The sequence below is a fragment of the Trichosurus vulpecula genome, chromosome 1 (assembly GCF_011100635.1).
Source record: "Trichosurus vulpecula isolate mTriVul1 chromosome 1, mTriVul1.pri, whole genome shotgun sequence".
NCBI classification, from domain to species: domain Eukaryota; kingdom Metazoa; phylum Chordata; class Mammalia; order Diprotodontia; family Phalangeridae; genus Trichosurus; species Trichosurus vulpecula.
In genome coordinates, this window is record NC_050573.1 from 318,205,462 (window position 1) to 318,349,640 (window position 144,179).

General features: G+C 36.1%; 2 protein-coding genes and 1 pseudogene across 2 annotated transcripts; all 3 read right to left on the reverse strand.

Moving 5' to 3' along the window:
* Positions 1 to 30,478: 30,478 nt before the first annotated feature.
* On the reverse strand, positions 30,479 to 30,960 carry LOC118833557 (ubiquitin-40S ribosomal protein S27a-like). The gene has a single exon (XM_036740920.1). It carries the CDS (start codon positions 30,958 to 30,960, stop codon positions 30,496 to 30,498), a length of 465 nt encoding a protein of 154 aa, XP_036596815.1. The 3' UTR covers positions 30,479 to 30,495.
* Positions 30,961 to 32,264: 1,304 nt separating this feature from the next.
* On the reverse strand, positions 32,265 to 115,205 carry LOC118837678 (60S ribosomal protein L12-like). Its single transcript, XM_036744706.1, has 3 exons — positions 115,191 to 115,205; positions 113,335 to 113,477; positions 32,265 to 32,856 (listed from the first exon to the last, which is right to left on the reverse strand). Exons 1-3 carry the CDS (start codon positions 115,203 to 115,205, stop codon positions 32,265 to 32,267), a joined length of 750 nt encoding a protein of 249 aa, XP_036600601.1.
* Positions 115,206 to 115,295: 90 nt separating this feature from the next.
* LOC118837681 lies at positions 115,296 to 117,804 on the reverse strand (annotated as a pseudogene).
* Positions 117,805 to 144,179: the final 26,375 nt, after the last annotated feature.

Here is a 144,179-nt window from a genome sequence, read left to right on the forward strand (position 1 = left end):
CCAAGTTTGTCCTTTGGCTTTTATTTATTTGTGGTTTATTCAGATTTCATTCATATTAGGAAGAATATATTAAGCACGTAATATCAGGAAAGAGCTTTCCCCTTTGATTCTTTTTCCAGTTATCTTCTCTCCTTAATATCCAATATTATCCATCAAAGTAAGCAAAAGTATGACATCTGCTGACTTTCCAGGCATAAATGTTGACTGGCCAAGAAATGGCTTACCTTTGAGTAAGCTTCAGAAATTTTCCATGCTATGTATCAAAAGCACAATCTTCTCTTCATTTTACTTATATCAATTTTAATAATAAATCACAGTTTCTTCACTTTGATAGAATTCAGAGCCATTTTCTCATTTAATAGCTTTCATCTTTGTGATGTTCACTATAATGGATATCACTGTACACTAATGACTTTGCAAGCAACATGAGAAGATGTATGACTACCTACTGAGTTCTTTCTCTGTTCTAGGAAATACAGCATGGATTTATCAGTTCGATAATTTCTCCTAACATATATTGATTATGGGGATTAAAATTCTTTAAAAACACATCAACCATTGTTATCTAATGTTAGGTAGAATCCCAAAGTTATAAATATCTTTCTGTTTTCTCATTTGTAAAAAATATATTGTGCGCCACTATGAAAAGAGCTGAAGAATAATGGATTTCAATCATTTTATTCATAGATTATGAACGGCAATTTCCAAAAAGTAAAATCAAAAATAAAATACTGAATTCCTGATGTTCCTTTATTTCAGAATCACCAAAGATTCAACAGGAATAGAAAGTCAAAGACATTATTGAAAAACAAAAACTATAAAACAAATGTAAGTAAGTCTTGGAATCTTATGGTATTAGGAAATCAAGGCAAATTCATTTGCAAAAAGGCTTTAAGACTTTTATTTGATGTATAAACTACCTGAACATATAATGATCTTAAAATAGATTTTGAGCAAAATGCTATGGTTTCATAAATTTTGTCATTTTTGCATTGAAAATAAGCCATAGAATACCAGAGAGGACACAGTTCATCTGTTATGTCATGGCCTGAGGAAACAATGTGTACACATATACAAATATATTTGTATATATGTGTATATATATATATATATGTAAATGTATGTGTATGTACATGTATGTTAGAGAAGAAGGGAAGAAAATAAACACTCAAGTGTCTACTTTGTTCCAGATATAGTGCTGAGAATTTTTAAAAATATTACTCATTTAATAATATCTAAAATTTTGATAATAGTAGTTAATAATTATGTAGCATTTGTTATGTCTGGCACTCCACTAAGTGTTTTATGGTTACTGTTTTATTTGATGCTCACAACAACACTGGGTGAAAGGTACTATGATTATTTCCACTTTACAAGTGAGGAAACTGAGGCTGGCAATAGTTTAGTGAATCACACAGCTAGTAAGTGTCAGGCAAGTTTTGAACTCAGGTTTTCCTAACTCCCAGGCCAGTGTTTTATCCATTGTACCACCTCACAGTCATTTGTGAATGATATATTCTATGAATCAAAATGTGTTTAATATCTGCTTTGCCTATAATGTGTTGCAAGATCTATAAATTAAAAGTAGTTCATCAATAGCTCAATGGCCAAAAAAAGGCCAAATAGTGGTTATAACTATAATTGTTTACATTTTACCTTCTCAATATAATGACCAATAGAGTCCCCCTCCCCTCCTTTGGCAAAGGAAAAAATATGTAAATTGAATTATTCAATCATTTTCTGTTATTTATACCATTCATTTTATTCTCTATGTACTTCACAGTAACATAATCTTTGAAATTATTTTTGGCTTTGACCCACTCTCTCATTTGTACTACTCCACCTATTCATTCAATAAGATATGAAGTCATGCCTGCCTCTCTTTCAATAAACTTTTCATGCTTTACCATATTTCCATGATAATTGCCACTATTCTAATTCAGCTCCATATTACCTCTCACTAACAGAAATCTGCTAATTAGCTTTCAGTCTCTTCTCTTTCTAATCTATGTGACAGAACTGCATAAATAATGTTTCCAAAATGTAGATCTAATTATGCCCTCTCAATTCTTACAAACTTCCAGTGGCTCCTCATTGCCTATTTAGTCAACTCCAACAAACTACTTGGGCCATATGAGGACTTTTTCAATTTGATATTTTGTTAATGGAAAATAAAAAATAAAAGTGGTATTAAAAGAAGCTATTGGGACCACCAAATAATCTTCCCAGGGAGTGATTAAAGATTGAAAAAATGGCCCCAACCTATATTTTCAACTGCTTTGGTCTCTAGAACAGAGACTCTAACCTTTTTTTGGTCACTGATTGCTTTGGCAGCCTATTGAAAGCTATTGATGCCTTCTTAGAATAATAATTTTAAATGCATAAATGAAAATATAGATGATTAAAGAAGAAATCGATTATACTCACATATTTATCATCCAAGTTCATAGCACCCTGAAATTGGTTTATAGACTCCAGGTTTTCAGCCTCTGCTCTTAGATTCTGACATGAACCCTACACTCTAAACAAACTGGAATGACGCTGTTCACTTTTCATTCTATCTACCATCCTACCTCCAATGATAACTCTGGTTTCTATAGGAGTACACAGTACTTCCAGAATGAAAGCAAAGTAGGAAAATGAAGCTTATTTTCAAAGCTTATCAATTTCTTCATTTGCTTGGGATTTCTGATGCATATTTAATTCCATTTTTGATTCTTAGGAGGAAGTTTTCTGGCATTTAAGTCTTATCACACATCTTTTATACATGATGAGGAACTTCAAGGTTCCCAGCAACCAATTATGAGAAAGGCTATCTCAAACACGAGTTATAATTGTCTATACTGGCTACCTTTGCTATTGCCATTGGGAAATGAAAGTTTGATCTACTCTGTTCCACTGACATTTTTTTGAAACAAATCTAAATTTCCATGAATTCATAAAGAAATGGGGAAGAAAGAGAGTAACAGTGGATTACATTGCTTTATTTTCAGATCTTCCTATTTTACTTTAGCTGCACTGCCACTGTTTCAGTAGGTCTGTTTTAAATGATTACAGTTTCTATCTATGAAAGATATAAGAGAACAGGCTCCTGTTAAGCAAATGAATATAGTAACCTAGTGGTTGATAAACCCAAAGGTTCCAGCTATTGGGCAACAATTCTCCATTGACAACAATTAATCAGCATTTCGATGAATTGGGGTACCATGTCTGGCTGAACAGAGGGACCATCAGCACAGTTCAAGTGTAAAGCCCAGAAGCATTTATTGGCAAGTACAGCATGCATGGAGAATAGCAGAACCTAGTCTACACCTTAAAGTTTGGAGTTTTAGGAAGTAGCTTGTATGGTTTTGCAACAAAAAGAGGGAGAAGAATAGAGCAATACAGAGTACTGGGAACCAGGATATTTGTGCAAGCTCTGTCCATTGGTGCGTAAGCCAGCCCTGGCACAGCAGAGATGTTTTGGGTTTACCCAGTGTACACCATAAAAGTTCACTGATATGTCAAATTCAAGCAACACTCCTTCCCCCTCCTAATTGGCTGATTTTGATTCTTAGATAATTTCAGCCTCTCCTGAATAATAAGGGAGCTCAAGCAAATCAAGGTCATTAGTAAGTCATTATTTATTAAATTTCTACAACAACAAGAACAACAACAAAACAATAAAATACTATGGGGAAAACTAGAAAGCAATAGGGCAGAAACTAGTTAGGGACCAACATCTCATACTGTATACCAAGATAAGCTCAAAATGGGTATATGATTCAGAGTGACATCATAAGCAAATTAAGGGAACATGGAAAAAAGTTACCCATCATATCAATGGAAAGAGGAGTTCACTGGTCATATAAGAGATAGAGAGATTCACAGGAGGTAAAATGGATAATTTTGATTACTTAAAATTCAAATAGCTTTTGCACAAATAAAGCCAATGAAGAAAAAAATCAGAAGAAAAACAGGAAGCTGGGGAAATTTTATATTGTTTTTCTGATAAAGGACTCGCTCAAATATACTGAGAAAGGAACAAAATTTATAAAATTAGAAACCACTCCCAATGGATAAAATGTTATAAACAGTTTTCAGAGGAAAAAAATATCAAAGCTATCAATAATAATATGGAATAATTCTCTAAATCACTAATAATTAGAGAAACTCAAATTAAAACATCTCTGAGGTTCCACCTCATTCCCATCAGATTGATCACCATGGCAGAAAAGGAAAACAACAAGTGCTGGAGGGTATGTGAGAAAATAAGTACATTAATGTACTGTTGGTTAAGCTACGAACTAGTCTAACTATCCTAGAGAACAATTTGGATGTACGCACAAAGGGCTATAAAATTGTGTATCTCTTGATCCAGCATTATCATTGCTAGGTTTTCATCCCAAGGCATTTTCTTAAGGACCATACCTTAAACCCAAATCATTCTGGCTTTCATTGTTTGACCAACATTCTTTCTACTTTCTCCCTTTAATGGAAACCGGACTGCATGCTGAGTACCTTTTTTTTTTCATCCTTCTCTATTTCAATCTGTTCCCTTTGCTAGGCTCATCTCCCAGACCCAGGAAGAAAATAGGTAGCATAACAAAGCAAATAAATATTTTTCTGGAGCTAGGTGGTGGATAAAGCACAAGCATGGAGTCAAAAAGTCTCATCTTCTTGAGTTCAAATCCAGCCTTTGATGCTTACTAGCTGTGTGACCCTAAGCAATTCATTTAACCCTTTCTGCTTCAAATTCTTCATCTATAAAGTGAGCTGGAGAAGGAAATGATAAACCAACCCAGCATTTTTGCCAAGAAAACCCCAAATGGGGTCACAAAGAGTCAGACATAACTGAAAAAAAAATCAGTAAACAACAACAACAACAAAACAAAAACAAATACTCTTATAGAGTTGCCTAGAACACTCAGAGGTTAATTGACTTGCCCAATGGCACAGGACAAAAAGTTGTCAGAGAGTAGATTTGAACCTTGGTTTTCCTGACTTCCTGGACTCATTTATATTCACTATATTCCACTTCTTGTCATTCCGAACATCAAATGTACCACCCCTGCTTTCCCCTTGCCATTTGTAACAATAATGTTCCTAGCAGCTATTACAGGGGTGAAAGACCAACAACATCAGCACACAGGAAGACTGCCAGCACAAGTTCTTTGATCTGCTTTCCTAAAGAAAGCAACTTTTTTAAGGGGTTTACAATTTCACTTTAATCAAACATCATATATCATTCACTTAGTTCAGAGGGAAAAGCAAGCACCCTGAACTTCAGAGGAAGTACAAACAAAAATTGTAAACAGAGACAATATAAACAGAGCAAATACACACTGTTATCAACAGACAGGCCTCTAGCTGTCTGACCAAAAAATTACATAGTTACCAGAGAGAGGCACCAACATCTAGGTTTTCAAAGCTTCGGGGCTCCAGTGGCTACCTGGAGTCTCTTCTGGTGAAATCTCAGAACACAGATATATTTAATTTCTCATAGATTCAAGGTTTTCTCCTGTTTTTCCCTAATCGGTCCTTTTTTTTTTTTCTCAATCACTGACTTTTCACCTTCTTCCTAACATGTCAATATGAATATTCCCCAAAGGCTCCCTTCTTTTTCAAATAAGAGCCCCAAAACAAAATGCTAACCTCTGAGTATATATACCCTTCTTAGGGCCAGAAAGCTTCACACCTAATCAGTAAAAGGGTGTGGGCTTAGGGATTCATACCTAGTTAGCAAAAGGGTATGGGCCTGGGGCTTTACACCTAGCAAGACTTAATGAAAGGCACTTGATTTTTTTAGCTTTCTAAAAGAGAAAACAGTAAAAGAAAATAAGTCCCACCCTAATTACCATAACACCATCTAGTCCCTTCACTTCCCCTACAGTATTTTAAGTGTCACTGGAGAAAATCGCAGAATCAATTTATTTTTACTTACAAAAAATCATTGTTTTTTGTTTTGACCTCACCAAGGACCTTTCTATTTCTTAACAATTCTTTCAGTTACTTTTATTCTAATCAGCTTCATACCGCATTCCTTTTGGTGAGTGTCAAAACATATTGTTCTCTTTTCTTACCACTGAGATTGTGACCAATCCTAGCCTCACATTTATAGCCATTAACCTTACTTCTGACTTGAGGAGCAGGACTGAGGTTATCTGACAAGAACTCTTTTTACTACCCTCCTCCATTTCACATAAATCTCTCAGTTTTCCTTTAGGACACAAAGGAGTCTTCCCTACTTCTCACTAAACTGTATCTCTCTGCCTCCATCCTTAAAACTTTTCATTCCTATCTGCTCTTTGATATCACTGGTTTTTTTTTTAATTTGTATTTTCTCTTGTTTCTCCCTAACTACTCCTTTTTTTCTCAATCACTGACTTTTCACCTTCTTGCTAACATGTAAATATGAATATTCCCCAAGGACCCCAAAGACACCCTTCTTTTTCAAATTCTCTGTTTCTCTCTCTCTCTCTCTCTCTCTCTCTCTCTCTCTCTCTCTCTCTCTGTGTTTGTCTTTCCCTCCTATTTAATTTACTTAATTAAAATCATCTTTATGCAGATACCTCTGGAAACTATAGATTCAACCTTTTCTCTTCTCTCCTCTTGAGTGAGCCCTACAGATCCAATCCTGTAAGACATATTCATATGAATGTCTTATTGGCAACTCAATATTAACATTTATAAAACTGAATTTCTTTTTGCCTTACACTCTCTTTTCCTGTTGTAGTAGGAAGATTGCTAGATTTTGGGGAAGAGGACCTGGGTTTAAATCCCAACTCATACTTTCTTTTGTAAACTTGGGGAAGTCACAACATCTTTGAGGCTCAGTTTTCTCATCTGAAACAAGAGTAGGTAGTTCTAGGTGACCTCTAAGGTTGTGAATTTGTAATCAAAATAAGTTGTACCTATAATATCACCAGTCACCTAATCTCCTACTTTTCCAGCTGTGAGTTATATTTGCTTCTTCCCCCTCCTTAATCTCTACTATGTAAGTAGATATTGTCTTTATAATTCCATTTCTAAAATATGTCCTGCACTCTCTCTAATTATAAAGCATGATTATTACCAACTTTGGCAATGGAAATGGTCTTCATCCTTGATATGCTTGCCAAGGAATTCTCTGCCTGATGGTGGAATATATCTATGAAAAATTAGTGAGTGGTCTACATAAGATTCCCATTAATTGGGGAATAGCTACAAAGATTGTGGTACATGCATATAATGGAATGTTACTATGTCATAAGAGACAACAAATATGGTAAATACAGAGTGGTATAGAAAGATCTATATGAATTGTTGGAGAGTAAGGTAAGCAAAGCCAAGAAAATAATATAATGACTATAAAGTTATAAATTTAAAAAAGAACAATAAAAAACAAATCAAAAGTGAATTTGACAAAATTATAAAGAACCAGCATGGCTTAAAAAAATAGATGTTAGAAGGCACTACCCTCTCACCCCTTTGCAGAGGTAAGAAGTAAACAAGAGGTACATATGTCATCTATTTTTAGACTTTTTCAATGTATTGATCTGTTATACTGATGTGTTCCTTTTCTTTTTTTTCTTTAGAAAAAAAATGGCACTTTGGGAAATGGGGAGAAAAGACATACAAGGAAATGATAGCGATATTAAAAATCTATTGATAAAAAACCCTTATTTTATTACTTATATTCACAAGTATCAAAAATCACACCCTTTCTCTCAATTGACAGTCTCCAAACTGTGGCATTTCAAGGATGTGGTCTATAGGCATGCCTACATATTAAGTTAGAATGAACAAAATTTATCAATGTTTTCTAAATATATCTTTTAATATGCATCTCTTTATTATCTTTTACTCCATTCCTTTTCCCTTAGGCCTGAAATTGTTACCCAGAAATAATTTCATAGAATTTGAAATTTCAAAGATTTCTAAGCCATATCCTAGATTATTCTATACCTTCCTAGCTACCTTAAGCAAATGACAGTTTTATAAATAGTCTTCTCAAAGCAGGGAAATTCACCCCATTTTTTATGAACAATCTTTGACTTATTTCTGCTTATGTTCTCTCACATATTACCTTTAATCTGTTTGCTCATATAACAAAATCCTTACAAATTTTTAAGCTACCCTCCTAATAAACATATAAATAAATAAATAAATAAAAATAAATAACATGCAAACACATTACTATAATTTAAATTTTAAGAAAAATGTGTCCCTGAAATGCAAAATTTATTTCCTATCATGAAGCTATGTTATTATTAATTTATTCTACAAACTGATCCAAACCTTTAAGATATGTAAGTTTTCCTAGGGAGAAAAAAGATTTTTTATCTATTAGTTTTAAAATCTTTGCTAAACTAAAGAGTATTATAAATTCAAAAAAGGGGTCAAATATCCTTGAACTTTGATAATGATTTCTGGTCTATTTTCTCATTCAGCTAAGTATTTACTGTGAAAGTCAAATAAAATTTGGCTTTGTCAATGTGGCTTTTATAAATAGAAGACCAAAATTATTTTCCTGTTTCAGAAGTTCAAGAACAGCATACAAGGACCCAAAGATACTCTTGTTTAATTAATTAATCAAGTCATGTCATAGTAGATCTTTTTTTAGTGGAACAGCATATAATGTTTTAATTCTCCTTGCAAGGGTAGGCAGACTAGTGAATGGTAATAAAAAATTGCAAAGAGATTAGCTGCTGCAGTATCACCCAAAAGTCAAGCAAATTATATTTCTAACCTTTCCTTCACATTGTCTTTCCTGTCACTATCACTAGCTTTATCTCTTTACCCCCAAAATATTTTTATATTTAGTATTTTAGATTTGTGGTGCCAACATCTTAGACAACAGTAGAGGGGGAAAATTAATATGTAAATGCACATTAAGTGATAGCATTATTAACACAGTGACTTTGTAGCCAAATTATCAGATGTCAAAATTTAACTGAGATTCATACTATCAAGAGACGGGCCACTTGGTGATTTTTGGAGGCCACTGCAAGCCATAAAGCTAAGAAAATAAAGTGTGAGAAAACAGCTGAATATCTTCACACACCAACTACTAGTATTCTCACATAGACAGGAAAAAGCAAGAAATTTCCCCTGAATAAGTGGTAAAATCCTTGAAGATAATGTATGAAAGGATGGGGACACAAGGGTTGGAGAGAATGTTGAGGCTTAGATGGGTTGCAATATTTCTCATGGGAGGGAACTCCTGAAATCATTAAATCACAGATTTATTTAAACATTGCATATATATAAGAAAAAAATCTTGATCTATGGTAGGTGTAATAAAGCCACATATGACAATGGGTGCCTGTTCAGAAGTCAACCTGTTTTCTTCTTTTGGAAATGGGAATGTTCTTTAAGATTTATTCAGATTTCCCCAGAGATTAATCTGGAGTGAAGGCAATTAGACAATAAAAGAGAATGGAACCCTTGGTGGTCAGGCCTCTAGGGCTGAATCAGATCCTTTGGGGTGAGATAGAGGAAGTAGTAGTAATGGGCCATTGGATACAAGATGAATTCAACTTCAAATGACAGGATGAAAATAGTGCCATCTCTATTTTATTCAGATGCAATCTCAAGATTTTTTTTTCTCTTCCACTTCAAACAATAAAATTGATATAAGATTGATTTTCTAATTTTCATCTTTTTAAAATTGAGGAATATATTTTATCACTAATATTTGCAGCTAGCATTATAAATAGTATATATACTCCTGTCTCCCTTTTTCCTAAAGATCTAGACATACTTTGGGCAGTCAAAACTTCATAAAGCTCTATTCAGCAATCTATTAATAAATGACTATTAATAAGAGACTATGTACAAGCATTGTCATAGGTGCTTTGAAAACAAAGATGAAAAAACTGATAATAGTTCTATTGGGGTTTGGAGATTTAGGGGTGCTCAGGACCCCAAAATACCACCATGCCGAGTCCAGCCAAAGTAAAACAAAGTTTATTACAGATTCATCATAATGGATAGACTATTCAAGAACCTGAGCTTTTGTGACACTAATCCCAGCCAGCCAGACTGAACCTTGAGCTAGATTGAATCTGAGCACCTTCATGAAGGCAAGATAGATGTAATATAAGAAAAGACTGTGGGAGGGATGCAGGTAAAGGTGGTTCCAAGAGAATGGGATTTTGATGGGATCAAGGTTGGGAAATAGTCCGAGGCAACCCAGAGGAGGGCTTGACTAGAGATTTGGGCAATAGTGATGATGAAAGGCTTATGGCCTCAGATGCCTCAAGTGCAAGCCAAATCAAGTAGAGAAATTCAAGGAGAGTTCAAGTTGGTTCCCAGAGGCTATGGGCCAGCATTTCTGTCCTTCAACAAATTTCCATTCTATTGTTTTCCTCGTATCACTCACTTGCTCAGATATGTCCAATGGGTATTTATGAAATATTTTATGAACTAATGAGGGATTTAGATTGTGAGAGCCCCCTAAAGCTCCCCTTGAATCCTCTCACTAGATGAGGCATTTGCCTGAGACCATAAGTCTTTTGTTATTGCTAGGCCCAAATCTTTATGCTATGTTATTCTTAATTTAGCCTAGCCCTCCATTGTTTGGGTAGTTTCCACCCTTGATCCTATCAAAGTGTCTATGCCCAAATATGTTACCCTTAAACTAGCCTAGCCTTAAATTGTCTGTTGTCTCCAGGTAGCCTTCAGCTACTTCCCTCCCTTAATCCCATTCTCCTGGTTTCTGGAGTCTGAGCTCACCCCTGTCCCATCAAGCTCCTCCTTAGATTCCTCCTCAAGACCCTCCCTAAACCTCCCATCAGCCCAGCACCATCCCTCCTACAATCTTGGTGTATATACATTATTTCCTTATATGTAAGATACACCCTTTTTTGGGAAAAATTTGGCATCTAAAACTGGATGCTTCTTGTACAGTGGTTATAGATTTTCATACTTGCATTCCCCACTTTTCCGTGCTTGTTTTTGCACTCATTGTAGATTTTTTTTACTTGTGTTTCCCATTTTTTCACACTTGTTTTTATGCTCATTGTTGTAAATTTTTTTACTTGCATTTCCCACTTTTTCGTGCTTGTTGTCTTTGCACTGATTATTTTGCATTTGTAACCAGTATATTAGGTTATGTTTTACCACATTCTGCCCAGAAATGGTTCAGAAAAGATTTTTGTAGAGTGCTGAATTCAAGTTAAAAGTGATCCAGTTTGCAAAAGTGAATGGATATCATGATGCTGAATGTCAGTTTGTCCTCCTCCAATGGAGAAAACAATCCAAGCCTGGCTATGGGAAGAAGAAACCCTACTGAAAAGGCCATGGCAGAAGAAGGCCTTGAGAGGCAAGTCAGCAAAATGGCCTGATTTAGATAGGGAATTTAAGACTCAGATTGAAGAGCAAAGGCTATTGGAATTCCTGTGTCCACAAAGATGGTCCAGCATGAGGCAAGAAGGATTGCCGATGAAAAAGAAGTTACTGATTTCAAAGGAGGACACAATTGGTGCTTCAGATTCGTAAAATGGAATGGACTAAGCATGCATACATGCCCCAGACTTGCCCAAAAGATGCCTGAAAGCTCTGAGCAGATGAATAAAACTTGAGTTCAATAACATTAGGTAATATTTTTTTTTCAAATTTCAGGCTCCAAAATTAAGGTGCATTTTATACATGGGGAAATACACTAAGTTTCATTTTGCCTCCGTCTAGCCTGCTTGTGAACGCAAACAGTGCACCTGGTGAGATTTCTTAAGACAACCCATTATGGCAAATCTGTAATAAACTTTATTTCTCTTTGGCTGTGAGAAGGTTTGAGTTGAATTCATATGAGCAGGACCCAGTGTGTTGATATTTTGGGGTCTGTTGCAACTCTAAAAACATATAGTTCAACACATAGGCTGATTATATATCTTTTAAAGCCTACCACAAGCTGACACACTCCTCTGTTTAATCTTTTTTTTCCCCTCACTATGCCCCAAACATTCACCCTTCACTCTACTCAGTAAGGCTAACATATTGTTTACTGAAGTACTCCTTAAATACACAAAGAAGCCATAAATATCCTAAGCAGCATATCTGACCTGGGCTTAGCAAAAAGGGTTAGCAAAATTATTTCATGAATATGGTGGCAGAGCTTCAAAGATAACTCCATTTTTTAAGTGTTATGCCTATCTAAATAAAATATTGATTATTAAACTCTGGACAAGTAACACTTTTCATAGACCTTGATCCTAGCACTAGGTTTCCTGTCAATCATCAATTCTTAACTGAGGCAGAGAAGATTTACTCAAAACTATGTTATTTATTTCTAACTATGTGGACAGTTTTCAAAGCTAGTTCTTGACTCTTACTTAGCCTGTCCTTTACTTTTTCAAGGGTACTGTTTCTGTCATGTGAGAAAGCTCATAGTATTTGCTAGGAAGGGAAAAAAAAGACTTTTCATGAAGAAGTCAATAAAAAGACTGGAGTATTTATGAAATAAATGAGTCATTTCTGCTAGTAAAACTTACTTTTTTATTCAAAGTTATATCAAAATCTTTGGCAGACAAAGTCTATGTAAGCCAGTAAGATTTAAAATCCAAAATTAGATTGTGCAATAACTGGTGCCCCAAAAAATACTTTACAGATTTTCTTTCTTCCAGTGTGACTGGAAGTCTTGCCCCATAGAAGAAAGATGAACTCTTTTACATAAACAAGAGGCACTTAAGTGGCACAGTAGATAGAACTCTTTACTTGAAGTCAGGAAGATGTGAATTCAAGTCTAGACTCAGGTATTTAGCAGCTGTGTAACACTGGTCATTCCTTTAAACTATGTTCATCTAAGTGCTCTCATCTGTAACGTGGGGATAATAATGCCTATTAGGGTTATTAATTATTAATTAGGATTATTAATATAGGGTTTTTGTGAAGATACAATCAGACAATGAAGTTTTACATACCTTACAATGCTATGTAAATGCCAACCATCATCATCATTATTTTTTTATTTTTTTATTTATTTTTATTTTTTTTTAAATTTATTTAATATATTTAGTGTTCAGCATTGATTTTCACAAAAGTTTGAATGACGATTTTTTCCCTATTTCTACCCTCCCCCCATTTCAAGATGACATATATTCTGGTTGCCCCATTCCCCAGTCAGCCTTCCCATCTCTCACCCCACTCCCATCCCATCCCCCTTTCCCTTCTTTTCTTGTAGGGCGAGATAAATTTCTATGCCCCATTGCATGTGTATCTTATTTCCTAGTTGCATGCAAAAACTTTTTTTTTGTTGTTGTTGTTTTTGAATGTCTATTTTTAAAACTTTGAGTTCCAAATTCTCTTTCCTCTTCCCTACCCACCAACCCTCCTTAAGAAGGCAAGCAATTCAACATAGGCCACATGTGTATCATTATGTAAAACCCTTCTACAATACTCATGTTCTGAAAGCTTAACTATGTTTTGATCCTTCCTAACCTATCCCCTTTTATTGAATTTTCTACCATGACCCTGTCCCTTTTTGACAGTGTTTGCTTTTGATTACCTCCTCCCCCCATCTGCCCTCCCTTCTATCATCCCCCTTTTTTATCTTTTTCCTCCTTCTTTCCTGTGGGGTAAGATACCCAATTGAGTGTGTATGGTATTCCCCCCTAAGGTCAAATCCAATGAGAGCAAGATTTACTCATTCCCCCTCACCTGCCCACTCTTCCTTTCCTACAGAACCACTTTTTCTTGCCACTTTTATGTGAGATAATTTACCCTGTTCTATCTCTCCCTTTCTCCCTCTCTCAATATATTCCTCTCATCCCTTAAATTGATTTTATTTTTTTAGATATCATCCCTTCATATTCAACTCACCCTGTGCCCTTTGTGTGCTTGTGTGTAGTGTGTGTGTGTATATATATATATATATATATATATATATATATATATACACACACACATATATATATACTTACATATAAATGTAAATAGATACACACATATGTATATATATGTATACACACACATATATATATATGCATATTCCTTTCAGCTACTATGATATTGGGGTCTCATGAATCATACACATCATCTTTCTATGTGGGAATGTAAACAAAACAGTTCAACTTTAGTAAGCCCCTTATGATTTCTCTTTATTGTTTACCTTTTCATGCTTCTCTTGATTGTTGTGTTTGAAAATCAATTTTTTTATTCAGCTCTGGTCTTTTCACTGAGAAAGCTTGAAAGTCCTCTATTTTACTGAAAATCCATATTTTGCCTTGGAGCATGATACTCAGTTTTGCTGGCTGGTGATTCTTGGTTTTAATCCTAGCTCCATTGAACTCTGGAATATTGTATTCCAAGACGTTCGGTCCCTTAATGTGGAAGCTGCAAGATCCTGCATTATCCTGATTGTGTTTCCACAATATTCAAATTGTTTCTTTCTGGCTTCTTGCAGTATTTTCTCCTTGATCTGGGAGCTCTGGAATTTGGTGACAAGGTTCCTAGGAGTTTTCTTTTTAGGATGTATTTCAGGAGGTGATCTGTGGATTCTTTCAATTTCTATTTTACCCTCTGGCTCTAGAATATCAGGGCAATTCACCTTGATAATTTCTTGAAAGGTGATATCTCGGCTCTTTTTTTGATCATGATAATTTTTAAATTATCTCTCCTGGATCTATTTTCTAGGTCAGCGGTTTTTCCAATGACATATTTGACATTGTCTTCAATTTTTTCATTCCTTTGGTTCTGTTTTATAATATCTTAATTTCTCATCAAGTCACTAGCTTCCACTTGCTCCAATTTCATTTTTAAGTTAGTATTTTTTTCAGTGGTCTTTTGGACCTCCTTTTCCATTTGGCTAATTCTGCCTTTCAAGGCATTCTTCTCTTCATTGTTTTTTGGAGCTCTTTTGCCATTTGTGTTAGTCTATTTTTTAAAGTGTTGTTTTCTTCAATATTTTTTTCACCATTTTTTTGGGTCTCCTTTAGCAAGTCATTGACTTGTTTTTCATGGTTTTCTTGCATCATTCTCATTTCTCTTCCCAATTTTTCCTCTACTTCCCTAACTTGCTTTTCCAACTCCTTTTTGAGCTCTTCCATGGCCTGAGACCAGATCATGTTTTTCTTGGAGGCTTTTGGTGTAGGCTCTTGCACTTTGTTGACTTCTTCAGTCCATATGTTTTGGTCTTCTTTGTCACCAAAGAAAGATTCCAAAGTCTGAGACTGAATCTGGGTACGTTTTTGCTGCCTCTCCATGTTCCTAGCCAACTTGCTTAACCGTTGAGTTTTTTGTTTGGGGTATGACTGCTTGTAGAGCAAAGAGTACTTTATTCCAAGCTTGAGGGGATGTGCCGTTGATTTCAGAGCTATTTCTATATAGCCAGCTCTGCCACCCCAGCACTCCTCCTTCCTCAAGAACCACCAACCCAGACTTGATGCAAATCTTCAGCAGGCTCTGCACTCCTGCTCTGATCCACCACTTAATTCCTCCCACCACATGGGCCTGGGGCCGGAAGTAACTGCAGCTGTAGTTCTGTAGCTGCACCTCCCCCGCTGCCGCTGAGGCAGTGGCCGAACCATGAACTCTGTCCCCCACAGCTTTTCCCACTAACCTTCTCTGTTGTCTTTGGTGTTTGTGGGTTGAGATGTCCGGTAAGTGCCACAGCTCACTGATTCAGGGTGCTAGGTCCTCTTTTGCCCGGCTCCTGGTCTTGCTGGTCCTGTTGCCTCCCATGCTGAGCTCTGCTCCCCTCCACTCCATGTGGGATAGACCTCATCCAGCGACCAACCAGGTTGTCCTGGGCTGGATCCCTGCTTCCTTCTGCTATTTTGTGGGTTCTGCAGTTTTAGAGTTTGTTCAGAGACATTTTTAATAGGTTTTTGGAGGGACATGGTGGGGAGCTCACGCAAGTCCCTGTTTTCCAGCCGCCATGTTGGCTTCACCCATCATCATCATTATTAATCATCATCATCAACATCTATTTACATAGAAGGATAATTATGATGGAATGAGAGAAAATGCAAAATGGCAATGGAAATCTTATACCATGCCATATACCATGAAAGCTTAAGAATTTATTCAAGAGACTGAGATAAACATGCATCTAAATCAAGTAGTCATAGTTATTGACATTCCTTATATACTGAAATGTAACTTCCCATTCAACTGAATTCTGGGAAATGTAATGTTCATCCTTACATATAATGGTTCAGATATAGTTTTGAAAACTTTTCTCTTACCCTCCTTTCCTCCTCCTTTTTCTGGGTGAAACTTAGAAATTTTATTATCTGTCACTCCCTCAAGTTAGCTGCCGTTAACTTTACTTAGTCATGGAAGACTTCAAATATAAAACAGGATTTATTTGAACAGTGAAGGACACAGAAAGAAATCATTCATAAACCAACAGAGAGTCAAAGAAGACCTTTAGATGATGTGTTGAGCAGGCATAAATGGAGGGTAGTCTGGATTATTGGGAAGAGTATGCATGTTGATGAAATCATAGATGCATCAGAGTATTTGAATTACATAATAAATTTATATTCCTATTTCTAAAGAAAACCATGAGTGTATATTACTTCATAACTTAAAGATACCAAGCTTTTATATTATATTTATTGACAATAATCTTACAAAATTGGTGATATCTATGCTTTTTATATAAGGAATGAGAGATACGAAGTGTTTAAGTAACTTTCTGAAAGTCATATAACTAGTAAACAATAAAGTGAGAATTGAGCCTCTGCCTTCTGACTCCAAATGCAATGTTAATTCTCTCCCTCCACTTCTCTACTACATTACCACTGTCCTAATCTACCACAATGTAAGTTTTGCAAAGGTAAATGTCCTTAGGCTTTATAATCACTAGCAGTGCCTAGGTGTTGGGAGTATTAAGGCAAAAAATAAAATAGTCTGATTCTAAAGATGTTTACATATAATTAATGGAGACAAGCATTTATAATATCAGCTAAGTTTTGTGGGGCAAGTACTATGCGGAAGGAGACTGTTAAGAAAGGGTTCACCTAGAAGTTGGCAGTTGAACTGAGTATTGAGGGAAACTAGTGATTCTTAAAGGCAGAAATAAGAAGGACTTAGTCATGGAGCATAGTCCATTCAGAGTCATGGATATGTGGAATAGGCTTCTATGAGTGAAGAAAATGAAGGCAAATCTGGCTGAATGGAAAATTTCCTGAAATGCTTTTATGAGACATCTGTAATATTCATATGTCTGACAGAAATAAAAAGGCTAATACAGTTCTCAGTGGAATGTCTCATCTACTTTCACTAACCTCTATTATCTTTTTTGGTGGGGGTCCAGTGGAATTCCTTATACTATCCCCAAAATTCCTTATACCACCCACCCCAAAAAACCCTCAAAGGATTGACTATTACCATAAAGCACTCCCTCTAAAACTATCTTTCTCCTATCCTGATTTTCTTTAATTGTTGGGGATTCTGTAGAGTGTGGTAACAAGAAACTGAAGAGAAGGATAAGGCAGCTATGATGGAAAGTGGCTTACCTGAGGCTCAAAAATGAAAAGGGATGCCTGTTGGATCAACAAAGGTGGCAATTGGCCTCTTGTTCCCAGGTTACCCTTTGAATATCCACATATACTATGCTATAATATTTTATCTGTGTCCAGGAGAGGTCAGGTGTCATGATCTACCATGACAAGATAAGCAGAATAAGGTTAAAGCTGACCCCTGATGCTTGCATTGAGGAAAAAGAAAACATCCAGAATAGACCCAGAACCTGATCCTTTCTCTGTCTCAGGTGAGCCAGAATCATATTTCCTCCAAAGTTTGGGCTTATGTAGTAAGCTGGGAATTTAGTTATGACTTCTTTGCCTTCCCAAATGGTAGTTACTATAGGATAGTAAACACATTCCAATTACATATTTTAGGGCATTATGGTTCCATAGTGGATAAAATACAGAGCCTTGAGACAGGAAGACTCAAGTTGAGCTTTGGCCTCTGTGTGACCTTGGGTAAGTCACTTGAACTCTGTTTATCTCAGATTCCTTATGTGTAAAATGGGGAGAATAATAGTATGCAACTACAGCAGTTGTTGTAAGGAGCAAATGAGATAATATTTGTTAAGCTCTTAGCAAATGCCTGGCACATAGTAAGTGCTACATGAATATTACCTGTCATCATTTTTACAGTTTCTAGAACTCCTAGATCCAGACTGATTCTATATGTGATGTCCAGAAAAATGGTTGATTTGACAATGTTTTACAGATATAATTTTTATACATTCTTTTCTGTGCCATTTTGTTTATTTGGTTATTAATCATATGATGAATCAAGATAACTGCATATAGAATTCAATAATGAATTTCTCCTTTTTTGAGAGCTAATTTTGTTGTGCCAAGCACATTTGCCTACTTGAAGTTATTCAAATATAGCAAGTTCAAAGAAGATTGAAGTGATTGTTGGTGTCCTTTCCTAGGAGTTTAATATTTGAAGCATTTAAATAGACAACTATTTGTAGAAATGCTGAAAAGGTAATTGGCTCTCATGTCATTCTTGTAATGTCTAAGCAATTCACTCAAGATATGCTTATTCTGGGAAAGCAAAATATAGCTTGGACTCAAACTACTAGAAGTGATTTTCTTTTCTTCCAAAAGGTTCTTTTAGAAATCACCTGGTTAACCAAAAGTCATGATTCTAAGACATGGGTAATACCTTGATGTAGTACAAGAGAAATTCACATGCTTATGAGAAATCCTTATACCAAGTATAAAGGAGTCTACAATACAAGCAGAAACTTGAATATCTAAGTATTAAAAATGGGAGAAGTTTTATGGGAGGAGTTCAGGGCAATCTTCTTCCAAATGGAAGTGGCTTGGGAAGGGGAAAGGAGCTGTAGGGGAGGGGAAGCTAGAGGGAGTAGGAGAAATCAGACCTGGAAAGGAGGATTCCTGCTTATCTGGAGGGATCCCAGCTGCAAAAAAAAAAGTTTATCAGTCTGGGCAGATAAGTAGGCTTGGATTCAAGGGCACTGAAAGTTTAATAGAGTTCAGTTATAAAAGATCACTGTTCTGTTAGCTTAGAGGATGCTTCATCTCTGGAAAATAGGGCAGCTCAAGAAAACAATTTCAGAGGACCTCTTCACAGCACATTCCTGGAAAAACCAACAGATAGGTTTTAGGCTGCTTTTAGCCAACAAAGGCAGGCTGCTTACCTTACTTCTAGCCAGGGTCACCTGTAAGATCAACAGAATAGGTGAGTTGCAGGAATCGAGGGGTTGCAGAAGTGTGCTTGAAACTACCTCTATCCAGGAACAGAGTCAGTTAGAAACTCCTTATCACAACAGAGATTACCAGGAGTTTATCTTGGGGATGAGGGATGATTAGAAATTGCTAGTCAGAACAGTCTATAGGGCCAAGGAGTTTCACAGGTCTTGACAGCCTCCTGTTGGGCAAACAACAATCAGACCCAGGAGTTGCAACCTTAGAAACTTATTATTGACCCCAAAGCTAGAAAGTCCTAACCTAGTGTAAGGATGCATGTTCCAATCCCATTTCATTCATGTAAATCAAAGAAGGCTCATATACTACTATTGAATTCATCAATCAACACTATATACTAGGCATTGAAGTCTTTTCTTAAAATCCTTCTATGATATGTAATTTAGCTATTAATCAACTTAAGAGGACTGGCCATTTGGATGAAGATAGATGATGTCACTAAGGAAACATCTTGTGATTGACTGAAAGAATAAGGCATACTTTGGGGATAATCTGTAAAAATAGCAGTTGGTCAAGTAGTAGACTCCAACTTTGACAATAGAAGTTTCCAGGTTTGGAGCTAGATACCTAGAAGTAATTAGACCAATGAAATTAGTGCAACCATCTGGATTCAGAGGCACTGGACAGGCAGTAGACAACTTATCCAGAAGGAACAGAATGACACAGTAGGGCAGATATATGCAGAAAGACAGTTGCCCATTCAGGGAGATTACATTAATTAATATGACCCTTTATACCAAAAAAGAATATGAGTTATATACTCAGGCCTGGATCACTCATCCCTCCTTATCTCCACTTTCTATCTTCCCTGACTTACTTCAAGTCTCAGCTACATTTTGACCTTTTCCCAGAAGCCTATCCCAGTGCCTTTTTTATCTTAATGCCTTCCCTTTGAAACTACTCCAAATTTATCCTGGTTATATTTTCTTTGTACGTAGTCATCTGCCTGTTGAGGTCCCCATCTGAGTGTGAGCTCCTTAAGAGCAGGACTTTTTTTCTCTTTCTTTGTATCCCCAGTACCAAGCATAGTATGTGTCACAAAGTAGGCATTTAAAAAATCCTGTTGAGGGGGGCGAAGCCAAGATGGCGGCTCGTAAGCAGGAACTAGTGTGAGCTCCGTACCAAGACCCTCCAAAAACCCATAAAAAATGGCTCTGAACCAATTCTAGAACGGCAGAACCCACAAAACAGCAGAGGGAAGCAGGGCTCCAGCCCAGGACAGCCTGGATGGTCTCTGGGTGAGCTCTATCCCACACAGAGCTAGGAGCTGGGAGCTGGAAGCTGGGAACGGAGTGGAGCAGAACCCAGCCTGAACGGCGTGGACCATCCAGACCAGAAGCCAGGCGGAGGGGGCCCTAGCACCCTGAATCAGTGAGCTGCAGCAGTTACCAGACTCCTTAACACACAAACACCCAAAGACTCTGGAGACTGCCCCCGGGGCAGCGGAGGTGGAGCAGCTACAGCTGTTGTTACTTCCGGCTCCAGGCCCACCTGGTGGGAGGAATTAAGTGGCGGATCACAGCAGGAATGTGGAGCCTGCTGAAGATCTGAGTCCAGTCTAGGTTGGGGGTTCTTGGGGAAGGAGGAGTGCTGGTGTGGTAGAGCTGGCACCTCCCCCCAAACGTGGAACATAGAACTCTCTAGTCTACAAGCAGTCATACCCCATTGAAAAACTCAAAGGTCAAGTTAGTTGGCTAGGAATATGACCAGGCAGCGAAAATGCACCGAGATTCAGCCTCAGACTTTGGATTCTTTCTTTGGTGACAAAAAAGACCAAAACATACAGCCTAAAGAAGTCAACAAAGTGCAAGAGCCTACACCAAAAGCCTAAAAAGAAAAACATGAACTGGTCCCAGGCCATGGAAGAGCTCAAAAAGGATTTGGAAAACCAAGTTAGAGAAGTAGAGGAAAAATTGGGAAGAGAAATGAGAAGGATGCGAGAAAACCATGAAAAACAAGTCAATGACTTGCTAAAGGAGACCCAAAAAAATACTGAAAAATACACTGAAGAAAACAACACCTTATAAAACAGACTAACTCAAATGGCAAAAGAGCTCCAAAAAGCCAATGAGGAGAAGAATGCCTTGAAAGGCAGAATTAGCCAAATGGAAAAGGAGGTCCAAAAGACCACTATTTTAAAAATTAGATTGGAGCAAGTGGAAGCTAGTGATTTTATGAGAAATCAGAATATTATAAAACAGAACCAAAGGAATGAAAAAAATGGAAGATAATGTGAAATACCTCCTTGGAAAAACCACTGACCTGGAAAATAGATCCAGGAGAGATAATTTAAAAATTATTGGACTACCTGAAAGCCATGATCAAAAAAAGAGCCTAGATATCATCCTTCAAGAAATTATCAAGGAGAACTGCCCTGATATTCTAGAGCCACGGGGCAAAATAGAAATTGAAAGAATCTATCGTTCGCCTCCTTAAATAGATCCCAAAAAGAAATCTCCTAGGAATATTGTTGCCAAATTCCAGAGCTCCCAGATCAAGGAGAAAATACTGCAAGCAGCCAGAAAGAAACAATTTGAGTATTGTGGAAACCCAATCAAAATAACCCAAGATCTGGCAGCCTCTACATTAAGAGATTGAAAGGCTTGGGATACGATATTCCGGAGGTCAGTGGAGCTAAGATTAAAACCTAGAATCACCTACCCAGCAAAACTGAGTATCATGCTCCAAGGCAAAATATGGATTTTTAATAAAATAGAGGACTTTCACACTTTCTCAGTGAAAAGACAAGAACTGAATAGAACATTTGACTTTCAAACATAAGAATCAAGAGAAGTATGAAAAGGTAATCAAGAAAAAGAACAAGAAAAAGAAATTGCAAGGGACTTACTAAAGGTGAACTGTTTTGTTGACATTCCTACATGGAAAGATGATGTGTATGATTCATGAGACCTCAGTATTAGGGTAGCTGAAGGGAATATGCATACATATATGTTTATGCATATATATATGGGTGAATGCATATGTATATATATATCTATGTGTGTATATATATATATATGTGTGTATATATATATGTATATGTATATATATATATATATATAGAGAGAGAGAGAGAGAGAGAGAGAGAGAGACAGAGAGAGACAGAGAGAGAGAGAGAGAGAGAGAGAGAGAGAGGGAGAGGGAGAGAGGGAGAGAGCAGACATAGGGTGAGTTGAAGATGAAGGGAAGATATCTAAAAGAAATAAAATTAAATTAAGGGATGAGAGAGGAACATACTGAGAGAGGGAGATAAGGAGAGATAGAATGGGATGGATTATCTCCCATAAAGGTGACAAGAAGAAGCAGTTCTGTGGGAGGAGGGGAGAGGGCAGATGAGGGGGGAATGAGTGAACATTGCTCTCATAAGATTTGGCCTAAGGAGGGAATACCATACATACCCAATTGGGAATCTTACCCCACAGGAAAGTATAGGGAAGAAGATAAAAAAATGGGGGGATGACGGAGGATAGGGCAGATGGGGGTGGAGGTAGTCAAAAACAAACACTTTGGAAAGGGGACAGGGTCAAGGTAGAAAATTCAATGAAGGGGGATGGGTTGGGAAGGAGCAAAATATAGTTAGTCTTTCACAACATGAGTATTGTGGAAGGGTTATACATAATGATACGCATGTGGCCTATGTTGAATTGCTTGACTTCTTAGGGAGGGTGGGTAGGAAGGGAAGAGGGGAGAGAATTTGGAACTCAAAGTTTTAAAAACAAATGTTCAAAAACAAACAAAAATGTTTTGCATGCAACAAGAAAATAAGATACACAGGCAATGGGGCGTAAAAATTTATCTTGCCCTACAAGAAAGGAAGGGGAAAGGGGATGGGAGGGGAGTGGGGTGACAGAGGGGAGCGCTGACTGGGGAACAGGGCAAACAGAATATATGCCATCTTGGAGTGGGGGGAGGGTAGAAATGGGGAGAAAATTTCTAATCCAAACTCTTGTGAAAATCAATGCTGAAAACTAAATATGTTAAATAAATTTTAAAAAATCCTGTTGAGTGATTGCCTTCTATTCATAAAACAACAGTAGTTGTGGAGTTTTCTCTTTGCATATCTATATCCAACAGATATGCCTCACTACCACAGTACTTTTAAAACACACCCTTCTCTGGAAACTCTGTATTTGTGAGAGAATCTGACCCAAATGTGGTTTATAGGGAGTGTTTTATATCAAATGTTCTTCCAGTTTAATCTTATTAAATACCTTTAATAAAGCTAACAAAATGTACTAGGTGATTTTAAGTAAGATCATTTGTTGGGTCTCTTGGACAATAGTACCAGTAGCGTTTGTTCTAAGGGTTACCTCTAAACATCAGAGAGAGGAAGAGGAAGGAAGGGGAGCAGAGGAGAAAGAAGGAGAGGGGAGGGGAGGGCAGGAGAGGATAGGAATTGCCCTTAATGCACAGAGAAGAAATGGTGTACCTTTCCCCTTACATTTGTTGAGGTTTAGTACTGAAAATTTGAGAGAGGTCAAAGAATTGTGTTATGCTCAAGTCTTCAGTCCCCCAGATAATGAGATGCTCCTAAATGACCTAAACTGGTCTGTGGAAAATAGATACTCAGTCAATAGCCAGGCCCATTCTTAAAGCCTCATCAGTATGGTAATTCTTTTTTAGAGGTTTTATGTCTTCCACTAAATTTTCAAAGCCCCCCAAAATATATATTAAAATTCCTCTTTGAGGAAAAGATGGTCAGGAAATCAAATTTCACTTCAGACAATTACCCATGTGACCCCATAAAAACAGTATCATCTAGTCTTAGATTCCCTTTAGGAAAGGAACATTTCCAGCTGATTTTTTTACTGATATTTAAGAACACTCTCTTGTAAAAGATGCCAATGCTATAAGAGGAGACTTGTAATCAAAGACTTTCAGTGGCTAGGAGGAATATCTAGCTCTGCCAATAGATTTCAGTCCTCCAAAAGACCTAAGACAGTGAGACAAAAGAAAACAGAGTTTTAGAATGATTGCATCTGAAGAGGGCCAAAACAGAGCAAGGGGAAGGAAGGCAGTGAAGAGGCTCTAGAAAAAAACTAGTACCGATATGATTCAGACCTGCCTGCATCTGCCAGCACTTTGCATTTTCAATCTGGTGACTACAGATGCTCTGTATTTCATTTCCGTCCTGTTTCTTCACTTTCCTTGCATTCATCAATTCACCCTGAAAGTCCTTTGATTAAGTTTTGGGTTATTTCCCTCTAATTCTGGCTGTTTTTCCTCCTTCTGAATTTATTCTACACCATTTGACCATTAATATGTACACGCTTGCAAACTATTTGTTTGACCTCTTGTTCTCCTTTATTACAGAGATGGTAACTAATCAAAACAGAGCAATAATAAGGTGACTTGGGGCAAGTAATAGTATTCATGAGCTAATCTGCTCCTTATACAAACAGTTTTGTTCTATTATGTATTTGAGAAAGTCCTATAAACCAGTAATTTTGATTTGTTATATCTCAAGCTTAGAAAATTAGAATAAAGATTAAATAAATGAAATAAATGAGAAATATTTTCATTTTCAATTTCAATTAATTTTGTAGACACATTCTGTTTTATTCACTCTAGAAACAAAGCCTTAGAGAAACATTGATTATTCAGATTCTGATAAGCAAATGAGAAAGTATCAGGTCATGTCTAGTTATCAATTTAAGTTGGTGACATAAAAAATAACTAAGGAACTCAATCATGATTGCGATAAAAGAATCTTGCCTGAGGAAACAAAATTTTGCAGCTGTTTCCATCTTCAGATTACCAGTTTCTTGTAAATGTGTATGTGTGTGTGTGTGTGTGTGTTTGTGTTGTGAGAAATCTGCAAATGCTGTAAAATTACTGAAGTAAGCTCATAAGCTATAGAATGAAACTCTTTGTAAATATTTCAAAGTTTCTGTCTCAAGCTGTCTTTATTGAGATTGACACAAAAGTGCCACACGATCACAATGAATTATAGCCATTAATTAAACCAATTTCTAATTGTATATATAACACTTTCTTTTGAAAACTATGTATATATGCTCTTTGGTGAAAGTATAGACTTGCTTGGAATAGTGTCTTATACTATTATTCAAGTTACAACAAGTAACATTACAACAGTAACTTGAAATCAAATTAGTTATTGGTAAATGTTAATGTGCAAACTGCTAACAATTGTGGCAAACCTGTTTTAAATATGTATCTTGTATGAAACGCTGGTTACTCTGTGCTGTGGAGTTTTATGCTAAAACTGTAACATATAGTAATTTATATTCACTCACAAATATTCAAAGTAGAGAAAGGGAAGGTAGCCATAGAAACACTGCTGTATCTGTCAAATTTTTGAATCACAATCAGAATGCCAACTATGAATCACTGATAAATCCTGTCCTCTTACAGTCACACAGCAACTGGGTGGTTGCCAATGTTTTCTTTCCAGAAGCCATGTTCCCTTCCCTGCCCCCCACCTGCACATGAAAAGATCCTATGGATGGAGCTATCACACTATACTAGCATGAAAAAAGTACAAAGGTGCAGTCATATTGGGGGAAAAAGGCAGAGTAAGCATTATGCATCCTTATTATCCCCCCTCCTCTTTTTAATGGCAGTGATCCCAAAAAGGTGAGAGTAGAAATGACTGTACACTGGTGATCTGGGCTAGCCATTGACCTCTACTTATTCAAAACAAGTTCCTAATGAGAGAGCTTGTTGACTTCCTCAATGAGGAAGCTTGTAATACCATAGGAATCCTAGATCATTTTTCTCTCAGTTCCTTCCCCTTAATCATGTATATGTGTGAGTGTGTTTTCTTTGGAATCTACGCCTTTGAATCTTATTCTAAAAAATGGAATTTCAGTTTCCTGTTTCCAGAACATCATTTAATTGTCTCTGTTTTATGAGGACAAAAGAAAGAAAGTAGATAATTGTCTTCAAATAACAATATTAGGAAGTTTCTATTGATGATAATCTGCTCCACACTAAGATGCATGTCTTCTTATCGGAGATTATAGTTTTAATATACCCTTGTTTATAATTCCATAACTATCCTACCTATCTGGAAAGGAAGAAATTGTTTTAGCACAAAGTTATCCAAAAAACCTAAGTCTCAGAGACTATTTATAAATGGGATTTAGAAAGATGAGAGGGAAATAACTGGTTTGCTTCATTCATTTAAAATATACCTTGAGAAGGATCACTTAAATGAAAGAGAATGAAAGAGAATTTACTGTCTAGTCATTGCATCATATAGGGAAGGGTATAGTTTATCTATGAAGTCCATGAACAATAAAAATTAAAATAATATTCTACGTGAAGAAGAACTTTTTTTGTTGTTGTTAATGTTTAGGAGTTGGGTAAGGGTGGGTTTGTACTGGTATTTGCATGAGTTTGGGGAACACTGGTGTGTAATCACTCTCTATTAGTGCAGAGATGGAAATTTCTCCACAATTTGTAGTCTTAAAGTGTTGTCTCAGTCGGTGAGAGGTGAAATAAATTGCCAGTAGTCACACAGTTATGTGTCAAAGGCTAGACCTGAATCCAGTTTTAACTGCATTTGAGGTAATAGTATCATTTCTATGGTGCATTAAAGATTGCAACACACTTTGAAAATATTATCTAATTTTATCCTCACAGAAACCCAGGGAGATAGATACTCTTATTATTTCCATTTCACATATGTGGAAACTGAGGCAGATACTAGTTAAATGAATTATCCAAGGTCACACAGCTAGTAAATGCCTGAAGTCACATTTGAACTGAGGTCTTCTTAACTCCAGGCTCAATGCTCTCTTCATTGCACAGAATGAGATACTTAGAAGACTGGTTATCAATCCACTATGCCATGCCTCATTTATCCAAATTATTTTAGAACATGATAATGAGGACAAGGAAAGGAAATAAATAGCTACTCTGTTAGTTAAGTTAAAATTGATAGTTAAATGTGATAGTTCAGGAGGAAAATAAATTTAAGATCCAATCTCCAAACATATATCCATGATTTCTTCTGCTCTCCTCCTCCTCTTCCTCCTCTTCTTCCTCCTCCTCCTCTTTTTTCTCCTTCTCCTTCTTCTTCTCTTTCTCCTTCTCCTTCTTGTTGTTCTTCTTGTTCTTGTTCTTCCTCTTCTTCTTGTTCTTCTTGTTCTTCTCCTCCCTCTCCTTCTCCTCCCTCTCCTTCTCCTCCCTCTCCTTCTCCTCCCTCTCCTTCTCCTCCTCGTCCTCCTCCTTCTTCTTCTTCTTCTCCTTCTCCTCCTCGTCCTCCTCCTCTTCTTCTTCTTCTTCTTCTTCTTCTTCTTCTTCTTCTTCTTCTTCTTCTTCTTCTTCTTCTTCTTCTTCTTCTTCTTCTTCTTCTTCTTCTTCTTCTTCTTCTTCTTCTTCTTCTTCCTCTCTTTCTTGTTCTCCTCCTCCTCATTCTCCTCTTCTCAAGAAGACTTTAAAATAAAACAGAAACTTTACGATCACTTGCCTCTTCATATTGTCCCATTGCCTAGTCAAATTGTAAAAAATGCAAGATATTGCAATAATTAGTTTTAGAAACATAAAATTGTTATGAATACTTTAACAGTTTTATTGTGGAGGTAAATATTATCGAACTAGAGAAGAAAAGGAATTTCCAATGATTAGAGCACCCTTTGAAAGTGAAGCAGGATCAGGTTGTTTTTAATCTCTAAAACATCTATAATATATTGCCCTGACAATAGAGAGTATTTGAAAAAAAAACTAAACATAAATAAATCTTTTCTATAAAGTTGAAGGATGTGAATATTTATGTTAAATTCAATCTGTCTAAGAAAACAATTGGAAGAATCTTTTTTTTATATTCCCTATAGGAAAAGAAATGATTAAATACTAAAACATTCCAACTACTGAAAATTCTAAGACCATAATACTTATGTTGCAAATGTGAAATAGTGGGATGAAAGGATGAGTGATTGCATTTTCATCAGAATAAATAATGATAAATGATAGATTTACTTAAAGAAATAGCAAAGTAATGAACATACAGCTTAATACATGTTCCACTACTTTAATTGTGGGGAAGAACCAAAAAAAATACAGTTTCTAAATTTAAAAATCAATATATTTCATGGATGGCTAGGGGGAATATTTTTTTTATTAGATTAAGATGTCAAAAAAGAATCAGCATCTCTAAAATTCTTCCCCTATAAGAATAATGGTAAAATAACAAGCTAAGCTGACCACCGCATTTCTCTTAAGAGTCAACAATGATAGAATATCAACTAGTATCTCCACTCCGACTTTTTTTTCCTATTCCTTGTCATATGGTCTATTGAAAAGGGAGAACATATGATTTGTCATCACTTTAGAAATGTCGATATGCTCAAATCCACTGGGTCACTTTAAAATTGGTCAAAAATAAATCTGATCTGCAATACATATGGCCAGGGTTTGAAACAGTATATAACAAAATCTGAACTTCATCTCCAACTTTAAAAAATTCCCGTGATAAATATACAAGTATGAACTTCCCTCTTCCTTGATACAATCCAGCAGATGTACGATGTTAAAAAGAAAATTGCATGCAGCATTTAGTGCAATAACATTTTCAATAGGAAAAACTAATTAATACAGATGAGCAATGTAGATTTACATTTAAAGCAGTTGTGGCTATTGATGAAAGTATTTTTTATTGTAGAATTGTGAGTAATTAGCACTTGAAAGGAAGGAATAGTTATTAACTAATGTCAGCTCAAGCATGTTGGATTGATTTAAATGTAGATTTCCAAAGACTTCATTAGTTCTGTATTTTTTTAAATTAATATTACTTCCCAAATTTATTTCTGAGAGTTTACCTTATTTCTGAAGACAACTATGCATCATATAAGTGAAAGAAAAGTTTCAGTAATATAATGGGGCCTGACTCAGGTTAGTTCTTTGCTGGTTATGGTTCAATGCTGGAATCAAATGAGTCACTAGTAGGTCAATCATTATAACATTTTTAAGTTGAGGTGTTAATAGGAATAAGGAAAAAAACTTAAATCTATCTATTTATATGTATGTTCATGTATGCTATATAAAATGCATTAATGTGTATATGTGTAACATGTGTGTATGCATACATATATGTATATGCATATACATATCCATGCATATGTATACATACATTAATACAGAAATTATTTATTATGCAGGAATATATCTGTCTTTTTTCCTGATTTCTATTAGCACCTCAAATACACACACACACACACACACACACACACACAAACACAATTTGGGTCACCTACATTGATGGCTTATTTTAGAATACGGTAATAGATAAGTTAGCCAAAGATTATAAAGAGACTATAAAGAATAGCAAATGAGCAGGGTCAGAGTTTTGAGGGATTTCTATGGAACAGAAGAAGATAAATGAGCTAATAAAGAAGACTGTAAAAGATCCCTGTTCAGGCAGGGGTTGAGCTACATATTCACAAGGTTTTTTTCCATATCTAGGATTCTGTTATACTGTACTAGTTAGGAAGATATAAGGAGCATCATTAAAAGTGTGATGTAGAGATTATTGGAGAAAGACCATCAAGTAGGTTGCTCTTGTAGATTACTACTTATTAAGAAGGATATGTCTGATCCTTCAGTGCTGGGATTACCACAAAATGAGAGCTTAATAGACAATCCAATTTGCTGACAGCATAAAGTAATAGTTGACAAATTTACTGCAACTGTGTGATTTACTCTGTTGATCTTAATCTATTCAAGGGGAGGAGGATGATTTTGGTATAACTTGCCTAGAAGTGGTGGTTTTCATTATTGGAAGGGCTAGAATGAAAAAGGCTCCAGGATGGAGGAAATTATATATTGTTATCATTTCAAGGATGTCTTTTATTCTTCAGAGCCTCAAACTTATTCGTTGTGCTCATCTTTCTTCACTTTGCTCAAGATGAGATAAAATCTCAGATTTTTTTAAAAAATCTTGATTTCTCTCATTCCTTGTTATTTGCAACAATATTCCTTGTAACTAATATTTTTAATTCTTTTGGTAATTGTTAATCTTTGACTGTTTTTCTGATATAAAATGTTTCTTAGTCTCATATTTTGGCATTAATTCTTTACTAATTTAATACTTATGTTTGTGTAGGTATCTAAATAGAACTTTAATAGAGACATTCAATGCAAATGCTTTTGCCAATTTAAATATACCTTCTTAATCTGGTAATAATAACCAGAATTTGCAGGTTCCTCTCTTCTATATTATTTAAAATTCTCTCCCCTACTCATTGCTGATTTTTTAAAGAGTTATCCCAATTGTTGCTTTTCTGCTTTTTGAGGAATCAGATGATCACAGTAAATTTTGTTCCACCTTATTTTTTTTTTACTTGACTTTTTTTTTTTATTAACACATATACATTTACTTGTCTTCTGGCTTGTTGAAGCAGTAAGTTAGACAACACTTGCCACAATAATGTCTGTCAAAATGGCTAGGCATAAAGACTCCAGCACCACATTCATCAGAAGGGCACTCTTCTCTAAGGTGGTTAATCTTCCCATTCTCATCAGTCTTATGGTACTTCAGAACAGCAAGCTTAACCTTATTTCTCATGTACTTGTTCTTTTTGGGAGTGGCAAAAGACTTCTTCTTTCTCTTCTTGGCACCACCATGAAGTCTCAGAACAAGATGAATGGTAAACTCCTTCTGAATGTTATAGTCAGACAAAGCACGCCCATCTTCCAGTTGCTTGCCCCCCAAAATCAATCTTTTTTGTTCAGGGGGAATACCTTCCTTATCTTGTATCTTGGCCTTGACATTTTCAATATTATCATAGGGTTCCACCTCAAGGGTCTTCCCTGTCAATGTCTTCAGGAAAATTTGCATTGTCACTGGGTCCACCTGCTGATGTCAGATCCGAAAGAGAGGCCAACTTATTTTTCAATCTGTATATTTCTTTATGCTTTAAATATGTCCTATCCAGCAAAGTTTTGTTGTTGTTTGTTTATTTTTGAAATGGGAGTCTTTTCTTAAGATAGGCTGATTATTTCTAATCTCATTACAATGCTTCTTACTCAAGCCTTGAATATTCTACACCTTCCCACCACCTTCTACTTCATGGCTATCCAAAATATGGCCCTTGGGCCACATGCTACCCACAGTGAGATTTTATGTAGCCTGCCTGTGGGTTTTAATTTTTTAATTCCATCACTAATAAATAATCTTGTTGATTTTAATTTTCTTTGGTGTTTTTAAGCAGAATTATGGATGGAACATATCACATGGAATCTGTGGGATGCGTTCCAACTGCACGATGCAGACTAGTCAGTATGCACCTACCTTTATATCGTTGTGTTGTTGCTTTGTTGTTTGGTGTTTGATTTTGCACTTCGGGCCTTTGCCTGTCATGTTGATGACCCCAACTTTCTATTAGTGTACTGTATTTTTATTCTAGGTGCAGCCCTTGAATAATTATTTTATTTTAATGTGGTCCTAATATAACCCAAGGTTGGACAGCCCTGCTCTACTTCATCTGATCTCTGTTGGGAGAGACTGAGGTTTGAATATTAAACTCCCCGCCCCCCAAAAACCTTCTTTGATAAAGGGCAGAAACTTTGTTTCTAACACCTCCTGTTGTGTCTGCAGGTCTGCTTGATTTCAGCTCCATGTTGTCTCAGTGATGGGTTTTGTTCACTCATATGGGTAATTTCCATAGATTCTCCTCAATGTCATTTTCCATAACCATCCCAAGCTCCTTGAATTTACTTAAATTATTTTTATTCATTTATTTTGATGAATTTATCTGTTCTTCTATAACTCTTCCTTTTCCACACTAAAAGAAAATTAACGTTCACTATATTTTTACATTCCACCACACATCTTCTTAGCTTAAATAGCATATTTATGACAATCTTTTTTTCCCAGTATTTACTGCATTAATTTGCTTTTTCTTCCTTCAATTTCTTTCTAGTCCATTGTTAATTTGATTTTCTATTTTATGCATTCTTACTTTATTCCACAATTATTCTCTCTCTTTGAGTGATAGAGATTCAAGAGTGCAAGGTTTATTTAATGTAAATTGGAAAGCATGTCTGAGAGAACATGATTAGATTAAGAAGGATTGGGAAACTTTTCTTTTTTGTTGTTGTTGTCAAATGTTAAATTTATTGCAGTAGTCTCCTTTGTAGCTTTTAACTTGTTGGACGTTCAACAGCACCACTATTGATGTCATCAATGACATCATGAAGGTGTTTGCCATCAATGTTGCAGCCCACAGACTGGGCTGTTCCAAGTATCTCTTTAATGGTTCCAGGGAGGTCTCTTACCATAGATCGGTGCCTCAGCTGTTGAGCAATGTTGACAACCTCATTGAAATTGATGTTTCCATTGTGTTTAATGTATTTCTGCTTCTTTCTGTCCCGAGGAGGCTCCTTTAGGGCTTTAATGATCAAGGCTGAGGCAGAAGGCACAACCTCAATCTGGTCCTGTCTGTTCTGAATGGTAAGTTTCACTGTGATTCTTAGCCCTTTCCAGTCACCAGTTGCTTTGGCAATGTCATCAACAACCTTTTTGGGAGACAAACCCAAGGGACCAATTTTGGGGGCCAGAGCTGATGTAGCACCAACTTCACCACCTGTGCACCTTAAAAACATGACTTTAATTTCATTAGGGTCAAACTTGGGCGGCACGGCGGTGACGAAGCTGGTGGCTTGGCCTGGATGCTGCAGGGTGGCTGCTGGTGTTGGATGAACCCAGATTTGGGACGACCGAAAGAAGTTGCACCTTCACCACAACAAGCTGGGAGCCAAAAGCAGAAACTTTTCTTGTAATAATGGGTGACTTTAAGTCTCACAGACTTAAAGGAAGCCAGAGGGTGGGGATGAGAAGGGAACAGTTTACATTCATAAGATATCATCATTCATAAGATATGCCTAGAGTCGGGGTGTCTTGTATGAAGAACAGCATGGAGGTCAATGTCAGTGGATTGCTGAAGATAAGGGTAAGGCAGGATGTAAGGTACAGGAAGACTAGAAAGTTAAGAAGATGCCAAATTGTGAAGCACTTTAAAACCAAAGAGACAATTCTATATTTGATCCTGGAGTCAATATGAAGTCACTGGAGCTAACTGAACAGGATATTGACATGATCAAATTTGTACTTTTGGAAGAACAATTATAAACCGAGTGGAGAATGGACTGGACTGGAGAGAAGCTTGACGCAGTGAGGTCAATTCAGTCCTGCACAGAAGCATGTATAATAGGAGTTACAAAGGTACAATGATATGATTTGAGAACTAATTGAATTTGGGCAGTGAAAATGTGAGGAGTTGATGATGACACATAGATTGGCAAGCCTGGATGACTAGAAGAATCATACCTTTCACAGTAATAGGAAAGTTTGGAAGGGGAAAAGTCAGTGGAGGGGGGTGGGGGATGGCTTGAGTAGGTCAAGTTAAAGATATTTACAATCCAAAAGACAGTTGGAGATGTAAAATACAAGGTCAGGAAACAGTCTAGGGTAGGAAAAAATGGTTCTGAACAGCATCTGCACAGAGATGATATCTGAATCCATGGGAACTCATGTGATCATTAAGGGAAATATTACAGAAGAAGAAGAGTAGAGAATCAAGGACAGAAGGTTCTGACTTTCTGCATTATCACTTGTATAGAGACCAAGTTATGAAGCTACTCTGTATCCTGAATCTGAGCTCCAGGTGCTATGTCCTGATGCTAGTGTCATCATTTTCCTTTCTTCAGTTTAGGCTAACTAAAATTTATTCTGTCTCCAGACTTATGTCTCTGTTATAGCCTTGGATGCTAGTTTCATCCTGTGACTGATGCCTCTCCTTTTTTCAAGTGAGACAGAGTCAGCAAACATTGTCTGCTATCTTCCTCATTTCCCACAGATTAAGGCCATTACAAGAGCTCTCTTTCTCAATGTAGAAATGCTCCTTAACCCAAAGTAAATTTTTTTAAACTTTTTTTTTAAATATCACCATTTCATTTCCTCTTCTAGGTCAAGACCTACCTTAATTTCTTCCATTCCAGTGTGTCTGTTCTACCACTTTTACGTGGCATCTCCTCCATTAGAATATAACTTCTTTGAGATACAGAGGTGGGTTTTTTTTGTTTTGTTTTGTTTTTGCTTTTTCATTGTATCCCCATGTTCCAACAATCTGGCTAGCAGTTGTTGTGGGGGTGAAAAGAACAACACAAGCCCAACAACAAGCATGCTACCAGCACACTGCAAAAGCCCAGGTTCTTTTGATCTGCTTTACTAAGGAAAACAATGTTAAGGGGTTGACAAGGTTACTTTAATTCAGCATACAAATACCATTCACTTAGTTCAGGGGAAAAAGCCAGCACCCTGAACTTCAGAGCAAATACAAACAAATTACAAACATTGACAGACAGACTAAATACAATTCATAGTTACCAACATCTAAGTTCAGCCTGGGAGCTCATAACAAGGGCTGATCCAGAGTCACGTACGCCACCATGGCTGTGGGTAAGAGCTCTGAAAAAGAGAAAGCCAACCCCTGGTTTAATATCTTTTTCAGGGTCAAGGGTGAGTCACACATGCGACTCACCCACACTACCTAAAATCTTCACAAAGAAGCCACTTAAACCCACGTGGTCTAAAAACCTCTGTTATCCTAAACATGTCACTCAAACTCATGTGTAAACTAGGCCCTCCCCTGAGGCAAGGAAGACTCCAAGGACTCCCAAATCTAATCAAAGAAACAAAGGCCAAACTCTTCAAGGGCACTTGGTTGAATTGAGTGCTAAGTGCCCATTTTGTTTACCAACACACCCCAGAAGTTAGCACAGTTCTAATAGGTGCTTCATAATTGTTTGCTAACTAACTAGTAGATTACTATACTGTATCACAACCCTCTACTCTTGTTGAATCAGTACATTATTACCCCATCTCTACTCCCCTCTAAACTGAATGGCATACTGAAAGGCAGCTAGCATTTAGTAAAATCTTATTATGTGCCAGTAAAAATTAACTTCACTTTAAGCTTTGAAAATAAGCATCCAAACAAAAAGAAAAGCAGGACTTGCCCTCAGGGAGTTTACAACCTAGTAGGAGAAGATAACACATAAAAAGGAACAAAAATGGAGTGGGGAGAGAAAACCATAGTGAAGGTGCATGGTAGCAAAATCTGTAGAGTCAAATGCTCAGCAAGGAGAGAAATGAAAGCTTTCTGCTTTGGCATCCCTGAAATGGATAGGGCCGGCATCTCCAGCTCTCTAGTACCTCTTGCTCTATGGCTTAACTGCTTAAGCAGCTTCTAATTACCCTTTCTCCCTCTAAAATATAGATAGATAGACAGACAGATAGATAGATACATACATACATACATATATATTATTTTAAGGCATTATGAGATTGGAATATTAATTCAGCTCTGCATTTTGCTTTGACTCATCAGTATCCCTTGAACTCTCTCCTGAGACAATTCTTTGCCCCTGTGTGATCCCTACTTCTTAATTCAATCTATTTTGCTTGTTTCTTAAAAAAACTAAAACATTAGAGAACTGATTTCTTTAATTAGTCATTTCTCAATTGTTACCGTTTTTTAAACTTTCTTGAGTTTATCTTTTTGGGAATGTTTGCAAATTGAATTTGTATGTTTATGCTTGCAAAATTGGCTCTCCTGTTAAAAGTCCATTTTTTCATTCATATTTAGTCTCAGCTTTGCAGTTTATGCATTTTGCTGCAATTGAACCCCTTTACTTTTCATTTTATCCTATTTAATTTGTTTCTCCAACTTCTCATAGAGAGTAATTCACAGCTGTTTTCATTGATATTCTTTTATAACTGAAGTGCCCTTTTTTGCTGCTTTTAAAAGTATTTGTTATTGAATTTTGAGACTGAACCACTATATATGTTGTAATTTTAAGACATGTAGTTTTCTTCTTCTGTAGTTCATTGATTTGATTGATTATCAATTTGTTGTAAACCACCAGATCTGAGCAGACTGGTTTTTTTTGGTATTAGGTCATGCAGTATTACATTTATCCTTATTTTTCATTGCTGTTATTGTTGATGTTATCATTTTTATTCTTTTTTTAAAGCATTTTTTAGGGGGAGACTTTGGCTTGTGTAAAAATTATGTGTCTTTTCAAAGCTCTTGTCTTTGGCTAGTCTTGGGTCACATTTTTTTTTCCATTTCTGTGTTTTGGGTTGCCAAATCATCTTTTTTCCCCTTTTTCAGGACTCTTCCACTTAAGAAAGATTTTTCCAAGATATTTTCTCTGTTGTTTTTATTTCTGCCTTAATAATTCTGCTTTGAGAGCTCTGATATTTTACCTAACAATTTTTAAATGTTTTTCATTTCATTTAAAATACTCTGGAGTATTTTACTATCATTCATTGATTTCATGTGTGTCTGAAGATTATTTAAAAATTGATTTAAGTTTCACTTTTCTTCATTGCATATTTTGGTACAATGTGATATGACTTTGCAATTTTTAATTAACTTTTCCTTCTTTCTTCGAAATTTCACTGCTGATCCATCTAAGAAAGGTAAGTTTATATCTCGTCTTCCTCTATTAGATTGTTTCTTCTAATTTATTGCTAGTAACTTTACTCCAGCTTCTCTCATTATCCTTTGAAAACACCTTCCTCATTATAATGGTTTCATTTCCTTTTGCCAAATAGAAACTTGATGCCAAGCATCCATAGACTCCTTGAGTCAGGACTTCGAAAAGCCTTGATATTTCCCTGCCCAATGGTGGGTGGGGAGGGGAAAGGAATAAGGTTTTATATAGTAGCTACTATGTTTCAGAGACTATGCTAGGTACTTTTTGCAAATACTATCTAATTTGACCCCTCACAACAACCCTGGGAAGAACCCACTATTATTATCCCCCTCTTACAAGTGAAGAAACTAAGATAAACAGAACTTAGGTCACTTCCCCAGAGTCATATGGAAATAAGCATCTGAAGACGGATTTGTATCCAGATTTTTCTGACTTCTGGTCCATTGCTCCATATACTTTGCCAACAACTGACTCAGGTCTGGCCTCAGCTGTATCCATTCCTCTTTATCTTGGCCTCTTTTATCCAAGTCAGATCTTTTCTGTGCTATCTCATGATATCTACATCCCTCGTCCCCTGACCATGTTGTTCTTCCTTTCCAGATGGACAGAAATATTTTTTTTCAGTGTGGGGAGAGAGAAGTAATTCAAAATGGATCACTGTCATGAGCAGAGCAAACACATATACCGCAGAGAGAACCTTGAACCTAAGCCTGTGATGGTCTGAGACAGTTATTCCCAGAATATGGAGAGGGCTAGAGTTAAGTCAGTCATTTATTATGAATTTACTATGTGTCAGGCACTACATAGGAAGTCTGAAACATATCTGCCTTTAAAGAGTTCATAGTCTACATGGAGAGACGACAAGTAAACAACTATTTACAACAAGATATATACAGGAAAATTGGAGATAATCTTAAAAAGAAGACTAGAGAGAAAATGTTGAGTTGATCTGTTAAATATCAGTTATCCAATCTTCTTTTTATCTTATACAGTTTTCCCCGCTCCTGATCCTGTTGATTTATTTGGTGTATGTGGTGATTTGGTTTGTGTAGATTTGTTCCATTTTTCTTTCATTTGAGGTTGTTACATTGGAGAGGTATGTACAAAATGAGTACTTCACTATTTTACTGATCCCTTGCTTTCCATAATATTTTCTTTTTAGTACTTTGATACATTATAAATATAAATAACAGCTAAAACATTTTTGTACTTCTTTGAAAAAGGAAAAACATGAATGCTCCATTAAAATTATGTCTATTAAGTCCCATATAATGTTCTTTTCTTGTTGATCTTAAATTTCACTATGAACATTTTTGGAAAAGCTGAAGAACTCTAGCAATATCTTTCAGAACAATCGTATACTGACATTTGGGCAATGTTGTTCATCATTAAAGCTTTGAAATGAAATTCTGCTGTAACAGAAATCCTAGAATGAGTCACCCATGTCAGCATATTGTTAAGAGGGCAATTACTACGAGAATTTGATGTTTATCCTCACTTGATTTATCTATTTCCAAAATTGAGATGGACATTACAATTGGATTTTTCTCAGGACTTCTCTTATTTTAGCTTTCAATTCATTTTCAAAATCACTAAAAGATGCATCTAATTTTAATAGAACACATATTAACATTGTTCACATACTGCTCCTACACAGTGACATTGATAAATTGAATTTTAAGTGGGTTTGTGTTTTGAGGAGAGTGATTACAAGATATTACATATACCTTTCTTTCATTCACCCAGCAGCAAACATTTAAATGACTACAGTGTCTTAACTTCCATGGCTGAAAGATATCCTTCTGGCTATTTGATAAGACAATTTGAGATTTTGTTTAAAATGTTGAGAATAACAATTACTTTAAAAGTTCAAAAAGACTGGTTTAATAGTTGTGGTTATTCCTTTCTTTAATGCAGATTACAATCCTTCCAGACCCATGCAAATGATTTAACAATCCACTGCAAACACAAATTTCATCACTTTTTGGCCAGCTTTGATAATTCATCTTATATGTTCAGTAGTTAACAATCATTAGATCGTCACTTAACCTTATATGTCTTAGCAAGACCTACTAGAGTATAGCCTTCTGTTGAATGCAGACATCAGAAGGGACTACCCAATCCTGATCCAACTGATCCCATGATTGTAGCAGGCCAAGACCAGTTTCTTTACTGCAGCACCTAAAGCTTACCACAGTTTCTTTAATCTTAATGTCTTTCCTCTAAGGCTACCCTGAATTAATGTTTAAATAGATAGATAGATAGATAGATAGATAGATAGATAGATAGATAGATAATTTGTACATACTTTGTTTTTAAATAGCGTCTCTCCATCGGACTGTGAGCTTCTTGAGAGCAGAGACTATTTTTCTTCCTTTGTATTCCCAGCACTTAGGAATGTGCCTGGAATGTAGTAGGCACTGAATAAATGCTAGTCGACTGACAGATAGACTGACTGACAGAGTAGCCTAATCGTATAAAGATAGTGAGAAACAGTACAAACTGGTATCTCTGTGGCTATTACTGAAAAAATTGAATGTCAACTGAGGAGGGTACATGCATCATGGGGTGTTCAACTAAGATGTGGAGTAGTTAATGGCCTTTTGCTGTGTACTCATCAAGGAGCATGAAAAGTGGAAGGCAGTTATTATGTGGTTCTGAATCTGGAGCTCTGAAGTTCTTTCTCCTCCTACCCCAGTCTGATACCTGAAACTGAAAAACCTAGCCAGGAAGTTCAGACTATCAGGATCCCCATGCCAAGACCTGTTTCTTCTTGGTGAAGATTTTGACTTCTTGGATCAGGTACATTTGTTTTTCTTTCCTTTTGATATGGGAAACCTGGTAACTATGAGTGAAGTGGTGAGAAATACTATGGCTGCAGGGCATATGCCTTGGACCAGATACTTGCAGATTTCTTAAATAATTGCCATAATTTGACCTTGTTTGCCAAATCTGCATTATTTTGATTGGGTGTTAATAAGTGGCTACTCAAAACCACCAGGCAAGAAGCCATTTGTAGCTTAGATTCCCTCAAGAAAAGCTTAGAAAGAATTATTCTATGGTCTTATCATTTTGTTTGCATTTGTGTCTCAGTAAAATATAGGAAAATCTTTGTTGTATTTGTGTTTTAGGTATATTTTGTTACACGGAAAATTTTAAAAGAAATTTCTAAGATCAATCACCAAGGAGTTTAGGACACTGAGAAAGTTTAATGAACTTCCACACTTGAAGCAATTGTCCCAGAAAGCAAAATTTACTCCCACTTCAGGTTTTCTGAGAGAGATTAGATTCTAAGAAAAGGGAAAGAAAAAAAGAAGAAAATCCTTCAAAACTTTTTTTTTTCCTGTGATTTTAGCTGTGGCCAAACTGTAGTTACAGAAATAAAGTCAGATAATCAAAGTTTGTAGAATTGCTAAAACATCTTTGCAGATTTTAGAGATTTGGAGATTAATCATTTTAAGACTGACTGCAGAGATGTGCTGGGATTTTAGGTAATTCCAGGAAGTCACTCCATTCTGAAATATCTTAATAAGTTTTGGGGTACCAAACTGTAGAATTTATTTTATGGAAAAAATAAAGATCAAATTATATAAAAGTTAAAAATAAAATAGCACTTAAATATTTATCCCCTGAAGATGGATAGCTTCATTTTTCTAGTGCAATGAAAGAAGGCAGATAGTTTGGAAGTAATCCCAGAGGGAAGAAAATTTAAAAAAAATAGGCAAATGAATTGCATTTTATACATATCTCTTGATAACCTTACTTCCTTGACCATGAAAAGAAAAAAAAAGATTATTTAAACCAAAGATTTGTGATTCCCCCAGAGACCCTTTCCCTTCTCCCCTGTTAACCCCTCTCATTCCAGATCAGGTTCCTAAATACAGGTGTTGAAAAAACTTATGGGTAACTATGGGAAAGGTTTCTTTCTGTCCTCACTCTGCTGGTGTTGCTGTTTGAATTTATTCATTTCTCCTGAATTAATATTCTTTGGGGTAGTAAATAAGCAAATAATCTCTTCAGTTTTGGTTTTTTATCAAAAAGTTTTACAAACTCTTCTTTATTGTGGTAATTAATCCTTTGTCTCCTTGGGTTAAGGTCATATTTGCAGGATAGGTCATATTGGGCTGTATCCTAAGCTTCAGTGTTCCTCAGAGCACATTATTCCATCCCCTCTTTATTTTTCTAATGGGCATGGCATAATCTTCTAGTATTTGAAAAACCTTTTTTTTGTATAAAGAGCTTTCTCTTGATGGCTTATGGAATATATATTTTTAAATATTATTTTGCTTTTCCCAATTCCCTATAAAAACATTTACATTCATTTTCAGAAATTTTTGAATACCAAGTTTTGTCCCTCCCTTTTTCATTCCTCCATATGATGACAAGCAGGTTGATATGGGTTTTATATATATGCAATAATGTAAAACATATTTCCATAATAATCATATTTTTAAAGAAGAAACAGAGCAAAAGGAAAAAGAAAACGTAAAAAAATAAAGAAAGTGAAAATAGCATATTTTAATCTGCTTTCAGACTCCATCAGTTCTTTTTCTGTGAATGGATAACATTGTTCATGGTTCCTTTGGGACTGTCTTGGATCATTGTATTGCTGAAAATAGCTAAGTCATTCTTAGTTGATCTTCATACAATGTTGCTGTTATTGTGTACAATATCCTCCTGGTTCTGCTCACTTCATTCTGAATAAGTTCTTGTAAGACTTTCCAAGTTTTTCAAAAATTTTCCTACTGATCATTTCTTATACCATGATAGTATTCTATTACATTCATATGCCACAACTTGTTCAGTTATTCCTCAGTTGATGAGAATACTCTCAACTTCCAATTATTTGCCAACACAAAAAGAGCTACTATGATTTTTTTTTTACAAATTGGTCCTTTTCTGTTTTTTTTTTAATCTCTTTGGGATCCAGATATAGTAGTGTTATTGCTGAATCAAAGGACATGAATAGTCGAATTGTCCTTTGGCAACCTGAACTGAGTTGTTAATTCTAACTATGATGTTTCTTAGACTTTGCAGCCTTAGGTTTTATTTTTTTTTCTGGAGATGGAGTGCAAATTCTTCTAATTGCAATTCATTTTTTGTTTTGAGATGTTCTGGAGTATTCTATTGTTCCTTTGATTATGATGTTAAGGTATTTTTGTTGTGTTATGTTATTCTGGGAGATCTCTCATCCTTACGTTGTCTCGATATGTCTTTTCTTCAAGATCCATATGTTCTGCTTGCACAATGAGCATATTTTCAGTTAACTTTCTTTTTTGTTTTGTTTCTTCTTCTAGGATGTCTTTTGCTTTGGTGTATTTGCGTATTTTCATTCCCAGTCTATTATTCTTCTGTCTTTTGTTTCTTTGGTGAGGCTTTCCGCTGCAGATTCAAGTTCTATTCTACTTATAGTTTTTGCTTTGGAGAACAAAATCTCTGCTCTCATACTTCTCATTTCTTTTTTAAACCTCATGAGAACAGTATATTTTGATTCTATATTCTCAAATTCCATAGAATCCACTATTCCATCAAGTTTTGGATCATTTTCATTCATCTTTCAACATTTATTCATAGATACATGAACTCATTTACCAGATTTGAGGGCCACATTTTCTTCTTTTGTTTCTGTTTTCCCCCACTGATTTATCTGTTTATATTCAAAATCTTTGACATTTCCCCTTCCTGGAATCTTTGGTGTTTTCAGTCTCTTTTTCTCTCTTATTTTCTTATTGCTCACTTCTGACTCCCTCTCCTCTCATTATCAGTCTCTGCTCCAAATAAATTTTGGGTGGTCAAAACTTGTCCAAGGAAGATGCTGTGCTTTCCTTCAGGCTTGGTGGAATACTACACAGCTTTCTTCAAATATAGTTTCTTATCTTTGTGACTTGTTCTACTCTGTCTGTTCCTCTTTGGCCCAGTACTACCAGTTCAAACCCTGCTTTTCCCAGAACCAATGGAATCTGCCTTCCCTGCTATGAACAGTTCAGAGCATTGCAGCATTGGTGTTACCTGGTTGTGGTCACCAGCAGGATTTTGATCCTGAAGAAGCAAAATTGACTCTCTAAGACTAAAGATGCTTCCGTAGCCTAGAATTGTGGTCTCCATAACACTAGAAAGGAAGAGAGGTGCCCAAGGCATAGGAGAGGGTTTGCTGTAAGCCTATGTTATGTCATATGCCTACTAGTTTCATCTCACTTTTTATAACATGGGAGGTGAAGCAAGGATGCTCAGTGAGCTCAGGGTCAGTGAGTGTCAGTTTTTTAACCTTCTTTTGGATTCTGGATTTCTTATAGCACAAAACAGCTGAAATTGCTTTATTTTCAATGCATAATTTCTTTTTCTGCAAAGTTTCAGTGGCCATGGGGATTAGAGAAAATGTCTAGTTTTACAGCTTATTGTTCAGGACTTGCTTCTGATTACCTTCATCAACTCTGTATATATTTTGTCTACACATAATTATTCACATACTGTTTCACAAATTAGAATTTAATTGCCTTGAGGTAAGAGACCTTTTCTTTTCTTCTTTGCTTTGAGTCTTAACTAGTAAAACAATGCACAAAACAATGCTTACCTCTTAATAAATACGCATTAATTGAATTGCTGATTTATATTGTTCAGAAATCTATCAACATCTCTGACAAGTAACCATTTAGGTTTTTTTCTCTCATTTTATACTTATCAGCTATGTATTATATCTCATCTAATAAAATACAAGCTCCTTCCCCAGCACTTACCATAGTGTCTTGCATCTACTAGGCACTTTAAACACTTGTTCAATAAGTGAAGACCTTTAGTTCTTTTTATTTATTGTCTATACTCTGAACAATGAGTTAAATTCTACTAAAGTCCAGGAATTTAATTTCTTTCCCCTTTTCTTGGATATTGTCTTCTTTGATTGTTAATAATTTCATTTCATGTCATTTTGTTAATATATTTGAAAGCATTCATGTGTGTGTATTTCTCCATTTCTTTCCACTTTCAGTTTAAACTTCTTTTGATTAAAAAGATAATGACTACTGTACTACATTAAGAATTATAGTAATTTTTCATTATGTTATTTTGGCATGTTTATATTCCCCTAAAACTCAGAGTCATCTAACAATAGGTCAGGTTCAAAATCTTTGTTGCTAAGAAATGATCATAAACATTGACATGTATTATTCAATTAGTTATGAAATTTAAAGAATAAATCCTAAGCTTGAATACAACAAAGCTTGCCCTGAAAAATATTTACTAAATTTTTTGTTAGGTGGACCATTGCATTTATCTTAGCTTCTATTGTCATTGTGAACCAGTAGCAGAAAGTAGAGGGGAAGATGACAGGGAAAGACACGCAAGCAAGGCCTGAACATACTTGGATCCTTTCATGATTCAGCTTAGGTAACCATCTTTAACTAGCCTATCCTGACCTATCCACTTATCAAAGTTGATTAAGAAATATTATGTTTACTAATCTGTCTAAATGTCACATTTACCATAGAGAATATAAGCTTCTTGAGGTCAGTTTGCTTTGTAAAACAAGAAAAAAACAGTTAGTATTGTCTTTGTATAAGTACTACCAAATGTAGTGCCTTGTATGTAGTAGAAGCTTAATAAATGTTCACCTAATTGAATTGTGTCGTATTATGGCAGAAGAAATCATACCTGCTTTGTCTCATCTATTTGTAATGTCAGCAAGAGCAAGGAGAAAATATGAGAAAATAATTGTTAGGTGAGTGAATTGTTAGGATGGAGAGGACGACATTGGTAAACAGAAGCAGGAAAACAGCTCATTTTCAAACAACTGAGGAATTCTGTAACAAAACTTTAATTACAATTGTTAAAATGAATAGAAGTACAAAAATTAGAATGCAAGCCCCTTTTTACAGCTATGAATTTTCAAATTTTACCTGAGTCAAAAATAATTGTAAAACAGACCACCCATTTCCCCAAACCAGAGTCTTTACCTTATGCAGGGCGTCATGTTCCATTTTGTTAGATTTTCTGTGGATCTACTGCTCATTTGACTTCACATGTTGTGATCCTTCTAAAAAAAGCAGACCATGATGTGCTTGTCTGTGTTTGCACGTAACATATTGGAGATATTTTCAAACTTTTTCAGCCTCACATTGAAATGAGTAGTTTATGTCTTTTAGGATTCATGAAACCATAGGATATGCCCCAGAAGTGCCAATCCAAAATTTTCTGGCTGCCTAGAACATCCTTAGCTTCCTTATTCCTCATTTCTGAAATGCTACTCTTTTTTAGGCACTTGGTAATCAGTTATGGAGACAGTAAATATCCTCTTCTTTTGTGTATTCTCTCTCTTTTTTTGTTATGATTCTATGCTTACCTGCTCTATCCAGTAGCTTCTGTTGACGAATATTGATTTAATTTAATTTCCTCAAAAGGGACTCATTAGATACACTGCTCTCCTATTTAGTGAAACAGCTACATTAGAATCTTTGTAAAGTATACAATAAATCATTGATTAATGGGGTCTTCAGATTTTAAAATGTCATTTGTAAAACATAAGGTAAATGATCGCTGCAATCCATTTTTAGTTTTCAATGTATAGAAATCGCTTTAGTTTATTCAATACTAATCAACAGCCTCTTTGCAGTTATTTACTGATTGCTAGTACATCTTCCTTAGAAGCTCACAATGCAGACGAAGTGGTTCACAGGAAAGACTAGGGAGGTTGAGCCTGAAGGCATTCTATAATGAAGGTAAAATTAGAGAAATGTACTTTTGACATCTGTGGGAATCACATCTTGAAATACAGTAGAATGCTGCCCATTTTTTTTTGAAATTCAGATATGCTGGAAACTTCTGTAGATACAGTAGAAGTAAAACTGTCAAGACTGTTAGATTTTTCAGAACAAAAGGAAGTCTCCCTCCTGAGTTTCTGACAGACAGGTTTTTTACATTTGCCGGCAGATTGAAATGGGTGAAAACTGCAGCATCTTTTTCCATTAATATAAATGTTATCAGAAGGCTCCTGGGTTCAAATCATTCTTTAGCAAAGACAAAGAGGAGACAAAGAATTCTCACAGGAATAAATTCAGACTCAATGTAAATTTTCCATTTCTAAATCCCTGAAAACAGTTTTGTTCACACTACTCAAAAAGTAAGTAGTGTTAAAGTGTTTATTATAAAAAGGCATGTGGCTAGTTAATAACATTGGAAAAACTTGCTAATTAATTAATTTTTTGATAATTTACAAAAATGACTTAGAAATATAGATTGCCTTAAGAAGGTCCTTCTAAGCAAGGATTGAAATCATGTCACTAAAGACAAATGCCTTTGAAAACAGAACAAAGCACAACGAAATCTTTATACTTTTACCATGAAGCAGTAATTCTTAAAAGCTGAGGTTTGTTTTGGATATTATATAGCTATTGACATTAAATATATCAAAGATAGGGATAATTTCTATTATATAATATAGCTACTAGCAACCCCTTAGGGTCTAGGGGAAAAGAAAGGTAAGAGACATAAGAAGAGTCAAAACTTTTCAAGTAAAATCCTCAATTTAAATATTATGCAATGGACAATCTTATGTAGCAACAATAAGGTTACATGTATGTAACCTAAAAATGCAAAATTATGAATCTTAGCGAAAGCAAATTAAACATTTTGGATATGTTAATTGTCCTTAATTAGTCAGTTGCAGAAATAATGGAATATAATAATCATGATGTTATTATTACTTTTATTATTCATCCATTTTTTGTTTGTTAGTTATTTTTTTTTCCTTCAGTCATATCTTTCCATGATCACATTCAGGGAATTTTTTTGGGGGGGTAAGATACTGAAGTGGTTTGCCATTTTCTTTGCCAGTTCATTTTACAGATGAGGAACTGAGGCAAACAGGTCAAATGAATTACCCAGAGTCACACAGATAGTAAGTATCTAAAGCCTGATTTGAACTCAGGTCCTCTTGACTACAGGCCTGGCACTCTATCTACTGTGACACTTAGCTATTCACCTATATATAACTAAAAAAGTTTACAAGATATTTTCTTCATTTTGAAAAGAAAAAAAAAAGGAATGAAATAATTAGAAAAATTACAGCAATAATAATTATATATTTATATAGTACTTTCATGTTAATGAAGCATTTTGCATATTATCTTATTTAATAAACATTTATTAGTCATTAGTATTCATCTAGTGGTGATATGGGAGAATTGGGGGAGAAAAAATATTTATGTACCATCCACTATGTGCCAAAAACTGTATTAAGTGCTTTATAAATATTGTCTCATTTGATCCTCAAAGCAACCCTGTGGGGTAGATGTTATTATCCCTATTTTATATATGAGGAAAGTGAGGCAAACAGAGGTTTAGTTATTTGCCTAGGGTCAAACAACTTGTAAATAATGGTGACCAGATTTGAACTCAGTTCTTCCTGACTCCAGGCCCCATGTTCTATGCACTGAACAACTTAGATGCCCGTAAATTACCAAGGATTATGTTAAATGCTGAGAGTTTAAAAAAAATAAAGTATACACTCTAAAAGACCTCACTTTCAAATACATACACATATCCATTTGTATGTGTATATATATACATACATATATGCACATGTAAGTAACCATATGGCTATTTGTGTATGTGTGTGTGTGTATCTTATGTCTGGAAAATTGCTTTGCATTTGTATAGAGGATGGGTTGGAATCATTGGTGAGCCAATTTGGAAGTTATTACAATGGTCTAGGCAAGATATGTTGGGATAATAAACTAGTATGATAGTGTAAAGAGGAAGAACATATGCAAGAAATGGTATGAAGGTAAAAGCAAATATATTTGATGATGACTTGTACAGGTTATAAAGCTTATTGATACTAATGAAACAACCATGTGACAGAATATATAGAGAAGAGGGCCTAGCCTTTGGCTTAGGATACACTCATATTAGGAGGCATTATATGGAGGATAGAACACCAAAAGAAATATAAGCTTAAATGATTCGTAGAAACAAGTGAAGGATTTTTAAAGTGGGGAAAATCTTGTCATTCTTATGAAAAGTAGTAAAGGGACAAGGAGAGATTGAAAATTAGATAGAGAAAAGAAATGATTTAATTGACAAGATGATAGAGCAGATGGGGTCATTTGATTCTCACAAATGTCATATAGGTACAGTAGAATAGGCCATGTTGAATAGCACATTTGGAGTCAAAATACTAAGTTTCTATACAGCTCTGCTTCTCACTACTCATATAAACATTGGTATGTCACTTAATTTCTTAATTTCATTGATTTCCTTCTTGAAAAATTACATGATCAGACTAAATAAATTGTTTTCCAAGACTTTTAAATCTTATTACATTAAGTGTAAGTTCACAAAAGTATTTTATACATGGGAAAACTAAGGTGCACAGTCTTATGTGACAGGCTGTAGCAACAATGTTGCTAGTATCTGCTGTGGAGGTAAAAGACCAACAACACCAGCATACAGGAAGGCTGCTAGCACAGCATCTTTGATTTGCTTTTCTAAGAAAAGCAACTTTAAGGGTTTAATAATCTTACTTTAATTAAATATACATATACCATTCGCTTAGGGGGGGAAGTCAGCACTCTGAACTTCAGAGCAAATATAAACATAAATCACAAAAACACATTACATAAACCAAGCAAATAACACGCAGAGATCAATAGACAGGCCTCTAACTGTCTGACAAAAGAATTACATAGTTTCCAGAGAGAGAGGTAGCAACATCTATGTTTTCAAAGCTGGGGAGCTTCAGTGCCAACACCAAGTCTCAGCTTTTCAAATCATACAGCACTCTTCCAGTGAGTGAGAGCCCCAAACGAAATTGATACACACACACACACACACACACACACACACACACACACACACACACATGCACACACACATTTAGTCAAAGGCTCTTGATTGCCTTAGTGCTGAGAAGCACTCCAAAACAAAAGACAACAAAAAAGTTTCACTTTGTTTGCCTTTACACTGGCCTTGGATCAAACAGTTCAAATTCATATTCTTTTCCATATACATGATATTTAGGTACTGCAAATATATAAAATAAAGCCATGAGTAATCAAAACACTGGACTTTTTATCACCATATTGAAAAAAAGTCTTCACTATTTAAAGTATACTGCCAATGCTTGTGAATAATGTCAAGAAAATATGATAATAAAATGCTGTATTTTTCATGGAAATGGTTTAAGCTTCTTACGTTTCTACACAGCCTCACAACTGTTATCATTGCCTCTAAATAGAATTAACTGTGGCTCCTATGTTAAAGAGGAATTCAAACCAAACTATTTTACTCATCACTTCATGTACAAAATATAAAATTATATAGCTCCACTGAAAAACACATTAAACAGCACTTTCATCACATACAATATTTCTCTAATGACTTTAAAATGTCATTTTTCTCAATTTGTTCTCAATAAATATAAAAACTTTAGTGTATGGAGAGAGAGACACTGGAGATTTGAAGCTTGAAACTGCAGGTCAAGTTGCACATATGGGTGAAAGCAATACATATAAATATTTTGATTCCTTCTAGGTATGATATGTGAAGTATAATGCTATCAAATAGCTGTTTTGAAGGATATTTACATCTTGAAATCAAAGTAAAGTAGGGAGAACATGTTTAAATCAATTTTCACTTTTCTATTATCCATTTGAATGTATAATTTTGAAATTGTAAAGTGGATAATAAACAATTGGGAAAGCATCCCAACAAAAACCTATATAATATTCATGGAATTCTGTGCCTATCAAACTAAAGCAGCAACAAAAAGATAAAAACTCTCTTGCAAAGAAAGAGGATGAGAATTGAAACTTATTTGCCAGAGCACATGATAAATCGTTCAAGAAATAAGAGAAAAAAATACACACACTCAAATATACACAAACAACAATTCAGTTAGCAGCAGCTGTTGAGGTGTAAGACCCACAACAACCAGCACACAGAGGGATGGTAGCACAGGCTCTTTGATCTGCTTTACTAAAGAAAGTAATTTTAAGGGGTTAACAATCTCACTTTAATCACAAATTCATATATTATTCGCTTGGTTCAAGAGGAAAAGCCAGTACCCGAACTTCAGAGCAAATACAAATAAATTACAGAGACAATATAAACAGACCAAATAACAATTCAGTTACCAGAGAACAACCAGTGGGTCTAGGTTAGCAACCTGGGGTGGTGTTACAACAACTTGCCCAGAGTCACACACCATTCTTCCAGTGAGTGACAGCCCCAAAGGAAAACCGCCAGCCTCTGAGTTTCTATACTCTATTCAGAGTCAAAGGGTATCACAACATGAGACTCAAACCCAAGTGTCCTAAAATCTTCTGGCATCACAAACATATGACTCAAATCCATGTAAACTAGGCTTTCCCTTGAGGCAAGCAGGTCATTAAAGACTCCCAATTTAATCAAAGAAACAAAGGCCAGGCTCATCAAAGGCTCCTGATTAAATAAGTGCTCTTAAAAAGAAAACATTAAAAAAGTCACACCTTAGTTACTGTAACACATACACACCAAGTAGAAATCAAAGATTTTAAGAGATACACAATATTGGATTTATGAAATATAACTGACTGTTGATTATCTCTGAACAGAGTCCAGGAAATGGGTAATAATCAAGAATATATTTAAAATGTATTCCTTTGATGTGTTATCAATGCACTATACATGAAAAATAATATGACAAATGCATGGTTGAAGATTACAGATTATGAAAATTTAAAGATTTATTACAGAAAAAGGACTTTGATATTAGAAATTATGGAAGTTTTATTCTTAAAGAAGCTGGATATAGTAATTAGTTTTAGAAACATTACAATATTTGAGAGAACATTAAATATTGCACAACACAAGACCATGGGTGGTAAAAATTTAGCACTTAATTACCAAGCAACACTTGAGTTTGTGATTAGAACATTGCATCAGAAGCTCACTATCTTTTATGAACTAACACAATTTAAAAAATACTTCATGCTAAAAATATAGACTTCAAAATACACTGAAAACATCAACAAATTACTTAAACAGTAACTGGAACATTAGCATTATGCAAAAGACTGTCTACAATCAGGTACATGATCCTTTAAAAGTGCATAATATTTTAATCTCTATTACTATAACATTTATTTGTAATCTCCATGGAACATAGACTAAAAAAAAAAACTTTTGCAATGAAAAGACATATCAGAGATAAGAATCATGTTGGGATGTGATGAGATGCAAATAATCATGATTGTGCTGTTAGTAGAGTTGTGCCAGATTTTTTTAAAAGTTCAACATTTTATTTAGTTTCAGTATACAATTTATTTCTAAACTATTGGGACATTTGCTCCACCATACTACATTGTTAACTTCTTGAGGGAACAGAATGTATCATATTTAATTTCATATCTCTCAGAGAAATTGAAAAAAGGTAAACCATACTTTGAAAGAATGAGTAATAAAAATACTTTTGACAAAGTAATGGAAAGGTTTTATTTAAAGAATTGATATTAAAAGTAACATAATCTACCCAGAAAGTGCTTCTCATAATAAATCCTTTAAGAAAAAAATTACTTAATAAAATAAAAACTTTTGACAATAAATTGTGAATATCTTTAACAAATTATTAAAGAAGTTAAAAAAGCCTAGAATACGTATGTAGTCACTGATGTTAATTCCTAAGGAATCACATTTTTAATGTACTGTAGCTCATTCTGATTTACAAATATATTTTTAATCTCTTTTTTCTGATATTAGAAATACTCAAAGAAGAAAATCTTTTCAAGCTCTACCAATCAATAGATCTAAGAAATTATAACTTGGTATATACCTCAGTTGTAAGCATTATACTTAAGTCTGAGTACACAAAAACATGGCTGCTGCATATTTACTTGACATTTGAATTCTTCTTCTCTTTTACCCCAGAAATGTCCATATTTACTTCACTTTTTCAGTTTTTAGAAAAGTAAAGACATAATTCCCTGAGATAGACAGTATTGTTTTTCAATTCAACCATCTCCTGCCTTTTAAAAATATTAACAAAAAGAAAATCTTTGGTCTCAGTCTTTCTATTCATTTGCATTATAATACCTTTCTATTCATGAATTATTTCAAACTTAATTACATAACAAAAATTTGTGTTTCAGCTGCATGTAAGATCACAGTATTGATGTTCATTTTTTTAAAAAAAAAGTGATATAGTAAAGTAAGGTCAGGTGCTAGAAAACATGAGTGGAAAGGGAAAAGAGAGAAAATGATGGAGTAGAGAGAAGGGGAGAAAAAGGAAAAGGAGGGGAAGGAAAGGCAGAGGAACTACATATTTGGCTATTTTTAATAATATCTTGCAAAGTCAGCTCCATCTTATAACCACCTACCATTCCCAAAATAATAGGAGAAACATATGTGATATATGTGCATATACATCTATATATATATATATATAGATGTATATGTGTGTGCATATGCACACATTCATACATACATATGCATATATGTGTGTGAACCAACTACATTAAAATTATTTTTTCTGATTTACCTAAGGCTGTGCATCAACTTCAAAACGCAATATGAGACATGCTATCTTTTTCATTTTACCAGTAATTTTGTCACCTTTTCCCAAATACAGTAGGAAGAATATTAGAAAAAAATATATCACTACCTTCTCTCATTTTTAATTTTTTCTGTGTTTACAATGCTTTCTACCTAGGAATGCAAATGAAAGCACTTAATTATCAAAATGATTGTAAAAATTCATTTGATTTACAAAATATTTATAACATTTTTTCTCTTTTTACTCATATTCTTTAATATTTAAATCAGCTTGTAATATTCTTTCTCAGAGAATTATACAGTTTAGCATATTGACAACATTGCTATCAAATTAGCATTAATATTCAAAATCATGAGTTAATGATTAAGGCACCTTAACAAAAGATTCTAAGAGAGAAAGCATAAGTTTACAAATACATTGGGAATAAACAATTGATGCTTATAAGAAAAAATGGAACTATAGGTCATGAAACTCAGAAACATAACATATAAAAAACAATATCACAGCACATGATCATTAAAATTTTAGTTTATCTTTGTGGAAAATTTTCTTAATATTAGTTCTTTTAGTTGCTTTTTTCATTACATTTACATTGCCTCAAATAAATTGTCATTTTTTTTTTGTTTTGCCAAAACCATGGCCAATTTTACTGGCATTTGAATTCTTCTACTCTTTCCCCCCAGAAACATTCATATTTATATCACTTTTTCAGTTTTGATTAAACTTAACTTCATATCAAATGATTTTATTAAACATAACTTCTGATTTTATTAAAAATAATTTCTAAAATTATAACATGATTTTATTAAACATAACTTCTATCAAAATATCTTAGTGCCTGAAGGTATCTGAGCCACCATCTCTGGAAGTGACATAGCATAGTGGAATATATACTGAATTAGAAATCAACATAGGTGAATTTGAGGATCAACATTGATACATAATTAGCAGTCTATGTGGTCATGAGGTAGTTACAATAAGACAATGAATTTCCTTACCTACAAAAACAAGAGTAGTTCTCATAGTATTTATGTCATCGATTAATTATGATGATCAAATAAATACATGTTTATAAACTGGACATAAAAATTTACATAAAAATGTAAAAAAATATTAAATATCATATAACTGCCCCACTTCTTTTCTACTATCACACAACCAGCAGAATGAAATCTTAAAAATTAAACTTATTTTAAACTATTTATAAAAATATAAACTTATTTCTGGAATATTTCAAAAACTTCTTAACTTCCTTTCCTAACTATAGTCTATTCTCCTTCATTTCCTGATCAGTGCACCATCGATCTTCATGAAGCACATTTTTTTATTGCTATGCTACTTTTTTTTTGACATTTAGATTTTTTTATTTTTAGTTTACAACACTTAGTTTTACATGTTCTTCAGTTTCGAATTTTCTTCCCTTCCCTCCCCTCTCTCCTCCCCCTCCCCACTAAGGTGGCTTGCAGTCTGCTACAGATTTTACATAGACCTTCACATTAAAGTTATTTACACAATAGTCAGGTTGCAAAGAAGAATTATGACCAATGGGAGGAATCATAGGAGAGAAGAAAGAAAACCAAAAACAAAGAGGAAAAAAAAGAGAGCAAATACTTTGCCTCAATCTGCATTCAGACTCCACAGTTCTTTCTCTGGATGTGTCTAGCTTTTTCCATCATGAGTCCTTTGGAGCTGTCTTTGAGCCTCGTATTGCTGAGGAGAGCCAAGTCTATCAAAGTTAGTCATCACAGAATCAATATGTCTGTGGTCGTGTATAATGTTCTCCTGGTTCCGCTCCTTTTACTCAGCATCAGATCATGTAGGTTTTTCCAGGTTGTTATGAAGTCTGTATCTTCCCCATTTCTTATGGCACAATAGTATTTCATTACATTCATATACCATAACTTGTTCAGCCATTCCCCAATTGATGGGTATCCCCTTGATTTCCACTTTTTTGTCACCACAAAAAGAGCAGCTATAAATATTTTTGTACATACAGGTCCTTTTCCCACTTGTGTGATCACTTTGGGATATTGCCCTAGGAGTGGTACTGCTGTGTGAAAGGACATGCACATTTTTATAGCCCTTTGGGAATAGTTCCAAATTGCTGTCCAAAATGGCTGGGTCTGTTCACAACTCCACGAACAATGTATTAATGTTCCAATTTTCCCACATCCTCTCCAGCATTTATCATTTTCCTGTTTTGTCATGTTAGCCAATCTGACAGGAGAGATGTGGTACCTAAGAGTTGTTTTGATTTGCATTTGTCTGATTAATAATGATTTAGAACATTTTTTCAGATGCCTATGGATATTTTTAATTTCTTCCTCTGAAAACTGCCTTTTTCATATTCTTTGACCATTTCTCAATTGGGGAATGACTTTTATTCTTATAAATTTGGCTCAGTTCCCTATATATTTTAGATATGAGGCCTTTACCAGAGACAATGGTTTTAAAGATTTTCTCCCAATTTTCTGAATGAAGCATATTTTTAATGTAATTTTCCTACTCACAAACCTTTAAATATTCCCCAGTTTCTACAAGTCCCAAATTTCATTGCATTCAAAATTATTTGAAAATACCTTCCTAGTTTTTTTTCTACTCTTCTCCTTTAAGAACATTAACTTCTAACCAAACATATATCACCATTCCATACATACATTTTGCTCTGTACTGCTTTTATTCCTGCTCTTGTCCTCACCAAGAATCCCATTTCTAAAATATTTTGCCCATTATTGAAGGCATGACTCAAATTCCATTTCCTCACCATTTTTGTTGTTCTTCTTTCATCCTTTGAAGAGGACCAAGGACATTAGTAGGGTGATGTCTTGACTAGCACATGAACTGGATTTAAGTAAGGCATATATGTGCAAAGTCAACAGCCTCACTCTCTGGTCCACAGTCATCAAAATCCAGTTGTGAGAAAAAATTTCTAAATGACTAGGTATAGCCCTCGATATACTGGGCGCTTGAATTAGAGGAAAAAAAAAACAACAAAAGCCAAAAACCTAGATCTGAAAATATTGAGAGGAAACCTGTCTTGCATAAAGATTTTAGAGTGTGGAAGAGTATCATAAAGGCAAGAAAAAGGAGAAAGATGACTTGGTGTAATTTGTAGGAGCTCACACACATACACACCCAGATACACACAGACATACATGCACATACACACATCTAAGGTTTTTTTCTGTAAGAGGGAAGTAAATATGCTGAGAAGAAGACAGCTGTGTATCTTGTAAGCAATGGCAAAATAGATTCATAGGTAACGTCATGTGATAGATAAACCAGTTAAGGGTCAGAGGAAGAAAATAAGGTTATTACTGATTGGTTACTCACTTCTCTTAGGAACTGAAGATGTTATTTTTTGACTTTATGAAAACAATGGAAAGATTGCTTGTCCTAAGGCTTATCTCTAAAATCTTATAGAGAATGGCCCAAGATTTATCAAAACTGATAACTAAGCATACTAATAGCAATTTATATACACACAAATGATACTGACTGAAATGATTTGCAAAGACTATCAATGATTATGACATATTAGAAAAGAAAATCAAAACTATAGTATTACAGAGTGTCCTCTGAAGATGCCCATGTAGGAAATAAAAGCTTATTTGAAAATGAACAGTAGGCTAAAAGAATGGTGTCTCAGAATGGGATTTGCATTTCTGGAGTAGGTTTTAGAATAAAAGATTTACAGGCTTTTAATCAAATAGTATTCTGAGCTAAGTCTAAGGAAAGCTTATTATTCTTAATTGATGAAAATGCCTAGGGAGTGGTAGACCATGAAATCCAATGGAAATTCTTTTTCACAAGAAATAAAAAATAATGTAAATTGTGTTTTGAAAGACTCTTAGGTGTACTCACCTTTGAATTGAGTTACAAAAACAGTGTTTTGTCTACTGAGGCAAAAAAATTCTTTTCAGGCTAGAAGATCTCTGGTAAATTTCAGATACCATTTTCCCCTTATCCATTCCCTTTCTACTTCTAGAGACCAGAAGCCAAGCAGTCTATCTGACCCACCTTAAATGGCCAGGCCAATCTACAGGCCTCAGAGCCACTAACCACAATGTAGGAAAATATGTTAGGTAATATTACCAAGAGGAAGGAGAAGAGAAAATTAAAGCTAAGTGGTAGGACTGAAATGGAAATAAGGAAGAGGAAATTTTGGAAGTGGGCTTCAGCAGAGGTCATCTTCAAGTGCTTCAAAACAGCAAAATTGTCAGTGGTGGAGGTTGTTGCGTGTTTTGAAAGGCTTCTTCTGAGCTACAGATCCAAGCACCACACTCACAAGTGACACAATATAATAGCTCTTGTTTTGAGCATGGGCTTGAGGGACAATAACAGAGGTGAGTAAGAATATATTTGCTTGAGTTTTGGAAATCTAATTAAGAGTTCATTTTTAATTAAAAACTCCTGATTAGATTTGTAAGACAGTGGGCAAATACATTCATGCATGTCACACATATGCAATCCCAAATGTAAATACATAAACCCATTGCTTAGCACAGTACCCGGTGAAAGGGAAATCAATTAGTATTGATTCTTTTGATATGTTTTCAGTTTGGTTATAGGATTAAACTCCTTTCTTTAGGAAAAGCTAACCCTAACAGCTAAGCCAGACTAATATAGATAGTCTCTTAAGTCTAGGTTATCTATAGATTTAGTGAATTGATAGATTTTTAAGACTTAACCTTTTAATAGCATATAATTTAGAGGAATAAAATAATAATAATAATAATAATAATAATGACAATAATAACAATAATAATAATAATAGAATTTTTTAATGGTGAAGTTCCCTTTTCTAGAAGAAAGTGGATTTTACCAGAGGCTAACGTTCCCTTTCTGGCAGCGGGACAAAGGTTAACCAGAGGTCAAGTTCTTCTTTTCAATCTTAAGGGATAAGATCCCTTTTGTCTTGAGTTAGTGTCCAAGTTGAAAAATGGAGTCCTCTAAGAAAGATGGTGGTGGGGAGGGGTATGACTGCTAATGACCACAAGATCTGCTTTCACAGTGTGTTTTATGGTTACAAAGGCAAGGATATCTGGGATAGAATTAAGAAGGCCTGGTAGAACCTAACTAGTTAGGTTACCTGCCTTGCCCAACTGAATTATGTTCAAAACAAGTTTCTGTCATTTTTTTTAGCATTAATTTAAATTTATTTTTTTAACATATTTGGTTTTCAGCGTTGATTTTCACAATAGTTTGAATTACAAATTTTCTCTCCATTTCTACCCTCCCCCCACTCCAAGATGGGGTATATTCTGGTTGCCCTGTTCCCCAGTCAGCCCTCCCCTCTATCACCCTTCTCCCCTCTCATCCCCCTTTCCCTTCCTTTCTTGTAGGGCAAGATAAATTTCTACGCCCCACAGCCTGTGTATCTTATTTTTTAGTTGCATGCAATAACTTTTTTTTTGAACATCTGATTTTAAAACTTTAAGTTCCAAATTCTCTCCCCTCTTCCCTTCCCACCCACCCTGCCTAAGAAGTCGAGCAATTCAACCTAGGGCACACATGTATCATTATGTATAACCCTTCCACAATACTCATGTTGTGAAAGGCTAACTACATTTTGCTCCTTTTCAACCCATCCCGCTTTATTGAATTTTCTCCCTTGACCCTGTCCCCCTTCCAAAGTGTTTGTTTTGATTACCTTCATGCCCATCTGCCCTCCCCTCCATCATCCCCCCCCCCTTTTATTTTTTATTTATCTTCCTCCCTCTTCTTTCCTGTGGGGTAAGATACCCAACTGAGTATGTATGGTATTCCCTCTCAGGCCAAATCTGATGAGAGCAAGGTTCACTCATTCCCCCCTCACCTGCTCTCTCCCCTCCTCCCATAGAACTGCTTCCTCTTGCCACCTTTATGCGAGATAATCCACCCCATTCTATCTCTCCCTATCTCCCTCTCTCAGTATGTTGCTCTCTCCTCCCTTAATTTCATTTTATTTTTTTTAGATATCTTCCCTTTCTCTTCACTCACCCTGTGTCTGCTCGCTCTCTTTTACATATATATATATATATATATATATATATATATATATATATATACATATATATACACACACATATATACATACATATACATATACATACATATACACATACATACACATACATACATATATACATACATACATACATACACATTCACTTATATATATATATATACATAGACATATACACACACACACACACACACACACACACACACACACACACAGATATATATACATATTCCCTTCAACTACCCTAATACTGAGGTCTCATGAATCATACACATCATCTTTCCATGTAGGAATGTAAACAAAACAGGTCAACTTTAGTAAGTCCCTTGCAATTTCCATTTCTTGATTACCTTTTCATGCTTCTCTTGATTCTTGTCTTTGAAAGTCAAATTTTCTATTCAGTTCTGGTCTTTTCACTGAGAAAGCTTGAAAGTCCTCTATTTTATTGAAAATCCATATTTTGCCTTGGAACATGATACTCAGTTTTGCTGGGTAGGTGATTCTAGGTTTTAATCCTAGCTCCATTGACCTTCGGTATATCGTATTCCAAGCCCTTCGATATCTTAATGTAGAAGCTGCCAGATCTTGGGTATTCTGATTGGGTTTCCACAATACTCAAATTGTTTCTTTCTGGCTGCTTGCAGTATTTTCTCTTTGATCTGGGAGCTCTGGAATTTGGCGACAATATTCCTGGGAGATTTCTTTTTGGGATCTATTTGAGGAGGCGATCGATGGATTCTTTCAATTTCTACTTTGCCCTGTGGCTCTAGATTATCAGGGCAGTTCTCCTTGATAATTTCTTGAAAGATGATATCTAGGCTCTTTTTTTTGATCATGGCTTTCAGGTAGTCCACTAATTTTTAAATTATCTCTCCTGGATCTATTTTCCAGGTCAGTGGTTTTTCCAAGGAGATATTTCACATTGTCTTCCATTTTTTCATTCCTTTGGTTCTGTTTTATAATATCCTGATTTCTCATAAAGTCACTAGTTTCCACTTGCTCCAATCTAATTTTTAAAGTAGTATTTTCTTCAGTGGTCTTTTGGACCTCCTTTTCCATTTGGCTAATTCTGCCTTTCAAGGCATTCTTCTCCTCATTGGCTTTTTGGAGCTCTTTTGCCATTTGAGTTAGTCTGTTTTTTAAGGTGTTGTTTTCTTCAGTGTATTTTTCAGTATTTTTTTGGGTCTCCTTTAGCAAGTCATTGACTTGTTTTTCATGGTTTTCTCGCATCCTTCTCATTTCTCTTCCCAATTTTTCCTCTACTTCTCTAACTTGCTTTTCCAAATCTTTTTTGAGCTCTTCCATGGCCTGGGACCAGTTCCTGTTTTTCTTGGAGGTTTCTGTTGTAGGCTCTTTGACTTTATTAATTTCTTCTGTCTGTATGTTTTGGTCTTCTTTGTCAGCAAAGAAAGAATGCAGAGTCTGAGACTGAATCTGGGTGCGTTTTCGCTGCCTGGCCATAATCCCAGCCAACTAACTTGACCTTTGAGTTTTTCAGTGGGGTATGACTGCTTGTAGACTACAGAGTTCTATGTTCCATGTTTGGGGGGGAGGTGCCAGCTCTGCCGCACCAGCACTGCTCCTTCCCCAAGAACCCCCAACCCGAACTGGGCTCAGATCTTCGGCAGGCTGTGCACCCCTGCTCTGTTCTGCCACTTAATTCCTCCCACCAGGTGGGCCTGGAGCCGGAAGCAGTAGCAGCTGTAGCTGTCCGACCTCAGCTGCCCCCATGGCTGGAAGCCGAGCCGCGAACTCCTTCCACTCCCGCAGCTTTTCCCACTAACCTTCTCAGCAGTCTTTGGTGTTTGTGGGTTGAGACGTCTCGTAACTGCCGCAGCTCACTGAATCAGGGCGCTAGGGCCCCCTCCGCCCCACTTCTGGTCTGGATGGTCCAAGTCACTCAGGCTGGGCTCTGCTCCACTCCGTTCCCAGCTCCCAGCTCCCAGCTCCGTGTGGAATAGAGCTCACCCAGAGACCATCCGGGCTGTCCTGGGCTGGAGCCCTGCTTCCCTCTGCTGTTCTGTGGGTTCTGCCGTTCTAGAATTGGTTCAGAGCCATTTTTATAGGTTTTTGGAGGGACTCGGGTACGGAGCTCACTCTAGTCCGTGCTTACCAGCCGCCATCTTCTTGTCTTCCATTTTTCATTCCTTTGGTTCTGTTTTATAATATCCTGATTTCTCATCAAGTCACTAGCTTCCACTTGCTCCAATCTAATTTTTAAAGTAGTATTTTCTTCAGTGGTCTTTTGGACCTCCTTTTCCATTTGGCTAATTCTGCCTTTCAAGGCATTCTTCTCCTCATTGGCTTTTTGGAGCTGTTTTACCATTTGAGTTAATCTGTTTTTTAAGGTGTTGTTTTCTTCAGTGTATTTTTCAGTATTTTTTTGGGTCTCCTTTAGCAAGTCATTGACTTGTTTTTCATGGTTTTCTCGCATCCTTCTCATTTCTCTTCCCGATTTTTCCTCTACTTCTCTAACTTGCTTTTCCAAATATTTTTGAACTCTTCCATGGCCTGGGACCAGTTCTTGTTTTTCTTGGAGGTTTCTGTTGTAGGCTCTTTGACTTTACTAATTTCTTCTGTCTGTATGTTTTGGTCTTCTTTGTCAGCAAAGAAGAATGCAGAGTCTGAGACTGAATCTGGGCACGTTTTTGCTGCCTGGCCATAATCCCAGCCAACTAACTTGACCCTTGAGTTTTTCAGTGGGGTATGACTGCTTGTAGACTAACGAGTTCTATGTTCCACGTTTGGGGGGGAGGTGCCAGCTCTGTCAGACCCGCACTCCTCCTTCCCCAAGAACCCCCAACCCGAACTGGGCTTAGATCTTCGGCAGGCTGTGCACCCCTGCTCTGATCTGCCACTTAATTCCTCCCACCAGGTGGGCCTGGAGCCAGAAGTAACAACAGCTGTAGCTGCCCCACCTCCGCTGCCCCCAGGGTTGGAAGCTGAACCGTGAACTCCTTCCACTCTCGCAGCTTTTCCCACTAACCTCATCTGCAGTCTTTGGTGTTTGTGGGTCGAGGGGTCTGGTAACTGCTGCAGCTCACATATTCAGGGTGCTAGGGGCCCCATCCAAGTTTAGTTTTTCCACACCGCTCAGGCTGGGCTCTGCTCCACTCCGTTCCCATCTCCCAGCTCCCAGCTCCCAGCTCCGTGTGGAATAGACCTCACCCAGAGACCATACAGGCTGTCCTGGGCTGGAGCCCTGCTTCCCTCTGCTGTTCTGTGGGTTCTGCCATTCTAGAATTGGTTCAGAGCCATTTTTATAGGTTTTTGGAGGGACTCAGTAACAGAGCTCACTCTAGTCCCTGTTTACCAGCTGCCATCTTCTATCATTTTTTAATTCTTTTCTGTAAAAATAAAATCACTTCTGTAAATCACAGAGACTTGGAGTTTCTGATACCTGAAGATTTAGGTGGCCTGATTTGATACACAAATGCTCGCTTTGCAAATTAAATTGTGGCTGTTTCATGATTTTGTCCTCAGTTTCCTTTAATTTCAGATAATTAATTTTAACATCAGCCATAGCAGACAAATGAAACTTGTTGACTTTTCATATCTATATATAGGAATGTATTCAGAAATCTACATAGTACCCTAGATTAATGTTTTCCAAAGTGTTTGCTGGCAGTATGGTAGTGGTATATAGTTCAGACCATCAGAGATGGGCAAAAGCAATGACTTAAATTAATAAATGCTTTCAAAAACAGATCTCATAAATAATACTTTTAATTTTTGATTGAAAAGAGTTATAATAAAAGTTAACAAAACCTGGGCTAACACTACAAATTCAATACAACTGTTAGTAAAAGAAGTGCAGTAGTGATTTAATGTGGAATATTTTTTCTCTGAAATAAGAATTATCCACAAATAGAATGGGCTTATCTTGAGATGTAGTATATTCCATGTTACTGGAGTTCTTTAAGAGAGAGCTCCATGGCAATTCCCAGGGTAGAGAAGTCCCATTCACAAAAGCCACATATTAGCTCTATCTTTACCTTTGTGAAATATAATGTTTAATAATTTTAAGAAAACAGAATAAAAATAAAAGCAACATCCTTTCAATATAAAAAAAAGGATTTAAATGGTAGTGAAAGTATTTACTTTGCAAATAGTGAACTTTCATTAAAATAAGAAACACTATATTCTGACAGGGAAAATAGGTTTTGTGGCTTTCTGTTTCATTCCTACTGATTATTTCTACTTAAGAAAATAGTTATTATCTGGTCAACAATCAGACAAAACATGTTCAGGTCTTTTATCTAAAATGCTATTTTTGCTTAGGAAGACACAATCTCAAGTAGTAGATTTAAAATCATAAGCATAGAAAATTTCCCTCAAAATTACCTTATAGCCTATTATATATGTATGTTTTATATAGCTATATGTTGCTTTTCCTAGCTACATGGTAAGCTCCTTGACAGCAAAGACTATTTTAACCCTAAACTTTGTACCTTAGGGCCTAGCATATAGTATTTAATAAATACTTACTGCTTGATTGATTACAGTAGAAAACTAATTAGTAATGTTCCTTAACTATGCCACTGCAACTATGAACAAATTTAATGCTATCATCAACGAATGCCTTCTGAATATTCTTGTGTTAACTGACAAGTCACCTAATGCTATTTAAAAAAAAATTGCTGACCAAAAAATAGTTATTTTTTCTTCTTTATTAAGAAAAGTTTGTGTTCATGTATTTTATATAACCTAAAAATTTCTATTACAACTAAAGTAATAAGCTGTGAAATTTTGACTTTTTGGGGAAAATAGATTATTAACTGCTATAGGACTGAGCCTATGCTATTGTTATGTACCATAAAACTTTTAACTATCGTCTAATTGTCTATGGAATTTATTATGAGACTTGATTTTGTATAAGGTAATTTTTGTCCATTATCACTGTGGTCTGCTGTGAATAATGTCTCAAATATGCTCTACTCCCAAGTCAATCTAGTAAATGTCAATTGTATTAATTGGTGGCTTGTACACAATGATCTAATTCATTTCATGATTATTTTTTTATAAAGGCATTAGAATGAATAGTTTCAAAGATTTAATTTCACTCAGAAATCAGACTGTTAGTCAAACAATGGAGTTTTTTTAGGCCTGACAGATAATTGTTGTGTTAAACAGTTAATAATTTATTCTGAACAAGTTTTAAATAGTGACTTATTCAAGTTTATACAGATATTAAGAAGAATAAATTGCATCTGGACTTAACTTGAACTATAATATATCCAGGGATCTATTCATACAAGCAGATTTTCTTGGTAGTAATTTGCTTTTGTGATAACTATCCATTTTTATATAAATACCAGCATTTTGCTTCCCTGAGGTTTTTGTTTTCTGAATACCTAAATTATACTACAATGAATGATATGGCTATGGCAATCACAGATGAAAAACATAGTATAAAGCTAGAAAAGAAACCACTTTTTAGAGGTAATTTCCTAAATCCTCCCTGGAAGCTAGGTAGTACAATTAATAGAGAGCTGGGCCTGAAGTCAAGAAGACCCATCTTTCTGAGTTCAAATTTGGCCTCAGATATTGATTAGCTGTATGACCCTGGGCAAGTCACTTAACCATACTTGCCTTAGTTTCCTTATCTGTAAAATGAGCTGGAGAAGGAAATGATAAACCATTTCAGTATTGTTTGCCAAGAAACCCCAAAATGAAGTCACAAAGAGTCAGACATGACTGAACAACAATATTTATATGGTACATGAATATATAGGAGTATGTGCTTATATACACATGTTCATATACCATGTATTATAAACATATATTCATATACTGCAAAGACAATGCTGTATTCTACATTTATGACAATATGTATACATGCATATATGGATGCATGTCTATATACATGTGCATATACACATGTATACACATGCTTATACATATAGATGTGTGCACATGCCCACAGTGTGTATGTGCATATAGGCCTATATGTACAATTGTATGTATACATATACATGTACATATACATATATACATATACATACACACATATACAAATCCATATGCATATACACATACATGTGCATATGCACTCATGTATACATGCATGCAGACATACATACATACACATAAATAAACTTGATATCAATCTTTTAGACTATCTCTTTTGGTGTTCTTTAAGGTTTAAGAGCACTACTTGACCATTTTCATGTGTGATTTTCTGAATTCTGACTGACCAAGGGACATTTATTTAAATCATGGAGATTCTTTTCCACACTCACATTTGAACTCTGAAGCAACAGAATCCTGAGGCATAATCAAGGCATTTAGTGACCTTAGAAGTGAGTCTTCATTGTCTAGGTTGAAAACATATCCTAAACTGTTTCTTAAAATTGACCTAGTGAGATAGCATTTATCTCACAGAATGGGCAATATGAGGAGAGTAGACACTAAGAAATATCCTGGGCATTACATTGACAAAAGCTACTGTTATTTTAGAGTAAATGAGCAAAGCATCCAATAGAAGTGATAAGAAAGAAAACAAAATAAACTTTTATTTTACAAACTTATGAGGTTACAGCAGCTGTGTAGCAAAGAAAACTATTAAGTAAGCATGCAAGCAAAAAGGATTATTCTAAACCATATTTAGTATAAAGTCTTAGTAAATGAATCACACAAAAATAAATTTGTATTTTCATTAGACAATGACTAATAACAATTTAAATAAATAATTCTAAGAATAGGGACTAGTCTTGTGATTTCTTTGATACAGGGAAATCTAAGATCTGGAAACTTCTTCAACCAATGCTGCTTCTCAATTTCACTGCAGTCACAACACATAACTGCATCATCCTACAATATTTTACATAAAAAACCACACTTTAAGACCTATATGCAACAGTATATGTGGTAGTTGTGGTGCTGGTTAAAAAAAATTGAAGAAAATGTTGCACTGTCATGGAATACCCTTAAAAACAGTAAAATTCATATAAAAATGCTCTAAATCACTATTGATTAGAGAAAACAATTTTGAGGTACCATATCACACCTATCAGATTGGTAACATAAAAAAATGGGAATATAATAAATGTTGGAGAAGATGTAGGTAAATTGTAACACTAGTGCATTGATGGTGGATGTGTGAACTAATACAGCCATTCTGGAGAGAAATTTGGAATTGTACCCAAAGGGCTATAAAACTGTGCATACCTTTCGATGTGGAAAAACCACTTTTTTTCAGCCAAGGAAAACAAAGTTTATTAAAGATTCACCATATTGGGTAGACTCCTAGGGAGCCTGAGTACTTGTGAGGCTAATGCCAGTGGGTGAGATTAATCTGAGCTGAGGTAGGTTAAATATGAGTGCCTTCATGGAGACAAGATGAGACTTACATACAGAAAGATTGTGGAAGGGATATCGGTGTGGCCAAGTAGTCTGGGGTGACTACAGGAGGGGTTTAAGGAGGGTCTTGAGGTGGGTTCTAAGGCAGACCTTGATCAGAATGGGGTGACTAGAGGTCAAGACTCCAGGAGTGAGATTAAGGGTGGGAAATAGCTGAAGGCCACCTGGAGAAAACAGACGATACAGGGCTAGGCTAGTTTAAGTGTAACAAAGATTTGGGCCTAGAGATAAGGGAAAAGTTATGGCCTCTGGGGAAGGCCAGATCAAGTGGGAACATTCAAGGAGAGTTCGAGTTGGTTCCCAGAGACCATACCCCATGCGTTGGTAAGCAAAATGGGCTCTTAGCACTTAGTTCAATAAGTGCCCTTGAAGAGCTTGGTTTGTTTCCTTTGAGTAATTCACTGTATTTCATTGAGACTTACTAGGTGCTAAGCCCCAGGCCCAAATCCCTATTAAGTGTGGAACCTATGTGCGTGTGGATTGGTGCCTGGGGTGGGGCCCAAGATGGGGCTGGCTAAGGGGCGGTGCTAACTCCAGAGCCATGCCCAGTCTTGAGTCTTACTAAGTGCTAAGCCCCAGGCTTTAACCCCTATCAGGTGTTAACCTAACCTATGTGGATGTGAACCTCCCAGGGTCCTTAAGGGGAGGGGCTAACTCAAGAGCCAATCATAGCAGCCTAAGTTCTGGTCATTCAGATGATGTTTGATGACGTCTGAAGCCTTATAAGAAGAGAGGACAGAGCCATTTGTGCAGGGCTGTCACTCGTGATGGTGCTGATGCAGACACTCTGGGCAGCTGTAGCTAAGGAGCCCTCCAGCTTGTAACCCGGATGCTGAGACTTTGTTAAACTCTGGTGACTATGTATTGGTATTTGAATCAGACAAGGTCTGTCTGTTGATGTTTGTAATTTGTTTGTATTTTGTTCTGAAGTTCAGGGTGTTGGCTTTTTCCTCTGAACTAAGTGAATGATATTTGTACGCTGAATTAAAGTAAGCTTGTCAACCCCTTCACCTTGCTTTCCTTAGTTAGGCAGATCAAAAGAACCTGTGCTGTTGGCATCTTTCTGGGTGCTGGCTGTGGGTGGATCTTTCAACCCCACAGAAGCTGCTAGCTGGATTGTTGAAACACCCCATCAGGTTCAAGGTGTTTCCCAGAGATTGTACCCCATCATCCCCCCCTCAAATTAATGGGAACCAATTTCGTTTGGGGCAAGGGGCAAAGATCTCAGCTTCTGAAACTGCTTCCTGCTGGGAAGGGATACAGCAATAACACTTCTAGGGCTGTATCCCAAACAGATCATAAAAATGGGAAAAGTATCCACATGTACAAGAATATTTATAGCAGCTTTTTTTGTGGTGGCCAACAATTGAAATTGAAGGGATGCCCATCAATTGGGGAATTGCTGAATAAGCTGGGGTATATGAATGTACTGACATACTATTGTTCATACAAACTGATGAGCACGCAAACTTCAGGAAAACCTCAAAAGACTTATATGAAATGATGCTAAGTGACATGAGCAGAACCAGAAAAACATTATACACAGTAAAAGCAACATTGTGGGATGATCAATTTTGGTAGACTTATCTATTCTCAATAATGCAAGGATCTAAGACTACTCCAAACATTCATGATGGAAAATGTTACCCACATCCAGAAAGAGCACTATGGAGTCTGAATGCAGAGAGAAGGATATTTGTTCTCCTTATCTTCTGTTGTTTTGTTTCTTCTTTCTCATGGTTTGTGCCATTGGCGCTAATTCTTCTTTACAACATGACTAATGTAAAAATATGTTTAATATGAATGTATATGTATAGCCTATATCAAATTGCATGCCATCTTGGGGAGGGGAAAAGGCATAGGGGAAAGAACTTAGAACTCAGAAACTGATGGAAGTGAATGTTGAAAACTAAAAATAAATAAATAAAAACACATTAAAATAAATCATTGAACAATGATCTAAAGGGGCATACCATACTCTAGCTGCTGTGAAAAGGTGGAAAGTTGAGGGAGTGGATTACCTCCAGTATTATTGGCTCAAATGCTTCATAGTGGCATTTAATTTAATGATAAAATTAGTTTTACACTACTTCTCAGATATAAATCTGACCCTACTTTTCTTAAAATAAGGCAACACAAATCTATTACCAGTAGATGAGAATACTAACGGCCCACAAGTATAACCCAATTGCATGTTTCTATAATTTATATGAAACATTGACAGCTTGTATCAGTAAATTTTCCATAGACACTTATAAGAGAATGATATATTGGCTGTGATATTAAAAGAGTATTCCAATAATCTCTAGTGGCCTAAAAAGCAACTTATAATCTATTCAGTGATTATTGATTAAGCTACTTAACAGTACCATATTATTTGTACTAATTTTATTAATGATTTCAAAATCTTTGACTTATGAATGATAGCGCATCTGTTTTCCACATACAGAATTATTATCTAATTTAGACATTAAATTAACACTCTAGTGTTAAGAATTACTTTCACAAAATATTGCAGAGAAATGAGTTAAGCTTGTTGTAATTCTGTCTAGCCTTAACAGCATTATAACCTAAATAGACATGAGTATAGCCTCCAAGTAAAAATACATGTGATATCAAAAGATCTTAATAATCACTATGTGGCAAGGAAAACTATTAACTAAATAGTCAAGCAAAGAGGTGATAAACCATATTTAGGATAATTATTTTTATACTTAGTAATTGAATATATTTCATGAATGAATAACCTGAAATGAAGGTTGTATTTTCATTAGACAGTGAATAATAACAATTAAAATAAATAATGCTTGGGACAAGGACTGGTCTTGATGGCTTCTCCTTCATAGGCAATCATTCTCCAGTGAAAGCCAGAGCAATCCTACCCAGCTGAAGTTTCAAGGGTCTTACTCTCACTATCGGAGAGATAGGAGTCATTACAGGCAAGTAAGTTAATCTGCTAATGCCATCTTGACCATCATCTCCCCTCAGTCTCAGATGGAGATATGTCAAAACATTGAATCCTATTCACCAGTCATGTCTGCTAACCCCCAATGTTTAATTTTTTCTGACATCCACTGTCTTTTTCCCTATTCATGTGCCATTCAATGGAACTAAAGAAAAATCATGAAATAGTTTTAATTTGGTCCACTATAAATGTGTGTCATATAATCTTAACTGTACCTTCACTGTAGTAAAACAACCTTATTTTAACCTCCCCCACTCACCACAATAGGTTTCCCAGACTTTTTCATTTATCCTCAAACCTACAATGCTTATACCTACCCTTTTTCATGTCAGCTAAGAGTCTTGCCACATTTAACTTAAAAAAAAATTAATACATCTTCTATGAGCTCCTTATTTTCAATTCTCCCTCACATCACCCAGATGAATTGCCCTGCTATCTTCTCCTTCACCACTTTCTCACAGGAGTCATTCCTTATTGATACGTAGCACTTATTGATAATAAAATTCTCTATTTTCATGAATAAATAGTTCCAAACCATTTTATTCAGCAAATCACCTCCTACATCTACCATCTCTACTCTCTCACTAATCTTCAAACTTGCTCTTCTCTACTGGCTACTTTTCTGACACTTTATGTCCATATTTCATCCACTCTTAAAGACTTTCACTTAATCCAACCCAAACAGGTATCATTTTTTATCTCTTCTCCCTTTCATGGATAAATGATTTTAGATAGTTTTCGGTAATCAATTCTTCGACTTCATTTCCTCTTATTCTCTAATTAACTCTCCATTGAGCTTCCAACCTCCCCATTCCACCAAAACTGTGATCTTCAAAATTACCATTGATTTTTTAGGGTGAAAATCTAATAGCCTTGTAAAAACATTCTTCCCTCTTGATTTTTCTCTAGCCTTTGACAGTTTACATCACCCATTACTCCTGAATACTCTAGTCACTCAAGGTTTTCATTCTACTTTTATGGTTCTCCTACCTATCTGCTTTTTCTAAGTCTCCTTTCATTAATGTTCAACCAGGTTAATCCTACTTCTCATGGATGCCTCCCAAGGCTCTCTCGAAGGTCCTTCATAATATTTCTTCCGGCAGAGCCAAGATGGCCACATGAAGGCAGAGCCAAGATGGTGGCATGAAGGCGGAGCCAAGAGGGCCGCATGAAAACAGCGTCTTACCGGAGCTCTCTCACAAAGTCTGTCAGATTCCTACAAAAAAGTGAATTTGAGCAGATTTGAGAGAGTCAGAAACCGTGAGCAGTCTGAGTGGGGCAAGTTTCCTAGCCTGGAGATCCTGAAAGGCTGAAGGCACGAATCTGTAGGCTCAGAGAGGACTCAGCATGGGGAGCTGCTCCAGACCAAAGTGGAAGCAGCCGGCTGGGAAATCCACGTGGGAGACAGGATGGAAGAAAGCTGGGTGCCCGAAACCGGCCAGAGATACCCAGGCCTCCCAACACAGGACGGCAGTCTGTGAAAGTGAGGAGAGGCAGCACAACGCCACCAGCTGTGAAAATACCTACTCCTGAGGCGTGCAGCCTGAAGGAATGAAAAATGGCTTCTCAGACTTCTAGGAGACATAATGTCCAGGTAAATGGCTCTAATCCCTACCCCCCTCACCCAGAGAATTCCTCGGGAAAAAAAAAAAAGAATGCTGGAACAGAGGAGAAAGAAGTGGGGCTTCAGTGGTCAAATAGTAGAAGTTCATTAGTCCCAGAGGGGCAGAGTAGGCAGGGGTCAACACCAGGAGACCAGATGTAATCTTGCTCCCCCAGGGGAAGTGCCAGACATCAGCTCAAACAACAAACAGCTGAGACCATTGCTGAAAAGCAAAAGTGCTGGAGAGCACCCATAGGGAGTGAGAAGTCAGGGAGCCAGACCCCTCCCCCACACCTCAGGAAACTGAAGGCTATAATTCTAGACTCACAATCCCCAGAATAAGAAAGCTGGGACAGAGAGCCCTGAGCCTGAAAGCCAGAAATTTGTTGTAAAGCCAAGAAAAGGCAAACCAACATGAAGAAGACCACAAAAAAACCAAGGAGAATAGATTCTTTTTATGGAGACAGGAATGATGAAAATACCAATTTCGAAGAGGACAGCAGTGACAATATAGATCCACATGATAACTCAAAAGATAATGTGAACTGGTCTCCAGCCCAAAAAGCATTGTTGGAAGAGCTAAAGGAGGATTTTAAAACCAAATTAGTGAGGTAAAAGAAAACGTGGAAAAAATGGAAAAGTCCCTAAACATTAAGATTGGCGAAGTGGCCACGGAGATTCACAATCTAAATAGAGAAAATGACACCCTGAGAGGTAAAATCAACCCATTGGAAAAGGAGACTCAAAAGCAGAATGAAAACACTAACTCATTAAAAATTGGAGTTGAGCAAGTGGAAGCTAATGAATCTATGAGGCACCAAGAAGGAGTAAACAAAATGTTAAGAATGAAAAAATAGAAAAAAAAATGTGAAATATCCGATTGGGAAAACAACTGACCTAGAAAATAGATCCAGGAAAGACAATTTAAGAGTTATTGGTCTACTGGAAATCCACGATGAAAAAGGAGCCTTGACAGTATCTTTGAAGAAATTATCAAAGATAACTGCCCAGAGGTCCTAGAACCAGAGGACAAAATAGTCATTGAAAGAATTCACCAATCACCCCCTGAAAGAGATCCCAAACTGAAAACACCAAGAAATATTATAGCCAAATTTCAGAACTATAAACTCAAGGAGAAAATACTGCAAGCAGCCAAAAAGAAGAAATTCATGTATTGTGGAACTACAGTCAGGATCACGCAGGATCTCTCAGCTTCCACATTAAAAGACAGGAGAAATTGGAATATGATATTCCGAAGGGAAAAGGAGCTGGGACTAAAACCAAGCATCAACTACTCAACAATACTAACCATAATTTTTCAGCCAAGGAGATGGACATTCAATGAAATAAGGGAATTCCAGAACTTCCTGATGAAAAGGCCAGAACTCAATGGAAAATTTGATCTCCAAATACAAAACTCGATAGAGACATACAAAGGTAACCAGGGGGAAAACCCCACAAACCTTATTAACCAATAAGGGCAGGTTGTTTACATCTTTATGTGGGATTATATCTTCTTATGTATGTTTTATATATATATACATATATATGTCAGTCTTGAGAATGGTACAGCCATTATGACAATTGAAAGGGATACACATAGATTGTCAATGCCTGTATAAATTAACTGATGTAAAGATAAAAAACATAAGTAAGAGATGTAAAGGGAGGGCTATGAGAGAAGAGGTAAGGAGGTAATAGAAAAGGGTAAATTACACCAAATGAGGTGGTACAAAACATATTATGGTAGAGGGAAAGAAGGGAGGGAGAAGAGCAGTATTTGAGCTTTAATGTCATCTGATCTAGTTCAGGAAGGGAATAACATACCCTGATAAGTTTAGAAATCTAACTTGTCCTATGGGAAGTAGGAGGGGAGGGGGGGAAAGGGAGCAGGGTGGTCACTAGGGAGGGGAGAAGTAGCAAGTGGGAAACAGTAAGATAAGGGAGGGAAATAAAGAGGGAGGGTAAACTGAGGAAGGCGGTGGTCAAAAGCAAAACTTTGTTGAGGAGGAGAAGGGGAAAGGGATAAATAAAAGCATAAACAGGGGGAAATAGGATGGAGAAAAAGACACAGATAGAAATCATAACTCTAAAGGTGAATGGGATGAATACTCTCATAAAACAGAAGCAGATAGTAGAATGGATTAAAAACCAAAATCCTACAATATGCTGTTTACAAGAAACACATTTGAAACAGGGGGATACACAGAGGGTAAAGGTAAAAGGCTGGAGTAAAATATATTGTGCCTCAGCTTAAGTAAGAAAAAAGCAGGTGTAGCAATCCTAATCTCGGACAAAGTAAAAGTAAAGATAGATTTAATTAAAAGAGATAAGGAAGGACATTACATCCTGCTAAAAGGCACCAGAAACAATGAAGCAATATCATTGTTTAACATATATGCACCAAATGGTAAGGCATACAAATTCTTAGAGAAGAGGTTAAGGGAGTTACAGGAAGAAATAGACAGCAGAACTATAATATGGGGAGACCTCAACCTCCTCCTTTCCGAACTTGATAAATCTAACCTCAAAATAAATAAGAAAGAAGTTAAGGAGGTAAACAGAATTTTAGGAAAGACAAGTATGATAGACCTCTGGAGAAAATTGAATGGGGATAAAAAGGAATATACTTTCTTTTCATCGGTACATGGCACTTACTCAAAAATTGACCATGTACTAGAGCATAAAACCCTCACAATCCAGTGCAGAAAGGCAGAAGTAGTCGCAGCACATTTTTCAGATCATGATGCAATAAGAATAATTTGTAACAAAGAACCGTGGAAAAATAAGATAAAAATTAATAGGAAACTAAATAATCTAATTCTAAAGAATGAGTGTGTCAAAGAACAAATCAGAGAAACAATTGATAATTTCATCCAAGAGAATGACAATAATGAAACAACATACCAAAACTTATGGGATGCAACCAAAGCAGTTCTTAGGGGATGTTTTATATCCCTAAATGTTTATATGAATAATATAAGGGAAAAGGAGATCAATGATCTGGGCATACAGCTGAAAAAGCTAGAAAAAGAGCAAATTGTAAACCCACAATTAAATATCAACTTAGAAATACTGAAAATCAAAGGAGAGATTAATAAAATTGAAACCAAGAAAAGTATTGAATTAATAACTAAAGCAAAGAGCTGGTTTTATGAAAAAAATAATAAAATTGATAAACCTTTGGTCAATTTGTTTAAAAAAAAGAAAGAAGAAAATCAAATTACCAGTATCAAGAATGAAAAGGGTGAGTTCACCTCTAATGAAGAGGAAATCAAAACAATAATTAGAAATTATTTTGCCCAATTGTATGCCCATAAATTTGACAACCTTATACATATGGATGAATATCTACAAAAATGTAAACTGCCCAGGTTAACAGAAAAGGAAGTAAAATTTCTAAATAACCCTATCTCAGAAAAAGAAATTGAGCATGCCATCAATGAACCCCCTTGGAAACAATCTCCAGGGCCAGATGGTTTTACATGTGAATTCTATCAAACATTTAAAGAACAATTAATTCCAATATTTTCTAGACTATTTGGGAAAATAGGTGAAGAAGTCCTACCAAATTCTTTTTTATGACACAAAAATGGTACTAATACCCAAACCAGGTAGAATCAAAACAGAGAAAGAAAATTGTAGACCAATTTCTCTAGTGAATATTGATGCAAAAATTTTAAATAAAATATTAGCAAAAAGATTGCAGCAACTCATCATGAGAATAATACACTATGACCAGGTAGGATTTATTCCAGGAATGCAAGGATGGTTCAATATTATGAAAACTATTAGCATAATTGACCATATGAACAACAAAACTAGCAGAAACCATATGATCATCTCAATCGATGCAGAAAAAGCCTTTGACAAAATACAACACTCATTCCTATTAAAAACACTAGAAACATAGGAATAAATGGAACCTTCCTTAAAATTATAAATAGCATCTACCTAAAACAATCTACAAGCATTATTTGTAATGGGGATAAGCTAGATGCATTCCCAATAAGATCAGGGGTAAAACAAGTATGTCCATTATCACCCCTACTATTCAATTTGGTACTAGAAAGGTTAGTTGTAGCAATAAGAGAATTAAAGAAATTGAAGGAATTAGAATAGGAAAAGAAGCAACTAAATTATCACTTTTTTCACATGATATGATGATTTATTTAGAGAATCCTAGAGAATCAAGTAAAAAACTACTTGAAATAATATTTCTTCCTATTTTGCTTGATAAACCTATGACTTTCCAATGATTCAAATATCATTTCTGTAGAGAGAATTCTCAGAACTATTTTTTCAATGTCTCTCTTGACCTCCAGGTGTCTATTGTGTTCCTCGAACTGGAAATCTTGTAGACATATTAAACTCAAAATTACTAAAAGTTTATTTAATATTTTCATCCCTCCAATCACTATTTTTTTCTTAAATAATACTTTATTTTTCTCAATTAAATGTAAAAACAATTTTTAATGGTTGTTGTTTTCTTTTAGTTTTGAATTTTAAATTCAATCTCTCCCTCCCTCCATCCTTGAAAGGATAAGCAATGTGACATAGGATGTGTGAAATCATGTAAGACATTTCCATATCAGTCATTCTGTGGAAGAAAAATCATACTAAAAAGAAATAAAATGAAAAATATTACTCTGCAGTCTGTATTCAGCTTACACAAGTTCTTTCTTGGAGGCGGATAGCATCCTTTTCATTATGAGTCTTTTGAGATTGTCTTGGATGATTGCATTGATGAGAATGGTCAACTCATTCACAATTCATCATTCAGTATTGCTGTTACTGTGTACAGTGTTTTCCTGGTTGTGCTCATTTCATTCTACATATATTCATGTCAGTCTTTCCAGGTTTTTTTTGTAATCCTCTTGTTAATCATTCTTTATAATGCAATGATATTACATTATAATCACATACCACTACTTGTTCAGACATTCCTCAACTGATGGGCATCGTCTCAGCATCCAATTATTAGCCATCAAAAAATAGCTGCTATAAATATTTTTGTACAAATAGGTTCTTCACTGTACCCCTTTTATTTCTTTGGGATATAGACCTAGTGATGATGTTGCTAGATCAAAGAGTATGCACAGTTTTATAGCCCTTTGTACATAGTTCCAAATTGCTCTCCAATATAGTCAAATCAGTTCATAGGTCCACAAACAGTGCATTTTCTTCCCAGTTTTCCCAAATGCCCTCCAACATTTGCCATTTGTCTTTTCTGTCAGATTAGCCAATCAGATATGTATGAATTGGTACCTCAGCATTGTTTTAACTTGCATTTCTTTAATCAATAGTCATGTAGAGCATTTTTTTACAATGCTCCATTAAATTTCCTACTGCAGGAGCTCACTCTAGTCCTGGGCTTCACACACTGGATGTATCAATCGCATCTCTCTGTGCTTGATTTTTTTCTCTCAGAACTTAAATTTTAAGGAGGATGCCCATGCCACTCATTATTTGAATATCATTTTTCTCTAGGTCTCTTCCATTCCTGCAATTCTTTCCTTCCTCATTTCTGGCTCTTCACTTGTTTGTTTTTTTTCGTCTCAGTTAAAATCAGAAGTCTATATGGGTCCCCCTTTATGTTAGTGAATTCCCTCTAAGATTACTTCCACTTTACTGTGTATTATCTTCTTTGTTCATAGTTGTTTACATGTTTTTTGCCCATAAAAATATGAGCTCTTTTAAGCCTGGAACTGTTTTTGCCTTTCTTTGTATTTCAAGCATTCAGCGTGTCACCTGCCAATAGCAAATTCTTAAATACATGTTTGTTTATTCAATCAGTTTAACTAATAGAAAATATTAAAGTCTAACGAGTGTTATGGAATATACCATTACATTTGCCCAGTATAACCAACAGTAGTATACTTCTAGACTGAGCCAATGAAATATCTAAGAATTAAGAGAATTCTTGAGCATCATACACTTGAATTCAACCAGAAAGTGTCAACAACAACAAAATGTTTTTTTTTTAAAGACTGAACCATACAAATTTATTTGTAGCAATAAAGGTTCTTGTGATGGATATTCAAAATTAAGTCATCAGCACCAAAAATTAAGGAAGGTTGATCCATAAATAGCCTTAATTTTTTTTAAATTTTTATCATTTTGATTTAATATTTTAGTTTTCAACGTTGATTTTCACAAGATTTTGAGTTACAAATTTTCTCCCCATTTCTACCCTCCTCCCATTCCAAGATAGCATATGTTCTGATTGCCTCATTCCCCATTCAGCCCTCCTTTCTGTCACCCCACTCACCCCCACTCCCTTTCCCCTTACTTACTCATATGGCAAGATAGATTTCTATGCCCCATTCCCTATATATCATGTTTCCAAGCTGCTTGCAAAAAACAACTTTTTTTTGGAGTATCTGCTTTTAAAATTTTGAGTTCCAAATTATCTCCACTATTCCCTTTCCACCCACTCTCCCTAGGAAGGCAATCAATTCAACATAGATCACACATGTATCATTACATAAAACACCTCAACAATGGTTATGTTGTGAAAGGCTATTTCCTTCCATCCTATCCTGTCCCCCTTTATTCATTTTCTTCTATTGACCCTGTCCATTTTCAAAAGTGTTTGCTTTTGATTACCTCCTCCCCCTATCTGCCTTCCCTTCTATCATTCTCCCCTTTCTTTATTCACTTCTGCTTACTTTCCTGTGGAGTAATATACCCAATTGAGTGTGTATGTTTTTCCATCCTCAAGTTGAATCCTATAAGAGTAAGATTCACTCATACCCCTCACCTGCCCCCTCTTCCCTTCCAATGGCCTGCTTTTTCTTGACACTTTTGTGTGAGATAATTTACCCCATTCTATGTCTCCCTTCTCCATATATTCCTCTCTCCATATATGCCTCTCTCACCCCTTAAATTTATTTCATTTGTAGATATCATCCCTTCATATTCATATCACCTTGTGCCTTCTGACTATATATATATATATATATATATATATATATATATATATATACATATATATATGTATGTATGTATATTCCCTTCAACCATGCTAATACTGAGAAAGGTCTCATGAATTATATACATCATCTGTACCACTAAGCACATTGCAATTTTGTAATGTAGTATAATTGTAGTACAATTTTGGTAAAGTACAAATGTAAATGACTGATGAAAGTATAGTTGGGTGTGTGGGGGGAGAGGACACGATGACCTTTCCCCTCCTCACTCTCTTCTTAACTTCCTGTAAACTGGTTTCTGACATTGTTTGTTTCTTTTGCAACAACAGTCTCAAAGCCCATTGATATGGGACTCCCTCATTGGTGGAGATCAATATCCACACATGCATAAGAGGCAGGGTAAAGTTGGTGAGAGCAGGAGTTAGAATTATTTGGTCTTCTTAAAATTCTCTTCAACTTTCAAGTGTCCTCAGGTACCTTCAGGTTTTTCAGCCTCTATATTCTCTTTGGGTGGTTCAGATTCCAGATTCTAGAGAGAAGATGGAAGATTCTGACCCCACTTCAAATTGCTGAAGAAAAAAAATAAAAGACTCTTGGAAGAAACTGATATTAAGGAGCTGGCCATCTCTACCCTGTCCTTGTCCCAAGCTGGTTACACTAGGGTCTTAGGGGGACTTCCCCTTGGGTGATATATAAACTTTCGCTTAGTTAAGATGAGTTGCCTCACTGCCAATGGGAGACCTCTTTCAGTACGTATTGCCTGATACACTTTCTCCTGAATATGCTTTCTATGACTTTGATTTTGTGATTATTTGAATGAATGCATTTTTTTTGCTATTCAATATGTGTGTCCATTAGGAAACCAGTATAAGGTGGGAAAAGAGTCAGGCCTTGAATATAAGTCCTGTGGTCCCTCTACTTCCAACAATGAAACAGCAATAAGAAGTTAACTTGAATCTGAAAATCACATCCCGTAGACAACAATATCTAAGGGTACAAATAGATGTAATTCTAACCCAATACTGCTTCTTTCTGGGAGAGAAGAGTGGTGGCCTCTGGACTTAACTTCCTACTTCCCTTCCCCCAGGGTGGGAATTCAAGTCTTTCTTAGGGAGGGGTTTTAGGAAAGGAAGCCAGAGATGTGTAATTCCTCTCCCTTCAAGCCACACAATGAGACCCTTTTGCTACATGTGTAGGATAGCTCTTAGAATACTTCTCACTGGTTTTCATGACACTGTACTGTGGTGCTGTTTTCCATCCTTTTATGCCTGAATTATTCCAATGGCATTCTGGTTTGTCTTCCTGTCTTAAAGCTATGCCTGCTCCAGTCCATCCTTCACTAAACTGTCAAATTGATCAACTTCAATCACAGATCTAATCATGTCACCCCTTTATTCAGTAAAATCTAGTGATTCCTGTTACTTTGAGGATGAAACATATAATCTTCTCTTTAACTCTCAAAGTCCTATATAATCTGCTACCTCCCTGTGGGCAGTTGGTGGTACAGTCATCTTCCAGACTTCAAATCTGGCCTCAGATATTTACTACCTGTGTCACTTTATTTGCCTTAGTTTCCTCATTAAAATGAGCTGGAGAAGGGCATAGTAAAGCATTCCAATATCTTTTCCAAGAAAACTCCAAGTGAGGTCACAAATACTGAACATCGACCTCCCATAAACTACAGTTGCTGTATTTGGCACATGACACTCCATCTCCTGACTCTGAATATTTTTACTGGCACTCCTCTATGCATTAAATTCTCTCACTTTCTTCCCCACCTCCTAGCTTCAACAATTTCTTTCAAATCCCTACTAAAATCCCATCTTCTATATGAAGCATTTCCTTAGTCATCCTTAATCATAATGCCTTCCGTCTGAGATTATCCCCAAATGCACAGACACACACAGATGTGTAACACACATGCACATACGTATTCATTATATACCTATACACACATATGTGTATATAACACAACACACATATATATTATAGCATAATATAGTATAGCATAGTATAGTATAGTATAGTATAGCATAGTATAGTATAGTATGGATTATACATCATTGATTATATGTGTTATTCCATAATTAGATTGTGTGGTTTTTAAGAACAGGTTTAAAAAAATCCTTTTTTATGTTCTCAGATTTTTTTTAGTAAAGAGGACATGGCTCACTTCTTAAACATCCCTAATCACTGAATAGATGTTGCCTCAGTCATTTTGAGAACTCTGATATATCTTAGCTTAAAAAGGCCAAAATCTCCCAATGCATCCTGGGCCATCTTCAGTTGTCCTGATCAATATCTGGCCACTAGACCCAGATGGCTCTGGAGGAGAAAGTGAGGCTGCTGACTTTACACAGACACCTCTTGCTGTAAACCAATTCACTTGCAAGTCATGGCCTTATCTTACTGATATTATGATCCTCTTAGAGAATGAAGGGCAAACTGTCCAATACAGTGTCTATCAATAATAAACATTTAATGAATGCTTATTGACTGACTGATGAAATTCTGACTGGAGCATTTTAGAAACAAGTACTGCAAGTTTACCAGGTACTTTCCATTATCTTGCCCAGGGACAGTATTCTTTTCCATGGGAGGACAGTTCCCCACAGTTTTTCTGTGTGAGCCATACATAGTTTTAACACAGTGATGCTAAGGACTTCAGAAGAACATGAAAATTAGATGAGAATGGAATCTTGATTTTAAACTGAAGGGATAATGTAGCAAAAAAAAACTGAAAACCTCAGTGTTATGCACATTTGTACTTACATATAAAAGTTGGAGAATCTGAAGAAAATGTAAGATTAGGGAAGTGAAATGAAGCCAAAATATTAGTGTTTGAGAATGGGATTTGACTTTGTACAACATGAATTAACAAAAAATAAAAGGAGTTCTTAGATGGAGGGATTGAGATGCCACTATTGTTGTGTAGGAAAAAATAACTGTTTTGAGACATGCCAGGGAAAAATGGAAAATTAAAGTTACATGAATGAAAAGATGAGAAGAGATTATGAAGAACTCTTTAGTTCATATTTGTTTTTCCTTTCTCTTTTCATGAGAAGTATTTATGAACTAGAAAGTATGGAATATGACTTTTTGTTGTTGGATCCTCTTTCTGTGTGTGTGTATGTGTGTGTGTGTGTGTGTGTGTGTGTGTCTGTGTTATAGGGAACTGGAAATAAATACAATGGATTACATGATGACAGAATTTAATTCTTTTTAATGAGTTCATGTCAACAGATATAGATGAACCATATCCTATGATACTGAATGAACTTGTAGGTACAATTCCTGAGGCATTATTGGTTGACTTAGACTGATAGAATGTAGAGATTAGCGAAGTTGCCACATATCTGCATGAGGACAAATGATTGTCATGAAAGGCCTTTGGACTTGTAACTATGAACTATCTCATTTTTATGTTCTCAGTTAGTGAGAGCAAATCTCATTAATGGTGGGCTAGAGTTGATATCCCAGGCCAACCTAAGAAAGGTCACTTTCTCATTTGTGGCTCCCAGAGTTGTGTTGCCCTCTGATCCTAAAAACAAAAAATATATCAGGCAACTTAAAAACAGGGTAAAGCTCAGATATTTATGAGAAATGAGATTACATACATCAACTGTGTCCTTTAACAGAATTAAGAAAACTGTTAAGAAGTAAGACAAGGCTAGGGGAAGACCAGCTGTTTCTCCTTCCTCCTTCTTCCCCTCCACCCCAGACATCTTCTTGGTATAGCTACCAGAGATAAAAGAAAAACAAAAACAAAACACATTTACTTACATCTCTACTTGTTTATTTAGGTCAGGTATCATATCCTCATAAAGGGAACCAAATGTGGAGCAGTGAGTAGAGCAACGGCCCTGGAGTCAGGAGAACCTGAGTTCAAATCCTGCCTCAGACCCTTGACATGCTTACTAACTGTGTGACTTTGGGCAAGTCACTTAACCCCAATTGCCCTGCCTTCCCTCTGCAAAAAAAAAAAAAATGAATTAAGAAGGGAACCAAATGTTTAATGGCCACAAGCTGCCATGATTGTGTTGCTGCTGTTTTATGCTATGGCCACCATTTCTCTTTTCTCTCTTCATTCTCTTTAGAGCCTATCAAATGTCCTAGTCTAGGTGAAAAACTCCTCTCCTCTGATCTTCTTGCCATTCAGGTGATAACTACAACTATCAGGGTCTTTGTACCCAAGCAAAGCCTTATTAAAAGGTTTCTTTATGCACATATGCACATACAGACATATGTAATACACATACCAATCATTTGCTTGATTAATGTCTGTTGCATAAAGAGCTGTGAATGAGGGTGGCAGACTAATAAATGACCAATTTTTGTGTCAAGTAGTCTTGAATGTATCTCTGACATATATAAGCTGTGCAATCCATTAAGTTTCATCCTTCTTTTTCAATGGGATCAGCTTACTATCTACCTATACCTGCAGTGCCTATCCAAGCTACATCTAAATCAACATTGGTGTAGATAATAAGTATACTGGCATAAAAACTCAAAAGGGATACTTATTCAAATACATGTTTTGGCAGAATAGATTTTTTGTCCATTTTTTTCTAGTGTGAATCATTTGGTTGATCACTTTCTAATTACTCTGTGTTTGGGAATTTCTTGCCAAGTTCTAATACTTTTTAGATTCAGCTTGATATATTCTATCATGACCTACTGAGAATAACTCTACCTTTAAAATAAGGGAAATGAACAAGATTTTTACCAATGCTCTTCAGTAACATTCATATTTTTTAAACTGATGCAGTGGATTGAGTGCCAGGGCTGGAGTCAGGAAGGCTCTTCTTGAGTTCGAATCTGGCCTCAGATGCTTACTAACTATGTTATTCTAGACAAGTCACCAAACTTCTATTTGCCTCAGTTTTCTCATCTGTAAAATGAGCTGGAGAAGGAAAAGGCAAACCATTCCAGTATCTTTGCCAAGAAAACCCCAAACGTGGACATGAAGAGCTGGACATGACTTAAAATGAATGAAAAAAATTCTAAAAATCTCAGTATCTCTTATTATTATTTTTGCTAAATATAAGATAGCTATGACCACATTTCTGTATATATGAACATGCTTATGACCTACCTTTAATGAAGAGTCACCTTGGTGATTCAGTGGTAGAGCACTGGGCTTGGAGTCAAGTAGACCTGAGTTCAAATCCACCCTCTGACGTCATTAGCTTTGCGACTCTGGGCAAGTCACTTCAACTTTATTTGCCTTACTCTGTTGGAGGATAAATGTCAAACCTCTCCAGTATCTTTGTCAAGAAAACCCCACATTGGGTCATGAAGAATCGAATGAAATAAACAACAATTATTATTGAAAGCACAACTTTTTTAAAAAATTATGAAAATAAATATGACTTGCAGCTATATGCTGTATTCAGAGAGGACTAACACCTCTAATGTGAGGGCTTGCCAAGGCCTTTTAGGACTGCTTGTCCACCTTTGTTGCCCACCTGTCACCCAACTCTCAGTCATTACTCTAAGAAGCTGTAGCATGATAAATGGCTACACCCCATTAAACCTGTCTCCACAGACAGTCTAACTTAAGGCTAACTGATTAGGCCTCAAACCTGTTGGTAAATTAAGGAGATGTCTATTCCAAACATGTGAATAGACATGGTAGAATGGGAGGTCTCCCTGGTAGAATGGGAGGATGAGAACAATTTATTCCAAAGGACGTGAAGATTGCTAAAGCAGGTGGCATAGAGTGCTTGTTGTTCATCCTTCATTATGGAAGAGGAAAAATGACATCAGGAGTGTGATGTCTTGACTTTCAAGTAAATTAGATTTAAGTGAGGCAGAGGTGTGCAAAGTCATCAGCCTTACTCCTCCAGAGTCATTGCAGTCCAGTGGCAAGACATAGGTCAAGATGAGTGACAATTGCCCCAAATGTAGTGAGAAACCTTAGTCTTTTTAAGCTAAAGTCTTTCCCAGGTCTCAGTTTGCCTGCAGCAATACCCACTTATCATTTAAAGGCTAGGTAAGAACTGAGGCAAAAGATGGTCTACTTTGCCTTCACAAAATAATCAGTCTAGAAGGGGAAGATACTAGAGGTTTTTGGCCAGAACAGAAAAAATTGCTATTTACACTCACTGTAAACCATCAAAACCTAAATAATGAGCAAGTGAGGCAGTGAAAGACTGAGTGATTTGGGTTTAAAGGCATAGAAAAGTAGCTGCATTTGAATTATAATAGGCTTCATCAAAGCCTGTTTTTAGAGCTATATTTCAAGAACTCATAAATGAAAACTACATTAGACAAAGGAGTTATTGTCCTAGTTTTTTTTTTTTTGGAAAAAATAATGATAGAATAAATATGGAAGAAAAAAGTTTAACTCCCGAAGTAGGCACTGTGGAGCACTCAGAGCTTGGTCGGGCATTGAAGATTCCAAGGTTACCCAATGCATCCTGGGCCATGACCAGTCATCTTCACTTTTGTCTTGCCCCTAGACTTTAATGATTCTAAAAGAGAGATTGAGTTTGATGACTTTGTGCAACTGTGCTTCACTTAAATCCAATTCATGTTCAAGTGTTGGTTATCTTCAAAAATGAAGGATAAATAAACAACAAGTGGGATAGGAAGGCACTGGGAACTTTTACAGAAAAGGTCCAATTAGTGGGAAAGGCACAGAGAATGGAGGCCAACACTGAAAGATAGTTTTAGCTACTTCATAATATTGCTAAAGCTTGGTTCTATTAAGTTTAAATGTTACCTAGCCCACAAGAAGGAAATTGAAAATTTTCTAGTGAATCTCAATTGGATAGGAGCAGAATTAACTCTTAAACACTTTTGACTTTATTACTTAGAACAATTAATGCTCCATAACCATTATCAGCAACTTAAATTTTACAGACACATTTTAGCACAAAGAAGTAGACCTTTAAATTTATTTTTACCTTTCTATTCCATTGTTCACAATGTAGACAAATGTAGTGTTGATCTGTGTGTCAGCCTATGAGTCTCAGAATTCTCTTGGAGTTTTCAGCTTTTAGATTAATCCCAAGACTTTAACTATAAACAAAAGCACAGGGAGTGGGAAAGTGGAGAGTTGAGATCCAGAAATTAAGGAAGAAAATGTGTAACGCTGCATTTTTCATTTTATCTTAATGATCACCCTAGGCTTTTACACATCATCATTTTTGAAACTACCTAAACTTTTTCATGCCAATTTAAACACTTTTCATAATATCTATACTGAGTCAGAACAATGAACCTTGAATGTTCCATGAATGGGAAATCAGGGCCACAAAATGGCAGACTGTGCTGAAAAATAAGAAGTCCTAGAAACAGCTGGGGAAAATGATGCTTATCTAGCCACATGAAATGTAGTTCCAAAAGAGAGAAAGAATTGAGGAAAACATAGTCATAATTTCTCACAAACACAAAGCAACAGCAGAAAAGCTACCCAGAGGATTAGCATGATCAGTTTTTACCACTGAAGAATAGTTAATAGAAAGTTTTTGGAGGAATAAAATGGGATTTGCCAAGTAGTATGTGTTTGCGTGTGTGCCGGTGTGTCTCTGTGTATGTCTGTATCTGTATATATTTTATATCATGCATATCCCTGCTTTGAAATAAAGCACAAAGTTAAATGTATAATTATATGATTGATTGCGTAGAGGCAATTGCTAAAGCTTTCATATTGGCCCCTAACTTTAATTCAAAATATTAATCCTGATATTATTGACTGTGTTATTAGTCTCTGTAAATACCAAAGCAAAAATACATTTGTGGGAAGGAGTTTTAGACTTTAGAAGTCATAACATGATAAATGGCATTATGATAATGGGGTTTCTATGTAGCCCATGACATGTTATATTCTCTAGTACATGAAAAATTATGTCAAAAATATTGATAATAATAACTCAAGTTTATGACTTTTATAATGAAATATGAAATGCTTGATTCTGTGACCAAAGGCAAAGGAGTTGCTGCTTTCTTGGTTAGTTATGATACCCAATAGAATCTAAATGTAAAATTTTGCCTAGTGTCCCCTGCATTAAGTCTTATTTCCCTTAGCCCATCATATTCTACTTGCCCTCAATGCTAGTACCATGCAGGGAGATGGGCATTTTAGAAACTTGAAACAAGCCTTTTCTTTTCCTTTTTTGGTTTTATTTTAATTATATATATATATATATATATATATATATATATATATATATATATATGTATGTATGTATGTATTTTAAACAAAATTGCCAAATAAAATGAGAATTTAACAAAGTAGAACACATAAAGAAAATTAAATATTAAACTACAGTTATCTCAAGTATAGTTTGCTTTTCAAGTATAAAATAGTTTCAATTATATAAAATACAAAGTTCTACTTATTGGTGTTTAATTCTGAATTTTCTTCTATTCTCTGTATTTTAAAATGTACTTTAATGACTTGTCTTTCTTTTAACTCTCTCTCTATATATTTTGGCCATTGATCAACATACCTTTTTTCATCTAATTCTCTCTCACATACACATAAATTGAAAAACACATGAATAAAAATGAAATTCCTTTCATAAGCAGATATTAAAATAGAATAGATTCTCACATTGTACCTGTCTGAAACTGTGTTTTATTATACACATCAGCTATACATCAGGAAGTAGATAACATGGTTCCTCATTGGTTTTCTAGAGTTTTGTTTAGTCAATTCATTTGTAATGGAATTTGATGCAATGAGCCCAGTGCTACTGATACAGCTTTTCATGTTGTAGAAACTAAGAGCATCCGTCCAGTGGAGTCATGATATTTGAAAGGCTCTGGAGAGTGTATAAACTTTCTATGTTGTAAGTGAATTTATAATAACTTAGGAGCCAAAGTCTGAGTAATGAGATTTATTAGCAAGGTAAGAAGTTGCATAATAAATTGGGTACAAGGCCCCTCAGCATGCACAAGGACCCTGAATACAGATTTTACACAGTTTTTTACATTAAAAGTAAACAAAGAAACTGGATGTGAATCAGATGAAAGACTTGTGTAACTTCACTTCTTATTAGAGGAATGATTTGGGACTGTCTTATTTAGGGGGGGAGATAGTAAAGAGGTGGAATTCCCTGAAATCAGGTGATTTATAGGAAAACATAAATGAAGTCTCAAAGTAGAAGTTATTTTAAAAAATGAAATCAGTTTTGTTCTCACAATCTCCTCACTTGATTTTCAGGAGGCTAGTCCTATCCCTGCCCCCCCCATCACTATTTATAAGCCCAATTTATAATGTTATTCATATGTTTATTATCAACCTCATGAATCAAGAAAAGGCTAAAGGAACTCCCCTTTTTACATAGCTTAGTACAACTAATACAGAGTCTAAGAATAATAATGAAGCATAAAATGAAGAGAACCAATTCACTTATGGTGACTAATATGCCATTTCCTTGCACCCAAGTAAACCAGGAAGAAGGATTCCACCAAGGGTCACTTGGTTTAGGCAATTTCATTTCTGCTATAACATGTAGGATTTTATAAAGCTTTGTCATGATTTCACCTAATCAGTTAATTTAGAATCAATGAGATGATTGATCATATCATAGACTTTTCATTGTGGAGCTATAAGTCTAAAACCATATGTTTCTTTAAAATCATTTGTGCTAAGGAATATACCTCACTTTGGAGGGAGGAAATAGGCTCACTTGTGATCTGGTCAAGACTCTCAATTTCGAGTGAAAAGTTTCTAGCAGCCTACTTTAATGCAAAGGCCCCAGTATATGGAATTAGGGACCAGAGGAACTTTATCCCCTTTCTATGTTGTTTTACAGCGTTTTTAATTATAACCACATCTCAGATATTTAAATCACCACACTCCTACTATGTTTCTAATAGTTTACTTTCCCACTAGTCTTGTGATATGATTAAAAACTGATACTGGTGGGGCCAAATAGGTAATCCTGCACGTCCCAAACCAATTCAGGAAAGGGGAAGAATAAGCCTTATAACCTGAGAAAAAGAATTGTCTAGGAGTCAATAGGACCCAAGGAGTTTCAGATAGAGTGGACATCCATTTCATAGATAGTTTAAGTAGGTCTGATCACCCTGGCAAGGTCTTAGTAGAGTGATAGCTGACACTCCAATTACCTTCTCATAAGATGCCAGATATGGAGGCATTAGAGTTCAGGTTACCAAGAAAAGCATAATTTGCAATGGTCTTATTTTCAAAAGTGATGCTATACACCATTGTAGTGGCAGACAAAAAAGATCTTTTTTATTGACATTGGGAAACTGGACAGTTCAAGTAAAATTCACTAAATCACTCAGGGCCAAGTAGCATTAATCTCTTCTTTCCACCTAACACCTATTGGGAATATTTGACAGGGGGATTGAGATAGGTAGTACAATGTTCTGACTATTATAGGCTGTGGTAGAATCATTAAACTCTACAAGAAATCTACTGTTTTCTAATTCAAGAAACATAACAGCTTGGGAAGCTGTCAAGTTAGGTGTGGTTTTTGTATTTAATATAAAGCATAAAAGGAGAAAAGAAGCCCACAAATTGGGGGCAGGGAGTGGTTCACTATCCCCTCTGAAGATCTGTAAGCCACCTCTAGCAATTTTGGTGGGCTACAGAATAGTCTCAGTCTTTGCAATGGGAAGATCCATCCATGTATTAAGATATTCCAATGTATATGATGGCAAAATCAACACGCATGGGAGGCAATAGCTTTGAGATGATATAAAGCATGGCCTACACCACCACGAAACTTACTGACAGCATTAAGTCTTTTTCCAGTCCTCCTGAAAGAAGCTGAAAGGTGAGGAAAAGGCTACAATTTGAATAGCACAAAGCAAACAGCAAATACATTATGAAACAGTACAGGCAGGGCAGGTTTCGTGTAAGAACAATATATTCAGAAATACTTTTCACCAATCTTAACCTCAGTAGAGGTGATCAGCAGCACTTGGAATGGACTTTCTCAAGGGGGCTGAATTCCATTAGTACACTGGAAATTCTTAATATACAGATCTTTTCTCCATGGCATAGGTTATGTAGTGAAAAGTCTAAAGACCCAGTCTGTACTGTAGCACTCACATCATGAAGTTCTTTCAGTGTACTTTGTAGTTATTATATATAAGAAGTAATAGAAGTATCTCCACCTAGTAAAGATATATACACTGGGGAGAAAAGTCTTGCTTTTATAGGGGTGGCCAAGAAGCACTTCAAAAGGAGAAAGATTTAATTTCTCCCCATGTTCTGCTATGGAGACAGAACAATGTAAGAGGGAGCGTATTAGACCACTTACAGAGTATTTCAGTGCATATTTTGACATTCATGGTCTTAAGTTCTTTGTTTACATGATCAACCTGACTAGAACTCAGTGGGTAATAAGGGGTATGAAACCTTAAGAAAATAATCAATCTGGGAAAATATCATATAAGTGAGGTGACAGCTTCTTTCAGAATTAATATGAGCTAGTGGGCCAAATTGGGGCAAATTTCTTTTTAAATAATTTTAGAAATGAATCCAGTGGTACCTTTTGCACTAGGGAAGAATTCTACCCTTTGAGTCAGCCGACTAGTAATTATAAGAAAAACTTTATAGTGTCCAGATTTAGGCATCTAAACAAAATCAATTTGTAGGTACTCAAAAGAAATGTTAGGGGGCAGCTGCCAAGACTGCACAAAATGAATGTTGATTAAACACTTGACAAGTAGGTCAGGAGAGTAAATACAAGCAACAACCGAGGTAACACTGGGATGACCCATGCCCTTCTAGTCATATCATCAATCCGTTTTGTGCCAACATGGCCTGCATTATGGGCAGACAGACATACCTGGTCATAGAAACTCATAGAAACTCTCCATAGTCATCCAGACCCCAGATACTTTCTGCTCTAACATCAACCCAGATGCCTACTTGACGTGAAAATTCTGTTTCCACTTTGAAATTTCAGAATCATTATAAGCTAGAAAAAGGTCAACATTATCAGAAGCAGAAAGATGAAACCTATGTACAAGCCCCTGAAGGCTAGCAAGATTTCCACCAAGGTCAGTATGATTGTTACCTCTTAAAACAGGTTCAGTGCCAATAGTGGGTAGGACAATGGCAAGGATGATGGGAAGATACATTGCAGATAAATGTTCCCTGATGTTTTCCACATTTACAATTAATTTACCAGAAAAAGTAAAAATAAAATCTTTTGCAGCAAACTTCTTTGCATCCTAACACCATGGAATGGCAAACTCCAAAGATATAGTGGGAGTCATTGTAGATGTTTACACTTTGTTCATCAGCCAGACAATGAGCTTTTATAAACACAATCAATTCAGTAGCTTAGACTCTGAGGTTAGAGAGGCTGCTCAGACAGTATCATGTTTAGAAATCATGGGCCTGCCTGGATTCCAGATGCACAGGATACGAAGAAGGTTAAACAAAGGGTTGTCAAAAGGTTATTGTCGGGACTTTTGGCTATATCTACCACAGAAGAACAGTCATGGAGAGTCTCCCATAAGGTAGGTATATCCAAGTAACATGGACAGATTGAGAATTCAACAATGATGTAAAGTCACATTTAATTTCACCAATAACCTCGCTTCATGTTTAGCAACCTTTGATTAGAGAAAGCTTAAATGTTATGTCTCAACAAGAGAGTCTCAGCCTCATGGAGACATGGCACAAAAATGGTATTCTTAAAAGTAACTCAGATGCCTTTACAATTAAGAAGAAAATGACTGCTACCACTTGTAAGCAAATTAGAGCTCCTGCAACCACTGCATCTAGTTGAACAGTACAATGTGCTACAGATTCAAGAGAGGGTTCAAGGGATTGAGAAAGGGCTCCTGAAGTAATCTATTTATGTTTATGTACAAAAAGAGAAAAGGGGCTTACTCTAACCTGGAAGTTCCAGCCCTAGAGCTGATAACCAGGCTTTCTTGAGGTCTACAAGAATAGTAAGATGTTCTGGTTCAAACTGCAAAGATTCTGAAATGTTATCTTTGGTTAGAAAAACTAGAGGCTTAGTGATATTGTAAAAAGATGGAATCCCATTCCCCAATTGAAAAATGTTCAAAGTACATGAACAGGCAGCTTTTAGAGGAAGAAATTAAAGCTATCTACAATCATATAAAATGCTCTAAATCACTATTGATCAGAGAAATGTAAATCAAACTCTTAGGTACCACATCACCCCTGTCAGATTGGCTAACATGACAAAACTTGAAAATTAGGAGTGCTGGGGATGTGGGAAAATTGGAACACCAATGCACTCTTGATGGAACTGTGAACTGATCTAGCCGTTCTGGAGAGCAATTTGGAACTATGGCCAAAGGGCTATGAAAATGTGTATACCCTTTGACCCAGCAATACCACTTCTTGATCTGTTCCTAAAGAGATCATGCAAATGGGAAAACAAGCCACATGTACAAAGATATTTATAGCAGTTCTTTCTTTAGTGGCAAAAAATTGGAAATTGAGGGGATGCCCATTGATTGGAGAATGGCCGAACTAGTTGTGGTTTATGAATGTAATAGAATACTATTGTGCTATAAGAATTTATGAGCAGGAGGACTTCAGAAAAACCTGGAAAGATGTATAGGAACTGGTACTGAGTGAGGGGAGCAGAACAAGTAGAACATTGTACCCAACTACAGACACATAGTATTTGTGATTACTTTGATAGACTTGGTTCTTCTCAGAAATGCAAGTATATAAGACAACTACAAAAGGCTCATGATGGAAAATGATATCCACATCCAGAGAAAGAATTATGGAGTCTGAATGCAGATTGAAGCATACTATTTGCTCTCTCTCTCTCTCTCTCTCTCTTTCTCTCTCTCTCTCTGTCTCCCTCTTTTTGTATTTTGTTTCTTCTTTCCTTTGGTTCATTCCATTGGTCATAATTCTTCTTTATAACATGACTACTGTGAAAATATGTTTAATGTGAACATATATGTAGAGCCTATATCAGATTGCATGTTATCTTGGAGAGGGAGGAGGAAAGAGAAGAGGAGAAAATTTAAAACTCAAAAGCTTTTGGAACTGAATGTTATAAACTAAAAATAAATAAATAAATAAATAAAATAAAGAGAATAAAAACCACAGAAAAAAAGAAATCCACTGCCACCAATATCCAGCTGTTCCCAAGATAGCAAGTATTCTCTTTTTGGACAGGGGCATTGATAATTGCTGAAGAGGGCTTTTGGACTTTAGGAAAACAGAGAGAGAGCCAATAGACAGAGTGAAAGTAAAGTACTCCACCTGGGGAAGGATTTGCATCATTGCATCTTTGATTTAGAAACTTGACTCCTTAGATGAAGTTGAAGGAGAAAATGGCAGTTGAGATTTTGAGAGATCTCAACTGTGGGTGTCACTAGTATGGGATCATCAATGTACTCAAACAGAGAGAAGTCCTCAAAAGTACTGGAAGTCAAGTGCCACTATGAAATTTGAAAGAACAAGTTGGGGCTTTCTACCTAACCCTGAGGTAGATAAGTTCATGTCCATTGTGTATTCTAGGTAAAGGCAAATAGTGAGGATGCTGGAAAAAGCTGAGCAAAGGTCTATCATAATAAAACAGGTAGCCTCATAGGGAAATGAGATAATGGCCACCAATTGGGAATTACTCAGTTTCTGGATTTAACATAAGCATTAATAGTGTGTAAATCTTGGCCAAAGTGTTAAACAGGTTTCCAATCAGTGCCTGATTTGGGTTTCTTAACAGAGAGTTTAGGATTATTAGAAGGGGTTTTACATGAAACAATACTGCCTTGATACCTCGGAGAGTCAATCATTGGTGTGATATTTTTACGGCCTCCCTGGACAAAGGATGTTAAGGAATGAATAGTCGGGGTCCTCAGTTAGTCTTGATTGTGACAGGGACAACAGATTTTAGTAATCCTACATATGAAGATGAAGTCTTCCATAGAGAATCAGGGATGTCAGATGCAATCCATGATTAAGGTAGCCCTGGCCTGTTGCAATCTGGTGTAATCGGCTAGGAAATTGGAGTTTCAGTGTGGATCTTGTAGAGGCCAGTTAGGAAGACCTACACGGCCAGCAGAGACTCCCCCAACTCGGGCTTGTTGGTTGCAGCCTCTATAATAGCAGTTCTTTCCCCTGGAGAGGTTAAAATTCCCATTAAATCAATTATGTCTCCCCAGGTTGAGTTATAAAACTTTAAAAATGACCTGAAATTGCTTTAAAACAACCCCAGGATCCTCATCAAATATAGGAGTATTTCTCCTCCACATGGAGACATCAGAGGGACTAAAAGGCTAGTGGTTACTTATGAGTAGCACAATTTCTGGTCCTTTTGGATCAGTCAAAAACCATTCATGGAGAGGAAGGACACAAGTAGTAGGTCTCTCATGCTCAAAAGAGATCAAATCTCCTTTCACATTAGCATTGGGAGTAAGATGGAGGAGTAGAGAAGGAAGGAGAGAAGGAATCCTGCATAACAGTGTGCAAAGCAGTGTGTTGTAGAGAAGCTGAAGTGTCAGAAACAGTAGTAGTAGACAAAAGTGGTTGGAAGGGAACAAGCAGGATAAAATATGAAGGAGAAACTATTTTAGGAGCCACTGAGCATAGTCCATCAAATAAAATGGCCCAGCAAAACCAATATTGCATCTGATATGACTGAAGACTTTCAAAGGCTAGCCATAATTAATTTAATTTGCAATAATGAAAAGCGCCATATGTTGGCCATAACTGGTCTCCAGATAAATCTCTTTCAGCTTTAGATTATGTTTGATGTAATTCAGTAGTGCACTTTTTGTCATTCCCAGTTGAAACAGGAGCACCCCCTGGTCCCAGCTTATAATAATTTTTTTTTTTTCCCCAGAGGCGTTCCCCGTGGTATGCTAGTACCAGATATTGAATCATTTCCTTAAGGGAAACTTAACTTAAAGGAAACTTCCACACAGGAAACTTAAGGGAACTTTACCAACAGTATAGGGCCTTACTTTAGCTTTGCAATGGAGAGGGACTCCAAACTCTAGGGCACTCTTCTGTAGAGAAGTCTCTCGGTGAAAAAGTCAACCTTGCCCATTAGGTAGTTCTTTTGAAAGGACGTTTCAGGGGCTGGGGTCTCCTTCTGACATACTGGCTGGTTTCATTAGAAACTGTTGTGAGTGTATTTATAATAACTGAGGAGACAAAACCCAAGTAATATGATTTATTAGGGAACCATGCAGTTGCGTATCAAATTGGATTCAGGGTCTGTCAGCAGGCAAAACGAAACCAGATAAAATTTATGCTCAGAATTTAATTCATTAAAAGAAAACAATCAGGATGTGAATAGGATATGAGGCTTGAGTAATCTCATTTCTTATTGGAGGAAAAACTTGGGACTTTCCATGTCAGGAGGAGGGAGAATTCTCTGAAATCAGGTGATTTATAGGAAAATAAAACTGAAGTCTCAAAATAGAAGTTGTTCACAAATAGACTCAGTTCTGTATATGCCTGAAAAATGAGACCTTTATCAGCGAAGTGTGCTTCAATTTTTTCATATTTACTGATATTCTCCCCCCATTCATTCTATTCTTTCTCTCCTTTCACCCTGTCCCTTCTCAAAAGTGTTTTGCGTCTGACCACCCCCACCCCCAATCTGCCTTCCCTTCTATCACCACAACCTCTCTAATCTGTTTCCCCTCTTACTTCCTTGTAGGGTAAGATAGATTTCTATACCCAATTGAGGGTAAATGTTATTCCCTCTGAGCCAATTCTGATAAGTAAGGATCACTCATTTCCTTGCATCTCCCCTATTTTCCCCTCTATTGTAAAAGTTTTTTCTTTTATCTTTTACATGAGATAATTTGCCCCATCCTACCTCTTCCATTCCCTTTCTCCCAATACATTCCTCTCTTAAACCTTAATTTTATTTTTTTGCTATCATCGCTTCATATTCAAATCATACCTATACTTTCTGTCTATATTTTCTCCTTTTTATTTGGAGGGGGAAGGCAGGGCAATTGGAATTAAGTGACTTGCCCAAGGTCACACAGCTAGTAAATGTGTCAAGTGTTTAAGGATGGATTTGAACTCAGGTCCTCCTGACTCTAGGGCCTATGCTCTACTTGCTGTACCAAATAACTGCCCCTATTTTCTTCTTTTAACTGCCCTAATAATTATAAATTTCTAATGAATTATATGTAGCATCTTCCCATGTAGGAATATAAACAATTTTACCTTATTAAGTCCCTTCTGATTTATCTTTCCTGCATACCTTTTTTATACCTGAGTTTTCTATTTGGCTCTCCTGTTTTCATCAAGAATACTTGAAAAACTTATGTTTGTTGATTGCCCATTTTTTAATGTGAATGATTATACTCAACTTTGCTGGGTAGGTAATTCTTGATTGTAATCCCAGCTCCAATGCTTCTGATATTTTAGAGTAGAAGCTGGTAAATCTTGTATTATTCTGACTGTGACTCCATGATACTTGAACTGTTCAATTCTGGCTACTTTTAACATGTTCTCCTTGGTCTGGGAGCTCCGGAATATGGCAATAATACTCGTGGGAGTTTTCATCTTGGTATCTCTTTCAGGAGATGATTGGTGAATTACTTCAATATCCATTTAACCCTCTGGTTCTGGTATATCAAGACAGTTTTCCTTGATACTCTCTTCAAAGATTATTTCTAAACTTTTCTTGTCATGACTTTCAGATACTCTAATAATATTTGAATGATTTTTCCTGGATATATATTACTGTTCAGTTGTTTTTTCAATGTTTTTTTCACATGATCTTCTATTTCTTTCATTGTTTTTAGTTTTATGTTTTTCTTGATTTCTCATAAAGTCAGTAGCTTCCATTTGCTCATTTCTATTTTTAAGGAATTATTTTCTGCACTGAGCTTTTGTGCTTCCTTTACCATTTGGCCAATCCTACTTTTTTTTTGGAGAGGGGAAAGAAAGGCAATCAAGGTTAAGTGACTTGCCCAAGGACACACAGCTTAGGTTGTCAAGTGTCTGAGGCTGGATTTGAACTCAGATCCTCCTGACTCCAGAGCCAATGTGCCACTGTGCCACCTAGGTATTCCCCAATTCTACTTTGTAAAAAATTTTTCCTTCAGCCAATATTTGTTCTTGTTTCCCCTAAGTTGTTGACCATTTTTTTTCATAATTCTACTACATAATCCTCATTTCTTTTCCCATTTTTCCTATACCTCACTTGCCAGATTTTTAAAATTGTTTTTTTAGTAGTTCCATTACCTGAGGCCAATTTACATATTTATTACAGCCTTTCTATGTAGAACCTTTGCCTTTGTTGTCTTCTTCTGAATGTGTTTTAATTTTCCCTGTCATTATAGTAACTTTCTATGGTCAGAATTATTTTTTCTGGGGCTGAACCAAGATGGAGGCTGGTAAGCAGGGACTAGAGTGAGCTCCGTACCCGAGTCCCTCCAAAAACCTATAAAAAATGTCTCTGAACCAATTCTAGAACAGCACAACCCACAGAACAGCAGAGGGAAGCAGGGTTCCAGCCCAGGACAGCCTGGATGGTCTCTGGGTGAGGTCTATTCCACACGGAGCTGGGAGCTGGGAGCTGGGAGATGGGAGCAGAGTGGAGCAGAACCCAGCCTGAGCGGTGTGGTCCAACAAGACCAGCAACCGGGCAGAGCATGCCCTAGCGCCCTGATTCAGTGAGCTGCGGCAGTTATGAGACTTCTCAACCCACAAACACCAAAGACTGCGGAGAAGGTTAGTGGGAAAAGCTGTGGGAGTGGAAGGAGTTCACAGTTCTGCTTCCAGCCCCGGGGGCAGCGGAGGTGGGGCAGCTACAGTTGTTGTTACTTCTGGCTCCAGGCCCACCTGGTGGGAGGAATTAAGTGGCAGATCAGAGCAGGAGTTAAACAGCCTGCTGAAGATCTAAGCCCAGTTCAGACTGGGGGCTCTTGGGGAAGGAGGAGTGCGGGTCTGACAGAGCTGGCACCTCCCCCCCAAATGTGGAACATAGAACTCGTTAGTCTACAAGCAGTCATAACCCACTAAAAAACTCAAGGGTCAAGTTAGTTGGTTGGGAATATGGCCAGGCAGTGAAAACGCACCCAGATTCAGTCTCAGACTTTGGATTCTTTCTTTGGTGACAAAGAAGACCAAAACATACAGCCTAAAGAAGACAACAAAGTCATAGAGCCTACAACAAAAGCCTAAAAAGAAAAACATGAACTGGCCCCAGGTCATAGAAGAACACAAAAAGGATTTGGAAAAGCAAGTTAGAGAAGTAGAGGAAAAATTGGGAAGAGAAATGAGAAGGATGCGAGAAAACCATGAAAAACAAGTCAATGACTTGCTAAAGGAGACTCAAAAAAATACTGAAAAATACACTGAAGAAAACAACACCTTAGATTGGAGCAAGTGGAACCTAGTGACTTTATGAGAAATCAGAATATTATAAAACAGAACCAAAGGAATGAAAAAATGGAAGACAATGTGAAATATCTCCTTGGAAAGACAACTGACCTGGAAAATAGATCCAGGAGAGATAATTTAAAAATTATTGGACTACCTGAAAGCCATGATCAAAAAAAGAGCCTAGATACCATCTTTCAAGAAATTATCAAGGAGAACTGCCCTGATATTCTAGAGCCACAGGGCAAAATAGAAATTGAAAGAATCCATCGATCACCTTCTCAAATAGATCCCAAAAAGAAATCTCCTAGGAATATTGTCGCCAAATTCCAGAGCTCCCAGATCAAGGAGAAAATCCTGCAAGCAGCCAGAAAGAAACAATTTGAGTATTGTGGAAACCCAATCAGAATAACCCAAGATCTGGCAGCTTCTACATTAAGAGATGGAAGGACTTCGAATGCAATATTCCGGAGGTCAATGGAGCTAGTATTAAAACCTGGAATCACCTACCCAGCAAAACTGAGTATCATGTTCCAAGGCAAAATATGGATTTTCAATAAAATAGAGGACTTTCAAGCTTTCTCAATGAAAAGACCAGAACTGAATAGAAAATTTGACTTTCAAACACAAGAATCAAGAGAAGCATGAAAAGGTAATCAAGAAATGGAAATTGCAAGGGGCTTACTAAAGTTGAACTGTTTTGTTTACATTCCTACATGGAAAGATGATGTGTATGATTCATGAGACCTCAGTATTAGGGTAGTTGAAGGGAATATGCATAAACATATATACATATATGTTTATGTATATATATAAGTGAATGTGTATGTATGTATATATCTATGTGTATGTATGTGTATATGTATATATATATGTGTTATATATATATATATATATATATATATATATATATATATATATGTAAAAGAAAGAGAGCAGACACAGGGTGAGTTGAAGATGAAGGGAAGATATCTAAAAGAAATAAAATGAAATTAAGGGATGAGAGAGCATCATAATGAGAGAGGGAGATAGGGAGAGATAGAATGGGGTGTATTATCTGGCATAAAGGTGGCAAGAGGAAGCAGTTCTGTGGGAGGAGGGGAGAGGGCAGGTGAGGGGGGAATGAGTGAACCGTGCTCTCATCAGATTTGGCCTGAGGGGGAATACCATACACACTCAGTTGGGTATCTTACCCCACAGGAAAGAAGAGGGAGGAAGATAAAAAAAAAAATAAAAGGTGGGGATGATGGAGGGGAGGGCAGATGGGGGTGGAGGTAATCAAAACAAACACCGTGGAAAGGGGACAGGGTCAAGGGAGAAAATTCAATAAAGCGGGATGGATTGGGAAGGAGCTAAATGTAGTTAGCCTTTCACAACATGAGTATTGTGGAAGGGTTATACATAATGATACATGTGTGGCCCACGCTGAATTGCTCGACATCTTAGGGAGGGTGGGTGGGAAGGGAAGAGAGGAGAGAATTTGGAACTCAAAGTTTTAAAATCAGATGTTCAAAAACAAAAAAAGTTTTTGCATGCAACTAAAAAATAAGATACACATGGGGCATAGAAATTTATCTTGCCCTACAAGAAAGGAAGGGAAAAGGGGATGAGAGGGGAGGGGGGTGATAGAGGGGAGGGCTGACTGGGGAACAGGGCAACCAGAATATAAGCCAACTTGGAGTGGGGGGAGGGTAGAAATGGGGAGAAAATTTGTAATTCAAACTGTTGTCAAAATCAATGCTGAAAACCAAATATGTTAAATAAATAAATTTATATTTAAAAAAAAAAAGAATTATTTTTTCTATGGTTTGCTAATTTTCCCAGCCTATTACTTGATGTTTAACTCCTAGTTAAAGTAGGGCTCTTTTTACAGGGTGGAGGGAAATCTGTCCCAACCTTCAAGGTTTTTGTGCAGCAGTTTTCAGAGATACATCTAAGGACCTGTAAATTTTCATTTTTTCCAAGGTGGTATGATCTTAGGAGAAGTGTTTCCTACTTTCTTGGACTGTGCTCTTGTCTGTGAGTGACCATAAACACTCTTTTCTGGCCTGGAAGTGTGAGGATTGCCCCTACTCTACTGAGGGTATAAACTCTACTGTGCTGGTTCTCCTCCTGTTCTTGTGACTGCCACCCAGGATTCTAACTGAGATCCAAGAATGGGAAAACAATTGTGTCCTGCCTCAGTGCTAGCAAAGAGACCCCTGTAATCTCCTTCCAATCAGTTGTTCAATCACCTTAGTGTCTGTAAGCTGAGACCTCCAGAGGGAGAAGCTGCTTCTGCTCCTGATTCAGTGACTCCCAGGACTTTTCCTGGTTTGCTGGGGCTGGGTATCTGCTTCCATAGTCTTCACTCTACTGTGATCCTCAGATATTCTGAAAGATGTAACAGACTTTTCCTGCTAGCCTTCTAAAATGTCTTGTGCTTGAAAATTGTTTCATTCCATCTTTTTGTGGGTTCCACTGCTCTAGAATTTATTTAGAGTCAGTATTTAAACGTATTTTGAAGGGTTTGGGGGAAAGTTCAGGATATTCCTGGCCTTTACTCTGTCTTTTTCCCTCTGCCCATTTGCTAACTACATTTTGATACAATGAAGTAATCCCAGTACTGAACCTATGTGCACTAAATACTATGGCATCTAAATATTTAAAAAGAAAAGTAAAATGAATTACAGGTGGAGAGAGATAGTAGCACTACATTCTTGGAAGACATTAATCTTCCCCTCTGAGACCTGGATAAATCTAACAAAAAAAAAAAAAAACAAGAAAGAGGATAAAGAAGTGAATATAGCTTTAGATGAGCTAGATATTACATCACACTATATATACTACACACATATATATATATATATACATATATATATATATATGTATATATATATATATACACAGAGAGACAGACAGAGAGAGAGAGAGAGAGAGAGAGAGAGAGAATTGAATAAAATAGAAAAGAATGCATATTTTTTTCTCAGTGGTTCATGGCACTTTTACAAAGATTGACCATATATTAGTACAAAAAAATTAGTAGTTAAAAGTAGAAATATTATAAGTATCCTTTTGAGAACATAATTCATATTTTGTCTTTACTGAGTATCTAATTTTTCTCCAGTTACATGTAAACAAAAATTTTAACATCTGTTTTTAAAACCCTGAGTTCCAAATTCTCTCCCTTCCGCCTCCGTGCCCCCCACCACATTGAGAAGGCAAAAAATTCCATATATGTTATATATTTTGTAAAAGAAAACATAGATTAAAAAACTCAAGAAAAAGAAAGTAAAAAAGAAAAGTTCCTTCAACCTGTATTCAGAAACTATCACTTCTTTCTCCGGGGATGGATAGTATTTTTTATCCTAAGTACGTCAGAGTTGTCATGGATCATTGTATTGCTGAGAATAGCTAAGTCACTTGTGGCTAATCATCGTACAATATTGCTGTTAGTTTGTACACATTACAAACAGATAGATAGATAGATAGATAGATAGATACATAGATAGATAGATAAAACAAGAAGATAAAACTTACTAAACATGAGTGTTCCACTAGACTGTCCAGGACACTTTTTTCTTTCTCTTCTATACTTTTTCATTTGATAATCTCATCAACTCCTATGGCTGTGCTGGAGATTTAAAAATATGCTTATTCAACCCTAATTTCCCTGCTAATCTCCAGTCTTGCATATCCAAATATCTATATTACATTTCTAACTGAATATCTTGTAGACCTATTAAACTCATTATGTTGAAAACTGAATGCATTGTCCTTATACCGACCCCCTATTGTTTTAGACTTCTCTTTCCCTATTGAGGATACCACCATCTGCCTAGTCACCCAGGCTCATAAACCTAGTTACAGCAGGACCTTGGTTACAAATTTAATTATTTCTGAGATTCTGCTCATCATGCGATTTTTTCTTATTGCAAAGCAAATTTTCCCATAGGAAATAATGTAAACTTGGATGATAGGCACCACATCCCCAAAAAATTAATATAAAAATGAATATTTATATTTTAAGTAAGTTTTTTGTCCCTAATGCACTCAAAACACAATAGCAATGATTAGCACATGATATAAATAGAAAATAAAGGGAGCCAAGAGGCTAGAAAGCAGGGACCTGCCTAAAGCTCTCCAAAACACCTATAAAAATGGCTCTGAACAAATTCTACAACTACAGAATCCATGAAACAGCAGAGGAATGCAGGGCTCCAGTCCAGGACAGCCTGGATGGTCGCTGGGTAAAGTCTATTGCACAGAGCTGGGAGCAGAGCTGAGCAGAGCCCAGTGTGGCCTGCACCCAGAGCAACCACACTGGGAGCCAGGTGAAACAGGCCCTAGCACCCAGAATCGCTGAGCTGTGGCAGTTACCAGACTTCTCAACTGACAAACGCCAAAGACAACATCAGTTTGGCCACTGCCCCAGGGGCCGCAGAGGAGGTGCAGCTACAGAACTACAGCTGCATTTGCCTCCAGCCCCAGTCCAACCTGGTGGGAGGAATTAAGTGACAGATACAAGCCAGAGTACCAAGCCTGCTCAGATCTCATTTGCGGTCTGGGTTGGCAGTTCTTGGGGGAGAAGGAGCACTGGTGTGGCAGAGCTGGCTGTGTAGAAAAACCTCTGAAAACAACAACAAAGCCCCTCAAGCTTGGGACAAAGTACTCTCTACTCTACAAGCAGTCATACCCTGATGAAAAAGTCAAGGGTCAAGTATTTGGCTGGGAAGATGGCCAGGCAGTGAAAATGGACTCAGATTCAGACTTCGGAATGTTTCCTTGGTGACAAAGAAGACCAAAACATACAGCAAGAAGAAGTCAACAAAGTCAAAGAGCCTACATCAAAAGCCTCCAAGAAAATCATGAACTGGTTTCAGGCCATGGAAGAGCTCAAAAAGGATTGGGAAAAGTAAGTTAGAGAAATAGAGTTAAAATTGGGAAGAGAAATGAGAGTGATGCAGGAAACCTATGAAAAACAAGTTAATGAATTGCTATAGGAGACTCAAAAAATACTGAAGAAAATAACACCTAAAAAAAATAGAATAACTCAAATGGCAAAAGAGCTCCAAATAGCCAATGAGGAGGAGAATGCCTTAAAAGGCACAATTAGTCAAATGGAAAAGGAAGTCCAAAAGACCCCTGAAGAAAATACTACCTTGAAAATTATACTGGAGGGGGGTGGAGCCAAGATGGCCACATGAAGGCAGTATCTTACCGGAGCTCTCTCACAAGGTCTGTCAGATTCCTATAAAAAAGTGAATTTGAGCAGATTTGAGAGAGTCAGAAACTGCGAGCAGTCTGCATGGGGCAAATTTCTGAGTTGGGAGAGTCTGAAAGGCCAGAGGCACGAACCTACAGGCTTGGAGAGTGCTCGGTGCGGAGGGGCTCCAGACCAAGTCGGAAGCGGATAGCCGAGAAATACATGTGGGAGACGGGCTGGGAGAAAGCTGGGCATCCGAAACCGGCGGAGATCCCCAGGCTTCCCAACACAAGATGGCAGTCTGTGGAAGCGACGAGAGGCAGTGCAAAACCACCCATGAAACACTGTCTCCAGAAGTTTGCAGCCCAAATGTATTAAACGCGGTTTCTTGAACTTCCAGGAGTTCTTAATGTCCAGGTAAAGAGCTCTTATCCCTCCCCTCCACACCCAGAGAATACCTTGGGAAAAAAAAAAAAAGAATGTTGGAACTGAGCAGAAATTAGTGGGGCTTCAGTGGTGAAATAGTAGAAGTTCATTAGTCCCATACGGGCAGAGTCGGCAGGGGTCAACGCCAGGAGCCCAGTCTTAACCTTGCTCCCCCAGGGGAAGTGCCAGACATCAGCTCAAACAACAAACAGCTGAGACCATTGCTGAAAAGCAAGTGCTGGAGAGCACCCACAGGGAGTGAGGCCCTAGGGAGCCAGACACCTCCCCCACACCTCAGGAAACTGAAGGTTATAGTTCTAGACTCACAAACCCCAGAATAAGAGAGCTGGGACAGATAGCCCTGAGGCCTACAGATAGAAATTCATTGTAAAGTCAGCAAAAGGCAAACCAACATGAAGAAGAACACAAAAAAACTGAGGACAATAGATACTTTTTATGGAGACAGGCAGGATCAAAATACAAATATACAAGAGGAAAGTAATGATACTGTAGATACATCAGATACCTCAAAAGGTAATATGAACCGGTCTCCAGCCCAAAAAGCACTGCTGGGAGAGCTAAAGGAGGATTTTAAAAACCAAATTAGGGAGCTAAAAGAAAATATGGAAAAAATGGAAAAAAAAATCCACTGATGAAATCAAGTCCCTAAAGAATAAGGTTGGCGAAATGGCTACAAAGATTCAGAATCTAGAGAGAGAAAATGACACCATGAGAGTTAAAATCAACCAACTGGAAAAGGAGACTCAAAGGCAAAATGTAAACAGTAACTCATTAAAAATTAGACTTGAGCAAGTGGAAGCTAATGAATCTATGAGGCACCAAGAAGTAATAAAACAAAACGTAAAGAATGAAAAAATAGAAAAAAAATGTGAAATATCTGATTGGCAAAACAACTGACCTGGAAAATAGATCCAGGAGGGACAATATGAAAGTTATTGGTCTACCGGAAATCCATGATGAAAAAAAGAGTCTTGACAGTATCTTCGAAGAAATTATCAAAGACAACTGCCCAGAGGTCCTAGAACCAGAGGGCAAAATAGTCATTGAAAGAACTCACCGATCACCCCCTGAAAGAGATCCCAAACTGAAAACACCAAGAAATATTACAGCCAAATTTCAGAGCTATAAACTCAAGGAGAAAATACTGCAAGCAGCCAAAAAGAAACAATTCAAATATTGTGGAACTACAGTCAGGATCATGCAGGATCTCTCAGCTGCCACATTAAAAGACAGGAGAAATTGGAATATGATATTCTGAAGGGCAAAGGAGCTGGGACTACAACCAAGGATCAACTACCCAGCAAAACTAAGCATAATTTTCCAGGCAAGGCGATGGACATTCAATGAAATAAGGGAATTCCAGACCTTCCTGATGAAAAAGCCAGAACTCAATGGAAAATTTGATCTCCAAATACAAAACTCAAGAGAGACATAAAAAGGTAACCAGGGGGAAATACCCACAAACCTTATTAACAAATAAGGGCAGGTTGTTTACATCTTTATGTGGGATTATATCATCTTATGTATGATATATATATATATATATATATATATATATATATATGTCATTCTTGTGAATGGTACAGCTATTATGACAAATGAAAGGGATATACATAGGTTGTGAATGCCTGTATAAATTAACTGATGTAAAGATATAAAATATAAGTAAGAGATATAAAGGGAGGGCTATGAGGGAAGTAGTAAGGAGGTCTTAGAAAAGGGTAAATTACACCAAAAGAAGTGGCATAAAAACATATTATAGTAGAGGGAAAGAAGGGAGGGAGAAGAGCAGTATTTGAGGTTTACTGTCATCTGATCTAGTTCAAGAAGGGAATAACATACTCCGATAAGTTTAGAAATCTAACTTGTCTTACGGGAAGTGGGAGGGTAAGGGGGGGAAAAGGGAGGGGGTGGTCAGAAGGGAGAGGTGAAGTAGCAAGTCGGTAATGGTAAGATAAGGAAGGGGAATAAAGAGGGAGGGTTAACTGAGGAAAGCAGTGGTCAAAAGCAAAACTTTGTTGAGGAGGAGAAGGGGAAAGGGAGAAATAAAAGCATAAACAGGGGGAATTAGAATGGAGAAAAAGACACAGATAGAAATCATAACCCTGAACGTGCAGGGGATGAACATTCTCACACAACAGAAGCAGATAGCAGAATGGATTAAAAACCAGAATCCTACAATATGCTGTTTACAAGAAACACATTTGAAACAGGGGGATACACATAGGGTAAAGGTAAAAGGCTGGAGTTAAATATATTGTGCCTCAGCTAAAGTAAAAAAAGTAGGTGTAGCAATCCTAATCTCAGACAAAGCAAAAGTAAAGATAGATTTAATTAAAAGAGATAAGGAAGGACATTATATCCTGCTTAAAGTCACCTTAAACAATGAAGCAATATCGTTGCTTAACAGATACGCACCAAGTGGTAAGGCATACAAATTGTTAAAGGAGAGGTTAAGGGAGTTACAGGAAGAAATAGACAGCAAAACTTTAATATTGGGAAACCTCAACTTCCCCCTTTCTGAACTTGATAAATTTAACCTCAAAATAAATAAGAAAAAAGTTAAGGAGGTAAACAGAATTTTAGAAAAGGCACATATGATAGACCTCTGGAGAAAAATGAATGGGGATAAAAAGGAATATACTCTCTTCTCAAAAGAACATGGCACTTACTCAAACATTGACCATGTACTAGGGCATAAAAACCTCACAATCCAGTGAAGAAAAGCAGAAGTAGTCAATGCATCCTTTTCAGATCATGATGCAATAAGAATCATTTTTAATAAAGAGCCATGGGAAAATAAGCTAAAAACTAATTGGAAACTAAATAATTTAATTCTAAAGAATGGGTGGGCCAAAGAACAAATCAGAGAAACAATTAATAATTTCATTCAAGAGAATGACAATAATGAAACAACATACCAAAACTTATGGGATGCAGTAAAAGCAGTTCGTAGGGGAAGTTTTATATCTCTAAAGGCCTACATGAATAAAATAGGGAAAGAGGAGATCAGTGATCTGGGCATACAGCTAAAACAACTAGAAAAAGAGCAAATTGAAAACTCCCAATAAAATACCAAATTAGAAATAATGAAAATCAAAGGAGAGATGAATAAAATTGAAACCAAGAAAACTATTGAATTAATAAATAAAACAAAGAGCTGATTTTATGAAAAAACCAATAAAATTGATAAAACTTTGGCCAATTTTGATTAAAAAAAAGAAAGAAGAAAATCAAATTACCAGTATCAAAAATGAAAAGGGTGAGGTCCCCTCTAATGAAGAGGAAATCAAAACAATAATTAGAAATTATTTTGCCCAACTGTATGCCCATAAATTTGACAACCTTAGAGATATGGATGAATATCTACAAAAACATAAACTGCCCAGGCTAATAGAGAAGGAAGTGAAATTTCTTAATAACCCCATATCAGAAAAAGAAATTGAGCATACCATCAATGAACTCCCTAGGAAAAAATCTCCAGGGCCAGATGGTTTTACATGTGAATTCTATCAAACATTTAAAGAACAACTAATTCCAATATTTTCTAGACTATTTGGGAAAATAGGTGAAGAAGGAGTCCTACCAAATGCTTTTATGACACAAATATGGTACTAATACCCAAACCAGGTAGAGTTAAAACAGAGAAAGAAAATTATAGACCAATTTCTCTAATGAATATTGATGCAAAAATTTTAAATAAAATATTAGCAAAAAGATTGCAGCAACTCATTACGAGAATAATACACTATGACCAGGTAGGATTTATTCCAGGAATGCAAGGCTGGTTCAATATTAGGAAAACTATTAGCATAAGTGACCATATCAACAACAAAACTAGCAGAAACCATATGATCATCATAATAGATGCAGAAAAAGCCTTTGACAAAGTACAACACCCATTTCTATTAAAAACACTAGAAAGCATAGTAATAAGTGGAAACTTCCTCAAAATTATAAATAGCATCTACCTAAAACCTTCGACAAGCATTATTTGTAATGGGGTAAACTATATACATTCCCAATAAGATCAGGGGTGAAACAAGGATGTCCATTATCACCCCTATTATTCAATTTGGTACTAGAAACATTAGCTGTAGCAATAAGAGAAGAAAAGGAAATTGAAGGAATTAGAATAGGAAAAGAAGAAACTAAATTATCACTTTTTGCAGATGATATGATGATTTATTTAGAGAATTCTAGAGAATCAAGTAAAAAACTACTTGAAATAATAAACAACTTTAGCAAAGTTGCAGGATATAAAATAAACCCACATAAATTCTCAGCATTACTAAACATTACTGACAAAGCCCAACAGCAAGAGATAGAAAGAGAAATTCCATTCAAAGTTACTGAAGGCACTATAAAATATTTGGGAGTCTATTTGCCAAGACAAACCCAGGGCCTATATGAATATAACTATGAAACACTTTTCACGCGAATAAAATCAGATCTAAATAAATGGAAAAATATCAGTTGCTCATGTTTAGGCCGAGCTAATATAATAAAAATTACAATTTTACCTAAATTAATCTATCTATTTAGCGCCATACCAATAGAACTACCAAAAAATGTTTTTACTGAGCTGGACAAAATATTAACAAAATTCATTTGGAAAAACAAGTGGTCTAGAGTATCTAGGATATTAATGAAAAGACATACTAGAGAAGGTGACTTAGCCACACCAGATATTAAACTGTACTACACAACAGCAGTCATCAAAACTGCCTGGTAGTGGTTAAGAAAAAGGGGTGTGGATCAGTGGAATAGGATAGGTACACAAGTAGGTGAAATCAACATGTTTAGCAATCTACTTTTTGATAAACCCAAAGAGGCCAGCTTCTGGGCTAATATTTCACTATTTCACAAAAACAGCTGGGAAAATTGGAAAATGGTAGGGCAAAAACTGGGCATAGACCAATATCTTACACCATATACCAAAATAAAGTCAAAATGGGTTCATGATTTAGGAGTAAAAGCTGATAGTATAAGTAATTTGGGAAAGCAAGGAATAGTTTACTTATCAGATTTATGGAAAAGTAAAGAATTCATGACCCAACAAGAGATAGAGAGCATTACAAAATGCAAAATGGATAATTTTGATTATGTCAAATTGAAATGTTTTTCTACAAAAAAAGCCAATGCAACAAGAATTAGGAGGGAAGCAGAAAATTGGGAGAAAATCTTTGCAGCAAGTATCTCTGATAAAGGCCTCATTTCTAAAATATACGGGGAATTGGGCCAAGTATATAGGAATACAAGCCATTCCCCAATTGAGAAATGGTCAAAGGATATGAACAGGCAGTTTTCAGAGGAAGAAATTAAAGCTAACTATAGGCATATGAAAAAATGCTCTGGATCACTACTGAGTAGAGAAATGGAAATCAAAACAACTCTTAGATACCACATCTCTCCTGTCAGATTGGCTAAAATAACAAAACAGGAAAATTATAAATGCTGGAAAGGATGTGGGGAAATTGGAACATTGTTGCATTGCTGGTAGAGTTGTGAGCTGATCCAGCCATTTTGGAGAGCAGTTTGGAACTATGCCGAAAGGACTATAGAAATGTTCATACCCTTCGACCCAGCAATACCACTTCTAGGGTTGTATCCCAAAGAAATCACACAAGCGGGAAAAGGACCCATATGAACAAGGATATTTATAGCAGCTCTTTTTGTGGTAGCCAAGTATTGGAAATCGAAGGGACGTCCATAAATTGGGGAATGGCTGAACAAGATGTGGTATATTAAGGTGATGGAATACTATTTTGCCATAAGAAATGGGGATGATGCAGACTTCGTAACAATGTGGAAAAACCTACACGACATAATTCTGAGTGAGCGGAGCAGAGCCAGGAGAATGTTGTGCACAGCCACAGATATATGGATTCCATGAGGAACAACCCTGACATACTGTGCTCTTCTCAGCAACCTAAGGGTCAAGGACAACTCCAGGCGACTCACGATGGAGAATGCTGTCTTCATCCAGAGAAAGAACTGTGAAGTTTAAATACAGATCGAGGCGCACTACATGCTCGTCTTTTTTACTTCTCTTTCGTTTTTGTTTTTGGGTTGTTTTTTTTTTGGTTCTGTTTCTTCTTTCTCATGATTCCTTCCATTGGTCAAAATTCTTCTCCACAACTTGACTAGTGCATAAATTAATTCAATGCGAAGTTGTACATGACAGTTATATGAGATTCCATGCCGTCTTGGCGAGGGAGGGGGGAGGGAGGGGAAAAAATCTGGAACTCAAAATTATGTAGAACCATGTGTGGTAAACTAAAAATAAATAAATAAATTAAAATTAAAAAAAATTATACTGGAGCAAGTGGAAGTTAGTGACTTTATGAGAAATCAACATATTTTAAAACAGAAACAAAGGAATAAAAAAAAACAGAAGACAATGTCAAGTATCTCATTGGAAAAACCACTGGCTTGGAAAATAGATCCAGGAGAGATACTTAAAATATTAATGGACTACCTGAAAGCCATGATCAGAAAAAGAATCTAGATATCATCTTTCAAGAAATCATCAAGGAGAACTGCCCTGATATTCTAGAATCAGAGGGTAAAATAGAAATGGAAAGAATCCATCAAGTGCCTCCTGAAAAAGATACCAAAAATAAGACTCCTAGGAACATTGTTGCCAAATTCAAGAGCTGCCAGATCAAGGAGAAAATAATGAAAGCATCCAGAAAGAAACAATTTGAATAATGTAGAAACACAACCAAGATCTAGCAGCTTCTACATTAAGGGATTTGAGAGCTTGGAATACGATATTTCGGGGGCCAATGGAGCTAGGAGTAAAACCAAGAATCACCTACCCAGCAAAACTAAGTATCCTTCTTCAAGGCAAAATATGTATTTTCAATAAAATAGAGTACTTTCAAGCTTTCTCAGTGAAGAGACCACAGCTGAATAGAAAATTTGACTTTCAAACACAAGAATCAAGAGAAGCACGAAAAGGTAAAGAAGAAAGAGAAATAATGAGGGATGTACTAAAGTGGAACTGTTTTATTTACATTCCTGCATGGAAAGATGATGTGTATAATTCATGAGACCTCAGTATTAGGGTAGCTGAAGGGAATATACATATATACAGAGGGCAAAGGGCGAGTTGAATATGAAGGGATGATATCTAAAATAATCAAACTAAGGGATAAGAGGGCAATATACTAAGAGAGGGAAAAAGGGAGAGACAGAATGGGGTAAATCCTCTCACATAAAAGTGGCAACAAGAAGCAGTTCTGTAGGAAGGGAAGAGGGGGCACTTGAGGGGGAATGAGTGAATCTTGCTCTCATTGGATTTGTCTTGAGGAAGGAATAACATACAGATTCAGTTGGGTATCTTATCCCACAGGAAAGAAAGAGGAAGGAGATAAAAAGGGAGGATGATAGAAGGGAGGGCAGACAGGGGAGAAGGTAATCAAAAGCAAACACTTTTTAAAAGGGACAGAGTCAAGGGAGAAAATTGAACAAAGTGGGATAGGACAGGAAGTAGCAAAATATAGTTAGTCTTTCACAACACAAGTATTGTGGAAGGGTTTTACATAATGATACACATGTGGCCTATGTTGAACTCCTTGTCTTCTTAGGGAGGGTGGGTGGGGAGGGAAGAGGGGAAATAATGTGAACCTCAAAGTTTTTTTTTTTCTTTCTAGAACCTCAAAGTTTTAAAAGCACATATTAAAAAAAAGTTTTTGAGGGGGAAGAGCCAAAATAGCACCTGGAAAGCAGGGACTAGCATGAACTCCCCGCCAAGTTCCTCCAAAAACCTATAAAAATGGCTCTGAACCAATTCTAGAACTACAGAACCCAAAAAATAGCAGAGGGAAGCAGGGCACCAGCCCAGGACAGCCTGCATGGTTGCTGGGTGAGGTCTATCCTGCAGGGAGCTGGGAGCAGAGTGGAGCAGAGCCCAGCATGGGTGGGGAGAATCAACCAGACCAGGAGCCAGGCGGAGCATGCCCTAGCGCCCTGAATCATTGAGGTACAGAAGTTACCAGACTTCTCAACAGACAAACACCAAAGACAGCAGAGAAGGTTATTGGGAAAAGCTGCTGGGGACAGAGTGAAAAAAGGAGCTCACCGTTTGTCCACCGCCCCCGGGGTGGTGGAGGTGGGGCAGCTACAGAACTACAGCTGCAGTTGCTTCTGGCCCCAGGCCCACCTGGTGGGAGGAATTAAGTGTCACATCAGAGTAGGAGTGAAGAGCCTGCTGAAGATCTAAATCTAGTCCAGGATGGGGGTTCTTGGAAAAGGAGGAGTACTGGTGTGGCAGAGCAGGTGCACCCCCCAAAGCTTGGAACATTGTACTCTACAAGCAGTCATACCCTCCTGAAAAACTCAAAGGTCAAGTTAGTTGGCTGGGAATATGGCCAAGCAGTGAAAATGCACCCAGATTCAGTCTCAGACTTTGTAATCTTTCTTTGGTGACAAAGAAGACCAAAACATACAGCCAGAACAAGTCAACAAAGTCAAAGAGCCTACAACATAAGCCTCCAAGAAAAACATGAACTGATCTCAGGCCATGGAAGAGCCCAAAAATGTTTTGGAGAAGCAAGTCAGAGAAGTAGAGGAAAAATTGGAAAGAGAAATGAGAAGGATGCAATAAACCACGAAAAACAAGTCACTGACTTGCTAAAGGAGACTCCAAAAATACTGAAAAATATACTGAAGAAAGCAACACCTTAAAAATAGACTAACTCAAATGGCAAAAGAGCTCCAAAAAGCCAATGAGGAGAAGAATGCTTGAAAGGCAGAGTTGCAGTAATGGAAAAGGAGGTCCAAAAGAGCACTAAAGAAAATACTACCTTCAAAATGAAATTGGAGCAAGTGGAAGCTAGTGACTTGATGAGAAATCAAGATATTATAAAACAGAGCCAAAGGAATGAAAAAATGGAAGACAATGTCAAATATCTCATTTGAAAAACCACTGACCTGGAAAATAGATCCAGGAGAGATGATTTAAAAATTATTGGACTACCTGAAAGCCATGATCAAAAAAAGAGCCTAGATTTCATCTTTCAAGAAATTATCAAGGAGAACTGCCCTGAGATTCTAGAGCCACAAGGCAAAATAGAAATTGAAAGAATCCACAGATCACCTCCTCAAATAGATCCCAAAATGAAATCTCCTAGGAATATTGTCACCAAATTCCAGAGTTCTCAGATCAAGGAGAAAATACTGCAAGCACCCAGAAAGAAACAATTTGAGTATTGTGGAATAACAGTCAGGATAACCTAAGATCTAGCAGCTTCTACATTAAGATATCTAAGGGCTTGGAATATGATATACCAGAGGTCAATGGAGCTAGGATTAAAGCCAAGAATCATCTACCCAGCAAAACTGAGTATCATGCTCCAAGGCAAAATATAGATTTTCAATAAAATAGAGGACTTTGAAGCTTTTTCAGTGAAAAGACCAGATCTGAATAGAAAATGTGACTTTCAAACACAAGAATCAAGAGAAGCATGAAAAGGTAATCAAGAAAAAGAACAAGAAAAATAAATTGCAAGCGACTTACTAAAGTTGAACTGTTTTGTTTACATTCCTACATGGAAAGATGATGTGTATGATTCATGACACCTTAGTATTAGGGTAGCTGAAGGGAATATGCATATATATATATATATATGTTTATGTGTATATATGTATATGTGAGTGTGTATGTATGTATATATGTGTGTGTACATATATATATATATATATATATATATATATATATATATATATATATATATATATATATATATGGAGAGAGAGAGACAGAGAGAGAGAGACAGAGCAGGCACAGGGTGAGGTGAAGATGAAGGGAAGATATCTAAAAGAAATAAAATCAAATTAAGGGATGAGAGAGGAATATATTGAGACAGGATGATAAAGAGAGATAGAGTGGGGTAAATTGTCTCATATAAAAGTGGCAAGAAAAAGCAGTTCTGTAGGAAGAGAAAAGAAGGTAGGTGAGGGGGAATGAGTGAATCTTGCTGTCATTAGATTTGACCTGAAGAGGGAATACATACTCATTTGGGTATCTTACCCCACAGGAAAAAAGAGGAAGAAGATAAAAAAAGTTGGGACGATAGAAGGGAGGGCAGATGGGGGTGGAGGTAGTCAGAAAGAAACACTTTTGAAAGGGGACAGGGTCAAGGGAGAAAATTTAATAAAGGGGGATAGGTTAGGAAGGAGCAAAACATAGTCTTTCACAACATGAGTATTGTGGAAGGGTACATAATGATACGCATGTGGCCTATGTTGAATTGCTTGACTTCTTAGGGAGGGTGGGTGGTAAGGGAAGAGGGGAGAGAGTTTGGAACTCAAAGTTTTAAAAACAGATGTTCAAAAACAAAAAAAAAAGTTTTTGCATGCAATTAGAAAATAAGAAACACAGGCAATGGGGCATAGAAATTTGTCTTGTCCTACAAGAAAAGAAAGGGAATGGGGATGGGAGGGTAGTGGAGTGATAGAAGGGAGGGGTGACTGGGGAACAGGGCAACCAGAATATATGCCATCTTGGAGTGAGGGGGGAGGGTAGAAATGGGGAGAAAATTTGTATTTCAAACTCTTGTGAAAATCAATGCTGAAAATGAAATATATTAAATAAAAAGAGAGAAGAAAAAGAAGTATGTTTAATTAAACTGAGATTGTTAACCCTTTAAAAAAAGTTTTTTTTTATGCAACTAGGAAATAAGATATACAGGCAATGGGACATAGAAATCTATCTTGCCGCACAAGAAAGTAAGGGAAAAGAGGATGGGGGGACTGGGGTCACAGAAGAGATGGCTGACTGGGGAATGGGGCAATCAGAATATATGCCATCTTGGAGTGTGTGGGAGGGTAGAAATGGGGATAAGATTTGTAATTTAAACTCTTGTGAAAATCAATGCTGAAAGCTAAAAATATTAAATAAATAAAAAAATAGAAAATAAAACAAATAAACTGGCTCTTTACCTTTGAGAGGATGCGTGGCTGGAGTGTGGGAAATCAGAGGGAGGAAGAGGAAGGTTTATTGCTTGGAAGTAGACTCCCCTTCCAAAAGAACATCAGGGATTGCAACATCAAGATTGTTGCCTCGTGCAACTTTCACTAAAAGTAAGACTATCTCTACTGCATTCAATTTTTTTAAATTTTTTTTAATCACTTTCATGTTTTGAGTCATCGATTTTTTCCTTTACATTTGGTTCTGACCAGGAATCTATCTAATGACGCTGTTTTTGAAATTTTTTTCAGAATGTCAGGGAAATATGACATTGCATTGTCATTAAAAATATTCATGGCTCTCATTGCTACAGACTTATTTGGGTGATGTTTTTCAGCAAAATTTTGCACTTTTTCCCCACATCTGATAAACCTCCCTTCTCTCACTGGACATGAGGGATTCCTCTGACCTATCAACCTCCTCCTCAGATGAGATATCCTCCACTACCTCTCTCTGTTGCTCCTCATGCAGATTCATCAGGTCCCCTGTATTCAGCTCCTGGCTATGTTCCTCCACCATCTCTTGAATGTCTTCAGCATCCACTTCCAATTCCTTCAAGAAGGGTCAAACCCAAATTAGTCCATTAGGCAGTATACCAACTTGAGATTCCTTTGTTTGACATATGAAAGCCAAAAAAAAAACAGAAGAAAAAGAAACATTGCCCTCATTGAGTGTCATCCCCTCATGAGCCATTCAAGTCCAAACACGATGTTCATCCTGCGAATTTTTGTTTGTCCTGCAAGACAAATTTTGTGAAAATTTTTCCTCCTCCAGTGAAGCATATGTAAACCAGATTATTCATAAACCCAAGTTCTATGGTATCATCTTTGACAATTCACTGTCTCTCATTCCCCATATCAAATATGTTGGCATAACCTGTGGATTTTCTCTTTGTAATATAACTCCCCTATGCTTCCTTCTCTGTCCTGATACTGCCAGCACTCCTTTTCAGGGCTTTATCAAATCACAGTTGGGCTATTGCAAAAGCCTACTGCTTGGACTTCTGTCATAAGGTTTCCCATGCCAATACATCCTTCACTTAATTGTCAAAATGATCTTCCTAAAACGTAAGTCTTAGTATGACATCTTACTACATAATAAATTTCATTGGTTCACTATCACCTCCATAATATAGCATAAAATTTTCTGTTTGGTGTTCACAGCTCTTCACAATCTATTCCACCCCCTACTTTTCTTTTCACACCACATTATGTCCATTAAATAGTCTTTGATTTAGCAGCACTGGCCTCCTTGCTCCCATTTTTCACCGCATAGTCATCAACACTGCATAATTGTCGCACTCCGTTTTTCAAGTCCAAAAATTGGTTTGTAACCTTTCATCACATAATCATTGCATGGTATAATTCTGGTCATCATGCCACTTAAAAGGTAAACAGAGCAGCAATGTACTCACCAGTGGCATATGGATATGCATTTATCTCTCATGCATTGCAAGTCTCAAGCCTAGATTTCTCAGCACATGCACATTGTGAGTATTTAATTTTTACATGTATTCATGAATACTCCACGCATCCTAATCTTGCACCAAACACAGTTAGGAATAAGTCATTTTAAAGTAATACCAGTACAATGTTTAAAAACTTCACCTAATGGTTGTAGCCCACTTTTTTGAAAAGAAATTTGACATAAAATCTGCAATGATTATGTGGCAAAATATGGTATTTTTTTCAAAGAAAACACATCACTTCCCAAATCTCGACATTTACTGCCTGTTCCTCCATATCTGTAATGTATTCATTCCCTCATCATGTCTCCCTACTTCCTTCCCTGGTTTTTTTAAGTCCAAGTCAAAATCCCACCTTTTATAGGAAGGCTTTCTTTATCCCCCTTAATTCAAATGCTTTCCCTCTATTGTATATTTAAAGTTATCCTGTATATAGTTTGTTCATAAATAGTATGCACATTTTATAACCAAATAATATGTGACCTCCCTTACCTCAAGGACTCTATTTTGAATTTCTTTGTATCCCCAGGGCTTAGCACAGTGACTGGCACATATATGGCACTTAATAAATGTTTATTGAGTGATGGTGTTGCATGGTTTTTAAATGACATCAAAACCCACTAAACCTGTTCCTTAATAAGGTTAGAAAATTTAGTTTATTTTTTTTCAGTCAGTCATGTCTTTATTTCTGTAAGTCTTCAAAAAGCAGCAGTGATTTAATTTGTTTTAAGTCATGGCAAAATATAACATGTACAGAAGACTACATTTTATATTCCTCTTCTCCTAGCTAGAAAACTCACCTTCTTTGTAATCATTCAACTCTATTTTCTATTATACCTAGGTCAAAAACCATTCAAATACAAATTCTGAATAAAATAACCATACAGACAAGTGACCTGCCCTCTCTAATTTGAGTTCTGTGCCCTCCACCACTGTTCATTTGAAGACTTGAAATATATATGGAGATTCTTCAGCCATCTTCCATGGCATCCTAGGCCTGAGTCCTCACTCCAATGAGCTCTTTGCTTCTCAGATACAAGTTTGATGAACTGGGAATGACTCATAAAGCTTGAGCTTGTCACTGATTTCCACCCATTTCACTTTCCCAGCATCATCTCTTTCTCCCAGAGCAAAATTTTCCATTATCTCATCTGTTTCATCACCATAGTTCACAGCTTCTGTTTCCACCCATGCATTATCAGTGTTTCAAGGATCATCCACATATGCCTTATAAACCTTTAAATCTTCTTGGCTGAGGAGCTTGTGTAATTGCCCCTCCATCTCTTGCTTCTCCAGACTGGATTTCTGTAAGAAATTCATAGCTTCTTCACAAAGTTCTCCTCTTAAGGTATTGATTTTCTCTCCTAGATGCACCATCCTTCACCTCCCTGCCCCAGGTATTACACATTCTCCACAGTCTTTCCTTTTGATTGCTACAAACTGTAAGATAATTTTCCCAGAATGAGAGTGAATGACTTTTTTTCCTCTGCTGTCCCTTTTCTATGGAGTAATGATAGGATCTGCAGAATGGTTTGGGTGCCACCCAAAATTCCCAGGCCAATCAGTCTTTGTCCTACTTTCAATCTCATACAAGCTATTCTGGCTCTCTCATTCAACATGTCCATCCTCTTTGCTAAACTTCAGAGAAAAATCTTTTTCATGTATCTGTGGATCTGCCCACATTGGTCCAGCCCAGATAAAGACTGTTACAGTATATTCCATGGGATTATACTCCTGCCACTCAACAAGCCAGCCCACTTTCTCACTGGGTACCTACATTCAACTTTTGAACCTGGATAAGGTGACATCTGTGTTGGCAGACAAAATGGGCTCTTAGCACTCAGTTCAACCAAGTGCCCTTGAAAAGTTTGGCCTTTGTATCCTTGATTAGATTGGGAGTCCTTGGTGACCTCCTTGCTTCAGGGGAGAGCCTAGTTTACACATGAGTTTGAGTGACATGTTTGGGACATCAAAGGCTTTTAGATCACATGGGTTTAAGTCACCTCTTTGTGATGATTTTAGGTCACGTGGGTGAGTCGCATGTGTGACTCATCCTTGACCTTGAAAATGATATAAAACCAGGATTTGGCTTTCTCTTTTTCAGAGCTCTTACCCACAGCTTTGGTGGCATGCATACCTCTGGGCCAGCCCTTGTTATGAGCTCCTGGGCTGAACTTAGATGTTGGTAACTATGAATTGTATTTGGTCTGCCTGTTGATGTTTGTAATTTGTTTGTATTTGCTATGAAATTCAGGGTTCTGGCTTTTTCCCCTCAACTAAGCGAATGATGTTTGTATGTTGGATTGAAGTAAGATCGGTAACCCCTTAATGTTGCTTTTCTTACTAAAGCAGATCAAAAGAACCTATTCTGGCAGTGTTCTTGTTGTTGGACTTGCATTGGTTTTTCACCCCCACAGCAGCTGATAGCTGGATTGTTGAAACAACACCCAAACCTTGTTGTGGGAATTTTCATTGGCACCATTTGAAGCTGACTGGGCTTTGATGGAACAAATCGGATGAAAATGAACTACTGTACATTGGCCCAGTCCTCAGAAGTTGCAGAGTAGCCAAGCTGTGGCTGCTGAGGGCCGCCACTGGTCACCAAGACAGGCTTGTGCTGAGAGATATGGCAGTGTGTGAGGTAGTGAGAAAGTAAAACGTGAAGACTTCGCAGGGAATACATACATACATACATACATACATATATATATATATATACATATATATATATACACACATACATATATATGTATAAATATATATCTATATCAGTTCATATCTATACTTAGAAATGTTTAAAAAATCAAGAAATAGGGAAGTGGAAAATTCTGAGGCCGTGAGAGCCTGATTGCTCAGCCTCTAGGAAGGTTTCTTTCTTTCTTTCTTTTTTTTTTTTTTACTCTGAGACTTTTTGTCCTTTCTTCTGGTTCTGGTTTAAATATTTGCTAAGTAAGAATAGTGTCACTGTGATCTGCTTGCCTTTACTGTAAAAGTACTGTAGAAGAATGGAGAGGCTCTCCCGCCTCCCCTTATCTTATTCTCCTTCTTTAGATTTATAGACCTCACCTCAGTTGTAATCATTAACTTGATTAACTTGCCTTGATTTCCTGGTTCTTTGTCGATTTTTTCATGCTCAGATTGTAAGCCTGCCTCTCGGTCAATGGTGAGAAGTGTCAGAGGTGGGCAGGAATTCTCTTGCATTAAGTATAATTATCTGTGCTTTGCCCTTTGTACTTGACCTTCCTTGCTAGATCTGTTCTGGCAGAGGATGCCCTATTTTCCCGAGAATTGAATAACATTTTATTTATGTTCCCACCCTGAGATGGCTCCTTATTGGAATTTAGTTTTTTTAATTGGTGAGGGTCTTTCATCCCACTTGGTGGCTAGGGCCTGAGCCAGGAAGCATGCTGCCATCAGTGTTCCGGGCTCACTTCAAGGGGCTAGGCAGCTCCGACTGCTGTGGCGGCCTGCCAGGGGGCAGTGGGCGGCGCTAAGACCTGCTCTCTCTGCAGCCCTTGTGCAGAGATCAGCTCCTCGTCTATCTCCTGCACACCCGCTTGGTGGAGGTGGAGACCCCAGGCAGCCCTAGGGGCTCCACAAGCAGCCCAGCCTCACAGACTGGGAAGTACCCATGACCCCTGCTCCCAAATTTAGTTTGTTTTTAAGTGCTTGTATGTGTGAACTTTTTAAATACCACATCACTTTCAGCTACAAAATCACATAGGAAGAGAAACATTTCAAACATTCCTTCTCCCCCACCTAATGTTTCTTCATAGGAACAGCTTCTTTCAAAATGTAGGCTTTTGTCTTACATTGTTAAAAATTTTTCCCAAAACATCAACTAGGTAGCATAGTACTAACGATTTTTCCTTATCACAGAAAAGTAGCAAATATGAAACACTTACATTTTTATAAAAGATAAATATGCAATTCGTTTTCAAATCTGTCAACTCTTTTATGTTCTTTGCCAAAATATAACCAAAATATGTCTATTTTGAACAAAATATTTTAATGGTTATTCCCTCAGCTTGTTTTTAAGTCTCATAAAGATTTTGACTTTTAGAGGTCTTGGTTGTTAGTGTTTTGTGTAAATTTGACCACATTTCTTACCTTCTGTATTCTTCAGTCTACTTATTCCTAAGACTTTGTTGCAATGACTTACATCTGCATAATGGAATGAAATTGTAGGGATCCTATTCTATTCAAACTGTCTCAGATTGGATCTCTCCATGTGAAGAGGGTACCAGTTGGCTTCTGAAAAATTCAAGATGAGCTAAAAGAAGTACCTTAGACAGATTGTAGGGTATATGTAGATGCTCTGTAACTGGTTCTGATCAGATGAATGCTTGATGAAGAAGAGACTTTCTGATTGACTGTGGAGACATTCACAGAGGCCTGTCACACTGAGTTTATCTCTTTTGTCCATTCTTACATCAATTCTGGTCTGCTGTGACCCCTTTTATCACAGTCTTCTGGGAAAATGTTGTAAGGTTAGAGGCCATAGGGCTTTCATCCCTTTGTATTTATATGGTCCTGTGAACAGGCCTTGGCTCTTGACTTCTCCATTCATTCCTCTTTTAGATAAAGGAGATTGGAACCTCTGTTTATCAATTTGAAAGACCGTGTTTGAAATTGCCAAGAAATTCTGAAGTCTGTGTACCAGAGATAATGCAGCATTGAGGCCTGAAGCTGCACATAGTAACTTTTGGGACTCCATCCAAGTTTTATATAAGGCAAGGAATCATCTGACAGAGATAATTGCCTTTGGGTGTAAACTTTGTGGGACAAATATGTTAACTATCACTTAAATTTGACCTACTCTCTTCATTCCCCACCCACATTGTATTAGAGGAAAATATGCCCTTCAGGTATTAGAGAAAACATATACATATTTAATATTTTTCTTGCTTTCTCTCTGAAGTAAATATTCCATTGTAAAAGCTATTCACGGTGAATTGATTTAATGGTTAAATGGAAATAGAATGCTAACCACTGACTTCTAACATATAGTTAGCATGAACTTGAGATGATAAGATTACAGAAGATAATATATGGTCTAAACTTTTCAGGGTGCTTTAGAATCCTGGATGGAAGATATGGTGGCATGCCTCATGGAGAGTGAGCCAAAATGTAAGAGTTAGAAAAGCACTTCACATATGATATTCCCACTGTAACCTAATTCCAGAATGTTTATAAAAATTCCAGTCAGGAAGCCACTCCACCAATGACCACACAGATAATTTTTCTATAAAACAATTTTTTTAAATTAGAGATATTTTCTGTTGAGATTATATATTTTTTCTAGTCCATCTTAATTTTAGTTCTTTAGAACAAAGTAGTTAACACATTTTAATTTTGAAACACAATCTAGCAAATAACAAAAGTTGATGGATTACATAGATAGATCCATATTTTCATTTAAGTGCATAGCAAAACTCCTATACTGCATAATTTGCTCTAATATTTTGTTCACATTATCAGCAATACTTTCTTTGAGTCTTACTACAGTGTTTACTGACAAAATCAAGCATTTCATTTCATCACCATATTATTTCTATCCTTTTCTACCACCACAGGAAGAACAATGTGTTTTTAGTGCTATTTAACTTTATTTCTTCCACTATCAAGTAAGGAACCAACAACACAAGATTCCAAAAGTTATTAGTTTCAATTAAGTTTTATAAAGTACCTGATAAAGGATGTTCATTATTATTTCTATCTCATCATATGGCTGAAAAGCCCATAGTAGGGATTATCAGCTAGACCATTTTATTGTTTTCTTGTGGTCTCAATTTTTTTAGTATAATATTCCATCTGTGGCATCATTTTAAGCCACTTGTGAATTTACGAGAGTCAAATTGGTTAAATTACATAACAGAATCCGTGATCCCACCTAATTGGGCATACATAATCTAGGTCAACAGGCTAAAACCAAACAATTTAGTGGAGGCACCATTGTCAACTCTTTTCTATTGTAGAACTATGAATCTTCACTGAAGATATCTCTCTTACCATACACGATATGTGATCATCTGGAAAATGATGAGTGTGTTAGTTTCAATTAATATGAGTAATAGGAATTGTTTTTTTTTTCTCTTCTTGCATAAAAAATAAATAGAAAGAAAAGTTCTTGTATTTTCTTCTCATAATGTACTTTTATCTCCCAATGTACTGGCTTGCTCACATTGTAACGCAGTAGTACAGAATAATTTAGTGTGTAGAAAACTCTAATGTCTGTTGATGAGTTATAGCTGTTTCAATGGAGGACACGATTGTTAAATGAGGTCTCTTACCTAGAGAAAGTGGCATTTAATTTTTGGATATTGCGCAGGATCAGGAGTTAATCAACTTAGAACTGAAAGGTACTTATGGCATCATTTAGCTCAACCTTCATATTTACAGTTGAGTAAACTGAGATCCAAAAAGTTAAGTGATTTATCCAAGATCACAGCAGCAATATTGAGGCTCCAATTCAATTTACTTCAGATTCAATCTGGCCTGCTTGTCAACACAAGCATCGCAGATGCTCAGACTCTTTAGGATCTACCCACTAGGGTGAAACTTTAATAAACTTTTTCTCTTAGGCCGAAAGAAGGGTTGAGTCGAATACATTTGAGCAGGACTCAGCATGTCAGAATTTTGTGGCCCCGAGCACCCCTAAATCTCAACAAGAATCTCTTTGGAATATCCTGTTGGATTCTGGGCAGCTCTTTATAATAAGGACATTGACAAGCTGGAGCAAGTGGAGAAAGAAGATGAGCACTAGGACTGTATCATATAGAAAATGGTTGATAAGCAATGGGGCAACAGTAAAAGTTCAGGAAACAGTTAGCCACAGGAACTTCTTGAGTAGATTAGTGATATGGCCAGACTTGAGCTTTAGGAATATCAATTTGGCAAATGTGTGGAGGATAGATAAGAAAGGAGAGAAGTTGGATTCTGGGAGACCAATTAGGAGGCCATTGCAATAATCCATTCAAAGGTTGATATGGGCCTGCATTAGGGTTAAGAGTTGTATGAATGGTATTAAAAATATACTATAAAAAGTAAAAAAAAACAAAAAACAAAAAACAAAAAACCCAGCAATATTGAATGGAAGAAGGCAAAATTTTAAACTAGGCCCATGAGATCCAAATCCAGCATTTGTTCCTACTATATTTGAGGTAGATTTTGTTTCTGACAAAATAACCAAATTGAATTTTTACCATAGGATCATGACAAAGCAGTTATATAGGAAGCAGCTTTACTTTAGTGAATGAAAGAAAAAATATGTTTTTAATCACAGAAAGGAAAAAAAAGACATTTTCCATATCTTTAGAACAACTGGATCTTTGAGGTAGAAAATGCAATTATCTGTATAGAAGACAAAGTGTATCCAAAAAGGGGGTGAGGTTAAGAAAAAAGTGGAACAAATAATTCTGTCTATACAAAATATCTGTATTTACATATATATACTTATGTAAATATTTTTATTTACTATATTTACATGCATGGATATATAGATATATTTTATGTGTGTTAATATGTATGTTTGCATATAACATATCTATAGATGATGATATGATATGAAAATAAATGAAATATAATTTTATAAAGCTGAATGGACTAACTGTGGATCCAAGCCATATATCTAGGCTAGAGAGTGCAAATCTATTATGAAATTGGAAAGATAGTGCAAATCTATTATAAGCTTAACACAGAATTAAATATGAAGTAAATTGAATTGAATATTATATAAGTATATGAATTGAATACTATAAATACATATGTAAATATATGAACATACACTTATATAAACACATACATCACACACACAAATGCAGTGAAACTAAATTATTATGTTGGGTTCTCTCCATAGATTCCACTGTTATAAAAGATTACAAAAAGTTCCACTGCTGTAAGATTTTAGCCTCTAAGGGAGTTTCTAATCTTTTGTGACTTGTTTAGGTTCTGATGAATAAAAAAAATTCTAATTCTATAGTAGGTATTTCAGAAGCGACACTGAATCTAGAGAGATAGGATAAAATGGTTTCTGGTGGCCATTATACTGGAAATTATGAATATTTATGCCAAATATGAAATCTACTACCCTGTGACCAGTTTGACATTATTCATCTCTAATCTATTTTATTAAATATTTATTGAATTAGAGAAGAAATAAAAATCTTAGAATGAGAAGATAAAAATAATTTGTCTTAGATACACCCTACTCTCATTATTGTATGTCTCTTGTAAGTTGCTCAATTCATTAGCAAGTCAGCTAATATGTTAAATACTCATTTAACATAGAAGCCACAAAGATGCAGAAAATAAATAACGTTTGCAATCACAGACATTTAATAAAATGACTAATGGTAATCAATTATGAATCTGTGATGAAAGAATATTCTTGTTTATTTTAATTCATTTATATTTTTAATATAAACTTAAAATGACTTTTTTAAATCTTAAAGCCAATCATCCAACATTTAATCTTGTGCACTATTTGTGCAAATAAACAGTACAACAAAAATTTGATCCAGATGAAAGATCCATGCATTCTCAGTCAATAATATGTATTATTGAATACACATCCACACCCACATACCCACATATCTATCTCTATCTATCTATCTATCTATCTATCTATCATTTTGGAATAAATGGGAAACCTGTTTTCTAGTTCCAAATTAATTAGGCATTTGACCTTTAACTTTTTTTCATATTTTCCATTCTTTAATTTCCTCTACAAAGATGAATCAGGGATACCTTGCTATAGATTTAAGATGGTTGTTGTTTCAGAATTGAATCACATATGAAAAAATGTTTTAAAAAGTAAAGTGTTTTGCAAAAAACATGACATCATAATATGAATATTAACAAAGCTTTCTTTTTTTTCTTATGTGTGAACATTATTTTTCAAATATGGGTGATGTAACTGAAAAAATCCAAAACATATTTGCTGATCAACTGTAGATTTCTGGATTAATAGAAAAGCCAAAAAGTACGTGTGTACTTTCTTACATATGTTTGTATACATATGCATATGCAATACTTGGAAATTGATACACCTATTAAAATAATGGCAGCATTTTTCTAGTTATATTAATCACTGTGATTTATGTAACACCCAAAATTGCCAAGAATCAAAGCATAGACAATCCTAAGGTAAACAAAGAGTTGTGTAGTGGGTAAAAAAAATCCTCCAGCACATTAACAGTTATTAATTAAATAGAGAAGTAGGGGCAACTAGGGGGCACAGTGAGTAGAGCACTGGCCCTGGAGTGAGGAGGACCTGAGTTCAAATCCGGCCTCAGACACTTGACACATGTACTAGCTGTGTGACCTTAGGCAAGTAACTTAGCCCCAGTTGCCCTGCCCCCCCCAAAAAAAATTAATAGAGGAGTAGCATAAAACACATTACATAGGACATATGTACTCAGAAAAGTAGACCATACAATCAATTTGTAAGAATTTGATGCCAATACTCCCAGTGCTGCAGTTGTACACTTGTAATGTTTAAAGAACATAGCAGAAGGTATTTGTATGTGTCTATGAAGAATTAATGGGACAATATAGAAAATAATCCCACAGTGATCCTATTTATTTTAAATTTCATTTTGTTCTCTTCATTGCTTTATATTCACTTTTGGAAATTATTTTTTAAAAATAATCTCTATTATTAGGACCATGAAATCTGACTCATGTTGCCTGTATCCCATATCATGTCAGTAACATGGGCTAAAAATAGAAGCACTTTTCTGTTTTTATCAAGGTCAGATAAATTGAAAATATGATGAGTAATAATAATCATTACATGGTATATTATTTATAGGGGGAGAATTATAGTACCATAGGAATACTCAAAATGATAATAGCAATTTGTAACCCTGATTAAGCATTGACTCAAAGATAGCTTACAGTACATTCTCATTGCACATGATACAGAGTTCTGAAGGAAGATAAACAACTATACAAATTGGGAGAAAAAGTTATTGTTTCAGAGGTGTTATACAAAAATAAATGTTCTATTACTTCCAATGATATTTTATATGATTGCAATAAAAAGCAGTTATTTTCCAAGCATTGTAAGGCAGTGTATTTATGAGCATTGACTTGAATTCCTGACAGATTTGTGACCTCCGAGATAGGAAATCATTGGGCCATTTTCCCATCTACAAAAGAGCAACCTAATCTTGGAACTTCTAAGAGCATTTCAGAGGATGATCACCTGCAGAATCCTAATATTTTAACGAAATACTACTGATGACCACACACATACACACACACATACATAAATATGTATATGTCTATGTGTTCATATATTAAGTTGTATATTTGTGGGACACTTTTATGATGCACAGTGTGGCATATTATTTACAAGCTAGCTGATGGAGAAAAGGTGGAAATAGGTTTGTAAGAGTAAAAGTCACAAAGCAGTAACCCAAAATGTAAATGGAACAAAAAGAGTTTTGCAGAAGATAATATAGAATTCTTCTATGTTCACTAACTATGGGTCCTGGGATATAAGGTACCCTGATAATGTCATTCTGTCATGAAATTTGAGGAAACATATCCTTGTAATTGATCTCCTTCCAAGAGTTGTAATCAAAGAATGGGTCAGAGAAGGAAAGGGTTTGTTCTCTTGATGCCCAGAGAAGAATGTCAGATGTGTACTTTTCTTCTCTCCCACTCCAGCTGGGACAAGATGCACTTTGTGAGTAGATATGTGAATGACACAATGAGGCCACCGAAGCCTTGTGGCTTAGAAAATCATGATTATTGGGCATAGTGTGTGAACATCAGGAGTCAGGGAAAAGACAAATCCAATTTTATCTCTTTTAATTCTTTTTGTATAAGATTTTCAAAAATGTATTTTTAGTGCTTGATTCACCATATAAAATTCATTTTGTTAGATGAAAATAACCAAAAAACCCTCAAACTTTCTGGTTAACATATATTCTGGTTCTCTGAGATTGATTAATCAAATTCCTTATGTCAAAGAGTTGTATGGAATTTTCTGGCGTACAAATGTACCATCTGCTAACACCTAACTAGTCTAATACAATACAATACAATACAATAAGCCTTTTAATCTATCTGTTCTGACATGCTAAGAGAGGCAATGGGACAAGTTGAATAGAGAAAAATCTTCAGTTAGTGATACTAGTTTAAGTCTTGTCCATGATACATGCTAGCTGGGTAACTTCACTTCTAAATATCCTAGGAATATTTCTATGAAAATAAGTGATAGGCGAGTTATTTATCTGCATCAATGAAAGAAGTTTTCACAGAGAAAGTCTTCTATACTGAAAAAAAAATAATGGATTTGAAATAAAACATAAAAGGTTCTGCTAGGTTCTAAAGATGCAAAATCAAAAAGAATAGATCCTCCCATCTGGAAACTTACATTTTGATATTTCAATTTCTTCAGCATCCCTGATTTTAGAAAACTAGTTTTCTGTTTTGTCAAAGAGCTGAGGATAGAACTTTGGCACTCTTGATAATATACCTATTGAGAAATTTCTTTTTTTATTTTTCAGTTTGAGATTATATTCCATGCAGGGTCATATGAGGGAAGTTTAGTCTCAGGATTAATATTTTTTTTCATTTTTAAATGGGTATCCATAGTGATCATTTTTTTTTCTGGCCAATCACCAGCCTCAACTATAGCTCTGATCAACCATATTCTGTTCAAGGAAATTGAACAAGAATGTATTAAACTTGATAAAATACTTGTAAAATACTTTATAAGCCTTGAAGCTCTATATAAGTGATGATATTAATATCTCTACCCCACTGATATCCCATGGTGGTAAATACTTTTTTTATTGAACACCTATGTATGTATGGCATTTTTCTAGATGCTACACATAATTCAATTACCTTCCATCATGGAGCTTGTCATCCAAGACACTGATTAAATATATCTAATACAAATGAACAGAAAGCACCAATTAGTCTCACAGTCTCCATGATCAACTATTGGATTCATTGATTTGTCAATTCTTTTTGGGAAGAGAAATAATCCATTTTATTTTCCCCTCCAAACCCTGCTAATTGACTCTTTCTACATATATCCTCTAATTATGAATGATATGTAGAGAAGAATCATTTTCCAGGATAATTTCAATGGAATGTCTATTTACCTACATGCCAATTCTGTCAATCTACTCACTTAACACACTGAGAAATAATAAACTGAGGAAGTGTGAAATATCGCTTCCAATTCTTCATAGTGAAACTTCATTACTTAAACTCCAGCTATCATATCTGAAGCAGCTAAGTGGAACAAGGGATAGAGTGATGGGCCTAGAGTCAGGATAACTAATCTTCCTGAATGCAAATGTACCCTCAGATATTTACTAGCTCTCTGACCCTAGGCAAGTTTTAACCCTGTTCGCCTCAGTTTCCTTATTTTTAAAACTAGCTGGAGAATAAATGGTAAGGTGCTCTAGTATTTTTGACAAGAAAACCCCAAATGGGGTCACAAAGAGTAAGTCATGAGAGAAAAATGACTGAACAACAACAACAACAAAATCAAATCTAGATATCACAATATTTAGGGGTTTTTGGAGCATTCCCAAATTGCTTGATATGGAGATACCCCAATGGTCTTGTTTGGGGCATGCCCAGATCACCTAGCATGAAGGCTCCTTATTGCACTACCACATGAGTGGGTGTAGCCTCATTCAACTGGAAAGGCTGAATATTTAAAACCAGCTAGACTGAAGTCTTTCTTTTCCTGTGCTTTCTACATTCTTTCCTACACTCTTGCCTATTGCATCTACAGGGATGAAATCACAATTTGTCCACAAATTTGATTACACATTTTATCCACAGATTTGAGGAAGATTCCTTCTTCTCTGCTATAAAGGAATTTTATACTTTGTCTTCCCGGCCCTCAATCAAAGGGTAAAGGAGGCTTAATGGATGCTATATTAACCAAGACATGCATTAGTAGCCTAGTGGTGAGTTTAGAATTGAAGAAATGACCTTGGGAGGGGCATTTATTTCCACGGAATTGAAACATGACAAGAGCAGTAGATGCAAAGTGAATTTCCAACCTACTTTAAGGATACTTTATAACTCTGAGGGAGGGGTGAATGATGTAACCTACTTGGCCTTCAGGCAGTGAGGGTCAAAGAAGCAATTGTGCAAATATTAAATGCATCTCAAATATTTTTTATTAATTCTAAGTCATATTTGTCTACTGAATTTTAGTGTGAACTACTCAGTGCTCTGCCTCTCTCATATCTTCTATATTCCTTGTCAGAATTTGCTATTAACATGGATAATTAAGAAACCAGAGTTTTGCATATTGACATAAGCTTCATAGGCAAGTAAAATAAGTGGCATAGCATCCACAAAAGCCATTGAATAATATGTGAAGGAAATAAAAAAATTATGGAATCCCTTTGTCATTATATAAGTAGGAGAAATCCACATATTTCTGTAATATTGTGGTGTCTTGAGGCCAGACACACTCATGAATAGAGAGCATAAAGACTCTTTTTCCCCCCTTAGGCCAGACTTCCAGCAATCACCAATACTTGCAATATAATCTTAAATTTAGATAGAAGTGAAAAACAAACAAGCAGCACAGATAGAAGAATATATGATATGAATACCAAGCCATAGAAAAAGAGCACTAATTCCAAAAGAACATTCTTCATTTAATACATTGAAAGTTCTTTTTAACAAAATCAAAGCTTTCATTCAACTTTGAAATGCAAATCCTCCAAGAGTTGCAATATTGACTTTACAATTATTTTCACAGTTTGAATTTTTGGAGCCAAAGGAAGATAGAAGTAGTCAAGTTAAGGGACTCCACTAAGGAAGAAAGAATTAAAAAAAAAAAAGTTAGCCAGGGATATCAAAGAAAAATTTACTCCCCTAGATTTGCCTTTGCCTGCCTAGCTTCAGAGATTAAAGGTGAGTGACTAGGGATTTTTTAAGGTCTCCTTCAGAGCTATGACCAATTTTCTTTCTCTCTCTCTGAAATGGCTAGTTAACTAATGATTCTAACTTGGACTGTGTTGGTTTTGGTATACTGATAATCTTACTATCATTTTGGCAGAGGAAAACTGTTAACATTCATGAGATGCATTCATTACTCACTGTTAATTTGTATCTTTACCTCCTCCAATATATAGACTGTGATTTTCAATTCCACATGAAGCAAAAAATAATTGGGTACTTGGAACTATCCAAACAAAAGATTAGTGTTATGAAGAATCCATTTGCCAGTCTGTTCCAATAATAAAAGAGCTATCTTTTCTTATTTGAAATATCATAAGCTTCAGAAAGAGCAACCCAGTAATCTTAGATCATTCTATCTTTTAGTATCAAGTTGTACTAATACAGAATCACAGCTGTTGAGCAAGATGAAAGTCATAGAGTGGATACTTGAAAAAAGGTAGTCCCTGCAGATTACTGAAATAATGCTCTAACTTTTCACATAGCCATCTGCTTTATGTCCAATCCTTCACAACTTTAGACATTTTATTAGATTTAAAACTTTCTTGGCATGATGTAAAAAACCATTGGTTTTCCATTAAATTTATTTTACCTTATATGATGTATTTTTAATGAAAGCAGACTAGTAGTTTTTCACATTGGTGTATTCATTATTTTTGGTAGTTCCAAATAATCCTGAGAGGAATTTTTATGAGCTCAGGCCATTAATATTATTGGTTCACTTTGTTGAAAGATAAGAAGACTTTTTTTTCCAACTTACAACAACATAGGAGATCAGAAGGTCTGCTCTGTGATACCTGGGTAGAGGTTGGTTTATAACATACTTGGCAGCAATACCCGTGATTGACCTTGGAGGTAGCTTTGCCAGCAGCAGCAGCTGCAGAACCTCTCAGTCTGGAGATGGTAAGGGAATTTGACAAGTGGTCAGAAAAAAGATTAGAAGGGACCTTGAATTGGCACTGGGGACAGGACTGAGAACGTTTTGGCAACTCAATTACCAATATGCAGCTCTGGGTCACATTTCTAGGGCACAGAGAATAATTTGTGGCTGTAGTGGAGCAGTGGAGCATTCCTAAAAATGAGAGTATAGACTAGCAGAGTGATGACTACAACTTTCCCCAGATCATACCACCTTGGAACCACTAAAACTTAGAATCCCCCTCTCCACCAAAATAGCTCTGAAAAGAATAGCATGAAAAGCCTAAGCTTGAAACAGTGCTTCCCCAACCCAAGGTCAACAGATTTGACATTTAACCTGAAGTTGAAAATTTTTAAAGAAGACAAAAAATGAGCAAACGACAATGCAAAAGAACCTGACCATAAAAATTTACTATGAGTGACAGAGAACATTTATAAACAAACTTAGAAGAGGACAAAAATATGAAAACACCTGTAAGCAAAACCTGAAAATAGTCAAATTGGACTGAAGCTAAAAAATTCAAAATGGACGCAAGCCAATAATTTTTAGGAGAGCAAATGAAAGAGATACATGGTAAAAGAAAAATTGGAAAAAAATATGAAAGATGCAAGATAATTATGAAAAGACATTTTACATCTTAGAAAAAATACATTAAGAAAAATAACACCTTAAGAGAAATGGAATTGTTTAAATGGTAAAAGAGGCACACATTTTCAAAATGCTTCAATATCTTAGAATCAGAAAGTAAAATAGAAATTGAAAGAATCATCTAATCATCTCTTAATGGCGATCCCAAAATGAAAGCTCCGGCAATGTTGTAGCCAAATTCTAGAACTCTTAAATAAAGGAGAAAATATTACAAGCTTCCAGAAAAAATCATTTAAATTTTGTAGAGCCACAGTCAAGGTCACACAAAATTGAGCAGTCCTCACATTAATGGAGAAAAGAGACTGGCGTTTGATATTTTGGAAGATAAAGGAGCTAAGATGACAACCAAGAACAATCTAACCAGGAAAACTGAGTAAAATCCTTCAGGGAAAAATAGATATGTAAAGAAACAGAGGATTTTCAATCATTCATCATGAAAAGATTATTGATGAATAGAAAATATGACATATACACATAAGTCCCAAGCAAAGCATACAAAAGCAAAAATGAAAAAGAAGTCTTAACAGAGTTAATAAAATTGAATGGTTCACATTCCTATATGGGAGGATGATAAATGCAGCTCCTAAGAACTTTATCATTGCTAAGGCTGTTACAAAGAGTCTACATAAAAGAGGACATAGACATGAGTTTATTATGTTGGAATGATTTAAAAAAAACAAGGGAGAAGAAAGGCAAACTAAGAGAAGCAGGAAGGGCATGGAAGAATTGGAAAAATAATTTCAAATAGAATATTTACAAAAGAAAAAAAACTTTAACAGAAGGGGAAATGAAAGGATAGCTAGTGGTCAGTGCTTGAACCTCACTCTCATTTAATTGGATCAAACAGAGAAGACTTTAGATCCACACTCAATTTGGTATAAAAGTTTATCTTACCTAAAAGAGAAATAGACTGGAAGGTAATAACATATTGGGAATAGTGGTGATAAAAGGGATGGCAGATCAAGGGAGGCAGCAGAAATTTGAGGAGAGACAAGGTAAAAAGAGAAAGAAGATAAACGTAAGCAAGCAGGATGGAAGGAAAAACACAGTTAGTAATCATAACCAAATGAAATTGGATGAATTCACCCATACAATAGAAGTGGAATAGAGGAATAGACTAGAAACCAGAAGTCAACAACATGTTTACAATGGAAACACTTGAAAGAGAAAGAAATACACAGAGTTAAAATAAGGAGGTGTAGCAGAATCTAAAGATTGTGGGATGTATTCAAATCAGTATGTAAGAGAAATTTATATCTCTAAAAGCAAACATCAATGAAAACAGAAAGGACAGATAATGAATTTGACATGCTATTAAAAATAACTAGAAAAGAATAAATTTAAAATACTCAATGAAACAACAAAATGAAACCCTGAAAATCAAAGGAGAGATTAATAAAACTGAATGTAAAAAATGAAGTATCAAATTTGAGCTGGTTTTATGGAAAAGAAAATTAATAAAATGGGTTAACCATTTGTTAATATGATTTTAAAAGGAATTAAAAGAAATTACCAGTCGCAAAAATGAAAAAGATGCATGTGCCACCAAAGGTGAAGAAATTAAAGCATTTTTTAAAGACTGATTCTGCCCAACTACATGCTAGTAAAACTGACAATTAAAGTGAAATGGATTGTCAGGGAGTGTTTATACTCGGTATGCTGGACTTTTTCAATATTAGAAAAACTATTACCACTATTATTCAATATTGTATTAGAAATACTAGCCATACTTACAAACCGTGTGAAGAAAATTCCATGTGCTATGTCCCATCTGTAATACTGCTTGAAAACAACAAAGAAAATTAATATCAATGAGATTATTTATTAGTGATGGAGTTAAAAAAATCTAATATGCATTCCATGGAAGTTATTATTTTATTTTTTTGCTCTTGAACATTAAAACCTACAGGTGGGCCACATAAAATCACACCGTGGACCACATGTGGACTGTGGGCCATACTTTGGACAGCCAGGTGTTAGACTAATAGGGTTGTAAATGGTAGCTATTTCCTTCAGATATTGAAAGTTGACCAGTCTGGACAATACAGTAACAAAAATCATAATTACCACTGTAATAGAGACAAGTATAAGCCCTAATTACATTCTGTCTTCATGGGTTTCATCGTTCTCTCTGAAACCCACTTTTTCTAGTCCCTGTATGACTTCTTGATCTGTCTGTGAAGAGGTCAGAGGTCAGGATAGTACCTCCAAGTTTTCTTCTCAGATGGATGCTTTAGCAGCATTTTTAGTGCATCTCTACCATTTCTCCTATACTTTATGGACTTCATGTTTTATTTTTAATAATTCTAACCAGTTATGCACTTATTGTTTCCCTTCTATACTTGTTCATCTCCTCCAATTCCACTCTTGTCCATAACTGTTCCCTTCTTTTGTGACTCAGAGGTAGACTACTTCAGAGGCCTCAACTTATCTAGGTAGTGGAGTTTTCACTTGAACAATGAGTTCTTCCAAATGCCTAGTGCTTAATATTACAGCAGCTGCATCAGTCACAGGGTGGCCATCAAGCTGGAGTCAGACACTATAGGACTGAATAGGGAGGTCCAAGGTCAATGGAAAAGCCCAGAAAAATGAACAGATAAGTTAATATTCAAGGTTTTTTATATTTGTTTTATGTTTGTCATTTTTTATGCTACAATTACTTTGTGATGGGTTCTTCCACTTTTCTCCTTGATGAAACTATGCCGGTGTCAAAAGATCAGTGGTTTACTTTATAAGTGCTCCCAAATCATCCCTTTAATATTTATTTCTGCTATTTTGTCAGGATTCAAGATCACAGTGGCTGGTCTACTGTTAGGAGAATTTACTCTTTTCTGCTTTTGAGAAATGGAAATTTGGAAGCCTCTGCTTCCATGGCACTTCTCTTATTTTTATGATTTAAAGAAAATAATCATAGAAAAGTTAGCAGTTACATGAGCAAGTTATAGTTATGAGCTATTTTTCATTTGGATGTTATGAATTGAACTCATTAAGGACAGACAAATATTCATTTATTACCGTTAAACTTTATCTTAGGCTTCGAGTTCTTGTTAACCACTATTGCTTTATAATTCCCATTCTAAAGAACATTTTCTTATACAAAACAACACTTGAATGACTCTAAATTCTTTTCATTATCTTTCTGCCTATCCCAAGAAAGAATTCTACCCTTTCTTTGAGATTCCTCTTGCATTGAATAAAGAAAATATTTTTTTTTCTCAGAATCTTTTTCAAGACACATCAACTCTTATTTCATTTGTTAATTACATCCTTACTATATCTTGCCACTTTTTGTATACACTTCCTTTACTCATTCCTGTGTCAGAATTCTAATCATCTTTAAATACACACATATACATACAGGCATAGGCAAAAGGATATGAATAGTTGCAGAGAAGAATTGTAAAATGGCGACATTCATTTTGAAAAATGCACCAAATGACTAATAATAAGATATATGAACATCAAAATACCTCTGTCATTTTTACCCAGCAAATTGTAAAAAATGAAACAAATGGAAATAATCAATGTTATAGAATATGTAGAAAAAACTGCATTGTGAATTAGTCCAATCATTCTGGAAGACAATTTAGAATTATTTTGATAGAGTGATTAAGAAGGTAATTTAGTTTTGCCAAAACCAACTATTTTCTGGCTTAGAATATACCCCAATTAGGTCAATAACAAAACAGAAAGAAACAAATTCCTCATGTTACATATACTCCAAATATACAAATACTTTTTTGGTAATAAATATATTTTTATAATAACAAAGAACCAGAAGCAAGGTTAATGTCTGTGAAACAACTAAAACATATTACGTGAATATGATAGAACCTTATTTGGCTTTGAGAAAGTACAGGTATGGTTATAACATAGAAGTATGGGAAGACCTATGTGAACTAGTGCAAATAAAGTAGGGAGAACCAAGGACATTGTTGTTCAATAGTTTTAGTCACGTCTGACTCTTTGTGCTCCATTCGAGGTTTTCTTGGCAGAGATACTGGAAATATTTGTCATTCTCTTCTCTGGCTCATTTTAGAGATGATAAACAGGATTCAAGGACTTCACCAGGGTCTGACAGCTAGAAAATGTGTGAAGTCATATTTGAACTCTGTTTTTGAACTCCAGGCTGAGTGTTTTATTGGCTGTGCCACCTAACTGACCTGTTGTCCAGTCATTTCAATTGGGTCTAACTTTTTGTGTCACTATATTGGGGTTTTCTTGGCAAAGATATTAGAATGGTTTGCCAACTCCTTCTCCAGCTCATTTTACAGATGAGGAACTGAGGCAAGCAAGCAGGGATAAGCCCAAGGTCAAATAGCTAGTAAGTTTTCGAGGCCAGATTTGAACTCATGAATATGTCTTTCTAATTTGAAGTAGAGTGTTCTATGCAAGGAACCACATAGCTGCCTGTATTGGTAATTAAAGTGGGACTTTTTTTTTACAGTTTTCTCATTTAGAGTACTAAAGTAATCAAGTGCCTTTGATTAATTCTTACTAGATGCAAAGCCCCAGGCTCATACCCTTTTGCTAACTAGGTGTAAAATCCCAGGCCCACACCCTTTTGCTGATTAGGTGTGAAGTCTTCTGGACCTAAGGAAGGTATATAAACTCAGAGGTTAGCATTTTGTTTGAGGTTCTCACTCACTGGAAGAGTGTCATGGGACTTGACTAGAAAAGACTCTGGGCAGCCATTGTTAAGAATCCCCTGGGTTGAAAACCCAGATGTTGGTGCTTCCCTGATAACTATGTACAGAGGTTTTGGACAGAAAGCTAGAAGCCTGTCTACCGTTTTGTGTTATTTGATCTGTTGATATTTTCTATTTGTAATTTCTGTTTGTATTTGCTCTGAAGTTTAGGGTGCTGGTTTTTACCCCTGAAATAAGTGAATGATATGTGTATGTTTGATTAAAGTGAATTTGGTAAACCCTTAAAGTTGCTTTCCTTAGAAAAGCAGATCAAAGAATCTGTGCTGGCAGCTCTTCTGTGTGCTGGTGTTGTTAGTCTTACACAGCCAAAGTAGTGGCATGCCACATTGTTGTTACACTGTCCAAAGAAAATTACTGCAACAATGTAAATTTCAGTAAAACAAACTCAATTGAAATTGAATGCCTTAAAATTACAGTGACAAGTCTTGTCTCTAAAGAAATGTTGTAAAAAAGGTAATTTTTCATTTCTTTAAATTGATGCCAGACTTTAGATTGGAGACATTAAATATCATGTCACATTTCTCTGGGGTGGTTAATTATGTCAATTTTTCCCATTTTTTTCCTCTTTTTCATACAAGGCAGCTCCCTGTGTATGCAGACTGGGAGGGATACATTAAAACATAGTAATTAAACAATAACAGACAATGTCAACTTATTCTTTTAAAAAAGCATGAGATGATTGTTAGTGAGTACATTTTCTTACCTCATCAATCTATTTAAAAAGTTATCTAAATCATTTAAAATCTTTTTTTTTAATTTCCAAAGAGAATTCCTAACTTTTCAAACATTACTTTCTTCATCTCCATATTTTTCTTGGGAACATGCTTGTGCTATAGAATAAGATTTAAAATTGAGTACTATGATTCACTTTTCTTAATCTAAGAATTAAAATTAAGCTTAGAGGCCATCCAGTCTAACTCCAGGTTGAATTAGAATCCGTTCTGCAATATGACTGGAAATGAGGAATATAGCATTGAAAGGAAGACTTCTGTTGAAAGGGAGCTCACTAACTCACAATGGATTCAATTCCAATTCTGTATATGTCCAATTGTTAGAGAAATTTTTGTTACTTTAAGTCTGAGATTTGCCCCTCTTCCATGTCCACTCTTTCCTGCTAGTACTGATTTTTGTGACCAAGAAGGACAAGATGATTCCTTCTTTCCAATGACAGACATGCAAATACTTTTAGACAGCTATCATATCCACTGTTATTCTTCTCTTCCTCAGATAAACAACTCATTTCTTTCAACTCATGCTCATCTGGCACCACCTCAGGACATTCCAACATATTAATTGACTTTGTCTTGAACTCTCCAATTAAATGATTTCTTTTCTAAAATGTGGCATTAGGAACTAAATAGAATACTGTAAAAAATAAATAACCAGGACAAATTAGGAAGTTTATATCCTTTCCCTGCTATTTGTCACCACGTCTCTGTCCAAATTCTAAGGTGCCTACCCATGAATTCTAAGATTTTGTGCCCACATTCTTATAAAGTTTCCAGCATTTCTGATCTACAACCAGTTCCTCATCAGTTATCAAATCCAGTTCCCAAGTAGCACTAGCCTATGCCAATTCCTCTATATTGTGAAAAGCTAAATTTTCCAGAAGGTATATCAAGAATTTCACTGATAATTATTTTTAGAAGTAGATCTGTGAGGTTTGTTTGCTTAGTTGTCTACTTGTCACATTTATGAGCTTAAATTTAGGATAAGAAGCTTATTGGCCATCAATCCTTCTTCCTGGGAAACCTGTAATATTATTTACTACTCAATTTTGTGTCTGTTTATTCCACAAATGAGCCTCCTCTATATATTCCTCAATTTGTTTTCCTTATGGAGTTTATATGCATTATTTAGCATCAGTTACTCCATCACATGACTTATTTTTTAAATAAATATAGACAAATTATTGAACTATACTCATAGTATGTTGAAACCTATGCATTTTAAGGTATAGTTATGTGATTTTATTTATCTTACTGTATTAAAATACTTACATCACATTATTATTCATCTTGTAAGTATTCATGTGTGAAGAAGAAAGAAACCATATTAATAATTTTAACATTTTACTTATTTCATTTGATGATGATGATTATAAAATTGCATGTAACATAATATAAGATATCAGATCAAAAATTTTAAAAGGGATTAAGGAAAAAAAGAAGGACCATATAGAAAGTAGTAGCATTGAAGAGCATAGTATATATGAGCTACAAGAAGCAATTAGTTCAATCCATTTGTCATTGTTCCAAAAAGTGTTTTTACAGTGGTTTGTGCTTCTGACACTTACCAAGGCAACAAGATTTTATCAAGAGCTTAGTATGTTTCAAGAACAATACTAACTGCTTAGGATAAAAACACAAGTCAAAAGAAAGCCATTTCTTGACCACAAGGAGCTTGCATTCTAATGGGGAAAATGCATGAAATGACCTGAAAACTTGCAGGGAGGAACAGGGAACTATTCAGAAGAATGTTATCCAAAGCTTTTATTCATCATTCATTTTCAAAGACGACCAATCATTTCACAAGGTTATGTCTTGATTAGTGCATGAATTGGATTCAAATGAGGCAAAATTGCACAAAGTCATTAGCTTCACTTTTTATTCAAGACTCATTGAAATCCAGTGGCAAGACAAAAGTTTAGATGAATGGCAATGGCCTAGGGTAAGGTGGATGACCTTGTTGTCTCTGATGTCTAACAAAGCTCTAAGTGCTCCACAGTACTTTTTCTTTTTTTTTTTTTAATATATTTTTTAATTAAATTTATTTATTTAACATATTTGGTTTTCAGCATTGATTTTGACAACAGTTTGAATTACAAATTTTCTCCCCATTTCTCTCATCCCCCCCACTCCAAGATGGCATATATTCTGGTTGACCTGTTCCCCAGTCAGCCCTCCCTTCTATCACCCCTCTCCCCTCTCATCCCCTTTTCCCTTCCTTTCTTGTAGGGCAAGATAAATTTCTACGCCCCATTGCCTTTGTATCTTATTTTTTAGTTGCATGCAAAAACTTTTTTTGTTTTTGAACATCTGATTTTAAAACTTTGAGTTCCAAATTATCTCCCCTCTTCCCTTCCCACCCACCCTCCCTAACAAGTCGAGCACTTCAACTTAGGCCACGCATGTATCATTATGTATAACCCTTCCACAATACTCATGTTGTGAAAGGCTAACTACATTTTGCTCCTTCCCAACCCATCCCGCTTTATTGAATTTTCTCCCTTGACCCTGTCCCCTTTCCAAAGTGTTTGTTTTGATTACCTCCACCCCCATCTGTCCTCCCCTCCATCATCACCCCCCTTTTATTTTTTTTTATCTTCCTCCCTCTTCTTTCCTGTGGGGTAAGATACCCAACTGAGTATGTATGGCATTCCCTCCTCAGGCCAAATCTGATGAGAGCAAGGTTCACTCATTCCCCCCTCACCTGCCCTCTCCCCTCCTCCCACAGAACTGCTTCCTCTTGCCAACTTTATGCGAGATAATCCACCCCATTCTATATCTCCCTATCTCCCTCTCTCAGTATGTTGCTCTCTCATCCCTTAATTTCATTTTATTTCTTTTAGATATCTTCCCTTCATCTTCAACTCACCTTGTGTCTGCTCTCTCTCTTTACATATATATATATATATATATATATATATATATATATATATACACACACATATATATATATAAAACATACATATATATATATATATATATATATATATACACGTACATACACATGCATACATACACACATAGATACATGCATACATACACATTCACTTATATATATACATAAATATATATATATATATATATATGTATGTATATATATATATATATATATGCATATTCCCTTCAACTACCTTAATACTGAGGTCACATGAATCATACATGTCATCTTTCCATGTAGGAATGTAAACAAAACAGTTCAACTTTAGTAAGTCCCTTGCAATTTCCATTTCTTGATTACCTTTTCATGCTTCTCTTGATTCTTGTGTTTGAAAGTCAAATTTTCTATTCAGTTCTGGTCTTTTCACTGAGAAAGCTTGAAAGTCCTCTATTTTATTGAAAATCCATATTTTGCCTTGGAACATGATACTCAGTTTTGCTGGGTAGGTGATTCTAGGTTTTAATCCTAGCTCCAATGACCTCCGGAATATTGTATTCCAAGCCCTTCGATCTCTTAATGTAGAAGCTGCCAGATCTTGAGTTATTCTGATTGGGTTTCCACAATACTCAAATTGTTTCTTTCTGGCTGCTTGCAGTATTTTCTCCTTGATCTGGGAGCTCTGGAATTTGGCCACAATATTCCTAGGAGATTTCTTTTTGGGATCTATTTGAGGAGGCGATCGATGGATTCTTTCAATTTCTATTTTGCCCTGTGGCTCTAGAATATCAGGGCAGTTCTCCTTCATAATTTCTTGAAAGATGGTATCTAGGCTCTTTTTTTGATTGTGGCTTTCAGGTAGTCCAATAATTTTTAAATTATCTCTCCTGGATCCATTTTCCAGGTCAGTGGTTTTTCCAAGGAGATGTTTCACATTGTCTTCCATTTTTTCATTCCTTTGGTTCTGTTTTATAATATCCTGATTTCTCATAAAGTCACTAGCTTCCATTTGCTCCAATCTAATTTTTAAAGTAGTATTTTCTTCAGTGGTCTTTTGGACCTCCTTTTCCATTTGGCTAATTCTGCCTTTCAAGGCATTCTTCTCCTCATTGGCTTTTTGGAGCTCTTTTGCCATTTGAGTTAGTCTGTTTTTTAAGGTGTTGTTTTCTTCAGTGTATTTTTCAGTATTTTTTTGGGTCTCCTTTAGCAAGTCATCGACTTGTTTTTCATGGTTTTCTCGCATCCTTCTCATTTCTCTTCCCAATTTTTCCTCTACTTCTCTAACTTGCTTTTCCAACTCCTTTTTGAGCTCTTCCATAGCCTGGGACCAGTTCCTGTTTTTCTTGGAGGTTTCTGTTGTAGGCTCTTTGGCTGTATTAATTTCTTCTGACTGTATATTTTGGTCTTCTTTGTCAGCAAAGAAAGAATGCAGAGTCTGAGACTGAACCTGTGTGTGTTTTCGCTGCCTGGCCATATTCCCAGCCAACTAACTTGACCCTTGAGTTTTTCAGTGGGGTATGACTGCTTGTAGACTAACGAGTTCTATGTTCCACGTTTGGGTGGGAGGTGCCAGCTCTGTCAGACCCACACTGCTCCTTCCCCAAGAACCCCCAGCCCGAACTGGGCTTAGATCTTCGGCAGGCTGTGCACCCCTGCTCTGATCTGCCACTTAATTCCTCCCACCAGGTGGGCCTGGAGCCAGAAGTAACAACAGCTGTAGCTGCCCCACCTCTGCTGCCTCCAGGGCTGGAAGCCGAACCACAAACTCCTTCCACTCCTGCAGCTTTTCCCACTAACCTTCTCCGCAGTCTTTGGTGTTTGTGGGTCGAGGGGTCTGGTAACTGCCGCAGCTCACTGAATCAGGGCGCTAGGGCCCCCTCCGCCCGGCTTCTGGTCTGGATGGTCCACGCCGCTCAGGCTGGGCTCTGCTCCACTCCATTCCCAGCTCCCAGCTCCCAGCTCCGAGCTCCGTGTGGGATAGACCTCACCCAGAGACCATCCAGGCTGTCCTGAGCTGGAGCCCTGCTTCCCTCTGCTGTCTTGTGGGTTCTGCCATTCTAGAATTGGTTCAGAGCCATTTTTTTATAAGTTTTTGGAGGGTCTCCATAGGGAGCTCACACTATTCCCTGCTTACCAGCTGCCATCTTGGCTCCGCCCCTCCTACAGTACTTTTTCAATAGCTTTCATGACTACTAGAACAAATTGTTCTCATTCACTCTGCTTGGGGAAGTCTTCATATGCTTGTGGTAGACACCCCAGATCCAACTTACTGATGGGTTTGAGGTCTCTCAGTTACCTTCATCCTGCTTTAGTCCATATGCCTTGATGGTTTTATCAGAGTGTGGCCACTGGGCATGCTACAATTTCTTGGAGCCACATGTGAAAGTTGGGCAGAAAGTCAGAAACAGATTCAGTAGGGAAATGAACGTTGGTTCTACTAAGTACTTCACCAAAATGCAGTACACAGAAGAAAATAATTCAGCAATGGCTGAAAGGGATTTGTATAGTAGAAAGAATTTCCAGAGATAAAAGGCCACAGGAATAGATAGACATTAAAAAAATGAACATGCCCCAGGTGCAAACAGAAATTGTAGGGTGAGGCAATAGCTAAGGCAGGGTGGAAAGTTATAGAAAGTCTTAAGTTAAACCAAGAGAAGGTATTTTAAAAAAGACAATGCTTTAAGAGAGACCAGTTACATTGATTTTATAATAACCTATCAGCAATATTTTTGGATTTTATGTTGGCCAAGAAGACTTCAAATACTATGAATTCTGTTTTTGCAATTTATTTCAAATAAATGAAGTGAATGTTTTAAGAACACATTTTTAACTCTAAAATGCAAAGAATGAAAGTAGCAAGAGACACCAAACACAATGAATATGTAAATGGTGAATTCAATTAGGCTTCAATTAAAATCCCTATTCATACTTTAAATGCAAATTTATTAGGAAACCAATTGACCTCTCAGCTTCTATTTCCTCATCTTTAAAATGGGAAAAATACAAATATCTACTTCACAGGATTGTTTTGATGATTAAATGTTAACATATGTAGAGTGCTATGCATATCTTAAAGCTTTTAAACATTTCTGTGTTTGTTATTTTATCATTAATTAAAATTATAATAATTTATCATCATCACTGTTTATGATAATTATTATCATATCAAGTAATAACCTAAGTTCAAAGATTAGTATAAAGGATATTATCAAGAAGATATATGTTCTAAAAGGAGTGTCTGAGTGTTGAAATCACACCTAATTATTAAAAAAATAGTTATTATACTACATTGCTACCATCAAGATGTAAATATAAAAAGATATAATCCTCTGTGTTTGAATAAGGCAAAAATATGGAAAAAAATCATCTATGATCAGAAGGCATTATAGTTATTAACAGCAGAAGCAATACATATATCCCTGAAACTAAAGAGTCCTTGAAGTACTTGAATGGAAAAAGTCTTCTCAGAATTTTGTATTAATCAGAATCTAAAAAGTAAATACTTCTAGTTCAATTAAAAAATCCTACCAAATAAAAGTAGTATCTCTTTTAGAGAAAAAATATCAATGTTGATATCTTATGCAGACATTTAAAACTTTTGCTAAGCACCTAAAAGAGACCCACATTAACGGAGTTTAATAGTCATTATGGCCTACCTAGGTTTATTAAGTCTCTTAGTGACCAAAGCAATTACAACAGTTTAGCATTTGGGGGAAAAAAAACTCAGCAACTAATGGCACTTTGCCAGCCTGTGAGCAGTTGTTTAACTGTAACTGACAACAATTCATGAATAGAAAATGAACCAGTCTCATATTGTGGGAGATTTAGTTTGGTAAGGCCAAAATCAGAATGCTGACTAAGATGACTATCTGAAGAAAAGAACAATATTGTATATACATAAGTAACTATTCATGTGACATATCCTATCAATGTGTCTATATTTTAATACAATGCATGGAAGATCCCTTGCTTACCTCAATAAATACCACAATAAAAATCTAGGAACAAAGCCAATATATCGTATGGTCGGCAAGCATTACACAATATAGAAGAAAACACAGAGCAAGTAGTGACAGTGATGGTCACTGAAAAAGCTAGGTAATATTAAGTAACTGAAGCAAAGTAAAATGCTTGGCAAAAAAATGAATCCAAGAAACAATATGCAGGGTTGCACAGCTCGTTGCAAAACATTGATCTGTCAAAGACCTTCTAATGAACATGGTAGCCCTTTAGCAAAAATAATAAATAAAATAGCTTCTTTCACTAGGGATTCTATTTAACTGTAGCTAGATTTGATCTACAGATCACTTTATAGGCAAATATATAACTTATCTTTGCTTATGACCTTATACTTGCTGTACTTGCTGCTTTCCTGGACTCTCAGTTGTAAGTACACAATTGTAATTGCTTAGGAGTCTGAGTGTCAGTATTATAGAAGATTAACATTCCAAATTTGCAGCAATGGTCTTATAAGTCTTGCTTTGTTTATTTTTCTGGGATGAAATGGCCCTTGAACTGTTTCTAACATTCTGCTTATTTCAATTTTATGAGCAGTTTTGAAAAGAAATAATACCAAACTCTATCTTGGTATGGAAACTGGAAACCAAAGGCAATACCAGCTTTTATGAGAATTTCTAAAGCTTAAAATCATAGATTTAATATCTTTTAACATTTATTACACATTATAGATTCACAGGTATGACTATTTCAATTTCTAGCAATAACAAGTCTAATGCTTACTGTATACTACCTAACAGATGGCATACCAGATATGATCATCCTACTGACAAACATTAGATTAAAAAAAAGAAAGAATAATAGTCAATAACTAAAAGAAATCCACACTGGTACATTCTCTCTTCATGCATAAACATTTAATTTCTTTAACTACTGTGCTAAAAATGAGAGTGAACAGCCTTCAAAAATTATTTTAACAAGTTTAGTGTTTATTGAGGCATCTGTGTTGTTATCCAACTGGATTAGTTATACTTCTATCCTCCATGGAATTTTTTAACAGGAAGCATAACATTTAATTTGTCAGTATGAAGACAAATGTTTGCTGTTGGTGTTTTTTTTTTTTTTTTTGCTAAAGTTCATTACTAAAAATATGCACCATTCAATCAGTTAAACTGCAGGGCCAAATAGCTATTGTCAATTTCATAATGCATACTCACTAGAAGCTTAATAAATGGTATTGAAGATAATTATGACTCTTTAGATACTTCATAAGAGAATAATAGTCTTAATGATAGTAAGTAAACATCTTCCTGCCAATATTGTAAGAGAAAAAGACAGAAAGAGGGAAAGAGGGAGAGAAAGAGAGCATGTAAACCATCCCTTCTACTTCATGAATTCAGTGTACTTTGTTTAGAGGTAAAATTGGTTCAAAAAGAGTAGTTTTCTCACTTAATTATTCTTATTTTTGTGTACCTTATGGTCATCATTATAGGGTAGTTCAGGTAAATGTCACTATAATTCAGAGAAAGAATACAGTTTGCAAAGTACACAATAGGGAGTCCTTGAAATTGAAAAGTTTAATCTAAGTAAAGATAAAATATTTGTTGGCTGTTGTATTTTCCACTCTCTTTTGTTCTTCCCTTTGGGGTGATTGATTTGCCATGGTTAAACTTGCTTAAGGAATTATGGTAGACTGTGTAATCTGATCTTTAATTCATATTTCCTCTTCTCAGCTCACTACTTTCAAAAAACAAGTCAAGTTAAAATTGCACCAATCATATGTTGTATCTTTTTTTCACTTTTTTTTCTAGTTTGGTATATAATTTAATAAATTCTCTTTATGAAAGTGGACTGAGTTTTCACAGATGTCCGACCTGTAAATGACTCTCGCACAGGTAATCAGTGATTTCTTGTTTTCTAAATTAGTGTGTGTGTGTGTGTGTGTGTGTGTGTGTGTGTGTGTGGGAGGCAGTTATTTGGTGCTTTTTTCTGCT

Bases quoted from the DNA above. Each gene is read 5' to 3' on its own strand.
- LOC118833557 (XM_036740920.1), bottom strand. From the start codon at position 30,960: ATGCAAATTTTCCTGAAGACATTGACAGGGAAGACCCTTGAGGTGGAA.
- LOC118837678 (XM_036744706.1), bottom strand. The intron at 32,857-113,334 runs GTCAGAGGAATC...GTTGTGGTGAAG, and splicing joins TCTGAGGAGGAGGTTGATAG to GTGCAACTTCTTTCGGTCGT.